At 41.1% G+C, this 144,179-nt stretch overlaps 2 protein-coding genes across 4 annotated transcripts; one reads left to right on the top strand and one right to left on the bottom strand.

Moving 5' to 3' along the window:
* Positions 1–24,583: 24,583 nt before the first annotated feature.
* Positions 24,584–91,599, top strand: WASF3 (WASP family member 3). Of its 3 annotated transcripts, none has more exons than XM_065637150.1 (10): positions 24,593–24,664; positions 45,570–45,662; positions 64,482–64,624; positions 71,707–71,841; positions 75,293–75,446; positions 76,888–77,005; positions 84,719–84,885; positions 85,744–86,007; positions 87,611–87,978; positions 89,070–91,599. In XM_065637150.1, exons 3-10 carry the CDS (start codon positions 64,492–64,494, stop codon positions 89,225–89,227), a joined length of 1,497 nt encoding a protein of 498 aa, XP_065493222.1. In that variant the 5' UTR covers positions 24,593–24,664; positions 45,570–45,662; positions 64,482–64,491; the 3' UTR covers positions 89,228–91,599. The 3 variants fall into 3 exon arrangements, with proteins under 3 accessions (XP_065493233.1, XP_065493222.1, XP_065493244.1); XM_065637172.1 differs by lacking the exon at positions 84,719–84,885 and adding an exon at positions 82,697–82,872; XM_065637161.1 differs by lacking the exon at positions 45,570–45,662 and having other exon boundaries at positions 24,584–24,664.
* A 33,188-nt stretch (positions 91,600–124,787) lies between these two features.
* On the bottom strand, positions 124,788–125,792 carry GPR12 (G protein-coupled receptor 12). Its single transcript, XM_065653361.1, has one exon. It carries the CDS (start codon positions 125,790–125,792, stop codon positions 124,788–124,790), a length of 1,005 nt encoding a protein of 334 aa, XP_065509433.1.
* Between the last annotated feature and the right edge of the window lie 18,387 nt (positions 125,793–144,179).

Here is a 144,179-nt window from a genome sequence, read left to right as displayed (position 1 = left end):
GTGTGTCTGCAGGAGTCCCATATCAGAGCCAAACACGCTCTTTAACCCTCTGAAGACACCACGCCGTGCCTGTGTAAGGCCATTGGAGTCCTTACAGATGAGCTGAGCTCTCCAGGATGGTTTTCCTTGCCTCCATTCTCCTCATTTCCCATGGGAGAGGACATTCTGCTAAATGAAGCTGTTTGAGCCGTTCACAGCTCCAAACTGTGGCTGTGATCTGGACAATAGCCAGGTCCATATTTCCTGTGGATAGTGTCCGCTTCTCTTGTTTTTGTCTCTTTGGAGAGAGTCAGAATACAAATTGTTGTATGTCCCCAGGCAAACATCAAGAGATGCTGTTCACCACCTCTGATGGCCATGTAGCCCAGTAAGTAGAGTAGCCCAATGCTGAGGAGCAGGTCACAGGCTTTGTAGGAACTGAACAATGGCCATGTCTAGAGGAGCCATAATCTGCCTGGAGCTCGTCTTCGCTTGTTTAGCTGTAACAGCAGTTGTTTAACAACCAAGTGACTATTGCCACCACTGGCCGGCCTTTAGCTTCGCTTTGTGCAAATGTGTGTAACATGTAGTGTTGTCTGATGTGTCCTGTATTTCCATCACTAACAGACAGGAACATCAAGCTGTTACTCTTGTGCAGGGTGAATTCCCTATGACCCTGTCTTGCCACACAGCTGTTTCACTCTCTGCGTGTGCAGACTGTTTGTCTCCATAGCAAACGCAACGTCAAATTGGTCCCTAAAAGAGAGTTCAGGTCAGTGACAGAAAAGTTTTCATTTAAATGTGTTTGTAGACAAACTAAGAAGACTCTCAAACTAAGAAGACTCTCTGGAGTTCATTAATTAACAGCATTGTGTCATCTGTAAGACTGCAGCAGATAGGTACTGTCCAAGTTTCTCAGCATTTCAGCCTCAGAGCACCGCATTTTCGCTTTGGTTAGGAAAAAGCCATTTTTCTAGGGTTGCTGTCTGTTAATCAGGCTCCTGCTACTGCACAAAACTGGGTGATCTAATTATGCAAGCCTTTTGTTTGAAAGTTTATGTAACTAGCAAGTCAGAGTTTCTTTTCAGAGTATTTGAATGATATCTCTTCAAGTGGTCAAGGGAGGAAACTTGAGATAATAGGGCAAAAAACAAATCAGTGTCAGCTGCCTTCAAGTGCATCCAGGGGTTACAGTAGCTTGAGCATGATTTGGGAACTGAGGAATTTCTCAGTAGCCTGAAACTGATGTAATAAAAGAGGCAAAGATACGAGAGGGAGCTTATGAATAGAAACAATAGGTGCTGCAGTGGCTGATGATAATATCTTTGCAGAATTAGAACTTTATTCTTCTTGGTGCTCAAAGCTGTTTTCTTTGCTGGAGAAGCTATTCTGTGTATTTATTCACTTAAGGTTACTGCTGGAGAACCTATTCTGTGGATTCATTCACTTCAGGTTATAGCCTTGCTGATGGACTGGGCTTTCTGCTACCCCTCCAGCTGCATCAAGGAGTATAACACACTATACAGCACATGTAGCCTCCTTCTTTATCTAACATAGGGGTAAATGAGTGAGTGCTTTTAAATCATGGGCGCAGTGTTCAAACTAGGAGCTGGGAGGGAATTTAACAGTCATTAGCCAGCCTATGGAAACCAAAGCTGTAAAACCTACCCAGGCACTAAGAGCCCGCAGTTCTCTGAGTGGCATGTTATCCAAGGGAATTTATACACATCTACCAGGGAGGTGTCTGTCAGGAAATTTACTGTCCTTTAAAACCAGCCTTTTCAAAACACAATTATTCCTCTTTATTGATTGTGCAGAAGCTGGGGCACAGTCGGATGGTGCTGCAGGAACTCACTGTAATGTTGTGCCCCCTTTCTGCCTCCTCTCCACGGCCCCATCCACCCCGAGTATGGTTTTCTCCATCCTTTTTTCCTGCAGGCTCCAGTGCTCCCCTGTGCCCTCCTAGAGCCCATTAACCCCACTGGGTCAGCAGGAAAACATTCCCTGCTTGCTTTGCCTGCAAAGACTGACTTTAGAGCCTGGAAAACAGGAGGAGCCAAGGCCTGAATGTCTGACCCATTTCATACCATCGTTGTCAGCCAAAGTGACCCAGAGATTTCACCCTGAGGTGTTAGCCAAAGCTGATCCATGTTTATTCAACTGGGTTAATTCTCCTCCCTAGTGAAGCTTTCTCGCCACAGCCCATTGATATTATTTGGGCTGCTACATGCTATCAGAGAAAAACAAGACCTTCAGAAGCTCTGCTGTGCTGATTGTGACATTTGCCAGAGGGAGAAGGACAGAAATAAGGCAATATTTAAATGGGCATCTGAGCTGCAAGTAAGCAGCAAACTGTACGAGCTTCACAAATTTTTTTTCTGTGATAAATTACAGGAAAAGTATGTAACAGCAATGCATTACGTTTCTTGTCCAGAGACCAGAGGAAAGATGGTCTGTAGATATTTAAGGTGGTTCTCATTTCCAGTCTGACTCCTAAATACTCTCCTCAGCATTTGCCTTTTTACCCCTGACCCCAGTCCTATAAACCAGCTCCACACTGGGGAAGAGGTCTCTGCTTCTGGACAGCAGCGGATGACACCCTGATGGTGGGATGATGCCTTCAGCCCTTTCTTCTGAGAGCGAAGATGTGTCCTAGGTAAGACAACCTAAGCAAACAGACACATTGTGCTGCCGGGCTGAGATTAAAACTGTATTTATGCTTTGCTGGCAATTTAGTTTGCAATCTTCTAACAGAAACCTGACCTTATCTCTTGGTGGGTAAATGGGGCTTTGTCTTACCAGCAGTGTCTGTGTTTATTCTCGAGGTGGGCTCAGCCCAGCCTGACAATGTGAAGGCGCGGTGCTAATCTGCAGGTATCACAAACACTCCACAAAGAGAGGAGAGATGTGAGGGAGCCTTCACCCTGTGTGTCCCTGACGACTCATAAAGTATCTGGAAAAAGCTCTTCTTAGGGCTGGTGTCTCTTAATGCCAAGTTCTGGTAGAAACCTGCCCTCAGCAAGCAGAAGCAACATCTTTCCCAGCCTCTCTTCTGTAGGGACTAGTAGCTGAAATGTCTCCCCTGTTAACAGCAAACCTGAAGTATCCCTCCATCTACTCACATCACACCAGGTTCTCAGTCATGCTCCCGCAAGTCAGCAGCCCTGTGAAGAGAGGTCTTCCAAAAACTGTCCCGCGGGCAGCCCGATCTCAGAAACGTGCCCGGTGCCATTCTGGGGCTCAGTCTGTTCCACCCAGAGCTCATGTCTCATCCTGGCTTTAATCTGCATTCACACAGAAGTCCCGTCTTGCTGGTCACTAGGAGGATACTGCATGTGGCCAGTCACGCCAGCATGAAAGACAGTAACTAATTTTTCTGCAACCAGTGTTTAGAGCGTTTTTCATCCAGGTTCCATGATGTCTGGGGTTCCCTGCTGCTGTGGAGCTCCTTGCTAACTGCGGAAAGCTGGGCAACAGCTAGAACCTGCCAAAACAGACCTTGCTGCCCAAAGATGCCTCATACCTACACAGCTGCCTGTGCCGCAAATCCCTGAAAATTACAGTCACCCCTGAAGAAACCTAAGTAAAACTTCTATTTCAGGATACGGCAGAAGTACAATATAGCATATTGTATTTATGAAATGACTTTAAGATGTAAATATTAATAATTACAAGGAAAAATATCACACAGAGGACACATTTTACTTATCGCAATGAGATGGAGCCTGGGTAACACTTCTTCTAGATTTACGCCTGACCAATCACACAAAAATTACTGTCAGAGGCTACAGATTTCTTTAAGAAATTTATGTCTCCTGTTAATAGATTTTTAAGCACTCTCACAAAGCACAGTCTTGTAGCAGTTTCTCTCTTTTTTGCAGTTGAACTTCTTGTCTTGGCAGAACAAGACAGCAATGCATTTTGAAAAAAAAATCAGCCAAAGAACTGGTCTAAAAGTATGACTTTTTCTCAACAAATCTTATTTGTATTTTCATTTAAAACTATGTATGGTGATCCATCCACCAAAACATTTGGAGAATTTTATAGTATTGGTTAACTATGAACTACTTTCTAATTATATCACCTCTATATTTAACATCATTAGGGTCACATTAGCTTTACAAAACCTTACCACAATTGTTCTTGAAAAATCAATCCAAATTCACGATTGCCATGTCAACTTGACTGCCCAGTCTAAGTTAATTCCACTTGAAGAAATTATCATATCACAAGCCTTTATTGCCCATTGTTCAAGTAAATATAGCTAATGATTGGTATGAAAAAAGTAAATTGTTCATATTCCTGTTTCTGTTTTACCAAATGAAACAGAGTTTACAATGGTGGCCTCCTAGGAGCCCTGTTCCTTTTGATATATATATTACCAGAGTTAAAAAACTTGTATCATCTGCTGAACAGAGGCCATGTTTAAGAGTACAACCCATTAGCTACCTGTTTGGGTCGGTTCTTCATGAAGCATGGCTCCTTCTTTCTCATCATGCTAAGGTGAGAAGAAAGACACGGGATATAAGGCTGTGGAGTTTGGGCCATAGTATAAAGTGGGTTTATAAACCCAGAGGGTAAAATAACATTTTAGGGTAAAACAGAGACTCTTCAAAAAGGAAGCAGTGTATTTCCACAGCACAAGACATTTTTGGGGTACCAAATATTATTTCTCAAGAGGAAAGGTGTATCCCGGCTGGGGAAAAGAAACAAGCATACTGGAGCAGAGAAGAGGAAAAGTTTAACCATTTAAATATAACACTCCAGAGGACACATTGGGTACTGACAGAATCCAGAACTACAGGAATAATCTGGGAGCCAAGTACGGTGTCCTGGATCCTGAGCAATTGCATGTGGTCTGTGAACAACAGCTCTGCAGCAGAGCTGAGTGCTCCCCCGTCCTCAGGAGCCCCCTGGGGACACCAAGTCATGTTTCTAGAAGGAGTCATTGTTGGGAAAACTCAACCAGACTAATATCAAACATCTAAATAAATAAAAGTCAAACAAAACCTCTGGATTTCACAAATCTGAATCCTATGTGGATTTGACCAGTATCACAATCAGAAGCAGACCTCAGCCTTTAGCCTAAAGAAACAGCAAATCCATCTGCTTTGAATCCTGCCTGTGTGATTCTGCGCAGTGGTTCTCTGTGCACACCCTCATCCCTCCTTAGACGTAAGAGAAGATGCATATCTTGCCTCGGAAAGCAGTAAAATGCAAATCTTTAGCAGAGAAATGGCCTGGTTTGTGGGGACAGTACACCTCCCCAGCTCATTCAGGGCTGACACAGACTGTACACTCTGAGCTGAGCCTCAGACTGCTTTGGGTAAAGCCCATCCATTTAATCCAAATCATCTTCAGACAGTTTTACCAGGAAAAAGATCAGCGATCTGGAATGGAAAAGTGCATTTTGAAACAATAAATTGCAGGTCTCTGATTTGCTGGCTAAAGCTATTTATATTGTTACTTGAAAGATAGCATACAACAGGTTTGAGTCACTGCTGAACAACTGAATTATAAAATTACTAATCCAAGAGCTAATTGCACTGAGGGCTTCTGATGTCAAATTGTATTAGACATGTGGGGTTTATTTGTTGCCTGGTACAAACAAGAATGATTTTTTCTGGCACTACCCACTCATACCTTGTACTAACCGCCACTAGGGACTTAAAAAAATAGCTGCAGTAATAAAATTTTAAATATTCTTACTGTAATCTCTTGCTTGAGGGGCTAATGCTGCTAAACACAGAAGGCTTTGTAAAGCCTCGTGTGTAATGAAGGATGAGCTACAAGAACAGAATTGAAGGAACAATACCATTATCACAAACCGCAAACTTCTTCAGAGTGATGTTTAGCAGTAAATTACAGGCTGTCTGTGGCTTCCTTTCTGCAGCTGTGAGATGTTTACTATTGGAACATGCAACCTTAAATTAGAGAGCGAAGAGAAAGTTGGGCAATGCACAGAAAATGCATGCATATCACAAGGGCATACACTGCCCAGGACTGTTCTCCTGTCTCCAACAACTGTCCTTTCCTCACTCCAATTCCTCTTTAATTAATTTTAATTAATTTATTCTGCAAATGGTATTTTTTTTTTTACATATTCATAGTTTCGCTTTTTTTCAAAAGCAACCTAAAAATCTATAGAGCAGCCAGACTGGGCCTCCTCTTCTCCAGGTGGTACCACGTCTCTCAGAGAGTTATTCTTCATTTCGTTTATCAATATCCTCTCCCGTGTGTCTGTAGCCTCTGGTTTTTTGTTTGTTTGTTTTTTTTCCTTCCTGGACTTTCAGAGGCACTGAATTCCTACTGGAGCTCCTGATACTGAGTGAGACTTGCAGGTGGCAGCTTTGGAAATTCAGTGGATTATCTCAATGATTATAGAAGGAAATGCTGGCATTTCATCTCCTAAACCGAACCAGTTAATCAGAGATATGGAAATTCTTGAGCAAATATTGGAACTGCTGAAATAACCAGGGGAAAGGCAACTCCAAGTAGTCAGTAGTAGAGAGAGGAGTATTCTGAGGAGTGTGGAGTAGTTTCAGCAAGGCTGTACTTCCATCAAGATGCTCAAATCCCTTTGAAACTCCAGGTCACTGGCCTCATTTCTTGGTGATGCTGCACCTGCTTTCAATTGCTCTCCTCAGGCAAAATGACCATAAAACCAGCATAGTTAAGAGCTGACTCTGCGTCTGTGGGCAGGAATCCAGTATAATGGATCCTACATGTCCAATATCAGCTCAGCCTTTCTTCTGCTCTGTGACGCTTGGCTGAAGACAGTCTCAAGAGAGTGCTACAGCCCCTTTGTCACCGTGCAGAAACAAAGATGCTGGGGATGATCTTGTGTTTTTCAAGACCTCATTCTATCGTACTCAGAAAAGCAGGGAGAGCACATTAAAACACACAGTGTAGAGCTGCTAGGAGTTGGTGGGAATTACCTGCATGCACTGCAGAGTCACGTGAAAGAGTAATGTTTCACAGAATCACAGAATCACAGAATCACAGAATCACAGAATGTTAGGGATTGGAAGGGACCTCGAAAGACCATCTAGTCCAATCCCCCTGCCGGAGCAGGAACACCTAGGTGAGGTTACACAGGAAGGCGTCCAGGCGGGTTTTGAATGTCTCCAGAGAAGGAGAATCCACAACCTCCCTGGGCAGCCTGTTCCAGTGTTCCGTCACCCTCACTGAGAAGAAGTTTCTTCTCAAATTTAAGTGGAACCTCTTGTGTTCCAGCTTGAACCCATTACCCCTTGTCTTACTGTTGGTTGTCACCGAGAAGAGCCTGGCTCCATCCTCGTGACACCCACCCTTTATATATTTACAAACATTAATGAGGTCACCCCTCAGTCTCCTCCAAGCTAAAGAGCCCCAGCTCCCTCAGCCTTTCCTCATAAGGGAGATGCTCCACTCCCTTCATCATCTTTGTGGCCCTGCGCTGGACTCTCTCCAGCAGTTCCCTGTCCTTCTGGAACTGAGGGGCCCAGAACTGGACACAATATTCCAGATGAGGTCTCACCAGGGCAGAGTAGAGGGGAAGGAGAACCTCTCTCGACCTACTAACCACCCCCCTTCTAATACACCCCAGGATGCCATTGGCCTTCTTGGCCACAAGGGCACAGTGCTGGCCACAAGGGCACAGTGCTGGCTCAATAATTTCTTACAGGAATTAGAAATCCTTTATACCAGGGAGGTTATGTAGGGCCTCAGTGAAACTTCTGCTCCGGCCAAGTGGCTGTTATGGATGCTCTGCAATTGCTGAGTGACTCATATCAGATCTTACTCACATTACTCTGGGATAATGGTGAGAATGTTAGTGCCTTCAGATGTCTGGTGTGCGTAGACCTTAAAAGAGAGAGAAATCGGCAATTGCCTCAGTCCCCAAAGCACTGAGGAGTTATTGAATGTGTTAAGCTCAAAATCTTGTTATGGACAAAAAGGAAACACTTCATATGTAGAGCTAAGAATCTGTTCTTGGCATAATCGAAGTCTAAATGATCTAATCAAAGAATTCTTACTAACCCAGATCTAATTATTATAGGAAAAGAAAGAAAAAAACCCAACCAACAAACCAAAGAATACGACTACAGAAAAAGTTTCAAGAATAACAACACAACTAAGATCGTTATATCCAGCCCTAGTGTCTGGTTCTTTTCCCAGTGTTCTGCAACCCCTTCCACTGCCCTTTTGGGTGCTCAGGTTGATGGCTTCAGACCGGGGGGTGTCAGGAGCATCAGCACCCCTGAATCCCTTGCCAGGTTGATGGTTTCTCCTCCTCCCTGAAGGAGCCAATTGGGATAATTTCTAGAAGTTTGCTGATTTTGTTCACACCTTGATTTGTTACCCTGCATTGCAACCAAATTCACATATGTGGTACCTTTTACTTATGTTAGATACTTGTTCTTGGCTCTGTTTGCTACCCTGGAACATGCTTTGTCCAGCTCTCAGATCTTAATTTATTTAATTGACCACTTGATGAGCTGTTTACAGCCCTGGGCTCTGCCATGCCAGCCTCTGCCCTTTCTCTTAGCACCCCACGCCTGCACGCCGTGTCCTGTGTCCCGACGTTCAAGGCCTCTGCTATCAGGCCCAGTCTGCCTCCTCCCCAGCACCCCGCTGTGTGAGGCATGAAGGTTTTGCTCTGCACGGAAGAGTTATTTGTTCCTACTGTCAATGTAAACATTCTGGTTATAGCATGCAAAAATAAGCAAAAGGAAAGCAAATCAAGCATAACCGCTGGTCATTAGAAAAAAATGCAAATACAGCTAACCAGGCTAAAAGCAAAGCTCTAGGAAGGTTCAGACAAAAAAAAGCCTGATGAACCTCAGTCCTGAGACCTTACAAACTCAGCACCGCATGTAATGGCCCATTACGAGCAGTGGCAGCACTGTAGTTACAGGGCTACAGGGCTATGGTTGCTGATACTTGAAATATTGAAGCCTCTCAGGAAAGCTTAGTGCTTGTGTCTCGTTCTTCATCCTCAGCTTCATCATGCTTTGTGACAAACAGGCAGGCTCTTAACTCCTCAGCACATGGACACTCACTTCCTACCATGATCTGCGGCCTCCAGCCTTACTGGCTCACTTCCTTGGCTCTTCCCCTTGCCACCCAGCTGGGCTCCATGCCGCTGGCTCACCCGTGTCTCCTTGCTGAGATCAGCCGCTGCTCCCTGTGGTGGCCCCGGATTCCCCAAATGTGTGCTGTGATGACTGCAGATATTACCATGAGTATGAGGAGCAGCTAAATTCACTGGGTTTGTTCAGCCTGGAGAAGAGGAGACTGAGGGGAGGCCTCATGGCGGCTGCAGCTTCCTCACAAGGGGAGGAGGAGGGGCAGGCGCTGAGCTCTTCTCTTTAGCAACCAGTGACAGAACCCAAGGGAATGGCAGGAAGATGTGCCAGGGGAGGTTGAGGTTGGACATTAGGAAAAGGTTCTTCCCCCAGCGGGTGGTGGACACTGGAACAGGCTCCCCAGGGAGGTGTCATGGCCCCAACCTGACAGTGTTCAAGAAGAGACTGGACAAGGCCCTCAGACACATGGTGTGACCCGTGGGGTTGTCCTGGGACAGGAGTTGGACTCAATGATCCTTGTGGGTCCCTTCCAACTCAGGACATTCTTTGAAATTCAGTTACATGAAATTCTGTGTGAACTGCATCCACAGCCATCTGAAATCCAGGTACCTTGTAGGGGCAAGCAAAGAAAAGAGCTCAGATCACATGTGGAGTTGAGACACCCCTTTAGTCCTTGCATATCTATGGGATGGCGACTGAGTTGGGGGCTACAACTTCAGAGTAGAAAGGCCCTTGTAGATTTTGGCTATGAAAAGCCAGAGAAGAAAATAAAAATGGGTCTTGAGCTACTTTGACAACATCACTCTCACACTGCGTTGACCTCTCCAGCAAAAGCTGGCCATCAGGACCAGTTAGGTGCACAAACAGCTGTATCCCACATAGATATAGATAATAACAGCCAGCTAAAGATAACATATTAATAAAGAAGAATCTCGTGGTTAGACAGTGAAGATAAAAATTTGTTAGTGATATATAAGAAATAAGAAGTAGACTAATCATTCAAGTGCTGAAGGTGTAGAAAAGACAAGGAAAAAAAGCAGATTTTTACTAACAGAAAAAGGACTTAAGGAGAAAAGGTTATTATCTTCTCATCCACTGATTTGCATTTCTGAAGCAGCTAGCTCAAAAATTTCTCAGTGCTTGGATGCAGGAGTGAGGACAGCACCACTGGAGATCTCAAAGTGGAATACAAGCTCCCAGGAGGTCTAGACACCAGCAGAACAGTTAATAAAGAAGTAAAGGTCTCTAGTACAGTCTCAGAGATCCCAGGTCAGACTAGCTCTTCTGCAACATGTACAGAAATGGCAACAAAAGAGCTTAGAAAAATTCTGATCCAAATACAGCATTTAAAAAATCCTGGGATCCTCAGCACAGGCTGAGAACAGACATGGAGGTGAAAAAAGGCTTCTGGAAAACTCTGGGAGGTTGTGTTAGAGCTCAGAGTGTCACCTTTTATTTAAGTTACTTGTGGAAGCCTGTCTCAGTAAAACCCAACACTCAGAGGGGTTGGCTGAAACACAAATATTTCCTCTTCTCAGCTGGTCATGCAATTCTTGGTGACAGAATAGGTTAAGCTTTGCAAGAGTTGTGTTGGCAGAACAGAAATTGCCGAACTCTGTGGGATCGCTCCATGTGTCAGAAGATGTCAGTCAGCTGTGCTGCGCCTGAGAACCAAACCTTCTCCCTAATGCTTCATGCTGGGAATGTTGGAAATCTTTTTGGGCACAGCTGGGTAAGTGCACCTTGTGCTTCTGGCCACGGTGACCTGTGGCGCAGCCAGGTCACATCTGCAGGGTGGGAAGGGAAGATCTATTCAGCCCTTTCTGAAGGATGCTGGCAGTGAGAGGGGACTTGGGCAGCGGGGAGGGACACACTCGGCTGGAGACAAAAATAAGTATTGAAAGGGAAGGCAATTATGAAGCTAAACTGGTAGAAGTCATCTGGGCCTGTGTTGTGCGGTCTTGGAAAACTTTCAAAGCCTTTTTAAGCAATTGGCATGAAGCTTTCTGCTGGCTATAAAAATGCCTTTTGAGAATCATCTCCCATTTGTGCTTTTACAATTCATGCTTTTAATAGGAACACTGTACGCATTGAAAGTGCAGGCTTGCTTGACAGCCTGAGAGAGTGGGGTTCAGACCAGGCAGTATCAGCAGGTACTTCGGCATTATTCCTGCCTTGCGTGTGTCAACCTTGCCTTGAAGAGAACTGTCTTTGGGTGAAAATGCAGGTCCATTCGTAAGGCTGTTTCCATCCTTTGCCTTGCTGCTGACTAGGTATGGAATGAATGTGGGTTGTCGCAGTGGCTCTGGTCCTGACATCTGTTCAGAGGGAGCTGCCCACGGCCAATAAGTGAATTTCATACTGATGCAGTAAGGTTAAATGACTATCGTTCCCGGCTGGGTTGAAGCCAGCAGCCCTGACCATGAGACAGGAAGCATTCTCACTGGGAAAGTGCTTGTGTGTATGGTACAGTACACTTCACACAAGTTTCTGCTCCATTGAAGCGGATGGGAGTTCAGCGTGTAAATGAGAGCTCCATCCAAGATGGATTTCAGTGCATAGTTCAGTACTCCTGAAAATGGAGTTCTAGCTGTCGAAGACTACAGGCTTCGTCTTCTGTTTCTTTCTTGATGATCTGCACCGCTTTGAATTGGGAAAGCTGTCTTCATGAGTCACCACTAGAACTATCTACATCTCAGAGCTGAGGAACGAAGTCATGCTCCAGCACCCTCCAGGCTGGCACTGCAGGATGACCACAAGGATCCTCCACATTGCAGCAGTCCCAGGCTGTCACTCTGACTCCTGAAACAGCTGAAAATACCTCAGAGTAGGCCTGAGGCTGCTCTGCTCAACTTCAGTGATCTTTTTAGCTCCTTCTCTACTCGCTAGAGAGAGCAGAACAGTAAGTTAGACCCCTGCTCTGGCTCAATTACAGGAGATGATGGTGTTTCTCCATTCACAACAGCAGGACAACGAAGCTGGTGAGGGGTCTGGAGCACAAGTCTGATGAGGAGCAGCTGAGGGAACTGGGGCTGTTCAGCCTGGAGTAAAGGAGGCTGAGGGGAGACCTTATCGTTGTCTACAACTACCTGAAAGGAGGGTGTAGGTGTTGGTCTCTTCTCCCAAGTAGCAAGTGATAGGACAAGAGGAAATGGCCTCAAGTTGCACCAGGGGAGGTTTAGATTGGATATTAGGTAAAATTCATTCACAGAAAGGGTTGTCAGGCATTGGAACAGGCTGCCCAGGGAAGTGGTGGAGTCACCATCCCTGGAGGTGTTTAAAAGACACATAGATGAGGTTCTTAGGGACATGGTTTAGAGGTGGACTTGACAATGTTAGGTTAATCACTGGACTCAATGATCTTAAAGGTCTTTTCCAAACAAAAAGATCTATAATTCTATTCTATGATTCTGTGACTCTAATCAGACATGCTAACTAACCAAGTTGCCTCAAATGGTGGTGTGAACATCCCTCCTGTGCTCCCAGATGTGCTCTTGTGCCAAGCCTAGCTTGAATAATCTGGACCTCTATATTCCATTAGTAGTCCTTTAAGCTCTTCAGTCTTCTCTTTTGGATGTAATGTATTTTTTATACTGCAAACATGAGTGTGTAATTCAATGCATACATTTTGGGAGTGGGGAGTCTATGAGAATGCCAAGCAAATCAATAAAGGTTTAGCACATCATTATTAATTGTTGGGATGCCATGAGGCATTTATGTATGCCCTTCAGTAGGGAGAAAAAAAAAAGAAAGAAAAAAAGAGAAAAACTGTTATATATGTCTAGTAAAATTTGATTCAAGAGGGAGAGTTTGCATCTGAATTGCATGAAGTCTATTAAAATGTTGGTCTTCCTTAGACTAATAGGATTATGCCATTCCCAAACTGATTGTTTCCAAGCAACGATGCAGATCGTAGTATGTGTTTGCTTATCTCTTTAGTTTCCTGCGAAACCAGAGAAGCTTCCAAAGATAACTGCAAAACGGATGATATCAGGTGTTATACATAATTTCAATACCTTGTTTTGAAAAGATGGTCCATTTATCCTCTCTTTGGAAGCTGATTTAAAGAGTGCATTGGGGCTTACATAAGGCAAGTGGCAAGTGTTTTTTTTTTTTTAATAAAGGAAATGACCTGCATTACCACCACCACAGAATGCTCCAACATGTCATCTTCATTTGGACACATACACTTTACTGTGGTCAGCGGGGATTGCTCTCTCTGAGCAAAAAATCCTGAGTGATAGCTATGAATAGCAGCGCATGTCTTCAGAAACTGCGGTTCAGCAAGGCTTTTCAAATGTCCTCAAGTGTGGCTGTGTAAAGGGTCAAATCTTCCTGGCTTTGCTAACTGAAAACTCCCTTCATGTATTATAGAGGAATGCACAGCTATATAGCCCTGTATACTAAATAATAAATAGCCAGCTGCAAATGACTTTGCTATTTTATATTCAGGACTGTCCAAATTGTGTGGAGATTTCGAAAGGTGTATTAAGAGGAGATTAGAGTATTTTCTGTCTTTCCTGGCTGCTTTTGGATGTGATGGCATCATGGGATAAATATGATTCAGGAGCCAATGTTTGCTATTTTGGCATTCAAAAAGGTTGCCTAAAGAGCTCTGTTAAGAGCTCTGCTAAACATCATTAATGCATTTTCCTCAGAGTAAGAAAACTGTGCATTTATACATAATTTAATATGAAGTGCTTTATAGAGTTCTCTGATGGCTACATAAAGAATATAGTGCAGCTCTGTGCACATCTGAATTTCCTTAGAAGGCAATTGATCACCTCAGAAGAGAAATACATCAGCTGTTTAGTGGTGTAAAGTAACAAAGCACAGAGTTTAGGACTGGAAGTGAAAAATACTATTATTGGTAGAAATTTTTAAAGGAGTTTATTTTGGCAGAATGTAATTACCCAACTGGATGGAGTGCTGTCATTTATGTTTGTGCTTGTGTAAAATGCTTTGAGATGATTAATAACCAGCTCAATCCTTTATACTCATAACAACACTTCTCGCACAATGGCACTGTAACGATCTGTCACTCTGGCTATTGTGCTATTGGAAATATAAGATCCCCTGCATTAGGCAAGCATGGAGTCTTGGGGTCAGTGAGTGGGTAGATGCAGCTCCTTTATATTTGCATTGCAGCACTACCAGGGATCTAATAAGGGCTCAGAGCCCTGGTGGGCTAGACGCTGATCAGTACTTGAAATGAAAGATGGCTTTCCCTTTCAGACTTTACAATTTAATTATGTGATGGGAATCAATAGGTGGATAGAGCAGAGAGGGAGGGATGCATCATAAGAGTTGTTGCACTTCATATAATAAACACCAACCAGAGCCCATCATCTCTCTGCATCTCTTTCAAGACCACTATTTGATGGAAAATGAAATTATCCTGTGTACAAGTTGAAGACAGAGAATTCATCCTTATTTGTTCTTCAGCAGCACCCAGAGATCCACTGAGAGTGTCCTGTTCGGAGTTCGATTGCCCAATGAGTTGCAGTCAAGGTAAATAAAATGTAAGAGACATACTCCTGAGGCCATCATGTAGAACATGTTGGTATCCACCTTAGTTAGGCTCCCTGGCTTTTTGAGGGAAGTGGGGCAGTGGGAAAAAAGCAGTGAAGCTTGGACATTTTCTGTTCCTTGGCTGGTTTAGTGACTAAAGAGAAAAAGTGAGCGATGGTGCACACAAGTGAGGACAGGGTGAAGAAGAAGGAAGCAGAGGTTGATGTAAGGAGAGTGAGGCTGAGATGAAGAATTTGGAGGGGTTTGTGAGAAGCCTATGAGCAGAGATGGAGAGTGTCCCAAGGGAAATTAGCTGTGTAATGACACCCAGTGTCTGGTAATCTTTGGAGACTCTTTCCTGCACTTGTTCAAGCCAGCCCTGCTGCCTTGGCCCTGAGGCTGGCACTTCCCATGCTGAACAATGAGACTTGCCATTTACAAGTAAAATTACATGGTTTCTGGAAGAAGCGATATTGTGTTCAAGATTTCCACCATGACAGTGAAAGAAACGAATATTTGTCAGATAAGGGAACAATACTGTAGAAGAATGAAAAATTTTACTGCAAAAATTAGATTTTTTTTTTTAATAAAATCACCACAGTCAAATTTGACCTCTCTGGCACTGGAAAGAGAAACCAGTGATATTGAAAGAAGCACCTGGATTTACACCGGTGTCACTGATAAAAATTTGATTGATGTTCGCCCCTGCAGAAAGACTGTAGTATTGAGTAACTGAGTGGTTAGAGCAGTCCAGAACCCGTTTTATTTTGCCCATGACTTTGGCCGATGCTTGCTTGCCTGGCTGGGCACACACTGCTCTGTTACTCTTCCTTATTTTTATGCTTTGCTTGTGTTGAGATCTCCTTTGCAAGACAGCCAGACTCCAAAATATGCTGCATTAAAAAAAAAAAAAAAAGGAAAGCAAAGGAACAGAAAGAAAACTCACAACCAATTTCACATCACCCTTTTCAAAGGCCATGACAAGTTGTGGAGAATAAAGCGGAGCCCTGGCTATAAAACGCAGGCAGTAAATACCGACACGTGTCGCCGAGCCTGTTGTCTCTCTCGGCCGGCTGCCAGGCGGGCCTGCGCCAGCGGGGCTGGGAGCGGGCGGCCGGGCCCGGGGGGCCCCGCGGGGCCGGGGGAGGCGCCTCCGAGGGGCCGCAGCCTCCGCGGGGCCGCGGCTCTGGCTGCCCGTCCCTCCCGTCCCTCCCGCGGCTGCCGCGGCCGCCGGGCTCGGCGGAGGGCGCGCCCTGTCCATGGTGCTGAGCGGAGCCGCCCCTCGCACCGCGCCCGGGCCGGGCCCAGCCAGCAGCCGGGGAAGCCTTTTCCTTCAGGTTCCGCAGGCCTTTACCTTGGATTACTGCTGCGTTCGCTGAGCAACAGATGTTTGCCAGCCTGGATTTTCCTCTTTTAGCCACCCTAAGAAGGCAGGGAGATTAATTAAAGCCAGAGTTCCTATAGGTGAAGGGCTCTTCATGCGTTCAGGGGTCTCTCCCGCTTTTCCTGTCTGCATCTTCATCAGTTGCTTGCACAGGAGAGAGGATTAGACCAACACTGCAAATGGCTTCTGCTTCGATTTGTTGATGCGTTTACTTTTAATTTTTAGGATAACTGCAGAAATAATGAGAAACAGCAGGGAACGGGAAACTGATTGAGATGGATCATTTCGTGTATTCAGCCTGCGATGACCTTTGGGGAAAGTGGGTATTTAATTTTTACTGATGTTGTAAAAGCACAGACAAAGTCCTGACCTTTCTGATCCGAGGTGACCACTATGAGCATCCCACTGAGAATTAATTACAATTGCCTGGAGCGGCTCCAAGAAGCATTTATTAGAGTGCTATAAATGTGGTAAAAGCGATCAGTGTGCCTCGGAGAAGCCATTCCATGTGCCTGCTGTGATATCTAAGAGAAGCTCAGACTTGTCGGCTTGTTGTCTTGTTTTGCTGTTCATTAAGAAGACTGAAATAGGAGAGACAGCGTTAGAACTCCAGGGCAAGCATTTCCCATAATTCTGCTCTCTACACACATGCTTTTGTATTAGATGAAGGCACAATAGATAGAACTCAGCAGCACAAAAATCAAACATCTCCCTAAGAGACAGGACACGGTGCAATGCTCTGACTGTACAAAGCACAATACAACAGCTTCTTCTAGTAGCCTCCTAGAAATGTGAAGTGGAAGTGAACAGAAAGCTCCACACGAACTCCGTACAAGGAAGTATTTAAAATTTGAGGTATGCTATGACACCATTGTACTTCAGCATCCAGCACAAAGCTGGGGTATTAGTCACATGGGAGCTTGCAGTCCTTTTCCCCAAAGATCAATATAAAAATGGAAAATCAACTGTGTGTACAAAGTTTAGGCAGAAATATTTCATATAAGATAAGATGATTTTGTCAGGTACCTTGCCAAAAGGACTGGAATTGAATCATGAAGTTTAAATAAGAATTGTAAAACAATCTAAATTTGTTTTGGAGAAGGATTTAATTAGGAACCATGATGAAAAAGCCAGAAATGTGGATTAACCTAAAATAGAAAGGGCAGCCAAGTTACAGCAGATGGCTTTTTGTTGTTCTTTAAGTGCCTTATAATGAGGAAAATATGCTATGTAATGACAGTTTTTTCTAAACTGACTTTTTTTTTTTTTTTTTTTTCTTTTTTTCAGGGAGGTGGAGGAGGTTTCCCATGAGGCATTGGCTGGAAAAGGATAATCAAAAAGACATAGCTGCAGACGATCTGTATTGAACTGTTTTTGTTCCCAAGTTCCGGAGCTCAGTTTGATGTATGGTAGGAAAGACAGCCACCTCCGACTCCAGCTAAAACCAAATGAGCAGATAGCCTCTATTTCTCCCTTCTGCCTCGCTTCCCTGAGCACCTACATTGCATATGGGCTCTGTCACTCTCTTTCTCTCATAGAATCTCGCAATCACCCTTTCTGTGGGTTAACTGAGATGTTTTTATTCTGACAGGCTTTTGTTCTGTCTTGCTGAGGTTGCTTTTCTTTCTCTCCTGTACCAGTTAAGAATTCCTCATCTAACACTGTTATCCAAACAACAGATTTTCCTGCAACTGAAAAGCTGCTGTTAAGATTTATTTAAAACATCCCCCTCATTTTGGTTCCTTTCTACCCAAAATGAGGCTGAGGTGGGGACAGAATGAAGGAAAACAGAAGAGACAGCCTATTCTATATGACATATGCTTGATTTCCCAGCGAGGCTTAATTACTGTTGGGACTCCGCACTCCTGTCCCTTTTGACACACGGAGCTTTCAGAGTGCAGTGCAACAATGCTTCTTGCCTCTTCCAGTTTGCGTGCACACTGATAAGATTTGCTTGTGCATTGGGGAACTTGTGTATGAATTGTATATGAGGACGGAGACTGTAGGCATCCATACAGCTTTCAGACAGAGTTAAGACCCCCACAAAATGACATTTTTCATGCTCTTTTAAGACAAGGTTTCATCCTGCAAATAAAGGAGTGAACTGACCCAAAAAGTAGAGGTGGAATTATTCAAACCCCACGTAGCTCAGCCAAAAGGTCCCACAATAACGCAAGGGCAAGGGAGCTTTGCAGTCAGCTGGACTGAACTCATGACTGATATCTGAAGAGACTCATTTTTCATGCTTTGTGGGTACACAAGTGTAATTGGAGACAACAGGAGGCTTAGGATATAATGTGCAAGATGGAAACCTAACACAGTGATTGCTCTTCAACTTTGCACAACGAAATGTGTATTGTGTTTTGAGGAAGAGCATGATTTGCCTTGCTTTCCAATGCAAAATATCTAAATTGTATTAGCTTCAGCCAAAAAGAAGAATAAAAGCTACAGAATTCACAAGCTGAAGCTCTGTTGTTAAGCACAATTAAAGAATATGCTTCACAAAAGAAATCCAATCAAGATAGCAATTCCAAACTTCATTACAAAGAAAGATTTTAGTTTTCAAGATTAAAAGTGTGTCTATGAAAATTAGCCTTTCTCTCCCCCCTTTTTCAAGCTTTAAATTTTAAACTATCAGCTGGATCTCAGTTTTAGCTAATTTCAGTAACATTCTAGACTACTGCGGAAGTCTGTCCTACCAGAAGATGCAGTAATAAGTTGCTGAAATTATCTTGGTAATTAAACAGTTTAGCTTTATATTTATTTGCTGAAAAATCCCCCAATGACATATTAATTATGCATAAAGCATTGCCTTGTAAAAAAGTTGGTTGGTTCTCAAATACCCATCTCATTTCTATTTATTTTTAGAAAGCTAGTCTTTCACACTGACAGCATTTCAACTATTTTAACACTCTGATGAGGATCTAACCTTTGCACTGATTATTTTTCAAAATTAATATCTAGTGGCTTTTTTGATCAAGCCACAATCACTATTACTTCTGAAGCAGGAAATAAATTTGCTTTTAATTTTGATCTTCATTCAGCTCTGCCTTATTCAGGGCATCTTCTTTCACCAGAGGGCTGCGCAAAAGAGGAGCTCAGTCTATAGTGGCTGGAGCTGCCGAAGAAGGAAATTTTTGGAGGGATTATGGTGGAAAAATATATTTAGAGCAATACAGTTGTTTGGGGGGGTAGGATGGGTATTGAAGCCCCCTGAAGACAACCAAAGTCTCTCTCTCCTACACCAGGTATCACCAGACAGTTTTTACAGTGATAATATCATACTCTTGACAAAGTCTAGGCAAAATTTTGTAATATCATCCAACTCACTGCTCAATTTGAGGCTATTATTTTCTATGAATGCCATACTGTCAGATATGTTACTGAGGAATACTGAGGAAGCATAGGGAAGTAGTAATTTGGAGCATCAGAGAGGAAAGGAGGCCTTCCAATCTGTGTAAAAGCAATGTTGACCCTCAGTCATGTGAGCAAACGCTCAAATACAAATCAGTTACCGATGCTCAAAACCTAAGGACCTTATATGAGTGAAAATCCAGCTTTTGCCTGCCTGGTGTCCAAAATGCATGGCTTTCACTGACAATTCTGAAACATCATTTTGTGTCTCTTGTGCAAATATAAATGTTCTATACTAGATACAGGATATAAGTAATCAACTTTAATATAAACATGAATTTCAAGGAAATGTTTAACTTCAGTTCCCTTGACAATGTTGGTATAGACAGATTTCTTTTTTTATGTTGCTATGTGATGTGTCAGAATTACACTCTTTTATGAAGTTGGAGAAGACTGTTTGAAAAGCAGTAATCAGAGAATAATTCTCGAAGGTTCATTGTTACAAAGGAAAATTATTGGCTGAGATTCTCCAGGAATGTGTCCTGAGTTTGGTAATGTTTCATATTTACTTCAGTGACCTGGATGATTAAGTAAAAAGCATGGTTAGCACATTTGCAGATGTCACAAACCTGGTGGAGCAGCAATCAAAATGATCCTGACACATGGGACAGCTGGTCAAAAAAACCCAGGATGAACTTCAAAAAGGAGAATGCAAGGTCTGCACTTAATCTGGAAAAATCAAGTGCATTAACACAGAATGGGAAACAGCTGACTAGGCAGAAGTTTTGCTGAAAAAGATGTTGAGGTTACAGTGACTCAGAAGTGGAATATGTATCAACAATGTGATACTATTACAGTAAAAGCAAACATGTGGCTTTGCTATTGAGTGCTGTGTGTCTAGTTCTGTGCAGTGAACTTCAGCAAATGTGGAGGCAATCCAAAAGGAAGAAAAGAAAATGACCAGAGAATTAGAAAACATGTCCTCTGAGGCAAGAATGGAAGAGCTAGGGGTTAATTTATTGAATGAATGACTGGAGAGACATGAGAAGCTTTTGAATAATCACAGGTTGTCATCAGGCCTTCACGTCCATTGTGGATAGCATGAGAAAATAATGTGGTAAAATTACATCAAGGAAGAGTTATATTAGACACTAGTAAAAACTTTCCGACAATAAACACCAGGCAAGAATGCAAGAGAAAATTGTGGAATTCTCTGCTTTAGATTAAATACCTTAAAATAATCAAACATACATCAATCCATATTTGTGTATCTCCCATTTATCCAGCTTTGGCACAGGAGAGTGGATTAAGGGATCTCTTACTCTCCCTATTTAATTTTACTGTGAACTTTTCTATTTGCAGTTAATTTACACATATTTTTTAAGAATTATCTCAATAAAAATCTGTCTCACCTCATCCAAACGATATGATATTCATGCATTTAATTATCTTCTGGTGCTCTCCTACCTTTATCTCCTAAATATGGTCATAATACAAGGCACAGAAGTTTAGGAAAGGACCGCTGGGTCTGTAAAAAGTATATGTCTATAGTGAATCCAAACAGGAGAAATAAAATTTAGCTTATCCTTAGTTGATGGAACAGTGGTACAGCACATTTGGAAACATTTCACACAGTCCAGTTTGTAGAACCACAACTATTCTCGTGAGCTGAACCTCTTTTCTTTCAGGATAGAATTTCACCCCATGGTTCTTGTTTCTGAGCTTCATCCCATTAGTCCTAGCTGTGCCGTGCATTGTACAGCTGCTAAATCAACAGTCTATTACTAATTACAGCTTTCTGTAATATGATTTTTTAATCTCCCCAGGAGATATCTTTCATGTGTTTATTTTTAAAACAGCAGCTTGTTCAACTGATGATGCCATAAAACCATTAAGAGACTGTGTCCACACCCACTACAGATCATCAGTCCCTGCTTTGTAGGACATCCTGCTACATCGCCCAGCCAAAGTGTCAGAGCCTGCAAAGAAAAATGGGTGCTTTGCACAGCAAATAGTTCTTATGAGTTACAGTTAATGGACCTTACTATTAATTGGCAGAATTACAGCTCTTGTTGAGTTGATGAAAGTAGCTGTCTTTAAAAGTTATTAGGCTTCCTTTTGTTCTTGTTTGCCTGCATTTTTTTCTCAAGATTGATTACACAGTGCCTCTTTGAACTCATATTGCATGTTTCCTTTGAGGATCTACTTGCATCTTGGTTTCATATAATTTGCCAGTCTGTCAGTATTCCAGTGATCCAGGGATATTAAAAATAAAACAACAACAAAAAGCAAAATAGTTAATAGTCTCAGGAAGATATTCCTGAAAAGTACGAATAGTATGGAAATACCAATAATATTGAAAATAATAAGACTACGAGAAATACACACTCAGACTTATCAAGGCTAATACTTTTGTGTTAATGGAAAATAAACTCCATTAACAGAGACATAGTCATTCATAAAGCATCTTATGTTGTGCATTGCATATATCCGCTAGCTGTCCTAAATCAATTACCTCCACCAAGACATGGTTCCCCTTTCTCTGGGGTGCGGCTGTGGCTGGAGGCAAAGCAATTTATTTCAAAAGCTGATTCAGCAAGACACTCTTCAGGGGCCCATCAATGTCCCATTAATAATGAGAGATGCTGTAATGATTACTGGTGAAGATGTAAATCATTTGCGTTACACTATTTATTTTAACATTATTCAGCAATTTTGTATTTCCTGAAAGACAAAAAGATTTCTGTATCAAGAAACATGCTCTTCAGCAGGAAGCAACAAGCAGTATAACAGACTTTTAAAATACTGTTTCAACTTATGCTGTACCTTTTTTGTGAAATTAGCTACTCAAGAAAAGGAGGTCCTTATAAATTTGACCTAAGTAGGTGATTTTATAAGCAGATATTAAAAAAAGTCTTGCTCATTTCCAGTAACTCATCTTGGCTTCAGTCTCCAATAATCCTCCCTTTTCATTACCATCTGAAGCCTGATTCTGTCTTCAAGTGAAATTAATAGAAGAAAGATCAATCCTGAACATGGTGTGTCAGTCCAAACCTGAATCTACTGCTTTAAGGGAACTTTTCTGAAGTATGATTTCACTTAAAAATAATACTAGTTAGGACAAAAGCTCATTGAATTATTCCCTGCAGATAATTTAACCTTTTTTTTTTTTTTGGTCTCTTACTGAAAACTCAGTACAGCTTAAATGAAAATTCTTTGGCAGATTCGTCTTATTTGCAAATTCTAAGGCAAGGTCAAAACAGCAGTAATAAAGCTCTGCCTGAGCTCCTTTTCTATAAGATGTAGATATTATTAAAAATAGCATTAAAAATGTCATGAATACAGAGCAGAAAAACGAAAGTTGAGAAGGAATCTAAGTGCCTGCAACGCAGTTGAAACAAACTAAATGTTCATTAATATCTTGCATCACACAGGCTACTTATTTGTGTTGATGGACCAGAAAAAAATTACTGGTAGAGCTAGGTCTGTTTGAAATGGATATTTTTCAAACCTCAAGATGTCATTTTCAGTATGAAAAAAGCATCACTGAATGAGCACAAATTAAGACATGTTTTAACAATACCAGGTTATTTTCCTGTTTTATTTTAGAGAGTTTAATCTTTCTTGCTGCATACGTGTTTTAGGGATAATACTCTTCTTTTGAATACAATGACTTTTTCTCAAAAACTGGAGTCTATTTTCCTCTTAGGATTTTTGTCCTAGTGAGCCCTCATGCTGAGGAAAAAGACTGCTGCTTCCTTCTTTTAGGGTTATACTACTTAAAGAATTCTTTTCTGTTTGCTTTGTTAGTGATCATAAAACTGTCACCATCTGCACTTCAAAGCGTAGGAAAGCCGCACGGCTGGCTTCATGCTGTTTGCCATGTAACCTCGAGTGATTACAGCAATCGTTCTCAGCTGCTGCTTCTTACCACGACTGATATTGGTATCTTAAACACAAATATTTTTTCTCAAACTACAAGCAATATAGTATTTTTTTAAAGGAGGTGCTCGTGAGCCCACATCTTTGCTTTATCCCCCCATAATGTAAAGTGTGGGTAACTGAGACCAGCGGTACAACTGGGTTTGAGTTCAGTAAACTTTCATTTGCCAAAGATGATTGACTTGAGATAGCATTCAATAACCTCTGCTCTCAGCTGTGATTATTTATTGAAGTGCCCTGGGCCATTAAAGTTCGTTTGGTGATTGTTCTATCCCCTCTCCCCCCGCCCCTAAAAATCTCATTCACATGATGAAGCCCGACTTATTTTTTTCTAAAGGCTTTGCAGCGAGCAACAAAAGCCTCGGTTCCAGGGATAACCACCGAGGACGAATGTGAAGCAGGAAAGGGCACATTGCTGGGGCTGGGTCAGCAGCCGCAGCCCTCACAAGGCGCCCAGCCCGGCAGGGCACAGGCCCTGCGGCCACCCCAGCGCCACCGAACCCCGTCAGGCTGCGGGGGCGTGTCTGCCTGAACCTGAATCTCTCGGGGGCTCGACGACCTGACGTTGGGCTCAGTGGGAACCGGGTCGCGGGGGCTGGCTGTCGGGAATGAGGGCGCAGCGGTCTGGCAGGCGGAGAAGGGGCCACGCCAGCGGGCGGATGAGAGCGCAGGCCCCATGAGCAACGAGGGAAAGGGGGGAGGCCCAGGACGGACGCGGTGGCGCTGAGGGGCCGGGCACGGGCGCGCGGAGCCGGGGGCTGAGCGGGGAAGGGGCGGCCGGAGAGGTGTGACCGGGCCGCAGCGGCCCGCACCCCGGCCTGCGTGCGGGGGAGGCGCAGCCCCGAGGGAAGGGGGACCCCGGCTCGGCGCCGGCCCCACGGCCAGGCTGCCGAGCCGCCCGTTGGGGAGCGGGGGTGAGAGCGGCCCCGCGGCGGGGCGGGGAGCGGGGCCGGGAGAACAGGCGGCTGCTCCGGAGGGGCACGTGGATCTTGGGGGCAGACAGCCCAGCGACGGCAGCCCCAAGGCAGCCCCCACATCCCGGACCCTTCTCTGGCCAGAGCGCGGCGGGGAGGGAGAAAAAGGAGCCGCCGCACTGGTCAGCGAGAAACAACCCTGCGCCCGGCCTCTTGCGAACCCCAGGTAGTGGCCACTGATTGACAACCCGCCCCGTCCTCTTGGCATTTTTATTGGGTGCTTTTCACGCCGATCAGCAATGTGTGCGGTGAAGCGCTGGCTCCCATTGGCGGGCCTTTCCCCGCCCCTCCTGGCACGGGCTAAAAGGGCGGTGAGGGGGCGGGGCTAGAGGCTGAAGGGGCGGGGCGGCAGGGCGGCGGGGCGCGGAGGCTTAGCCCGCGAAGGCGGTCGGCGGTGGCTGCGGCGGCCGGGCGGCGGCGACGCGGGATGGGACGGAGCGCGGTGCCAGGTGGGTGCGGGGCCGCGCTCCCGCCTCTCTCAGCCGCGGCAGCGGGGGGTCGGCGGCGACGCTCAGGGGGTCCGTTCCCTCCCCCGAGAGCCCGGCGGCTGCCGGGAGGGGCTCTGAGGGGGACCAGCCGCTTTTTAGCGGTCTCCCGCTGTCCGCCCGCGGGGGTGATCCCCCTGTGGGAGCCCCCTCAGCACGGCCGCGGCGCGTTTCTCCCCACAGCCGCGATGAGGGCAGCGGAGGGTCACTCGGGGCTTCTCCGGTCGGGCTGCGCTGCCCGTCCCGGGGCCCTCCCGCCTCAGCCGGGAAAGGGACGCTTTGTTTCGAGCCCTTCTGCCGGCCTCGGCCCCTCGCCGGCCCCAGCGCGGCGGGGCGCGTTCCCCTGCCCCCTTATGGGCTCGAGTGCGGGTTGCGAAGCTCCCGCGGCGTGGGGTCGGGGAACAGGCCCTGGAACTTGCGGTGCTCGGGGCTGGGCGCCGCGTTCCCGCAGCGACCGCGCCGACCGGGTGCGGGGAACACGGTGCCCAGCCCCGAGAAGCGCCCGCTCCGAGGCCTCTGCCCCGCTCGAGTTTCCCGCACCTGCACCGCGGCGTGACACCGGCACGTCTCTTCTGATGCCCAGCGGTCTTTAAGTATTAAACATAATCGTCTTTGGCTTTGAAGGGTGCTGGGAGTCCTTGACAGCTCAGGAACTTTTAACCTCCCCCCACCCCGCCTTTTTTTTTTTTTTTAATACTACTCGTGGTTTTTGCAGATTGTTTTTTTCCTCCACATATTTCTGAAGTGAATGTGTCGCTGAGAAGAAGCCGGGAATCTGAGTGAGTGCAGGCGTGTGGAGACAGGGATTTATTGCAACTGCTGCATGTCTAACACTGTCGGAAAAGCGGTTAAGAAATACTTATTCTTTTTTGTCTTGCTTCTGATACAGTTCAGTAATGCCTGCAGGTAACTTAACAAGAGAAGGACTGATGATTTTAGACTGAGCAACAGTCTGTGAAGTGGGGCCAGTACTTGAGTGACAGGTTATTCGATGCAGTTGTGAGATTCCTTGATAGAAAATACTTCAAAACACAAATGGTTTAGTTTGTGCCCTGTTTGTGCAGGAATAGGAAAAAGCTGTCTAGCTGTGGTTCTTTGTGCTGCTTTTGTGAACTACAGGGAATGAGGGGAAAGTATTCCTTTTGGAAAAAGATGAGGGCAAATTATGAAAGCAGCCAGGAACTTCAAGAGACTTGAAATCTGAGGGTGAAAAAGGAGGTTGTTTTGCCTTGTGTATCATGCAAGGCTGGCCTTTTTTTTTTTTTTTCTTCTTCTTTTCAAAGCTTTAATTAGGGAATCAAAAAGTATTCATTTACATGAGAGAGACTGTTGTTTTGAAATTGCCTGGTACAGTATTTTTCGTAGTAGCTAATAGCGTGTGCTTGAAGAAGGGAAGTTCTCCAGCACACTCTCCCAAGCTACAGCCATCTGTGGCTCAGATGCCAAGTTGTGTGGTCTTTAATATAGTGAGGGTGATATGATATGGAATAATCATGTAGACTAATACCCAGGTTAGAAACCTGTTAAAGTTACAATGCTTGCAAACTTAAAAGATTCAAGATAAAATCCCATATTTGAGCTGTGGAACTGCGCTTTGTTGAGTGTTCAGTTACAGCTTACTTTTGCCTTTAAGTTCTCATCAGAAGAAGGTACACTAAGGTGCAAGGAGAGTTAGCTGCCTGCACTGAAATAAAGGCCCTGGGTCATTCTTACTCGGAAAGAAAGCGGCTTTCAGTAAGTCCTGTAAGAAGGATGTCTTATTTGCAGCTCTTCATTTGAGACCAGGACCAGACCATGTTCCTCTTGAGCACTGTGGAAGCTCCATTTATTTCCAGCTGAATTTTGGGGATGAGTTGTGCAAAGCAAACTTTTCTTATTGTTTGCTGGAGGATTAGTTTTGTGTTTGTATTGCTAGTGGCAGTGTGAATGTAGTTATTAGGTGGTGAACACCAAGGTTTTGTTGTACCTGAAATAATATATAACTGAACCAGTCATTTGTCTTTTCCAGGGCTATTTTCTTCAAATAAAGAAAAAAATAAAAACCAGATACTGAAATAGTCTTGATTATACACAATGTTACTGAAATTGTACCGTCTTTGCTAATCTTCCCGTTTGTCCATAGAAGTAATAAAAGATGACTATATATGTCAGAAATAGGATTGTTTGTGCTTGAAATAAAGGGTCTTTCATAGCGGGGTAAGTTATTGAGGCTTCATCTTTTGATTTATATGGTACAACACACATGACGTTTCATAGTTAATAGCAGCATAGACCAGCTTTATTTTTCAGTATATGCCTTGTCTGCACAACATGTCTCAAAGGATTATGATTTTAGGAGTAGTAATATAAACTTCTTGGAGACTAGCTGCTCCTTGGTGTGACTACTTTAGCTCAGGTTTATTTACTTTATTCTTCAGTGAGAAGCTATGTGCCATATATCTCTCTGAAACAAGAATAATGGTGTCTGCAGGCAATAGTCCTTTATGGGGGAAAGAGGAAGAAAAGCCACATTGTGACAGATGAGAGAAATATTATTTTGAAGTTTCTTATATACAGTGATTAGCAGGACAGGATTTCTAAAAACCAAACCAAACTAGAGCAGATACTTTGAAGAATTCCAGAAGAGCTGATGGTAGCTGAGTGTTTAAGTCACTGCATCAGTGTCACCTGGACAGTGAATTAGCTTTCATGCTTTTGCATGTCTTCCCTTTTTGATTAAACTTCCTGCATGAACGGTTACATCTTGGTGTAATTTGTAGTAACTGGAGTGGGAAAGAGCCTTGAGAGAACTTCATGGTGGACTCGTGATGTAAAAAGATAAATATATGCAGTTAAGTCTTTGTTCTTTCGAGCCCTCCCATAGCATGGTCTTCCAGAGCGCTCTTGCCTGCTTTTAGTGACAAATGAGCAAGAAATGTTGTTGCAGTTATAATAATTGCAGCCCGCTCTTACGAGTCTGTCTTTAGTTGGTGTGTACTTGATATGGTCTTGTAACTGTGCTTGGATCTGATATAGGTTGTATGATACAGCACTTTTTTGCCTTTTAAATTCAAATACGAGGTAGTGTTATCTTCCTCATTCATGTGGGGCTTTGATTAAAATTTTTTGACTTCTTGTGGTCGTTACTGTGACTTCTTTTTACTTCGTGTTTGCTTGCATGGGATATTGAGCTACAGGCTGTGCCTTGGGTGAATTGTACTACTAGCATAAGTTACTAGCCAGGCTACGTGTGTCCCGTGGGTTATGATACTAAGTTTTGTGAATTACCTCAATAGCAGAAAGATATTAATTTACAGTACTGATGGGGACAAGTTGTTCTCATCAGGCTCATTTCTTAGTTCTCCAATCTTAAAGCTGTTCGGTATACAAAAATCATTAATAGGCTCAGATTACAAATGCAGGTCTTCCAGTGTTACATAGAACTGTACATTGCCTTCAGAAGCTTCCTTGTACGAGGAATTCTGTGGGTCACAGATTGTAACTGCTTATTCTCTTAAAAGAACAGAGAAAAAGGTAGAGAGTATTAACTTCTCTGTATGGAAGACTCATATACTGAATACCCGTAATGTAAGAAAAACAGTGACTCTACTAAGAATTAAATGGAGGAATCTTGAGCCTTAGCTCTGTAGCAGAACTGCTACTTGTGTTCCTGAGAACTTAGCCTGCCTTTAGAAGTAATAATGAAAATAACCTGAAGTTCCACCAGATTTACTTGTTCAACTTTAACCTGTGAGCGTTCTCCTTCACACTTACCATTCTTTAGATCTAACTGTTCAGAAGCCAACCTGTTGTAAAAGCTGTTAAAGTGTTGCACTGGGGTGTGTTTTTAACTGGAAAAGCACTGTTGTTTTTCACCCCTCTTTTGAAAACTTGGATAGCTGAAATACCTTCAGCTGCTGATAGATGTAATTTGTTTTTCATCTGCCAAAAGGGGAAACAAGACATTGGGGAAAAAAATTAAGACATTTGTGTGTAGAAACATCTGGAGATCAAAATGAAAGTCTTTTTGCTCATGTAGGCTGTGAACTAGGAGCTTAGCTTGTTTGATTCCTTTATTTTTGGCAAGTGAGATAGCTGGAGAATTTTTGTTGAATGCTTGTTAATATCATAAGCATTTGTTGGATTTGCTTGTTTGTGTGGTATTTAATTAAACAAATCCAAATTTATTTGTGTTAGGGATTTATAGGTGTTCTGAATTTCAACAGAACTGCAAATTAGTTTTTTCTTTCACATACTAAAATGTTCTGCCGTTAAACTAACGATGTTTTCTGGATCTAGAATTGATCACTGGATGTGTTTGGGATTTTTTTTATGGTGGATCTCTGTTCAGCTTTTCAAGATTCTTGGAGCTCCTTCCCTGTTAGTTACAAATATCATCTCTATATTCTTAGAGTGATTTGGTAGCCAAATACAGTGATAAGGGACAACGTGTGTTTCTATTAAGCGTAGAACATCTTTATGCCCAATTTATTTAATATTATATATTTAATACTCATTATACTCATGCCACTTGAGAAGTCATGCTTGAACTCAGTTAATCACATTTTGTATTTTAAAAATACATCTTGGAAGGAGAAAAATCGAGCATTATTCGGGTTGAACTTGATTGATGTTTGTGTGTTTTTTAAATCCAGTTGTCAGTCTAAACCAAAACCAATACAGCAAAATATTTCCCTGTTATTTGTATACTTTCAAAGGGATTATACCTAATGTGTAGGTTTTATTCTAAACATTAGTAACTGCAAACCTCCTTGCAAGAGTGTTTTGGTAAGAAGGACTGGAAAGAGCTGACACAGACTATTGAGTGCTGAGTTTGGGAATTGGTTAAGCATTAGTGAACATAATAGCATAACTAAAATACGTGGCTTGGACATGGCTGGCATGCAGATATTTTTGCTTTAGTTTTTGAATTAATCTTGCATTCTGTATATACTTAGGTTTTATAATAGTCTTCAGAATATAATGCAACTTTTAACCGCTGGTGACATAGATAAAGTATGTATAGATACCAGTGGTAATTTGAATCTGTTTCGAGTTAATATTTTACAGTCATCATAATTGATATAAATAGAAGTAGCCTATGCTGAGACAGTTGTAACTTCCATTAATCTGTCAAAACCAGAATTTTAGGTTGACTTAAATGTATTTTTCTTCAGGACAAGAAAAAAATGGGACTTTGAAATGTTGTGCATGGAGTTACAGCCTGGCTTGTTTTCTCTCTAGTTCCATAAATCAAAACTCTATTTCACTGTTTCTTTGGCATGAGCTTTTATTGTGCATCCCTGTTGTGGAAATCTGCCCAATACAGAAACTATAGAATAGTTTATTGTGGTAAAACACTATCAAGCATTGTTTGCTTACACAGCAGTAAGCACAGATAAGTTTACACTGATGAAAAATACACATCACCATTAAGTTTAAATGAAACCAACTTTCTGGAGGCTTATGCAGAGGTTATATTTCCTCCCGTGCTGGTCTAAAAGCATAGTTAAGGTTTGTTTGGCTGTTCCAACTACGCATTAACGTGTTTCGGGGCAGGTTTTTGGTATCTGAACATGCACTTGCACTAGCATCTATACATGTGGTGATTCTCAAGTCCTCTGTCAGCCTTCTGTTTGCTGGTAGATTATGAAGGCAGAGGTCATTGGAATAAAATATACCAACAGTTTTGGGCTCCACAGTATAAGAAGGATACCAGAATATTAGAGTGTGTCCAAAGGAAGGCAACAAAGATAGTGAAGGGAGCAGAGAGCATGACTTAGGAGGAGCAGCTGAAGGTACTGGGGTTGTTCAGCTTGGAGGAGACCGAGGGTGACCTCGTCGCTGTCTGCAGCTCTCATGAGAGTGAAACGGAGGTGCTGGTCTTGCCTCCCTGGTGTCTGTTGATGTGGCATGAGGGAACAACTTAAAGCTGCATTGGGGTAGTTCAGATTGGGTACGAGAAAAAAGCTCCTCACTGAGAGGGTGGTCAAGCCCTGCAACAAGCTTCCCAGGGGAGTGGTTGTGGCCCCAAGCCAGTCGAAGTTCAAGAAGTGTTTAGACAATGCTCTTGCGTATCGGATTTAACTTTTAGATTGCCCTGTGTGGAGTCAGGAGTTGGACTGCATGATCCTCAGGGGTATAATTTAGTAGTATTTTAGTCCTTAGAGGACCTGAGTTTTACCGGCTGTTGAGAAGATAGCGCGTGCAAAAATATTTCCTTTTATTGTCGATATATTCATAGAAACTAAAAGTGAACAAAGCACCTCATCAGTGAGGGCTGAGGAGCATGAATAATCACATAAAAGTGCTTAATTCAAGTCTAGCCGCTGGCATGAAGAGAACATAATGTTAAAGCTGTATACAAAGGACAATAAGTTGGGAGTTACTGGAGATCTGCTGTATTTATAGGTGGAGAACATTATATAAAGTGTATATAAAAAGACTTCCCTGGACTTTTAAACCAGTTATCTGCTTATCACTTGCTGCAGAGCGTGGTACCCATTGACAGGGCTGTTAGTAGGGCCTGGGGTTCAGATTGAATTTGAGGGTGAATTTATTCCAGTGCTGATGACTGTAATGGCCACCTGAGTGTGAGCATTCCCTTATTCGAGGGTTTACAGTGAATGTATGCAGTGATAGCTGATATACGCAGCTGTTGCCCACTCCTCCCTCTCCAGTGGCTTGTTCTTGCAGCCCACCACTGCTGTTCTTGTAGCAATGCCTTCCTTTGAAGGTTGGAAAGGGCTAACCTGTCTCTTCTGGTTTTTTACTTCTGTAAGGTAAAGACAGTGAGGTTTGGGTTGATGTTGTGTATGTGAGTGGAGAGGCCTGTTAGAGCAAGTCAGCAGCTTATAACCCTTGGATTCATAACTGACTTAATAAAATAAGGTTGGTAAAGGTGTGAAGTTTCTCTTCTGTGTTCCTGTGACTTGGAAGATTAAATGGCGTTAAGGCACGTACTTGCCTCATAGCTGGAGACTTTAATTCTTCAGCTGATGGATCCCAGGTTTCTTGTGCATCTTCGTAGTAGCAACTGTTTTGCTTGTAATGAGTAATACTTGGACAGCTCGTGTATGTAATGGGTGACAGGCATAATATATCAAAACATGTTAACAGTATTCCAGCAAATGTTGGAATTGATTTATTGAAGTTTGTTTTGAAATCCTGTAGTAGAAAAGGTCAGTATTCCATGATGCTGAGGAAAACCATTCATGTGCTGTGGGCTTGGTTTTGTGCTAACAGAGCAACGGGGAGCTGTGAGGAGCAGTGTGCTACAAGAGAAGGCCTGGGAAGCTTTTTGAAACTTCAAACAGCCTTTTGAAACACTTCTTTGAGAAGTTCTTCTGCCTCATTACATGTGATTGAAGAAATGAAGAGTTTGAACTCCTGAATTAGAATGGAGACTTTAGTGAAAATGTGGCTTTTTAGTTCTTTCTTCTACAGCAGTTAGAGTTTGCTGCTGAGTTTTATATGGAACGTTGAAATTCTCTGGAACTTGTATCAGCATGGGTTTATTGTAGAGTTATTTCCTGGGAAAGTACTGTTTTTAAAGCTTGGCTGCTGCTGCTTTGAGTGCTTAAACAGCTGCAAACATGGAGGAGATAACACATTGCTTCAGATGAAGCCTATGCTTGATTTTTATGCTGAATTTGAAGACTTATACGTGTCTTGCTGCAGTTTGGTGGTGTGTTTGGTGTGTGGTGTTTCTTTTTGTTTGGTTTTTTTTGCACATGGCTGAATGTTGAAGTTCCTTCTAACCTCTGCATGCCAACTCAGGAGCTGGAGTGGGGCTGGAGTGGGGCTGCAGTTAACTCTAAGTGGTATTTAAATATGATGTCTTGGTACAGTTGTACAAGTAGTTTAGTTACAGTTTTAGGTTCTCTAACTGTGTAGTAGGAGAAGGGTATTTACCAGCCTACACTAGATAAGCAGATGTGTAAGCCAAGTGCTTTCTATCCACCCTTTTTTTTGCAGAAAGAACCAGGAACTATCATTTCAGCAGCTTCATTTTTTTTTTTCTACGTGGAGGGGATCCTGTCTTATTCAGCTCAGTCAGCTTGTTTCTCTTGAAGCTCTCCATTCTTCAAATCTTACAGGTCTTGTACGTCTTTGCTGTAGCAATCACTTCATTTACAGCTAGTAAAGAGTTCTAGAGCTTATGCATGGCAAGCATGGAATACCTGAAAGTTGGAGTGGTGAGGTACAAATGCCTTCAAGAGGAGTGTTGGAAAATGCACTGAGGTGTATAGTCTTTCAGCTGTCAAATGAAATGTAGCTATTATAACATTTGCTTCTGTCATCAAACACTGCTCATACTCTTGTAGACTATCTTGAAATTTCAAGCATCCTTTGATTCAGGGTGGGTAATTCTACACAAGCGCATAGATAAGATTAGGAGCAACACTTAGTTATACCTCAGGCTAATAATGCTGCAAAGACTTAATGTCTAGTTGCTGCATTTCTTTGCTGGATTTGCACTGCTAATGTCAGGAAAAGCGTCCATGTTGATGGACTAATGAGCGATTGGGTTTTTAACCATAAGGCTGTTTATTAGCCTGAAACAGCTGCATCTGAAATAATCTAAGATCATTTGGTTTCTGACCTTATTTTTCTAAAATATTTGTTATTCTACTGGAGAAGGTACATGCTTTGCAATAATGTTATTCTGGTTGCCATACTAACAATTCTGAGGGCCTCCAAGCTTGCATGGAGCTGCAGCTTGATGTCGTGTGGGAGATTATATTCTTGGTCACTCAACTGGCTGAAGTGGTGTCTGACTAGTTGGCTTGATGTTGGAGTAGGTTTAGCAGCCATCAGGAATTTCTGTATCTTGGAGAGTGATGACAAGGTTCTGTTCAATGGGATTTATAACTCTGTTTGTGAAAACTGCTGGGAAGCAGTAAGTACAATTCCACGATTGGGGGAAATTCCAGAACTTCTGTTGTTTCAGTTGCTTCAAGTTGACTGAATATTTTACATCACTTAGTAAATTGGTCCAGTTACTAATTCTGTGCATTATTAATTGATGTCTAGTAAAATGAAGAATGAAGTCAAATATTGTAACAGATTGAACCCTTGTCTTAAAATTGTGACTTTTTGACATGCACAGAAATAGTAAGTAGTCTTATGCAGTATGTAGTCCAGTTTGCATGTTTCTGTTGCTATCTCTTAACCTGATACTATTGAGAAAGCAGTGGAATAACCACTTTACTGGGCACGTTCTATTTTTTGCCTGTGACAACAGCAGCTGAAACCCCAAGTCCATCTCCTCCTCTCCCTGTCCTGTGTTTTAAGATGAAGCTGTTGATGTTCTTTGTTCTGTGCTACTTCCTCATTTGGATTTTCTGTTCCACTTCCTCCTGCTACAAACTCCCTCCTGTGCATTTCTTCTGAAGTCTTCTACTTCCCTTTCAAACTATCTTTTATATCCTAGTATTCCCCGTAAGAAAGAAATGCATAGTGATGAAATTCTTCTTTGTCATTTCTGGTAAAAACCACAGTGTTGTTTTTTTTTTTTTTTAAAAAAAAAGTGAACTGCTTGGAGATGTGGAAAAAAAAACCAACCTCAAACAAACACCCACCCCAAACTCCAGCAAACCACAACAAGAACCCTCCCCACTGCCACATTCATCTCCGAAGAAACTTCAGATGGAAGGAAGTAGATGCAAGACATTAAATGTAAACCCTTGCCAAATGTAAATCCTTCTTCCCTCAACCAAGTGAACTGCCTGCTATCAGATTTCTTTAAACCACAGAATGTTATTTTTGGCAGGAACATCAGAAGGAGTATTCTTTCTTTTAAACAGTTGTTGTTTGGAAAACAAGCATATGTCTGGCATCATCATAGATTTCTAAAAGAGGAAAAAGTGATTTTATTTTCAAAACATTTAGTAAAACTGTATTTTCAGCAGAATCAAATGTCAAATGGTTTTGGAAGCTTAATGGTGTGTCCTTACAGTTGGTTGTCGAGGTTGAAACAACAAGCACAGTTAGCCCTTAAGCTGCTAAATGCTAATCATAGCTTGGCAAGAGTTTTCCTCAGCCAACTTGCTGGGCTCCAGAGAAGCACAGACAACCTGTAATATTTTTTTTTTTAAGTTTTTCAAAGCTAAACTTAGATGTTGATGTTCAGATATAAATAAATAAGGCTTCATTTTATGCTTATGGTAACTGTGATGTTAACTGTAAGACCCGTGGCTGTAAATCCGTAATTTGAGTATTCCCACTCTTCTTCATGTTGGTAGAATTATGATTGTTAGTGCCTTTGAATATGAAGCATTAGAAAATATACTGAAGTAAGTTTTGTGAACCTAACGGATGACAGTCTAAACAGTGAACAGCTTTGATTTGTTCGTCAAAGATAACTAACTTTCTGCCTCATTACAGAACAATAAATACAGCATAGAACAGTCCCAGATACCCAAAGAAGTTTGTCCAGGTTCATTCAGCTACAGGGATAGCATAAGAATGGAGAAAAATCACGTGCTTTAGCACTGACTGGGAAACATTAGGGAGATTTAACTGTGAGGGTAGGAAGTGTGTGGGTTGAATCTAGACAAATAAAACCAGTGAATCTGATTGAGGGTTATTGAAAGTTGTTATATTCTCTTCAAGATGATCAACATGATATTTTAGAACTAAAATATATGGAGGAAACTCTGAAACAAAAGCTTCTCTGAAATACAAAGCTTGAAGGACAAGTGTTCTTTTGTCAGAAGTGTATTTTTGATTATTTTCAATACACTTTGAACAAAATACTGAAATAAAGTAACTGTAGGAAAGATAAGACTGTAGAAATAATTTCACTGTGGACTAGTTAATTTGCATGATATTGCCAGTGTTCTATAAAATATGCCTTTTGTGCTTTTTTTTCCCCCACTCATTTTCTGCAAGTGTATAATGAAGTGTTGATCCTCTTTGCTGGTTCAGAGCATGCAGGACTTGCTGATTTAAATAAGATTCTGATTGGGTGTTAAAAGAATAAACTGGACCAAAGTGGGAAGCTTGAGTAACTTTTTTTTTTTTCTGTAGGCTTGAAACAACTTTTGGTTATTCTGAATAGAAAAGAACGTGATCTATGGAACAGCTGGCCTTTTAATATGTAATACTCGCAGGTACCCTGTCCTCCCCTTCCCACTCAAACAAAGAATGTTAGTTAACTATTTTGTGTAAGACTGGGATTTACAGCAGTTTTATCCAGGAACAGATACTGCTATTCTAATGGCTTTGGAGAAAGCAAAGTTCTCTTCCTCATTAACGAGTAGTCTATGCCAGATAGCTTCTTGATAGTCGAGAGGAGGCTTTATAAATCACTCAACGAATCTAGTAATGGTTTTCACCTACTCTTTATTTTTAATACCTTTTGTTCCTAATGCACAGATAAATTGCTTTAGAGTTGCTTGTGCTTTGGGATGAAAATTATTTACTGTTGATAGCATAATATCACTTCCAGCCATTAAATCAGTGTTGCCCTGTTCTGCAGAAAGCGATGTCAAAGAATGTTAAGTTGCAAAGGGGCTTGAAATCTGAAAACATGCCTCTCGTGTGTTCTCATCTACTTTTGTGTGAATTCTGGATAATCCCTTTTATTTTGCTTCTCCTTTCTTCAGAACTGCGTCTGGTACCAGATTTAATGTTAAACTTTTTTCTCATAAGTCTGTTTACTATTTAATAAAAAGGTAGAATGTAGTAGAGAAATATTTATCAGCTGGATTGTAACTGTACAAGAACTTGGAAAGTTTAGTCATACTTAAGGCCTAGTTAGCTCTATCTTAGTTTACTGGGCTTGGTTAAAGAAAAAAAAAATAAAAGTGCCATAATCCCTCTAGAGGGAATGGAGCATTGCGCTGAGGAGGAGAGATCTTGTATTTGTGGGAATAGGGGTTTTGTGCCATTGCCATTGCAGTGTCACTCCGTGTAATGGTCTGATTTGGGTTCCAGTTTCCCAAGAATAAGTCCTAACTCTCCTTTGGGCAAGTTTATCTTTCAAAGAGCAAGAAGTGGGTAGGGGAAAAGAGAGTTCTGCTGATACCCAAAAATCCCATTGACCTGTTGTCCAAAATTTTATGTGATATTGTACTTTTTTTTAAATTAAAAGCAGAAAAAGAGAGATGACCTGAAGTGATCAGATACAGGGAGTCTGATGGGGAAGAAGGTGTTTTGAGATTTATTCCACGTAACTGTACAATCCCAGCTATATGTTTTTGCATCTGACATGATGTAAAGCTCTGTTTAATTCTTGAAAATAATCTACATTATTTGTAGTTTTTAAAATGTTCAATAGAGAAAGGCAAAAGGAGCAGGACTTGCAAATGTAGTTGAAATTGATGTTTTTCAAAATCTCTTCATGGTAAGATACGGCATTTGTGGCAGCTGACTGCTTTCCACCTCCTCCCCATTGGAAAAGAAGAAACATGGCTGTGAAAATGATATTGAAGTCATCTGAAGAATAGAATTTACGAAAATATTTAGTGTGAACAGGTGAATCTGGTAACAGCAGGCATGATGGCTTTAAGCCACTGCAGCTTTCTTTTTGAAAGAAAAAGTGGACTTTATTTCAAATACTTCTGGATTTCTGTGATTTGTTTCATCTTCCTAAACTGCTAAGCTGCTCTGCATTGAACAAGATTTGAGGTCACAGATCCGTGCAAAACTGTTTAACTGGCTTATAAGTAAAAATGTTAATAACAAAAAAGACCCAAAAGAAATAAGCAAAACTGCCGGTCTCGTCTGACCCTTTAAAAATGGGATGGGGGGGGGAACCCCTTGAGAAATCAGGATAAACTTGAACCATGTAGTTAATACAACAGTATGCTAATCTCTCTCAAGAATAGCTCTTGAGCTAGGGTGTAAAATGGAATAATTAAATACATAAGTTTCACCTGTTAAAAATGCTTTAATTTCTCTCCATCGCTTCTCACGCTGCTTATTTCTTTACATAGTAATGTCCTTAACTGAACCCCATAGATGAACTGTAAGGAATCACTAACTGTTTAATTCCATCGAGTTCTAATTTTATAAATGATAGCTCTTTAATGATTAGTCTGTGTGATACCTATGTCTGTCTACAAGCAATTTAAATGCTTTTTGAGACTTTCAAGTTGGGGAAAAAACCCCACACTTTTCACAAATATCTTCCAGTCTGTGTCCTACTGAACCTTTGTAAAGGTTTTGATATATGGAGACATATGCATCTATAGCTATATCTAGAGATAGATTTATAGATATGAAAGGCTTTATAAATAATGAAAACTAAACAGCAATACGTGTATACCTAAGCATGTACATGTGAGAAAGAACTGTTTATAAGACAAAAATATTTCAGCTGGAAGGGACCTGTAATGATCATCTAATCCAACTGCCTCACCGCTTCAGGGCTGACCAAAATTTAAAGCATATTATTAAGGTCATTGTCCAAATGCCTCTTAAACAGTGACAAGCTTTGGGGATTGACCACCTCTCTAGGAAGCCTCTTGCAGTGTTTGACCACCCTCTTGGTTAATAAATGCTTCCTAATGTCCCGTCTAAACCTCCCCTGGTGCAGCTTTGAACCATTCCCATGTGTCCTGTCACTGGGTACTAGGGAGAAGAGCTCAGCACCTCCCTCTCCCCCTCCTCTCAGGACACTGCAGAGAGCAATGAGGTGGCCCCTCAGCCTCCTGTTCTCCAGACTAGACAAGCCCAAAGTCCTCAGCTGCTCCTCACAGGACTTTCCTTCCAGCCCTGTCACCAGCTTTGTTACCTTCCTCTGGATGCATTCAAGGACCTTCACATCCTTCTTGAATTGTGGGGCCCAGAACTGCACCCAGTGCTCAAGGTGAGGCTGCACCAACACTGAATACAGTGGGACAATCGCCTCTTTTGATGGCTGCTCATGCTGGGTTTGATGCGCCCCAGGATGGGGTTTGCCCTTTTGGCTGCCAGGGCACACACTGCTGACTCCTATTGACCAGCACCCCAGGTCTCTTCCTGCAGGGCTGCTCTCCAGCCACTCCTCTCCCAGTTTATACCTCTGCCTGGTGTTACTCTGTCCTAGGTACAGAATCTAGCATTTTGACTTGTTAAATTTCATCCCATTAATCATAGCCCAATGCTCCAATCTGTCTAGATCCTGCTGCAAGGCCTCCTGTCCCTCAAAAAAGTCAACAGCACCTCCCACTTCGGTATCATTAGCAAACTTACTAATGGTGCATTCAACTCCTGCATCCAGATCCTTGATAAATATATTGAGCAGAACTGGCTCTAAAATTGAACCCTGAGGAACACCCAGATGTAGATCCATTCACTGCAGACCTTTGAGCTGTGCCCTTCAGCCAGTTCTTCACCCATCACACTGTGAACCTGCTCATCCCACAGCTGGACAACTTGTCCAGGAGGATGCTGTGAGGGACAGTACCAAAAGCTTTAATGAAATCCAGAGAAATGACATCGACCACCATCGCCTTGTCCACTGAGCAGGTGACCTTATCATAGAAGGATATCAAGTTAGTTAAACAGGACTTTCCCTTTGTGAACCCATGTTGACTGTGCCTGATGATGGCATTATTCTCTGAGTCCCTTTCAGTAGTACCCAGTATAATCTTCTCCGTATTTTTTAGGAATTGAGGTTAGACTAACAGGTATTTAGTTCTCTGGGTCTTCTCTCTCACCTTTTTTGTAGATTGGAATAAGCCTGCCCAGCTTCCAGTCAGCAGGGACCTCCCAGACTCCCAAGACCTTTGGTAGATAGCAGAGAGGGGTCTCGCCGTAACATCCACTAGCTCCTTCAGAACTCTCGGGTGAATCCTATCAGGCCCCATGGACTTTTGAACATTCAGCTGATACAGCTGGTCCCCTACAATTTCAGTGTCCACAAATGGAAAGTCACCATTTGCATACTTGTGGTCCTCTGACTTGAGGGACTGAGCAGCCCAAGGTATATCAGTATTACTAAAGACCGAAGGGGAAAAAAAAAAAGGCACTGAAGCATTGAATGCCTCAGCTTTTTCTTTATCCATATTGGTCAGGTGGCCATCTTCAACAAATATTGGTCCAATGTTTTCTTCATTGCTATTATTGTACTTTAAAAAGGCTGTTAAGGAATCACAGCAGTTTACAAAGGAAGCAAGCTTCATATCTGTGATGGGTTTTCAAATAAAGGATCTGGCCTCTGAGGAGAACATAATTACAGGGAAGGTGAGATTTCCATGAGCCCAGGTCTATACCACAAAGCATCCTTCTGTCTGCTGGGGTGAAGGATGTGCCTTCTGGTCTCCAAGTGTTGAATCTGAGTGCTCTTCTGTTTTTCCATTTCGCTCTCACATACATTATATATGGGAATTAGCCATGGAGTGATGCAAGTGGTTACTTTCAGCTAGATCCAGATGAAAAAATGTCTTGCCCTGGGATGGGGTGTGGTAGGGAGAGCAGCTGCTTTCCTGATCCAGCCCATGACCATCTGCATAATTCTGATTCCATGGGGTTGAAGCTGGCTGTCAGCTATGGCAGTGCTGGGAAAGAGACCATTAAGTATGACCTTGTTGCCTCCTTCCCTGTTGCACTTCTTTATAGATTTGGTATTTTTCCCTTTTAAAAAATAGCATCAGTTCTTTCTTTTTTTTTTTTTTGGCATTCTGAAGTCTGCTAAATTTCATTTATCAATCTTAGTAATTAGGTTTTCATTTTGGTGGTATTAGGTGTACATGTGATATTTCTAACAGTTTTTCAGTGGGCTTTTGTCTTGTGCTGGTTCATGTTTCCTTTATGCATTTCTCTCCAATGTTATGAAACAGTAGGATACAAACTGCATGACCCTCTGCTACTTATGGAGAAGTTTGAGTGAAATAAAATCTTAGATTTTGTTCAGGCCAGGGTGAAGTCCACTATTTGCTTTGGATGTTGACTTTTAGCTGTCTGGCAATGTTTTTGTGTTGCTTGTGTCACCATATCCACATTTTTTAGTGAAGCGTTTAACTTGAAAGCCTGTACCTCTTGTCTTTTCCATCTAGCCTTAGACTAATCCCTTTAACAAGCCCACAGGCTTGCTTTCTGTCTGGGGTACTTATTTATACAAAGCATCTGTCTAGATGTTTGTGCTTTGTAGCACTAACTACAAGAAATGAGGTTGAATGCTCCAGAAAGTAGAATTTAAGATACCTCTTTATTTCAAGAAGCATGTTCTGAAATCTTATCAACTGTCAAACTATGCTATATAATGTTCCCACTGTCCGGGTGAGCAACAACTGAAATTGCAGCGGCTGCAGTCTGCTCAGGAAGGTACATTTTAAGTGTTGTTGCTCAAGTGGGTCTCCACTTTGATGCAAAGCTAGCAGCATTCATTTAAGCAAAGCACTTAGGAGACATCTCAGGGCACTGGGAGTGGAGCAGGGAGGAAGCTCTTTGCCTTCCTGTAAAGATGCATTCACCCAACTTCTGGAGAAGAGTGCTGGGCTATATTGAGAGGAGTAGACTGATAGTACCCAAGACTTGTACTGTGAGATTAGGATTGTTATCTGTGAAGATTTGGGGATGGTAAATGCTGCCAGCAAACATTTTCAGGTGTTTGAAAACACTTCAATATTGACATCCCATTGAAATTTGTTCCTTCTCAGACATATTAGATTTTTTTGTCAGTGGTTAGAGAATCTTTCCTCTTTAGATCAAAGATGAGAAAGTGAAAGAGCTAATTTCCTGTCTGTTGTGGTTGGTACAAGCCATTTGTGGTATAGCCTTATCTTTACACTGGGCTTCATTTGCAGTAAAGAAGTAGTGCTGACCATTAAGAAAGAAAATGTTGTCCTGGGCAAGCCTCTTACTGTTGATGTACTGAAGAGGTGAGATATGTGGGCAGTGATCGATGCTAGCATGCTTCTTATCAGCCAGGAATGTCTGACAAACCAGCGCTGTTACTGGCTGGCTCACAGGCTTGACAGACTGTGTTTTGTAGATTGCAAAATCTCGGAAGATCAAGTGTTTAACTTCAGATAAATTCCACAAGATGTTTAGGATTTTGGCAGCCTCCAGTTTAGATAGATCTCTTCTGGCAAGGACTGCTACACTCAGTCATGCAGTGAATGTTTGTACCATAATCCGATGAGTGAAAGAGGGATAAGAGAGATATCAGGTACTCCACAACAGGTTGGATATTTTTACTTTATCTGCCTGGGCTTTAAAGAAAAACTGCAAGTGCTTGAACTTGTTTGGAAGGAATTGGTGGCAGAGGACACGCTGGGGGCTGTGACCAAGTCTGACCATCAAAGTGTTTTTTTGGAAAGATACAGAGTAGGAAACTGTCCTTTGAGGGCTTGGTGAAGGGCAGATTGCTCTCTACGCTCCAAGGACAGTGTGTGTCCTAACTAAGTCTGTGTTTCTGGATGTTTGTGGAGGCTCAGAGTTTGGGTTAGACAACAATTTAATCTTAAGTTAAAGACTACTTAGAAAACATGAGCTGCTGTGTTGTCCTTTTATGCTGCTCCTCTTATGTGCCCAAGTTGGTGGTTGGGATCTGGATCAAGCCTAGTTTAAAGATAAGAAACTTTCTGGTTGTCTTGATCAATCTCATGAAAGCTGCTTAGGATGGGCCACCCAGAGGCCCCTTGTCTCTGTGTAATTGATTGTGTGGCTCTTGCAGAAAAGCCACCCATCCTACTGTGGAAGTACTTGAGACCAAGTGGGACCTACCCACTAATTCATGTGTGGTTCTGCTCTTTGAAGGCTCCAGAAACTGTCTGGGTTTTCCAAATGTCTGCTGTAGCATTACAGTAGTTTCCAAGATCTTAGTTTCATGTTTTTGAGATGGAATACATGCAGGAAGTTAACAAGGCAAATCAGTATTGAAGATTTTGATCGGGTAGTGAGGTGGACTGCAAACTGGCTGAAGGAGAGAAGCCTGGGAGTCGTGGTCAATGGGGCGGAGTCTGGTTGGAGGCCTGTATCTAGTGGAGTGCCTCAAGGGTCAGTTCTGGGACCAATACTATTGAATATATTCATCAACGACTTGGATGAGGGAATTGAGTGCACTATCAGCAAGTTTGCTGATGACACCAAGCTGGGAGGAGTGGCTGACACGCCAGAGGGCTGTGCTGCCATCCAGCGAGATCTGGACAGGCTAGAGAGTTGGGCGGGGAAAAATTTAATGAAATGTAACAAGGGAAAATGTAGAGTCTTACATCTGGGCAGGAACAACCCCAGGTTCCAGTATAGGTTGGGGAATGACCTACTAGAGAGCAGTGTAGGGGAAAGGGACCTGGGGGTCCTGGTGGACAGCAGGATGACCATGAGCCAGCACTGTGCCCTTGTGGCCAAGAAGGCCAATGGCATCCTGGGGTGTTTTAGAAGGGGGGTGGTTAGTAGGTCAAGAGAGGTTCTCCTTCCCCTCTACTCTGCCCTGGTGAGACCTCATCTGGAATATTGTGTCCAGTTCTGGGCCCCTCAGTTCCAGAAGGACAGGGGACTGCTGGAGAGAGTCCAGCGCAGGGCCACAAAGATGATGAAGGGAGTGGAGCATCTCCCTTATGAGGAAAGGCTGAGGGAGCTGGGTCTCTTTAGCTTGGAGAAGAGGAGACTGAGGGGTGACCCCATCAATGTTTATAAATATATAAAGGGTGGGTGTCACGAGGATGGAGCCAGGCTCTTCTCGGTGACAACCAACAGTAAGACAAGGGGTAATGGGTTCAAGCTGGAACACAAGAGGTTCCACTTAAATTTGAGAAGAAACTTCTTCTCAGTGAGGGTGACGGAACACTGGAACAGGCTGCCCAGGGAGGTTGTGGATTCTCCTTCTCTGGAGACATTCAAAACCCGCCTGGACGCCTTCCTGTGTAACCTCACCTAGGTGTTCCTGCCCTGGCAGGGGGATTGGACTAGATCATCTTTCGAGGTCCCTTACAATCCCTAACATTCTGTGATTCTGTGATTTTAATCGCTTCCTTTTTTGTGTGTGCATGTTGATAAAACAATTACTTTGTAATTCAAACTACAGTAGTAAGCTTTGGATCTCCATATATGAAACCATGTTTTAAAATCCCTCCCTAGAAAGCAGACTTTAGAATAAAATCCTTTTTTCACCATTTTGATGATGACCTACCATTTGGATACTTTTAATCCTCAATCTGTATAAAAGTTATGTCTTGCATTAAATCCTTTATGGTGTGTGTTGTGGTTTGGTTTTTTTTTCCTGTGGATTTCTCAAGTAATCCTCTGTGTGCCATGTAGCTCGTTCTTCAAATTGCTTGTGTGCAATCTCCTCATTTCTAGGAGTCCCATTCAGAAAGTTATAAAGCATTGATTTTAAACAAAATTCAGCTGGAGATACACTTCTAACCAAAAGTCATCATTATACATTCTGTATCTCTAAAATCTTGTCCTTTTGAAACTGTTCATACTTTCTGTAATTTAGTCAGTGAACATGAGTCAAATGGGGCACTTGGTAGAGTCGTCAAGGATGCACTTGAAAATTAGTAAGAATTGGGATTTCTTTCCTCTTTCCCTCTCTTTCCCTAACATTCTGTGATTCTGTGATTCTGTGATTTTACGGGAAAGAATCCATTCAAAAGGGAGTGCGTATATTCAGTTATGCCAGTAGACAGATATTGCTGGATTGTTAATGGTGAACTGAAATATATTTTCCTTTCTGTATCTCATTTTGCATGCATCTGCAATTTTTTTTGGTCATAACTATGCATCTTAAATGTAGAACATGTAGTGTGAGTGTCCAGTGTTTATTCTCTGGTTTATCCTGGGTCTTCTAAAAGATATTTTACTTTTTAAAAAAATCAGAAAATGCCCATTTTAAAAAAACATAAAAAACCTGCTTGACATTGGCCATGTCTTGATGTCTTTATTTACCCATGTAAGGGTTTGTACTAACCCCTGGAATGTATGTCAGGATAGTTGATCTTATTGCACTGTGCAAACTGTGCAGGAGTCTCATCCTCACGGTTCACACGGTGATTCTCTGCTTGTTCAATGCCTGTACAGGCCACACACGTTGCTGACCTGAGTGGGGAGTTCTTCCGCCGCAGGATGGGACGCAGTGATCCTGTGTACGTAGTGCAGCACCATGAACACTGTGTTCATCACAGAATCACAGAATGGTTGGGGTTGGAAGGGACCTCTGGAGATCATCTAGTCCAACCCCTCTGCTAAAGCAGGTTCACCCAGAGCAGATCACACAGGAATGTGTCCAGGCGGGTTTTCAATGCCTCCAGAGAAGGAGACTCTGCCAACTCTCTGGGCAGCCTGTTCCAGTGCTCTGGCACCCTCAAAGTGAAGAAGTTTCTCATCATATGTAGACCGTAATATTATTCTTTTATGATCAAATGATCTAGTTTAGAGATCATCTTTGTACAGTTCTTGCAGAAAGGCCAGCTATGTCTTAACCACAAAAGATGTATTTTATAAAAATTTAGTGTATGGCTAAATGTTCATCTGTAAGTCAGAATATTCTCTTGATGCTAGGATCTGTAATATTTCCATGAAACATCTTGATACTTTTTTCAATAGATGTTCATTGCTATTTTAATGTATTCGTTTTGTTTTAGTGGGTTTGTGTTTAGTAATATTTAATTTACTGTGCAGTATCCCAGAAGGACTCAAACCTGGTGTTTTATTATGCTTTACTGTAGGCCATTATCTTAGATTTTTTTTCATCCCCACAGTTTTTATGTGGATAAGTGTTACCTTCTCTGCAGATATTTGCAGTTAAAAAGCTATTTTTTTACCTTGAAAAAAATATAAGCTGTAACATGAAATAATGTTTAGCTCAAAACAGTTGAAAGTATGTCTAGATTCTGCTTATGCATGTTTTAGTAAGCTTTTTTAACTGATCACTGAACCTGATTTTTTTAAATGCATATCTTTAATTATTGTGTTACTGAAAAGCTAAGTTGAAATTTGTCTTTGGTTGCAGGTAGAGCCACCTGAGTGTGCCAGCAAGTTACAGAACAGCTGTCTTCTCAAACGTGTAAACAGACAGGATATTTGCTACTCCCTTTTTTAAATGGTAAGCTGTTCAAGGGAGCTCTTACTGAACATACCTTGCCACTTACTTTGCATTTGTGTGAATCTGTTACAAATAGTTTTGAAAACTGCGTTAAGTCCTTAAACTGAAGACCAATGATGGTGTTTGAAGCTGGAAGGTTTTGAGTTAGCATTGGGAAGGAGGTTTATGTTGTTGTGGTGTTGAAGATATGCTGTATTAGGCCCTGAAACAAATGTGAAAAGCACTGCTAGCCCAGGATACTAGTATAATTTAAACACTAATCTTGTATAATTGTATAGAAAACAGAAATAAATGTACTTTATTCATGGATGTTCATGAGATATTGGATTTATAAATTTGCATCTGTTAATTACTTTTACCCTGTATAATCTGTACTTTGCTGATGTGTTGTTTTAGAGATTTAAACTAAATCTGCTGAGGTTAAATGACTGATTCAAAGTGCAATGGATAATAAAATACTTATATTTATTGATATTAAATTAGCTTTGTGGGGGAGAATCCCCCTGTTCCCCAATCTGTCTCAGCTGTGACATGGACACCCCACTTTTAGATGAGGGATATCTGTTTTGTTGGTGGAAAAGTATGAAAACTGTGGTGTACTTCACTATGTGACTTAAGATGTGGGACACACTGGGCAGTGTTAATGAAGGACACTGCAAAAGTGCAAACAATTTTGTTAGAATCTAAGTGAAGTTTGTTATGTTGTGGGTGTTGGTTTTTTTTAGGGGACTACAGCTTGTCTGCTTCTGCAGTGGGAAAGAGAAACCTTTTGAGCAGGGGAAGAAGCTGGAGAGCAGGTTTGTTCTTCCTTCTAAGAGGATGAGTATCTTAAAGTAGTATTAGGTACTCATAGGAGAAATGTCTCTCTTCCTGCATTGCACACCACAGTGCTGCCTTTGGCAGAAACTACAGCCAGGCTTGCTTCAGGGTCTCTGAAATAGGTAGAGTGTGCAGCAGGGCTTCAGGATGCTGTTAACTTTGCCTGCGTCCTAAAGCTGACCCTGACTATAACCCTGGCTGTCATCCTTTGGCACACTTTGTCCCTTCTGCTGAAATTCACATATGCTTATTTTAATTTTGAGTTCTGATTATATGTGTGATGATATTCAGTGTGCTTATCAGCATATATTTTGTGGAAGAATTTGCACTCTAAATTAGGAAAAAACTCAAAGGCGTTCTGGAAAACTCCACTGTGTATGCGTGCGTTCTCAATGTCAAGAAAGAAACTACTGTGAGGGATGAAGGGATGAGGAAGCAATATAGTGCACACAGAAATGTGGAAGGTATGGCAACAACCTTGGAAGCAGAAGGATGGAAGAAACCTCATTGTTTCCCCCTTCTGCCCCTCCTGCCATTCCTGTTAAAAGGCAAAGGGACTTGATGGTAATATACTGAAATTGTTTGGAAAAAAGATAACTGGCTGTAAATTTCAAAGGTGGAAGAAGCCAGTCAAGGAAAGTAAACAGTCTGCAAGAAATTTGGTAAACCAAATGGACATATCAAAGACTGAAAATATGCTTCACTACTAGATTATTGGATTAGCATATTGCTTAATGAATGAGATTTATTCCTCTTAATATATATATATTTAGTGTTCTCAGGTGTTCAGTCGTCACACTGGTGTGCACACACATGAACGTGTGTGCAAAGGTGTTTCCAGTAGCTAATCCATACCTATGGTCACTGCAGCAGCTGACTTTAAAACCCCTGATCTCTCTAGTGTGTGGCCCTCAGAAAAAGATGGAAACGATGCAGGCATACAGTAGTTATGTGGCTAACAAGGTAAACAGAATTGGTAATGCGTATGTGAGATGTCATGTAATACAGTCCTTGTGATGACAGATGCCTCTGTGAGCCTGAGGAATAAATAGATAAGAAATGTTTACTTTCTTCTCTTCAATAAGCTTTTTGTTGGCCTTCTCAGTTGGCTGGGACTTCTATGTGATTTTGAGAAGTGTGGCAGAAGAGGGTGACAGAAAATTGCAACAGCCCTGAGCTCCTTAGTGTCACAGGCCTGTATTTCTACCACTAAGATGGACTAGGACTAGAGGGCATGACGTAGGAGGAGCAGCTGAAGATACTGGGGTCGTTCAGCGTGGAGGAGACCAAGGGTGACCTCATCGCTGTCTGTGACTTCGTTATCATGGGGAGCGGAAAGGGAGGTGCTGATCTTGTCTCTCTGGTGTCTGGTGACAGGACATGAGGGAATGACTTGAAGCTGCATCAGAACTTCAGATTGGATACGAGGAAAAAGTTCCTCACTGAGAGGCTAAAGCACTGGAACAAGCTTCCCAGGGAAGTGTTTGTGGCCCAAAGCCAGTTGGAGTTCAAGAAGCATTTGAACAACGCTCTTGAGTATGTGTTTTGACTTTTAGGTTGCCCTGTGTAGAGTCAGGAGTTGGACTCGGTGATCCTCATGAGGTCTCTTCCAACTCAGGATATTCCATGATTCTATGATGAGGTTTAAATCCTCTTCCTAGGGTAATATTGACACTATTTCTTGTAGAAAGCAGTTATTGATCTGTCAGGTCTAGTTACCACATTTTAGGTAATCATTTTTGCTTAGCTTGCTACTCACCTATACAACTAAATGCTCTAACTGGTCTTTTTGAATGTTTCAGTATAAAATGGGAGGTTAGAATGAATCACTTTTTTTCCATTTTTTTGTACTGAAGCAGTTTTGCGTGCTATCACTATCACTTACGTAGTCTCAGCTACAAGGGTAGTAATTCCGTAAACTGCTTTGTCTTCTTTCCTCCGGATTATGTTTCTGCACACATCCTGTCTGATTCCAGCCCTGGAAGCAGCTCAGCCAGGAGCAGCAGCTATACAACAGAAATGTTAAAACAGGGAATGGGGAAAAGAATGCATTTAATTAAATCAAGGAATGGCTGGCTTACAACTGTCTTAAACAGCCATAAGTGGAGTGGATCCCAAGGCAATAACTGGGTTTTGCTTCTGAGAAGGAAACATAACTCATCTTGTGGTTGAAGCATTTGTTGTTAAATTTTGGTGTGATCTAGGTCCAATTTCCTATCCTTCTATGGGCCTCGTGTGCTGGCCAACATCATCAAGTAGCTTTGTGCCTCTCAACTGTATAATTGCAATGCTGCTTCTTGCCTTTCTTAAATTTGGAGGCTAAATTTAATGTCTAGGTGTACAGATATTCTAATAATGCAGGTATTGTGCAACCTTCCTGTAATAGGCTTTCTGATACTATTTTGCAGTTGCAACCTTGCTAGATTTAGGCAGTCCATTCCTTCTTCAGTGGGCTTTAGTTGGCTGTATTGCCAGCAATTTGGTATGAGGTTGCCTGCCAGCTAGTGGGGAAAATGAGATCTTTCCCCAAGTGTTGGGGACCTGAGCGCATTGTAGGGAAAGAGAAGATAGATAAACCTCTGACTCTTGTGCATAGAGTGTCTTTACACCCTCCTTTCTCATGGAGCCCTCATTCATAAATATTAGGTAGAACTATAATCAGAAAATACTGTCCCAGGTTTTCAGCCTTAAGATGATTGATTTTCTTCAAGCAGTGTTTGCCTCTTTTTCTCCACCCTGTTGCCATAAAACAAAATAAAGCTGTTGGTTTTCAACCTCTATAAGCTGCTGATGGTGTTCAGCATCTAATGGGGCGTGAAACTGTGTGAGAGCTGGTTCGGAACAAATACTCCTGGTTCCTTACCAAAAAACCCATAAATAAGATGGACACAGGATCATCAGCACCAACTATTCTGGTCTGCAGGTCTCTCTGCTCCTCTTGTACCACACAACTTGCTAATGTAGTCTTTAACCTTAGTTACTGTTTTCCTAATTCCTTTTGAAGTCTTCGAACATCCCCAGAGGTCCACAAGTGGAAAACCACTGATGGATGGTGCTGCTTTCTTGTGGGTTCCATGTATTTTGTTCAGTACTACTTTTATGATACTATGTAATACTATTATACTATATGTTTCCTCCCAACTCACCCACACTTGGCATTCACCCACACTTGGCATTGACTGAAAGAGGAGAATTACAGAGATAGTTGTAAGTCAGTATGATACTTCCAAATGTTCAGTGCTAGATCCTGAAATTTCAGACTCTTAAAAAGCTGCATTTACATTTTGAAGACATATATATATGTCTTGAAGAAAGACAGAAAGAGTTGTGTTTGCAAAAGGTTCCGCAAATGATATTTAAATGAGCTGATTTGAAGTGCTGGAAGAAAGCAGACTTAAAAAAGTATTTAGTATTATCATTGGTAACCTCTGTATCCCCAGTAATTGAAGCTAAGATTTGATGATTTTAGATGGGGGAAAAAGGTTGCTTAAGCCTCTTATTAGTGATTGATTATACATGGTAAGAATGCTTTTTCCCTTCCCCCCCACCTTGATGCTGGTTTCTGGAGCACTTCTACCCAGCCAGCTCCATGGAGATCTGTTGATGCAATGCCAGATTTCATGGAACACAGCTTTTCAACCTTCAAGTATTGAAAGGGGATTTTTAGAGAAGAGTAACTGCTGTATTTAGTCTGAAACTCACTATGGTTTTATAGTAGCTTATTTGTCTCATAATGGGAGTTACTGTATGGTATAACAAGGAGATCTCTTTAGTGTTGCAAATGAGGTTGTGTAAGCCAACATCACTATATCAAAACATGTTACTTTTACTAATGCCTGACAGTCATTTTAGGCTTTATTTAAAAAAAACAAACAAAAAACCAGCAATCCCCCCCAAAACATACAAAAAACCCCACCCCAAAAGAGCAACAAAAAAATGAAAACCCCAAAACAACAACAACACCACAACCAAAAAACCCCCAAACCAAAAAAGACAACACACAAAACACCCCAACCCAAACCAAAACCAAGCAAAACCCCCACCAAACCAATTGAAAAATCTGAGACAAGGATTATACATTGAGTTGTTAGGAAGTTAATGGTAGGCAGAACTTTGCTATTTGAATTTGAGATTCTAGTAAAAGGGGAACTTTTCTCACAAAAGAGACAGAAACACAAAGGGAAAGTAATGTTTTGTATTTCAGGAGATGTAGCTGCTTTCAGTCTTGATGTGCTTCATATATTAATGTTAGATATAGTAAGTGTATTATTTTTTTAACTGCAGTTTTATTTCTCTTAGTATTCTGTTCCTGCTGAGAGGTATAAATGGATATCTGTCCATGTACCTTAATTTTTTAAAATGTCATCAGTATCAGTAAGGGCAGGAAAAGGAGTGTGATCCATCCTGATTTCTGCTGGGCCCTGTGTTACTTGCTTATGATTCAATTGCAGGGGTATAATATGGAGCTCCTGTACTGGTGATAACTGGATGTTCTGCGGTGCCATCTGTAACTATTACTACTTTATTTTATGAACTGAGAAATTATGAATTGCTTATTTCTTGTGCATCACACGTGAGTGGATTCTGTGATTAACTTGAAGATGGTAACCATGTGGAAGAGAGGGAGGAAGGTTACCTGCTAGAGAGAAATTGTACCATTAGTCTTCAGGTTACCAGATTCTGGCAGTGGGAAAGACATGAAAGGCATCCTCACTCTGGGAAAACCTCTAATCAGAGCTCAGCCCTCCTGGGGCTCCAGAGTGAAATAACCACAACAGACAAAGCTGCAGAATTCCTGACTGCATTAATGCTGGCCATTAATAAGGCTATTTGTGCCTTGTGATGTGGTTTTTGGGTGGTAGGGTTTGGTGTGGTTGTGGAATTTTTTTTTTTTTTTTTTTTTGGCTACCGACTTGAATGTTGCACTGTATCACTCATAGTCTCTTTCTTGATTTATGCACTAGTCCACAATCACCTGTCACTTTGTGACATGGTGTAGTGCCGTCGCCACCAGAAGATGGACTTCATAGGAACAGATGGCGTGCTTGGCTCAGGATGAAAGTGGTTGAGAATTCTTATGTTGATTCACTTAGACTCAGCTGTTGGATTCAAACACAACATATTTTCTTCAGTTTTTCCTTAAGATGCTCCTAAAATAAATCTGTTTTTTCCTTACATAGACTGGCTGCCACTTCCAGGTTTCTGATATATAGGGCAAGTGAAGTGTTGGTTGTAGACTCATAATCAGAACAATTAGGGAAATCCTGAGTTACCTGCTGAAACTCCATGGCAGGGGTGAGAATCTCCACCTTGAGGAATTTCAGGGATGTTGTTTTATTTTGTATTAATTTAAATCTTCACGGGCTGTGTGTTTCCTGACACGTGCCAGGAAATTGTTGCTGCTTCTCCAAGAACCTTGTTGTTCAGGTGGATGCTGAAGTTGCTTGGCTGCAAGGTATTAAGGGTCATGGTATCCTGATAAAGCATCGTTTCAGTTGTGTCTCAGCAGGAAAGTCTCTCCTGCCTGGTGAGAACTGGGAGTGGAGGAGACACATTAGGAGTTGAGGCAGACAAAGATTAATGCTGAATTGTCATGGTACAAAGTGTTTTTTCTTTTGCAGTTTGACCTATGTTATTGCTCTCTTCAATCATTGCAGAGTGTCATATGTGTATATTTGTGTGTATGTATATATAACAAATATATGTACACAAACTGTGTACTCGTGTATATATGCATATATAATTTTTGTAGGTTTTTTGGTGTGGAAAAGAACTATAAGAAAACTTAACACTTCCCTGTGATATTTTAGATTTTTGGATTAACTGAACTATGAGAACTTAACACTTCCCTGTGACATTTCAGATTTTAGATCAACTGCTGTGGGGAAAAAGAGTTTAAGAACAATTTTTTTCTTCTGAAAAACGCTGTTCTGAAAGGATTTTAATGGTAAATAGTAGTTAAAAGAAACAGGGAACACTGTGTATTGCTATGAAATGGATATTATTGCACATGAACTGGATCCTCCGTCCCTTCTCGTACTCCTCCCTCCAACTGGAGTTCTGAGAAGCCAATCACCGAGTTTGCTCCTGGTTTAGCTGGAGGTCACTTGAGGATCCGAGCAGCAGGTTCTCCTGGTGGGTGGCTCCTGAGGCCTCCCCGGGCAGCCGCTGTCACACGGGCTGAGACTGTGACCCAGACGGTTATTTCAAGCACTTCAAATCCAGTAACGCTCTGTTAAATGGGATCAGTGTGAGCCAGCGAGGCCTCGCTGCGACTTACGTTTTCTTTAAATAATCAAGGCATTTGCTGCTGCTAACACTCAGTGTTTGTAAAGGAGGAAGGCTGGAACAAATGTGCTGGAAATGGTCTCCAAGAGCATTATTGTAGCCTAAATGTTAAGAAAAAGCTTGATTATGGTTGCAGACTTGTAATGTTCTGTTGCAAATTGTTCCAGCATTAAATTGTCTAAAGTAATGTAATGTGTCACATGGTAATGGTTCTTGTATTACAGTATTATTCCATTTTTGTATATGTAGAGAAAATGTGTCTTTTCATAACTCTGAACTATTAGAAGAATGTGTATTAGATATCCCAAACAGATTTAAAGTAAGCGCTCTAAGGCCATCATTTAAGAGACCACATTGAAAGAATCGCACTTGAAATAGTCTCTCAGTAGTTTATAGTAAATTGGGAAATGAAAAGCCACTCTGGCCTCTTATTTTAATTGTCAGATGGATGAAGAAGGAATATATGTTTGTAATGATGCTTTTTGGACTGTAGTCCAAAAAGGTCCTGGAATAGGCAGGTAGTGAACAAGAAAGAAACTTCCTTTAGGTGGGAAATGTCCTGGTGCAGTTAGTTGTTAAGGAATACTATCTATTAAATAGCTGTTCTCTTGCTTTTGCCATTTTTAAATTTCATTGCCCTGTGGTATTATGCTGGAGAAATTAAGAGGTACTAAATAGGTGGGAATCACTAGTCTTGAAGTGCACAGCAAGGTGTTCGATCCATGATTTATTGTAAGGCTAGATTAATCTGTTTCATGGTAATACTTCTGCTTGTTCAAAGAGTGGCCTGTAGACATTTTCTCAGAAACCTGGGCTGCAGAGTTTGACTATGGAGGGTGAGAACTGTGTGGCTCCATTTACACAACCAACTCTGTGCTCAAATCTGGTAAGATCCAAGCTCGATGACATCTGGAAACATTTTGACTTGCTAGTGGAGTTCCTGGGCTAATTACCTTGGTGTTATAACCGTCTCTCTGCCACTTTGTGATTTTGTTCCTCTCGACCTCATCCAGTTTATAATCCTCGCTCAATGTTACCATTTAGGTCCTAAAGGCTAAAACAAAATTAGATTCTATAGGATGCCACTTTTTCATTTAGTGTTGCAGTACTTCTAAATTTTTATACGTGTAAACATTGGTTATTCAAAGTAGAAAGAGCTGAATAATTCAGCAGCCATATGGTTCGCTCATGTCAAGACGATACAAAAGGGGAGGACGATTGATCTGAGTCTTTTTCCTGTGCTGTGGGACAAAGCGCTGCTTCTTCCTCTGAACTCCCCACTGAGTTCCTTCTCCTTGTTCTGGATGAGTGCTTCTTTTCAAGAGATGGTATTTTTAAAAGGTAAATGTTGTTTGAGACGTAGACTGTATACTGTAGTAAGATGTTCATCTTTCTTTCTACTCTGCTTAAAAACCAAAGAGCTACCACTATTTCTGTATATGCACAAGGAAAATATTTTTGAGTTGCTGTGCAAAACTGTTCCCATAGAATTAAAACAAGCTTTGACAAATTGTGTAGTGTCTATCTTTTCAGTAAACAAACAAAACTAAAGGGAAACAAATGGTGGCTCAGTTCAGTTCTGTTTGCTTGAATAGGAGAAGGGATGATAATAAATTCTTGGAGTACAATGCCGATTTCAAGAAAGGTCATATGAAAGAAAAATGTGTTTCGAATGCAGCATAAGTACTTCCTTATTGAAACAAGTCCATTCTTAAGATAGCAAAAACTGAACAAATACTCTATGTGGCTTGAAAAGACATTTTTCCTTTCTCCTGTACACACATAACATTTACGATACATTTAGTGTTAGCCTAGTAGTATTAGGTTGAAATAGTAAAATTGATAGTGGCAGTAAGGTTTTTGTTTTATTATGATGTATAAACGCAGTGGAGCAGATGTTCAGAACAGTGTGGAATATTCCTTCTTCCCCGTCCCACCATCCCTTTCACACTGTGCCATCTGGAAGGGTCGGGGAGCTGGATGAGCAGCCATCACACTAAGAACAGGATTAACGTGTCGGCATCTTTTGTTGATACTTTAAACTGGTCACTGTTCATTCAGCGGAAAGCAACAATGCGAGTTGTCATCGCGTGCGTGGTTACATTATCCCCATGGATATGGAAAGAAGACAGAAAAGACAACGATTTATGTAGAACAGTTAATTTAATGGTGGTCAGTGTGGACTTGGACCCATACAGGCATAAATCAACTTTTTTTTTTTTTTTCTGTTCAGCATGCTATTTTGATGTGACTAGCTACCTTTTACCCTTAAACACAGTGTTGGGTAATATTGTTCTGTTAAATCAGATTTAAATTTACACACTTGGAAAAAATCTTCTGTACACATTTTTCCAGAGTTTTTCAATCCATGCTCCTCATGTACCTTTTTATTTTTTAGCCCTGATTTTATTTTTTTTTTTTTTTGTTACAGCAACAAGTACACCACATGTGGATCTCTTCCAGTTTAAAGAGTTGGATTTCTTTAGTACCCTTTAGCCTTATTTCTTTTGAAATGTGATGAGTGTTTTGGTTTAATGAACAGAGCTCTGGCTAGAGAAAGGACAGCTTATCTAGAAACGAGGGACTCCAGTCAAGTGTGAAGGTGTCCTGGATCATCTGCATTCTGGTACAGGATGCGCAGAAACGGGTGGGTGGATCCGATGCTGGCAGAGTGGTTTGATTCAGTACAGCGAGCTATTGTATTGTGCAATCTGTGAACCTGTATTAGATTTCGGGTAGGTAAATCTGTTCTCAAATAGATACCTTAGTAACAGTAAGTGTGTTAGTGCAGGAGAAATCTTATTTAAAGGCTTAACAAATAGCTTCAGTGGGGCCACAGTGCTTTTCTTCTATTGTTTTGTGTTTCTTTCAATGAAAAGAATTTTAAGGAATGGGAATCTGACATTAGATTCAAGAAGGCTGAGAATGAGATCCCTGAAACTACTATTACTGTAGTGCAGACAGCTATTCTAAGTTAGAAGCTGATTTAGAAGAAAGTGGCACAACCAAAGAAAGATCTTGGCTTTCACAGGGAAGATAAGCATAAAAAAAAGAGAGAGATTAAAACTATCTGAGGGATATTCACAGATGTTCAGGGGAAGGTATATGCTGTGAAGAAATAGTGTGATGAAAGTAAGTAAATATTAGTGGGTTTTTTCAAGTACTTGAATATGAAAAATATAGTATGTCTATGTTTTCCTGTGTTTTTATAAAAATCACAAGGCATTTTTGGAAAATATAAATATTTGAGTGACAGACGGATAAAAAAAATCCAAGCTAATTTACTGGCAAAGTTTTGTCACACTGCCCAATATGCAAAAAATACTGTGAATATAAATTGCAAAATCCATTAATTTGGATGATGAGAACTTAATACAGGGAAATAAAATATTCCTATAGATATGCTCTGTATTCCATGGATATGTTTTAGCTGAGCCTGAAAATAACCGTAGTTATATACCCAGAAATGGAGACAAAACAATGCAGTAGCCTCAGGCTACAGACTGTACACTTGCTTCATTAGCAGAGAGCAAGAAATGTCTGTGTTGCTTCCTTTAACAATGGTGAAGCCATTTCGTTGGATGACATGTAAGTGATCCTGTATTTTAGAGCAGAAGATGAAACATTATCATGATCTGGCTGTACTTCATAATGATAAGATGTTTATTTTCTTAAAAACTGCAGGGGAAAATATTGCGATGGAGAAAAGTTAGTGCTGGGGTTGTAGTTTTGGAATAATTTTTTTCTTCCCAATAGAAATTAAATAAAGGAAAAACTTCGAGGTCCCTCAGTCTTGTTCATTGTAGCACATTTACCCAGTGGTGAACTTAGACACAATGCTTAAGTGGAAAGTGATGAGACCTTTGACACTGTTACAGCATTGGGGATGCGCAAATACCTTCTTGAACCACAGTAATGCAAACAGGTAACGCAAAGATGGAGTTACAGAACAAAGGCAAAAAAAAAAAAAATTATCCAGCAAGCTTTAGAGAAAATAAGACAGACTTCTGACTTGTCTTCACAGTTGTTGATAGTATTTTAAAATATTTTTTTATATTACAGTCTAGACTTCCATGGAAAGAATGGCTACTTAAGTTCAGGTTAAATTGTTCTCAGAACTTTTTTTTTCCCCCCCCATTAGTGAATGTCATCTTGTGTCTTCTTGTTTAGAGTTAATGTTAGTGTGAAATTCTGATAAATAAATTCAATGTAAATGTAAATGTTCAGTGCTGTGGAGATCAATTTACTTTTTTCTCTCCCAACTTTTTTAATTAGAGGAAATTTTGGAATGAATATGTTCACCTTTCAATGGTCCTGTAAACTTTTTGTGTTGCAGGCCCACAGTGTTAGCAGAGGTAACTACCAACTCAAAATTTTTGTTCTACTTCTTGTGGAGTTTTTGGAGATGTGGAGGGTTGTCTAGGGAAACTCAAATACATAAGGTGTATTTAGGTTGTAAATAAACAAAACCAAACACCATCCCCTCCCCAGTTGTCCTTTCTCTTGTCATTGCTTCATGTCTTGATTTCACTCATAATATCACTGGACCATAAAATCTGCCCTGAAGAACTCAGCATAGACAAAACCCCAGCCAAATAATAATAAAAATAAAACCCAACCAAACAAAAAAAGCAGTCCTCCAAGTTGGTGAACCTTCAAAAATAGCTCATTGCAACAGACATTAGAATAAGAGCTGTATTAAAGAAACAAAATTGCTTTAGGGATTTCTGTGCCCATTTCATCATCACTAATACTTATTGGTGTGACATGAGAGGAAGATCAGAAGTGGTGGTTTGGTGCTAAAAAGGAAAAACTTGTTTTCATTCCTGCCCTGTCTGTCATGGCTTTCATGTAGGTCTGGCAATCAGGAGGAAAATCTGTGGAAATTACTTTGGTAGAGTTGACTATATCCTGAATTTTAGTTATTCTTTTGAGCTGAGCTTTTTCTAGGCATTTCACTTTACGTGTATTGTCTTGTTGAAAGGTGTGGTTTGCAGATAAAGAAAATTATTCTTGATTTGTAGTTATCCTTAAGGAACAGAATTCTATTAGACTTTGTGCATACTTGTAACAAATGGCTGTCCTTACTTCAGCAAACTCAGTATCAACATCAAGAGAGTTGAATTAAAAATTTGGGGAAATATGCAAAAACTGTATATTAACTAATAAATACCTTGTTCATCCCTTAGATTGGGATAGCTCTGATAAAAGTAAAGTACTTAGAAAGCGTAGTTGTGATGTTTAGTAGAAGTTTATTTTGTTTTGGTATTTATACTGTAGTTATGTGGCTCAAAGGAATTGTATACTTGATAGAACTAGAATAACTAGAAGACAGTATTAAAAATGTCTGGTTAGATGCTTTTTGATAAATATAAAATAATTCTGGGGCATTGGAGCAGTGTAATACAGTAACTGCTGGCTGAATATTGTATATTCTTTTGCAGTATACAAAATGTTGATTCAAACTGGTTAAAATGAAGTCAGTTTAAAAACAAACAAACTTTTAAAAGTATAGCTGAATGACAGACAAATCATGAACTTAAAATAATGATTTCCAGATGATATGCTCGTTCCAGTTTGCTTGTTTTTAACTCGTCATTACTGATGGAGAGGTAAACGACATTCACAGATGATAGATAGGAAAGGTTCACAAACATTGGGTTCCCAGTCATTTAGGACAAAGAAGACACAGAAAGGGATGTCCACAAAAGGCACATGTATTCCTTTCCTTCTCTGCAGGTAAGAGAATAGTGGCGTCTGCCATCCACGGAGCCCTTTCTTTGTGTCTGGTAGTGAAGGATGAGTGGCCTTTGGAGGACCAGGGAGGTCTGTGATGATAGTGGCTCCATGGAAAAAAATGGGATGGAGAGCATCTCCAAAAACTAGCGTTGGGGGTCTCCATCTTCTATCCTCCCTTCTCTTCTCATTTAGTGCATACATACATTTTGAAGTTGGGGCAGTTGCAGACTACCTAGAGATACAAACTCGAATAGGAAAATGGACAATGTTGCCACATTGGGTGCTGTTCAGAGGTGGAAATTTAGCTATTGAATTGAGTGTTAGGGCATTAGGTATTGGAAACCTAACTGTCCGCAAACATTTTAAATATTGAAATGTGCTAGGCAGAGAGACAGCGTGATCAGGAGGTAAGGTAACTTTGTTGCAGAAAATTGGCAATATTTCTCTGTTTTTGGTGAGGTGAAATTCAGGTCTAGAATCAGACACTGAAATTTAGGTGGTTGTATAGCAGAGTTTACATATGACGTATTTGAGCTCACTGTATCATTCTTAGGTCTATCTGTCAATAGATGCAGTGATTTACTTGCTTGCTGGGCTCTCATGAGGGACACAGACACTGAGTTCATGTACATGTAGTCATACAAATTTAGGTGCTTAATTTTGAATGGAATCCCATCTGGTACATCGCTTATGACAAGCTGCATATTCAATCCATCTCTTGTTTTTCTTCTCCATAGAAGGAGAATTATGGTAGTTGCTCTCTTTTTATAGAAGTCTGTGAGATTCATCAATGAAAAGCTCTAAAGCTCCCTGAAAATAATAGAATATATTCAGGGAGAATTTAGGATGGATGTGTGGAAAGCTCTTTTTCATGGTAAAAATCTTCAACTTTGTTGTATTTTACTAGAGGATATAACAAGAAACCTCTTAAGAGTTAAAAAAAAAAAAAGCATTGAACAATGTCTTTGGGAAAACATAATAAGCATTGACAAGTATGAGAGGCTGTATTGGCATTCATTTTGTGGTATCAGTGAATATATAAAGAACTTCAATATTGTAAGAACCATGAAATTCAGCTACATATTTTTAGTGCTAGTGTAATTACAGTGCCTTTTTGGGGATGTGAAAGGGCAAAAAGGCAGGTTTGGGGAACAGCTGTTGCTTTGAGGTTTTGCCAGTTGCTCAAATACTTGAAAACTCAGCTTGTCGCTTATAATAGCCGTGTTCTGCTGTTGTTTGGAAAGATTGTACATTGTGTTTGTCATCTTTCATGTTTGTTACTGTACATCTGCTTTCTACTTGAGTGTTTTGTGTTGTTTTTTTTTAATCTGATTTGCCAAGGCAATGTCCAACTTCTTACATGCAGTTGAACAGCTGTTATCCATAGGAAGGTGGTCTGAGCTGACCTGGAGCAAAACTGCCACAACCACAGGGAAAGTGTAGAAAGAAAAGCAGAAATGCTCCTGTTGTCTCTTTCTGTACCCCGCTTACCTGTACCATGATAACTGCTGGATAGGTGCCTTCTAATTTTAAAACATAAGGTGGTCATGCAAGTTCTTATGAGAGCAAAAAAAGAAGAAAAAGGGCAGTGAGAGCACAGAGAGAGCACACCTAATGTGAATTTTTAATGGGCTGATCTAAGCTAATTTACACTTCTGATGTCCCATCCCTTCAGAACGTGTGTGGAAATTGAGTTAAGGGTGCTGTTGCTGATGCCTGTCAGGTTTGGAGAGCAGGGTCTGTGCTCCGGTCAGAGCTCGGTCCAGCCAGGGATTGCGTCTGGTCTGTGTCCAGCGCACATGTAGATTTAATGAGATGGTGAGCCACATCTCACCCTCTCCATTTTCTTTGTCTCCCTTTGACTCCTGCTTCTGTTTTTCTGGTCTGATGCTAATGTTTCGTGCATTTCTGGTGCAGCCAGTTATACATAGGCAGTGTAGCATTGTTCTGGATCCTTCATCTCCTGTTGGACGCAGCTGGTGTTTTCAAGCCGGCTGTGCCAGGCGTAGGTGGTTCCACGCAGGGAGTGGGGTTGGACCTACTTGTCCTACTTGTGAGTCTATGGCCGTATTGCTTACTGAACTGGGGTGAGAGAGAGAATCACAGAATCATTTCTGTTGGAAGAGACCCTCAGGATCATTGAGTCCAACCATAACCTAACCTAACTATAGCACTAAACCATGTCCCTAAGAACCTCATCTAAACGCCTTTTAAACACCTCTAGGGATGGTGAGTCCACCACTTCCCTGGGCAGCCTGTTCCAATGCCTGACAACACTTTCCGTGAAGAATTTTTTCCTAGTATCCAATCTAAATCCTCTCTGGCGCAACTTGAGGCCATTTCCTCTTGCCCTATCACTTGTTACTTGGGAGAAGAGACCAACACCCTCCATGCTACACCCTCCTTTCAGGTAGTTGCAGACAGCAATCGGGTCTCCCCTCAGCCTCCTTTTCTCCAGGCTGAACAGCCCCAGTTCCCTCAGCCGCTCCTCATCAGACTTGTGCTCCAGGCCCCTCACCAGCTTCATCGCTCTCCTCTGCACTCTCTCTAGTATTTCAATGTCCTTCTTATGATGAGGGACCCAAAACTGAACACAGGATTCAAGGTGGTGCCCCACCAGTGCAGAATACAGTGGAATATATGTGAGAAGATGATCAACTATGACTGGTCCCAATATTCTGAACTGATACAACTTTTGAAAATAGTAACAACTTATTTGCCTTATGTTTTCTATTTCTTTGGGAATAGGAGCAATAAGTAGTTGTTACTTAACCTCTGTGTTGTAAAATTGAGTATGATTTACCAAACACTGATGCATTTAACACAGTGGCAGAGTATCACAATTAGTATCTCATCTGGTAATAAGCTGGGACTGAAGCGTGGACGACAAAAGTGGAAGGCAGTGGAATGGCCATTGCCAACTATTTTCCTGCAGCTGGTAACACACTACTCCCCAGCCTGGCTGAGCCTGATGAAGCCCTTGTAATTCAGAGGCTTGTTTTGTCTTGCTTTCTTGTTTAACCTCCTGTTACATTTATTTTGAAAATAGTTTAGCCTCACTTCTCATGAATTTTCTTTAGGAAAGGTTCAGTTCATCTAACTGTTGAGTTGTGTGTGGTGAAGAAAAGGGTGGTAGTGCTTCAGTGGCAAGGACTCATAGTAAGAGCTTTTTTAGTTACTAATGGGCTAGTAGCTGAATACGTCTGTAGGTGTTTGATTCAGATAGTTGAAGGTTTTAAATTATAATAAACCTATAATTGCAGTTGCAGGCCTTTTATTTCTCTGATCAGGAGCAGTTAATGCATTGCTTAATCTGTTGCATATTTACTCATCAGTGTTCAGTTTACCTTTTGAAATTAAACTCCACAGTGGAGTGAGGTGGATACATAATTTAAATAATGCATTTAAAAATCAAACTTGTTTTTTCCCCCTCACCCGCAGTGCTGCTGTGTGTTTTAGCCTGCTCGCTAAAGAAATGGGATGTCTTGGGTCGGTCTGTCTCTCCCCTGCTAGCTCTTGAGTACATTGGACCATTTCATAAAGAATTGATGAGAAGATGAAAAACTGCAGTTGTATGTTTTTTTCAAATTAGCTTTTATAGGCAAGGAAGAACATGATGTGGAGAAGGGACTCTAAATTATTGCTCCTGGTGAAAGGCATTTTGCTAATGCTCAATGTGGTAGGTGTTTGAAGGGGTAGCAGGCAGTGAGCTGGGCAGTGTGCAGGTACCTTCTGACCAGCCCCAGCACGTTGTATGGGGAGAAGTTGGGTGAAATGCAAAAAGCGAGAGAGGAGCCACCTCTGAGAATGTTAGACAGAAAGCCTTGGGAAACCAGGCTTCATTCTGCTGGTCTTCTGTAAGAATGTAAGAAAGATGGGTTAAAAAAAAGTGAAATTGAGAGTATAAACATGTGTTGTAGCAAAATATATTCTCAGTAATGCTATTAAAAAAGCAAACTAGCCCAAACCCAGTAGAATGGTTGCTTTGTTCACCAGAGTGTATTACTGATGAATTGCTCGTTTAAAAAAAAAAAAATCAGTTCCAATGAAAGAAGATTTTTCTGAGATGTCTAGTCACCCACCAATGTTTCAGGAATTCTGTTGTCACGTTTGTAGTCCTTATGCTTTTAGTTTGCACGACAGTGTTGTTAATGTTACAGAGAAAAACAAAAATTGTAGGGTGTGTATTGGAATTCTACTAAGATTTGGAACTGGCTGCTTTAGCACTGATTTAGGCTCCTATTAATTTACTTATTATTAATTATGTTTAGAACATTTTACTACACAGTGAAATAATTCCTCATAATGACTTTTATTCCATAGTTTCAGTGTGTTAGCCTGTTTAGAGTGTGATGTTGCTAGAATGCTCTTTAATAATGACTAATTTCCAGTTTTTACCTATTTTTGATCAAGTTCAGAAAACTGACTGCACTGAATATTAAGGAATATTTTAAAATGCATCTGTTGAGGAATACAAAAGCCTAGAACAGAAACAAGAAGCTTTTTGGTCTAATATAAAATAAAAATTGTTCCTTTCTTACCTCTGAATTGTTTAAAATTTAGCAAAATCATCTGGCCTTAAATTCTGATATATTCAAATAAACTGTCTTGTATGAAGATAGACATAAAATGTGGTTCAAGACTGCTAGTTAGAATTCTGTCATGAGCCTATTTCTTCCTGGCCTGTTCTGAAATCCCTTTACAGTTAAATAACTTGCTTTTTGCTAATTACTGAAGTTGTTAATTTCTTAGAAATGTTCTTGAGATGGAAATATTTTAAACCTTGGGGGGAAGTCATTACAAAAATTTCTGTGCAACATTTGAAAAGCAGAAAGATCTTTTTAATTTACTAATGTGATTTTAATTAGAGAAATGGAAAGGTTACTTAAATTGCTTTAGTGCAATGAAAAAAGAAATTTTCCTTTAAAGTCTTTTCCAAATGAACCTATGCCCTTGATAACATTGTAACTTCACATTCCAGAAAATTTTGGTGCCACATTTTCTTTAAATGGAATATTCATGAGCCATGCATGGACATTGAATTGTCAGTGTTCAAAAAAGCTGATCAAATTGACTCATAATTGTATTAATGACATTTTAAAGAAAACTGTGTAAGAACTTTTTATGTTATATGCTCTCATTTCCCTTTTGGGGGAATTCTATCCCACTTGGGCATCCTTGTTCTCAAAGCTGCTCCCTGCAGGACAGTGTTTTCTGTGCCATTGGGCCTTTTTGTGATGCTTTGAGACATCTTTTTGTATTTGTTTTCCCCATCCTACTTTATTCTATTTTTCCAAGATAAGCAGTTCTGACAGCCTTTGTTTTCTCGGATAAATGTCTTCCCACATCTGGCATGCTCCCAAAAGCTGTTCAATATGTGCTCTTAACCTCTTTCAGATTGTCATTCAGCACCACCTGTGGAAAACCGCCGCCTTCCTCACATTGCAGCTTCTTCCTCATTCTCACCCAGCCCATTTCTGTGAGGCGCTTGCCCTTATTTGTCAGATGAGTTTATCATTTCAGCTGTAAACCCATGAAAGCCAGAGTAGGTCAGTGTGCAATGTAATTCCCGGGCAGTGCGTCGGTGGGCAGCTCACCCCAGACAGTGATCGCTCCTGCCTCTCCCGTGGGGACTGCCAGGTTTTTTCACACGTGCACCAAAGTCCAGTGATTCTGGTGCTGGAGCACAGGTCTGGGTAAATACTACACTTTTTGCCTGGATTTGATGTACATTATCTACAGGGTCTGTATCCTCTGCACTTATCTGCAGCGCTCTTGTCATGTTCTGGCTTGAGAGCATGACTCTCATGCGTTGGTAGTTGTATGGTATCTTATGGCAGGAAGGCTGAAGCAAGTGCTTTAAAAGAAGAGAGGTGACGTGTATTTTTGTAGGAGAAACCGAATGTGTGCTACACAGAGTCATAGCTCTTATTTTCATTGTAAATATAACACATGTTTTTCTGTAAATTCCAGGTTGTGAGCCATGCCTTTGGTGAAAAGGAACATTGAACCACGGCATCTCTGCCGAGGAGCCCTGCCGGAGGGAATTACGAGTGAACTGGAATGTGTAACGAATAGTACCCTTGCTGCCATCATACGCCAGCTAAGCAGCTTAAGTAAGTATCTGTAACTTCCTGCAAGTATTTGATTCCTGATGAAAAACTGAATAAATTAAAAGCTTTAAGATGGTTTGTTCTAAATAGCAAAATTATGATACAGGATATTGCCACTTACCTACTATAATAATGTAATCATAGAATGTCTTGAGTTGGAAGGGACCCACAAGATTCATTGAGTCCACCTTGTGTCCCTGCATAGGACAACCTCCAAATTCACACTGTGCAGAGTGGAGCAGGACAGTGATCTCCCTTGACGGGCTGGCAATACAGTGTTTGCACCCCACAGTTAGCCCTCTTGGCTGCCAGGGTATGCTGGTTTATTGCTTTTATGCTCTTCTGTATTTTGAAGTTTATACAAGCAGAGCCTCTCTAAGATTTACAAGTGTAAAACAAACACCCCAAACCCCGCCCCCCCCCGCCCCCCCCAACAAAGCAACAACAACCACCACCCAAACCCCAATCAAAACAACAACCAAGCAAACCCCAAACAACAACAACCAACAAAAAAATTATGGCATAGAAAACCAGGAGTTTTTGTAAGGTTAGAGAAACTGGTGTAAGAAACAAGACTAGTGCTTGAGCTATTGTTGGCCTTCAGTTGTACAAGATTGAAGCCAGCAAACTCTTCTGCTTCATGGAATCAAATGATACATTTGACTGAAATTGCAGTTTATCTTAAAGTGCTAATGTTTCTTAAGCCTTTTCCTTGTATATGTGTGTCATCAATTCATATGAATGAAATTAAGCACATACATCCAAAAAATGGCACTTACTAACAAACCTATGGGCTACTGTTGAGGCGAGCTGGCGTCAGCTCCATCCAGAGTAGCCTATGCAGGACACCTGTCAGTTGACACCACAACTAGCAATTCTACAAGCGTGCCTGGAGTACTTCCAAGGAGAATAATATTTCTTAATGAGTAAGAAAAGAAATTTCTTCAGAGAGTGTTTAACAATCAGCAGCTGTTGTTTGTGCTGATAACTCTGGTCCTAGAAAAGAAATCATCGCTTCATCAGTTTCTTCACTTTGTAAATGGAAATGGTTTAAGAATCTAAGAAAGTCTGTATGGAGTTCAGATGACGGGTCCCACTAAGTCCAATGTTCAATTTGTGATGACAGGAAATAGCGTATGATTAGGGAAAGAATGCAAGAAACACAGCACGTTCCCCTTTCAAGTAGTCAGTGATTTAGGGATTTTCCGAGCTGGAGGTCCACTGAATCATCCTATGTAACGAGCATTTATAAACCTGTCACCTGTGGAATTGCTTAGATGTGTTCAAATAGGGATTGCACTTTTTTCTTGCCTAATGACCCGTGGCAGAATGTCCTGCGATAGAAGTTGATCTGTTTCTTCCTTTTGATACCTTCTGGTTCTTAAGTTACAGAAAAAAAATGAAAGGTGATTCCATCTCATGTGTTTCCGTAATCGTCTGTGATTTTATTAAATCTTGGTGTTCTTCTAGTGATAGCTTTTCCAGGTTGGAGTTTCCTGATCTGCTAGCACTCTTTTTTTGATAGAAACCATTTTGTATTTTTGATCATTGTTATTTCTGCTTTGGATATGTAAGTTTAAGTATCATGACATCTTCTTGGAGTGTTGAGGACTTCAGACCATAATCAAAACAGACTTTTTCTGTTTCATTATTAGATTTTGTAAAATTTTGATGGCTACTAATATTTTCAGAGAAGTTTCCAAGTGATTCTCTGATCTTTCTTGAGCAACGGCTGCCAATTTAGTGTCTAATGTTATTTATAGTGGATTTATATTTGTGTTGTCATTGACTTTCATTTACTGTTTTATCAGACAGTTGCTCAGTATTGACATCCTTAAGTTTCAGAAAATTGAGAAGAATGGCTAATGTCTCCTAATTACATTCAAGGATATCTGATAAGACCTCATTTTGCTGTTGTACAATGATTGCCAAATTGTGGATAATACACTCTTCGTTTGTCTGACTCGCTAGGAATGTCCAGCTTTCATTTCTCCGGATTTGGTCTTGGGGCTAATCCGCCTGTTACATTGTGTATTCAGATCCTCTTACGATTGTTGCTGAGGAACTGGCTACTTACACAATCCATATCCTTCAATTTTCCCTTGGAGGATTTCTCGGGTCATCAGAAGTCTCTGTAGACATCCCTAAAGTACTTTATAAGTGTCAAGTTAAAGATTATGCAAATAAATGATGTGTCCTTTGTTTTAACAGATGAACACATAGTATTTAATGAGTGAATTCTGCCACCACACTTGTCCATAGTCTAAAATCCGTCATGTTTGCAGAGGGCTTTTTCCTCAGACAACGTTTGTTTTGCCTGTGTTTCAAGCCAACTGGGAGCAAGGAATTGATCACAGAGAAATGCTGTGCTGGAGCTAATGCAGCATGTCCTGCTGACAGCATCAGAGCTGCTTGGCGTTCCCACAGCTTGAGGCACGGAGAGAGCAGGTACAGGTCTGGCTTTTAATGTTGCACTGCGAGTTCAGTGTGGGTTTTAAAAACCAGCAGATTTGTGCTGTTGTGTACAAATTTGGCTTCCTTCTGCCTCTGCTCTTTTTGGGAGGCATGAACAAGTTCCTATCCAAAAGGAATGTGCTCTGAGAGGAGCTTTTTTCTATTATGTCTTCAGATGTGGGTTTGCAGCCAGCTGGCTTACAGCACAGGCAGAGTGAGCAGCGTTCTGTATGAAACTGTGCACTTTTATATGAGGCTTGACTAGGGGATTTGCCTCCTTCTGGGAGGAGAGAATCTACCAGGGGAGGACTGGGAGCATTTGCAGCCTGTACTTGTAAGTACGGTGCTGCTTTACCTAGTAAACACAGTCGTGGAGCAAAGGCTTTGAAGAAAGCTTCCACAGAGGATTCCCTTACAGTGCAGTGGAGTTTGGTGTGATGGCAGCAGAATTCCAGACAGAGAAAAAAGCCGCTCCCTGCAGCAGGATCCGTTGTACCATGGTTTTGTACCTGAGTTTTGCATGCGTTTATCTATGGGGAAGAAATAACAAATTACAGAGAATTGTTGTTGAAGACTATTTTATTAAACTGTATATATACTCCTTTATTTAGCTTTTCTTAATTAAATTTCAGTCTGTACCCTAAGATACTTAGTGTTTCAAGTTGCATTACTGCTTATCAACTTCTTTCCTTTCTGTGAGTCTTTAAATATTTTTTATTTTTTTTAAATCTTTGGCTTTTCTGTTCATTCAGATACTGCCTGTCAGGCTGAAATCTTGTTTCTACATGTGTATAAACCATCTGTACATGAGTATGGAGCTAGTTTCTTTGACCCATGTGCAAGTGATACTGAATGTTTTTTGTTGTGCAACATAAAATAGAGGAAGTGTCCCCACTTGGGAGGGGACCTGGAGAGAGGAGGACTTGGAAGACCTTTTCTTTCCCTCAGAGAGCAATGCCCACCCACTTGTCTCCTAGTATTTTCTTGGGTAAATTGGCTCGGAGGTTCCCTAGTTTGCACACAGGCCTGAGCACATGGCATCCAGCTTTGTGTGGCTCTGCTGTTACCACTGCTAAATCAGGTTGAGTTGGGAAGTTTAACTTTTTTGGCATTGAGTATTGTGTAGAAGTGCTATGAGGAGGAAGATAAGAATCAAAAGCTGGTCAGTAACAGCCTACTGCTTTTGCTTATTGAAAAAAAAAAAAAAGAAAAGGGGCGGTGGAGGAGGGAAGCATGATTCTAATGCTAATTAATCCAATTACAAATGAGTGGATGGAATCACTGTTTTCTGTTCCATGTTGTGATAAAATTATTATGTCCTGGGTGAATTCCGACTTACAAAACACCAGCTCGTTCTATGGGATATTTAACTCCTTACCCAGGACCCTGAGGTGCGGTGCTGGCTCCCTTTGGGGCAGCCCTAGTGTAATCCTTTTTCCTTGTCTTTTTAGAACTGACACCCGAATGCTGGGTGGTGTCATTATTTACCTTTTCTCTTTGGTAATGCATGTTCATGGTGTGAAAAATCCTTACCCTTTTAACGCACTGTACATCTTTCTATTAACTTGAACATGTGTTCCATGTACTTGTGCTGTGGAACAAGGAATGCAAAGGAAAGTTGTACTTTTTAGGCTCAAATATGTGAAAGGAAACTAGCCAAAGCAATGAACACTGCTGGGTTTCTGGTCTTCAGACAAGCTAGTGTCATCATTGGATTCCTCTTCTGTTACAGCACTGAGCGTTTTGACTGCTGACAAAGGATGCCTTTGGGACAACATATTTAATGTGTTAATGCACACTTTTTTGTGTGGCATGTGAAAATCAAGTGTAATTAATTGAGGTGATGTCTGCTCTCTGCTAGAGATGTTATAAGCTGATGTGGCAAGATGGTGTTTCATGTAATTACTTGTAGAACTTGGGCAGGGATATTATGGTTTCAATGATTTGTGAACTACCAGTGTCCAGAAATGTCTCACAATGCTTGGAAATCTATTTTTTGAGCAAATACTCTGCTCTGGGAAGATGACTTGGGGAAATGCTAGAAAGAGGCACTTTGGTTAATTGACATCAAAACCTGTGGAGAGTGGGGATTTGGTGAAGCAGCATCATGAGTGAATTTCGCATCAACTACCTCTGTGGTTGGAGGGAGCCGTAGACAGACAGACTTGCAGAATTCCTTTGTGTTTGTTGTTGTTTATTTGTTTTTAAAATGACTATTTAAGTTTGCCTGTATGTTGGGAAGCACTTCATGTTTTTAAATGGCTGTCTTAAAGTACCAAAAGCAGCTCTTAAGTTGAAAGTTACGTACTTGTAACTTCAGAGTTTTTTCTGCTTCTTTCTGTATTGTTAAAAGCCTAATTTAAAAATGGTAATATAGAAAACACTACAGAAGTATTACTTTATTTTTACAACTTAGTGCATCACGTTAATCAGAGTAGCATGTTCCGATATTGCTTTACCATGTCACTGTATTTGCTGACAGGAGATTGACAACCTGTCTTTCACTTGTTTTAAAGTAGCAAGTGTTTAAAAAAGTTTGCATTCAATATGAAAATAAATATGTTCCCATAAATCAGCTTTGACTTATTTTGCCTCCTGAAAGATAACTGGCAAGCACTCGTCTGGTTGACTTCTCTAGGAGTCATGTATTTGATCCTAGAATGTAGCAGTTCTCCTTCAGCAGGCTGAGCTCCTTACATTGACTAATGTCCATTAAACTTTATTGATGTTTTGAGCTTTGAGTACTGGTGGCTGAAGAATGTAATACCCGCTTTATTTAGCTGCAGAATTGAAAAGCTTATTTGTTCTATAGCTTGGAATAACCTCTTCATTTGCAGCAACTAAATCAAATGGGGATTATAGTTGAATCTCACCTGGCTTCTGGGAAGCGCTTCGGAACACTTTTAGTGTGCAGGTGGTTGGACACTGGCACGGGTTGCCTGGAGAAGTTGTGGAGCCTCCATCCTTGCAAGTATTCAACACCCAACTGGACAGAGTCCTGGGGAACCTGCTCCACCTGACGGTGCCTTGAGCAGGGAGATGGAATAGGCAATTTTCACCCTCACCTGTTGTGTAGTTGTGCGACGTCTGCTTTGGAGGGGTTGGGGATTAGGAGCAGGTAGGCAGCTCACCTTGCATTTCCACCTTCCACATATGAATGAGGCAGAGCTTGGATACACCAAAATACCCAACATTTTGGGTTGGTTATTGGCTGATCTAATGTTTAGTGAAGAAATCTGTTACTGGTAAAGTCTTCCACTTAAAGCAAGGCAATCAAATTTTTTTTTTTTTAATTTGTAATTCACAAACAGTACTTTCAGATATTGTTTTAGTGGTGGTGTTCTCCCCAAGTAAATGATTCAAGAAAGGGGCAGATGCTGTTGACTTCCTAAGGGTGGCTATTTTTTGCTTTGAATTATGGTCTCCAGATATTCAAAGGATGTGATCTTGTCTAAATTTTTGTCAGGTCTGTTTTGTTTTGGTTTTTTTTGTAAAATATTAAGGTTGGTTATAGGACACAACTTAAAATGTCAACAATTGCTGTTCTTCTGGAAGTGACTCTCATTTAGGTGGTTAATGCATATTCCATATTGTTCCAGCTGTTAGGCAAAGTTTTACTTTACCCACTCCCCTCCATTTCTGCTCTTCAGACTTGTCTTTATACGGGCCATAATAAGATGAGTTTAACTCAGAAGTAGGGTTTTAAAATTCATTTTTGTTTAAAAAGCCTGGAGAACTGATGGTTTGTGGATGTCTCGAGGGGGGTGCTGGCTGCAGAAATTGTGGAGAGGAAGATCTTCAATGAAGCAGCAGTAGCTGGGTAGGAGGCACTGAGACACAAGAAGTGCGGTACTGTCAGCTGAGTGAGCAGGAGCAGTGAATGTGAGTGGCATCTGACATTTGTAGGGGAAGTTCTTGGGCAGGAGAAGTGTTAAATTTGGGATTCTGATCTGGAGTGGTTGAGAGGTTCAGACCGGGGCAGAAAGAGTCAAACTGTGGGTGAGGGTGCCTAGTACTTAGGGAGGAGGGCATCTAGGAAGGGAATGGGCACGCACAGGGATCTGTGGGCCAAGAGGGTGTTGGGTTTATCATGTGGCACTCCTGTCCATGGCAGCGCTTCTAGGGTAGGGCCTGAGCTGCTGATCTGACCTGGACTTACCCGCTCCTAGTGACTGAGAAAAATAGAGCAGCTGAAAGGGAGGCTGGGGAGGTTGTAGGCTGCTCTTCTGTGCTGAATCGAGTTCAGACTGGCCGTGGGTAAATGTGGTCAGTGCTTGGCCTCTCAGATGACTCCAGTGGCAGAATGTTTATCCAGAGAGCATTTGCAGACCTAAGTGGGCAGCCTTGCATGAGGATCCTGGGTTTTGTCTCTTTCATTTTGCTTTCATTTTGATGTTGGCTTGTGCTTGTACTTACAATTAAATCTTAATGACTAAGGACTGCAAGGTTTTAGATTTTAAAATTTACTTCAGAAGCTTTTATGGACAGCAGTAATTTTGCTCAATGACAAACTGTGCTGCTATAATCCTGTAGCTACTATGTTTTTTTATAACTTCATGATATTTAAGCCATTTGTCTTGTGTTTTGTAAGCCTTTAGCAAAGGTATTTCCCTGTCTATCTTCTTACACAGGCAAACATGCTGAAGACATATTTGGTGAATTGTTTAATGAGGCCAACAGCTTCTACATCAGAGCAAATTCCCTTCAAGACAGAATTGATCGCCTTGCTGTCAAAGTTACCCAGCTGGATTCAACGGTAGAGGAGGGTAGGTAATTGCATGAAAGCATTGAGCCAGAAGTGATGTTGACACGACCACAGTATTTAATTACACAACAATCTCTGTCTTTTCAAAGTAATCCTGAACCAATATTTCATCTTGTTTTCTCAGTAAAGCGAGCTGGGAAAAATCATGTTAGCAGAGTGAGGAAAAAATATTCTGGAGTTGTATAACTGTCTTCATTTTTGACTTAGTGTTACCTCAAGAAGCCCCTGTAGTAATAGAGCCATTAAGCTACATTTTTCATGGGGAAAAATTCTAGTTTGTGGGTGTAATAAATCAGAAGTGAATAAATCTAGACCTTATATAAATAAATCAGAATATTGGAAGAAGTTTGAGACAGTAGATCTACTTATTTCAGAGTAGGATAGTCACAAACTATATTAGTAGCATCTGTTGTGCAGTCTTCTAAGATCTTACAGTACTCTTCACCTAAATGAGGCACTGCATGTTTGCATCAACTAGGTGAAATTCTGTAGAAGGTTCTAGTCACTAGAAACAGTATTTCCTTTAAAATGTCGTTACACCCTCACTTGCTTATGTGTTTGGTCATTCACTTCATAAATACACAGTGAAAACAAAGGATTTAAGTAACATCTTTATGTTCTTTGAAAGCACTTATTTGGGTAAGTCAAACATGTTCGTCTGTCTTGCTCTAAAAGCTTTAACATACGTGTTTGCTTACATGTGCAGTTACGTGTCTGAGCCAGCCACTGCATGTACTCCCTATTTAGATAATTCCTAACATGTAGTAAAATAGAAAAGCTTGTTTCATCAGGACAATAGTGTAATACTTAGTGGTAATGCTACTTGTGATATGTTTAATAGTACTGTTTATATGGTTTGTATATTATATTGAATACTTATATTTTTATAGTTTGTGGTATATTTAATACTGCTATTAATGCCAATATTAAATGTTACTGTTGATATTTAATAGTGTAATATTTGGCCATCCATTTTCAGCTTGCTACTGTCTGAAAATTATTACATGTCTTTTTTTTTTTTTCTGTTGTTAGAACATGTCAACTGGTAGAGTATCACAGTTGATATTAGCACCTTTCTTTTGATGTCTTTGGAGGTCAAGAGCTATATGGGAACATAAATGAAGCTTTTAGGGGGTCACTATTCAGCCTAGTTTTTGAGGGGTGTTGTGGTGGTAATATGAGCAAACTAGGTGACATTCGTACACTGGACTTGCTCCGTGCTGAGGTGGACAATGTCAGTCTTCATGACTTTCAAGTCCAACATTTTTGGAACTGCTGCAGTCCAGTTTCTTTTTTTTAAAGTCTCGTTGGTATTATGCAATACCTCCTGGCTGGTTTCCAGAGTTTGGAGAGTATTAAAAGCATCCTATTGGAAGGGGAAACTAGTGTACAGACTGAGAATTTAATCAGTTTTTATTTAAAATTGACAGCAGGTATTACTCTTGCATTGCTAATAGTCTTTCACATTAATTTTTTTATATATATATATATATATATAAAAACTGCTGTCGCTTTAGTGCTACTAGGAAATTTTATTAGCTATTTCACTGTAGGACCATGTAAATGTAGGAGTAGTTATGTTCATACAGTCCTAAAATTACATTCGACCCTTTGAAGGCAACCACGAGGCTGATGTGGCCCCCGGTGAAAATGAGTTTGACGCCCCTGCTTTATAGTAATTCATTGTACTGTCACTAATAGTAGATATATTTCTGGGTACCTTAGGCATTTAAGTAAAATGTCATTTGCTAGGTTGATTTTAAAAAAACCCTATAGATTTATTTGCATTGGTGATTTCTTACATTCTGAAGTATAACTGATATATTGTGTACATATAAAAATATTATATATAACTAATATTACGGTTGGAAAAAAATACAAACCCAAACAAAACACTTTAAAATAATTGTGGTTGTTTTCAAAAGCATATAAATAACTTACACTAAAAAGCCCCAGAAAAATGGGATTTGTGCTCTTTTGAACATCTTCCGTCAAACAAGAGTGTAACAATTCAGATTTATACATATGAAAAAAACCAGCCTGAAAGACCTTACTGCTTTACTGTTAGGCAGGCTTGAATAGAAAGTAGTTTCTCAAAAATGATGTTTTGATACTTCAGATTATGTGAATGGGAGAACAACAATTTGGAATGAAATATTCCATTTCTAATTTTTTGCCATTTTGAAAGCTGTGGAAGAATCTAAGTCGTCTTGGAGTAAGAGGCGAAACCTCAGCACGGTTATCAAAAATAGTTGGGTAGAGAAGTCTGGGTGGGATTTGGTTTCTATCATGCCAAAGGGTAACAGTGTATGTCACAGGGTCTGCATCAAACTTCGTGCCTTTCTGGTTTTGCAGGTCATCAATATATTAAATTTTTGCCCAGTCCTGTTCAGTTACCATGTGAAATTCTCTCAGTTTGTTCTCAAGACTTGATAAATTAGATGAATGGGCAAGAAATATTAGATGAAATGGCAATGGCAATAAAAAGAAAACAAGCCGGTGCATTTGTTTGCTCTGCTCCTACAGCTCAAGCTGTTGGTTAGTGTCACTGTAGACAAGCCAGTGAAGACTTCAGTGCTCTGTTCACCTGCAGTCAAAAACCTGTATTTCAGGTTGCCTGAAAGAGGAAGAAAACGTGGAGACCTGACTGCCACTTTTAAATTGTGGTTAGAATTATCTGGATCTTTTTAGCAATGTTCACTCCATTTCAAGAAAATTTATATTAAGAATGAAAGTCTTGTGAAAACTGACAGGAACAATCAAAAACAACTTAAATCTTTCATTTGAAAAGAAAGAATGAAAAGGCTAGTATTTTTTCCCCAGAATTGCGTATGTGAAAAGATAAAATGCAAGTATGCTACTGGACCGTATAAAGCAGCTATTTCTCTCTAGAGAGAGATGGCGAAAACTTAAGATCAAGGGATGTTCAGTTACATGGAAAGCTTTTTGAGTTGAAAGATGGTAAAAGATGTGGAACTCTCTCTCACAGGAAGTTGTTCAGGCCATACTTTAGTTAAACTTAGGATGGGGTTGAATGTATATGGATACTACATATAGTTATAAAACATACTGTGTCAGAGGAATACCAGACCTTGCGTTTCAGGCTTGAAGCCAGTCTTTCTGCTATTAGAAGTCCAGGTTAAACCTCATAAAAAGAAGAGATCATGGGACATCTGCATGGGACAAGACTCTTGCATCATCTTCCAAGACACAGTCCATGGTTTCATTATTTTAAGTGGGGCTCTGGACAAAGTGGGACTTAAATCTGATTTATTATGGTGATTCTTATATGCCTTTGTGCTTAAACGTCTTGATTATCCACTGAAGAAAAATCTTTGTTTTCATTCTATTACATATTTTGTTGAAAATATTTTAAATAGCTAGCATAAAATGGACTTTGTTTATCCATTTATGTTTTTCACCTCTGATAAATGTATTTCTGTTTCTAACAGTATCATTACAGGATATCAACATGAAAAAAGCATTCAAGAGCTCAACAATTCAAGATCAGCAGGTGGTTTCAAAGAACAGCATTCCTAACCCAGTGGCTGATATTTATAATCAGAGTGATAAACCACCACCTCTGAATATTCTTTCACCTTATAGGTATGGAATTATTCATTGTTTACGTTCTTGTACTTTGCCCTTTGTTGCCTAGTTGTATGCAGAGAATAATTACAGCAGAAGGGAAAAGCTGTGTTGATTACTGAGATTTGTGGTTTTGGGGACTTCTCTGTTCATGGAAACAAAAATTGCTAGTACCACGCTTAAAATCGTAAGTTGTACCTAACAAAAATCAGCGTATTTCAGCATGTTACGTGGCAGCACAGGATCAGGCCGTTGATTATTAATTCCCTTTTTATTTTTTACATAATATACTAAACTGCTTTCTTTGGTTCATTTATCCAGAAAGCTGGATTTATTGCTTTTGCCGTCCCTCTATTGCCCCTCTTCCTCTCAACATACACACGTGTGCGCACATGCAGTCTTTACCTTTTCCTGGTTGCTTACTGGTGAATAAAAGAGCAGCAAGCAGGACTTCGTTTCCTGTTTTCTTCTCCTGTTTTCCTTTAGGCTTGTTATTCATGAAATGAGTGTAATTTGTCTGTTTGAAGGCTTGTGGACAACATGTTTTTACTGCATCCTTCAACTTTTGAGAGGAACTAGATTGTGAGGTATCTGTGCAAAGCAGGCAATCTGCGGTAAATTTTTTTTTTTTTTTTTAGGAATGACATAGCAGAGCATTTGCAGCTTATTTTATTTTTAAGAGCCTTTACTTGAAAAGTAAAAGTGTTAGGTTTATAGCTGGAGGACACGTTTTTGTGCCAGTGCTCCAGGTAAAGGTGGTGTGTGATTGTCCATAGGTGTCCAGTTAGCAAGAGTTGTTATCAGTTGTCTGTTCTGCACAGTTGTGTCCTACATTGTATGTGGATGACCGTGTCAGTGACCTTTATTGTTAGACCTGTTTTATTAAGGATACTTTAATGAAATTTACTTAGATTTTTTTCCTCGGTAAGTCTTTTGCATCTGCTGAATTGAAATTATTTGTATTTGCCTTGGACGAAGCTTAAACGAACTTCAGCTTGAAGTCTGACCAAAGCTGTAGGGATGGAAGAATTGCCCCAGTAGCCCCTTCAGTGGGTTAGGTGTTTGTAGCAGGGAGATGAGGCACACCTAAAATAAGGGTTTGACAGCTGTATGACTAGGCAGTGTGCAAGATCTGCTCTCTGTACCCTGCTCCAGCAGTTGTAAGGATTCCGTGTGCTGGATCTTCATCACTTTTGATCTTCCTGGTAGAGATCCAGTATTCAGCTGCCATCAAAATTTACCCAGGAAGAAATTAGGACTACCCCTTCCCCTTGAAATTCTTGGAAAGAATCAAGTCAGTTGTGAGCTGTAGCTACCAAGAGTGGCATTTAATGCACTTGGCATGCTGTCATCCTGTAATGCAAAAGATATAAAGCTTGGATGATGTCAAAGGTGAGTTTTGTTGCTTTAAAAAATACAAGTTTACATTTTCTTAGCTTTTCTTCTACTGTATTTCCAGGGATGATAAGCAAGATGGATTGAAGTTCTATACTGATCCTTCCTATTTTTTTGATCTTTGGAAAGAAAAAATGTTACAAGATACTGAAGATAAGCGAAAAGAAAAGAGGAGACAAAAGGTAAAAGCAGAAATATAACAGCAAATGTATGTATTAGAATTTTGTGTTGTTCAGGCATAAAAATTGCCAGGTTATAGTTTGTGTGCATGGAAAAGAATATTCCTCTTTATACGTGGCTGTAGGTTCGGTTGGTTCAGTTTCTGTAGCTCATACTCTCTATTTTAAGTTGGTAAATTGAATTTTAGGAGTACTGTAGTTATCTTCCAAGATTCTTGCTTTAATCCTTTGCCAGTATCTGCTTATTAGTACACAGCAAACTGGCCCTGTTGTGCTTCAGAAAAACACACTGATTTAGTAGACAAAAAAGGAGTTCAAATTATGTTTTCCTTATTTTCACAATGTTGTGGGTTTTTTTTTGTTTTTGTGTTTTTTTTAATACAGCAACATCAACTCCTGTAGCAAAACATGAGCTTATCCAGAAAAAAATATTTTGTTGGGTTTTCTAGTTCCTTGATAGTAAGTCTTCACTTTTCTACACCTGTTGCAAGTTAGTAAGATGATAATACACAGAAAAGTTGTTCTGTGGTTTGGTAACAGGAGAAGATTAATTGTAGGAGTAATATTCTTTGTTTCATTTACGTTTAAAACAAACAAAAGAAGGCTTTTTCATAGAAATTCACTCTGGAATATCCTCAGCAGTTTGATCCAAGATGTGTATTCTGATGCAATCAAGATTTTTTTTTAATGGACTTTAGTTTTGAATGAAGAAATTAGTTGCTGCTTCTGCAGCTTTTTTGTTGTCAATTTTTTCATCAAATCTGAGGGCTTTCAGATTTGTGAAGATAATTCTGAAAAAAACCCAAAGCATTGAAGCAATGACCGCCTGTCTTGTCTAACAGAAGGTGCCCTTTTTGATAGGATCAATGAGAGATAAGGGATTTAAAATAAAAGGAATCCAAACAAGATGCACAGACTGCTCAGAGGAAATAGAAGGAAACTGCTTAGTTTTCAGTACACATACACAGATATATACACATACATGTGTTTGTACACCTACACGTGTTAGCATACCTATACATGTGTAATATAAGCATGTCTCATCAGCATCTGTTTACGTGTATTATACGTGTATATATGTAATGTCTAATAAGTGAATATACATGCTAATGTATATTTGTGTATATACATCATGTGTATAATACATGTGTATATATATGCTAATATATATGATACCCGCTTAGAAATCAAATTGTAGGGCATGACTGGGATGCTTTACTACTCTGTTTTTATAAAATTCTGTTGATTCTTTGCTCCTGTTGCTAGACAAAACTTTGAGTACAGCATTTTTAAACAAAACATGAAGACTTGGTTTAACTAAAATGTTCGTGAGTTCATGGTTTTTAAAGTTTTGGAAGAAGCAAATCAGATCTTCTGTTAGGAGTAGGAGTCAATGTTTTCTGTTTTGACAGGTATCTCAGTATTGAAATATTAAATAGAGTAAAAGAAGCTGAGTAAATAATTCCGGTAGAAGTTACAGTCTGAAGCAAAGTATTGAAAAAGATTCACTTGGTTATTTGTATAGTTGTATACAGATGGATATGCAAGGCTATTAATCTCACTATATTCTCAGTATGGTAAGTCACAGAGCTGGTTAAAAGACTGGAAATAATGAAAGCAGCTTTCATTCTCTATTTAAAAAAAAATTCATTCAATATTTCTTTATGAAAAAATATTAGGGTTAGTTACACCCTTTGAGTTTTTTTCCTCCCACCTTTTTTTATTCAAATTTAGATCTTTTCACTAGAGAGAAGGATAAAAAGAAACTATCAACTGTTAAGTTTTTCTTTCTGATTTAATATTAAAAACAAAAAAAGGAAAAAAATACAAAAGCTTTTTAAAAACATTATAACAGAATATTGCTTGAAAAATCTTTGATAGCTTTGAGATTTTTACAAAACCACTTTACATATAAACTTGCTTTTAGACTATATTTTAGGCATCACCTCTCATTTACATCCACAGCATATTTTTTGTAGATTTTAATTTTCTTACTACAGTCTACAAAGCAGATGTAAAATATGCTCAATTCCAATCGTGTAGGATAATAGTCATACATCACAGTAATACATCTTAATAAATTGTACCTGAAGTGCTATTTGATTTGACATTACATTACAAGACCAACTGAGAAGAAAGCAACATAGATTTGAGTTTGCATGGATAGGTGTCATTTGGTGACCAGAAGAAATCTGGCTTTTAGCTTTCCAGAAGCTGGTGTGCAAATGAGTTTTCTATCATCTGGAACCTTTAGAGAGCTGGAGGGTTTGGGTGGGATGACTCACAGGCACCATTTGTTCCACAAGGTGCTTAACACACTGTTGTTTTCTTTTATTCTTGTCCTTAAGTTAGCAGTGACCAGGAATGAATCCAGAACATCTATTAACAATTTCACGGCGAAGTTGTATTTTGAATTTACTAAGTGAGAATCCCTTAAGCAGTTTGTACTCTACAGAAGCACAAAATTGAGAAACTGTGCAGGTGAAATAAATGTGTATTTGTTCAGCAAATTATAAACTAGGCATCCAAATGCAGCCCTACTCAGCTGATCAAATACAGCTGGTTTTTAACCTCAATTTTTCAAGTGGTCAGTGAAGCCTGAGGGTACTCCTTGCACCAGAGAATGGTTTTTTTCCGGTGTTATTTTGATAATTTCCCTTAAATGCTTGAGCTATTCCAGCAGAAGGCTTGTGAGGCGTTTCATTTTCCTTCCTTCGGATATCATACTTATTGTTTCTGTATTCAGTTTAACTGAAGAAATCTAATGCAGGCTTTCTCTGATTTGACTCTTACAGGTGAACTTTTTCTCTGAAGAAAACTGTAATTTTAATTATTTAATTTTAAAATCTGTGGTTTAGTCTCTGGTGTTTTCTAGGGTTTTCTTAATTTTTTTTTTTTTTTTTACTGTCAGGCTTTCAGTAGATTGTTGCCTAGGAGTTCAATGATGTTAGTTTTGACTTTTGCATATATCAGTAATTTTCTCAATTGAACGACCATAGTAAGCCAGTTGTTAACCATTGGTTAACCAAAGGAAAGTTGTTCTGCTTTGATTTTTATTGCTCCCCATTTCTTCTGAGCAATGATTAGTTATTTAAATAAGTAGAAATCTTTGCATTTGGAGGGCTTGTATTTTCAAAAATCATTCTTGGTGACTTGTGATTGATAGGATCTTGTAAATTCGTGAAGTCAGGAAAATACTTTATGCTCATACTTCCAGTTTTTTGAAACTATTGCAAATACTTGCTGTAGCTACTTTCTGTTACTAGCTCTAATTCTTCATTAAGACACATGAAATATCATCCACTAACTCTTGATGCAAATATCCAACTTAAAATTAACTTAACCCTGTTTGAGGGCTGTAATATGTTTGTGTTTGCTGAAGTCCCTTTCTGCCTGCAGCTGTCCGATGTATAATAATGTATATAATAACCTGTTTCCTGGCTTAACCTGCAGCACCCACTTCTCTGCCACAGCTTCTGTTAAAGGAGGTGACTCTTCTTAATGGTGCTTAACTTTCCGAAGGAATATTTCTAACTGTAGTTACTTCGAAAGGCTTCAGCTCCCCTAGAACTCTGTCATTGCTCTGGGTACTGAAACTAGAGCTGTCTCCGCTGTTTGTTGAAGTAGTGAAAGCATTACTGGAACAACTTAAATCCACTCTGTTAGAGGTCTATGTAGTTTTGGCAGCCACTAGTAACTGGCCTGCCCCACCATTTTGGAAGAAATGGATGTATTGATATAATATTTAATGCAAAAATCAATACCAGTAGGGCTTACTACTGTTTGAGTAAAAAAGGGTTCCAGCATCTTTATTCATTAGGACACTTACAGATGCTGGTCTGGAACAACCTATCCAACTGAAATCTGATCCAACAGAACCAAACTAATTTAGTGTTTATTTTATGTTGTTTATTTATACGTGCCTATGTATTTACCTTTTCAGAAAAAACATGGTGATCTCTTTAAAACCAAATTTTTAAATAGGTGATTATGTATAAGCAGTTACGTAAGCACTCCTGATTGTACAAGATTTGTACCGAAATTATTGTCTTCTGAGCAGCATCATACATTGGTAAAAAGTTGGATATTTACCTTGTCTAGAAACTTGCAAGAAACATGTAGTTGTGACCTATAGAGGATGGAGTTACTATTCTGTGAGAAGAGAAAATAAAGTGTATTTTCAGTTAACCAAAAGGCTAACTTGTACTTTCCTCTCAAATCTAGCCTGATTCTGCTCCAATTCCTGTATTGGGTAATTTTGATGTGAAGGAGAAAGCAAAGCCTTGCATACCTGGATAAAAAAGGATGTGATTCTAAAAAGTTCTGGGAGGAAAAAGATTTTCATAGGAAGTAATTAAGAACCAAGGTGATAATCTTTGCCTAACATGAGTCAGATAAAAAATGTACTCACTACAGGGGCCAGGATTGCGTGAATGTTGTCAGAACATTTGGATGTTGAACTTCAAAAAGACTTCTTTGTCATTCTCAGTGTTAGCAGATGTGGATCATCAGGTTGCTCATATCAACAAGCATGAACAAGCAAGTGATCCAAAACAAGGACAAGCAAGGCATTTGATAGATTTTTTTTTAGTTGTATGCTGCCAAATACATTATTTCAGAATTATTTACTTGGTGCTGTTTGACAGTTGGAGTAAAATACCTGTGTTCCTCTGTGATGTACCTTTTTTCTTTTTGGTGAGACTGGCTTTCCAGCTATTATCCCTTACTTTGAAGGTAGAGATTGCACAATAAAATGCTTGCGTATCAGCATTTTACCAAACTCTTCTCTAAATACAGTTGAATCTGGCTCCATTTGCAAAATATCAATAGAATTTTTTTCTGAGAAACTTTTTCTTGCAGCCAAAAGCCTAATACCAACATGTTTAACCTGTGTATGAATTAGTAACGTAAGATGTGGGGTCTCTGTTAGGAGATCTTACTGATAGATCAACACTGACATTGATTTGGCCTGAAATTGTATAGAAAGATTTTTTAAACAAATTAAACAGACTGATTTGTCATGAAGCTACCAAGCTGTAATACAGTACTGGCCTGAATATTACTGACGCATTGCAGAGAGAATCATTGTCATTCATTTTTATATGAGATAATGGGAAACAATTATGAGGAAAAACTAGGAGGAAGTTCAGTAATTAATCAGATCTAAGAAGGGAGAGGAAGTTAAAACAAAAAATCATTTTACATAGACTGTGAAATGGCAAAGTGTTTCTTCTAATTTTTCATACTTCCCTACGGCCTCAGGCAATTTTGACCCTAACAAATAGCCAAAATAACCCTGAGCATTTTTAACACATTCTCATAAGATTGATTTATGGGAGGAGGAAATGACAAGTTCTTCAAGGTGGTCTAAATATGTGACAAATGATGTCAGAAAAAGTTAAACTTTCTGGCTTTTAAAATCAGCCACATTTCTGTCTGTATCGGGAAGGCCAGTAGGGCGGTATCACACTGGCCTGTGCGTCCTGCAGAAGGGCAAAGCAGAGTCTTACTCCTAATGAGGTTTGTAGCTTAAGGAAATATTCTCATTTTCAGTGCAGAGAAATTTTATGAAGACTTGGCTTCATCTGTAAATCTGGTCTTATTTTCATGCGCTCTAACTGCATTTTAACCGGCTTTTTTCCTTTGCTTTTTTTTCTCTCTTTGCATGCTTTATTTCTTTTGTTTGAACATTAGGAGCAAAAGCGTATAGATGGCACCACCCGTGAGGTGAAAAAGGTTAGAAAAGCCAGGAACAGACGCCAGGAGTGGAATATGATGGCATATGACAAAGAGCTTAGACCTGACAACAGGTTGTCTCAAAGTGTGTACCATGGAGCATCTTCCGAGGGATCACTGTCCCCAGATACTAGGTCTGTTTACAGCAAAGCTGTTTGTTATACCACAGTTGTATGTTCAGAAATGCTGAGTAGAATTAGGTGTTTTCACAGGCTGGGAATAGTTAGAATGGACCAAACCTATGATGCATGTTTTCAAGTTCTTCTCAAAATTACTTTAAAGCACAAATAACATAACAAATTCTGCAACTAATGATTTTTTTTCTTCCTCAGCTTCAGATGAGCATTTTGTCATCGTAATGTTATGCACTGTAGTGAAACAAGTGTTTGCTGTCTACTTTATGGTTGATCTTGAGTAGTTGTAGCTGCAAAAGCATTTAAAGCTGTCTCCACTAGATAAAGTCAGTACTTCTTCCTTCGTGTCTAGTTCGTATATTATGGTGCTGATAGCTTAATAAATATTTTTCTGTGATCAGCTCAGGCATACTTTTGCCTCTAACAGAATGCTTTAATGGGGGAACTGGTCAGCTTTATTAATGTTACATTTGTCTAAAAAGCAAGCTACAAAACCAGATGCAACATTATTACTTAAAATAGCAGAAATCTCTGCTTAGAGTCACGCAGCAGAATTAACTTTTGTTGTCTGAGATTCCCTTTGAGCTCAGTGGGAGTTACTTTCTTCTGGCATGCATGGAAGTCTGAGTTGGTTCACTAGGCTGGTCTCACCAGAGGGTTTTTTCCTCTTATTTTGTCTGTCATGATTAATTGCTAGCAGTAATGTTAGGAATAAGTAGAATCTACTGGAAAAAAGTGTGCGACAATTTAGTGTTTAAATTGTTGAATGGCTAGGTTGAGGAAGCAGCCACCACTGCAAAAGGGTGGACTGACACCTGTAGTCTACTGTCCAGTGGAGATTAATTTAAAAAATCCCATCTACTAAGAACTTTCTAATATTTTGGTCTTTGTGAACAGTAATCTTCTTGCAATTGAAACAAAAAATTTGAAGAAAATTGCTACCGCTGTTTCAGTAACTTATTCAGACCCCTTCTCTCTAAAATCCTTTAAACACCAGCATTTTTTTACAGTTTCTAATGCAAAACCTTGTCTCCAGTTTGTCAGTCTATACTGTTTGACCGTGCTTTTTCCATAGGTTGATCTGGTAAAATGACATTGTTGTTGAGCTGTCAAGTGCAAGATGTGGATTTTTTCATCATCTCAGACAAGAGTTCTGCCTTTCACATATTTTGAGTCTTTTTCTGGCCTGAACATGTTGCTTCCAGGATTCCTGAGTTTAAATTGTCATATTGGAGTGGTTTGTTTTTTATCTCCCAACAATGTCAACATGTATTTGCCTGTTTGCAGATATCCATAATATGTGCATTTAGTAGGATTTTTTTAAAGCAGAAATTGTAGGATGCATCATTATGTTGATATAGATGTGGTATGACAGATGCCTTGTAGTTATGTAAGCCTTTCAAATTTTACAATGTATGGCAAACTTTAAATTTCAGCGAATCAAATACCAGTGATTGAATCCTCAAATCTGTGTTCTACATGCATGAAGTGTTAACTTGGTGAGTGGTAGTGAGGTGGAGAAAAGGTTTTCTGTTTTTTATCTTGAGGTAGTCTCAGCTGTAGGAACTAAGCTATTAAAAACCTCATACATACAGAAATAAGTACTGGTTTCAGAGATATTTTTATGCTGACAGCCACACGCAGGGTTTTATCAGTAAGGTCCCAAAGCAGTGTATTTGGCTATATTGTGATTCTTTTTTAATGCTAAAGTGAAAAACCAAACCAAACCAAACAGCTCATGTTTCTTCTTGTTTGCCAATTTTAAGTCTTATGCATTAAACATTGACATCCGAGTGTCCAGACTGTGGCGATTTACAATGTGTTTGTTATACTTATTGTACTTTAGAGGGAGAAACACAAGCTGAATCCAAACAGAAACCAGCAAATTAATGTGAGAAAAGTAAGAACAAGAAAAGAAGAGTGGGAGAGAAGGAAAATGGGCATTGAGTTCATGAGTGACGCAAAGAAAATGGAACAGGCAGGAAGCATGAAAGAGGACAAAATGCCCAAAGGGTTTGTCGTTTTGTTTTCCTCAAAGCCCTGGCTTTTTGTTGCTTACCTTGCTTCCCGTCTTGCAGATAAGTGCATCAGTTTACTGTGTTCACTAAAAGCCAGGCTGCACGATTGTTCGTTACTAAAACAACTACTTGTGGTAATGGGATGAGAAGATCCTTTTGCTCCCTCTCTTGGGCTTATTTGACAGAGCATCCTAGACTTTGTATCTCTATGAACTCTCTGCTCAACTAATATTTGCATTTCCCAGTTTCTCTAAGCCTTTCCAGCGAAATTAATTGTGCAAACAAAATCAAAAGTGTTTTCTAACTTTTTTAATTGGTTTTCTCTGCTTTGGTAAAATATATTCTTCTGCATAATTGTAAGTGCTTGCAGTATTGCTTTCCTTTTTCTGCTGCCGTTGTTAACTTGAAGCAGACCTGATAAGTGTTATCATTTCAAACAATGGGCTGTCAAAAACATTGATGAAAACAATATGCCTCCTTCCAGCTACTAAAGAACTGCAAAACCTGGAGAAAGCTCTTTTTTTTGCCTTTTTAAAAATCTGCCTATAGGAGGACATTCTGCATGCAGCGAGTATGCTGAAATATTGAAAACGTTCAATTTCACTCCTTTTATTCTGCCTTGTCAGACTAATTTATTTTCAAGTCATGTTAAGCTGAACTATGATTTTGTGTTGCATTTGTTCTTGTGCTTTCTGTGAACTTAAAAGGGAACAGTCCTTGATAATCAGGGGGTCCTGTTGTAAGAAAAATAATTCTGATTGCATTCTTTTTAGCTTTTCTTGTGAGCTATTTAGATAATGCCCTGTTACACTCACATAATCTGTTCTTCTGCATCCATTTACTTTAATTTTAGGTCCCATGCATCTGATGTTACAGATTATTCTTATCCTGCCACTCCGAATCATTCCCTCCACCAGCAGATAGCAATGCCTTCCTGTGGAGCGGGAGATGGTGCACAGTACATGGCAGCATCCCAAAGCCATGAGCATGAATACAGACCACCTTCCACCACTGTACGTCACGCTACCTTAAACAGGCCTCAGCAACCACCTCCACCACCACCCCAGCCTTCAGACAGCCAGCATAGCTCAGTACCTGTGGTACCAGCAGAATACGGGTAAAACTCCTCATTTATTCCCGTGGATTCTTGACAACGCTAGAGGGATGCATGTTTTCCATAACCATCATAACACATAATGTATACACAGAAAAAGACCCCAAATACATTACTTATCTCCCTGGGAAAGACAGGAAAAAAAATGGTGTAATTTCTCTGTATGAACTGAATTTAAGTCAAGAAATGGTGAAAGCGGAAATAATCAACTGTGTATCGACTGTGGTGCAATCAATATGCTTGTAAAATATTAAAGGTTCCTAATTTAATATTAAAAAGGAGATAATTTTCCTTTAAAGTGGAAAATAGTTACAGTTTGAGGAAAGGTGCAGAAAAAGTATCACTGAATGTGATTAACATGGGGCTGCGTTGCAGCCTTGAAATGACATTTTTAAAGGAACTAAGGACAGCGTTGGAAGGGATCTCCTCAGACACAGAATCAAGTTCCCTGCTGCCACAGACAACTCTATAATTCAGTATATGACCGTATCAAACTCCTGTGTAGATATGGCCCCTGAGTGCCTTCTGAAGGCAAGCTTGCTCCAGGGTACTGGCTCTCCAACAGCAAGAAAACATCTGTTTTCTAACCAGTCTGTACCTGTTTGTTCTTTACTTTAAATAGTTTAAACTTTGAAGCTGTAACCCTAGGAAAGTTGTAATCATTCTTGCTTGTGTTGTTTTAAACGAAGCAAGCCAAGGTTTTTCAGCCTCACTTGTTGCACCCTGGGATGGCGTTTGCCTGATTCAGGACTGTGTCACACTGTAGATGACTCAGTTACGTGATGATTGACTGCTCCAACCTACATTTTCTCTCTTATTTCCAGTTTATAACAAATACTTGCACTTAGTCCCCGAGTGCATGACGGGTGTCAGTGTATCAGAGTTGTCATACACTGTGTATCACTGAACGCCATCAGTACCTTTCCTTCAACTCCGGTCCCCTATATCTAGTTCTTTACCTACTTCATAACTCCTCTATTAATTCCCATTTTCTCTGCTTAAGAATTCTTTGGGACATCTTAACAAAGAAATTAGCTCTTCCCTCTTCCTTGCCTTTAAAGTATCAAATGTATCAATTTAACTAAATAATGTTTAAATTGATAAACTTGACTAAAGAAGCACATGAGATGCATGATATACCTTTGGGTAAATCTTTCCCTTCGTACTTTCCATCGTCCTCCATGCCCATCTCCTGTTATCTCTTAGTATTTGTTCTAACACGTGGTCTTCTTTGGAAGTGATACGTGTGGTCTACAGTTTTCTTGGTCCCTTCTTCATCATAGGCATTGTACTTTGTATTCTCACAGAGCAGATGTTTAGTAACAAATACAGCTTTATATTTAACTAAGTAGGAGTATTGAGCTAAAATCTCACTTTGTGGAGGTGAGAAGAACGCTGCCTTTAACTTCATTATCTGCCTTAAATCTCAATGCATTATCAATATTTGAAGATTAATATTTATAATCACTTCTCTATTTAACTCATCAGTTTAAATGCTCTTTGATTTTTGTTTTAGCGGAGGTTGGGATGAGAGCAGTTTAAGGGGTGATGATTCTTTAAGTCCTAACTTTCATTGCATTAAACGCTTTTGTTCTCTTTTACTTAGGATGCTTCCGGCTCAGATGGTGGATTATTACAATCCTGCAGGTCCTCCCCCTCCTCCTCCTCCCCCTATGATCCCTTCAGCACAAACTGCTTTTGTCAGCCCCCTTCAGCTTCCTGTGCCGCCTTCCCATTCTGGGCTGGTGACCGGTTCTCCATACGCTGCCGCTCATCCTCCTCCTTCTAGTGGGCTTGTTGTCACTGCTCCCCCTCCCCCTGGCCCCCCTCCTCCCCCGCCAGGCCCCCCAGCCGCGGGTCCATCCCTCTCCCCCTCCCCAATGCACGCTCCTCCAGCTGAGGCCAAGCGCCATGAGCCTGCGCAGCCGCCTGTGAGCGATGCTCGGAGCGACCTGCTTGCTGCCATTCGGATGGGTAAGATGATAAATATAAATATTAATATATAAAGGGTGGGTGTCACGAGGATGGAGCCAGGCTCTTCTCGGTGACAACCAACAGTAAGACAAGGGGTAATGGGTTCAAGCTGGAACACAAGAGGTTCCACTTAAATTTGAGAAGAAACTTCTTCTCAGTGAGGGTGACGGAACACCGGAACAGGCTGCCCAGGGAGGTTGTGGAATCTCTTTCTCTGGAGACATTCAGAACCCACCTGGACGCCTTCCTGTGTAACCTCACCTAGGTGTTCCTGCTCTGGCGGGGGGATTGGACTAGATGATCTTTTGAGGTCCCTTCCAATCCCTAACATTCTGTGATTCTGTGAGGCTGAGTCTTAGTTTCATTCATTTATTTGTGGTTGGTTGGTTTTTTTTTTTTTTTTTTAAAATGAAAGCTCTGTGTTTCCAAGTGATCCAAGTCCATGGCTTCTGTTCCCAGCTGGGCAGAATGTCATTCAGAGCCTAGTTAACCACAGGTGCCATTCTAACATTCGTCAACCCTGACTTTGGATTTTTTTTTTTTTTCTAGTGCCTAGATATGTACAGCTTTGTCTAATGTGTTTTAGTGTTTGATTGGACATAATCAAATGAAAAAACAGTACTTGTGTGTTATCATGTAAAATAGCCAGTAGATGTACATGGATTTTTGCTTCTATTCAGAACTGAGATATCCAACACCAGGCTTCAGCCCACTGGGTTTTAACCAGTGACTAATGGCTGTTCCTGGCTTCGCTTACAATATGGAGCTGTAGGTCTAATAGTGTTTCCAAATACACTTACGAAAACTTTCATCTTCAGATCAAAAGGACCTCTACGGTCATGAACGTTTAGTTTTGCCATACTGTTGGCAGTTGTAGAAGTATTTCATCTCTGGCAGTGGATTCCAATCTGCCTTTTTTGTCTTTCTCCCTTACTGAGGGAGGCTCTCTAACACAATGGTTTCTTTTTTTTTTTTTTTCTGCTTTCTGTTTCCTGGATATATTGTTAGAATACAAAAAACTTGCCAATAACAATATGAAATTTAAAATCTCTTGTGCAGAAAACTTTGTCTGAGAGTAATTGTCTCCACAGGAATTCAGCTGAAAAAGGTTCAGGAGCAGCGTGAGCAAGAAGCAAAGCGAGAGCCTGTTGGAAATGATGTGGCAACCATCCTTTCAAGACGCATTGCCGTGGAATACAGTGATTCTGATGATGATTCAGAGTTTGATGAGAACGATTGGTCAGATTGAACCTGGTCCAAGCCCAGTAGCAAGTTAATGAAATACTTGGCTTCAGTGATTGCTTTCGTAGCGAGACTTAAAGCAGGGCATTAACACGTGTTAAGGCTAGCAATCGAAGTGCTGAAATTGAATTGGTATTAATTCAGAATGCTGTAGCTTAGCAACTCTGGTAATAATGATGTGATTATGCTTATGCAGATCAGAAACTTGTCTTACTTTCAGTATTTACAGCATAATACTTAAGTGCCACTAAATGTAGCAAATCATGTGCTGCGTGCAAAATATGCTGCAGTTGTTGCACTGTTACAGAACCAGCATTTTATTTTACTTTCCTGATCTTGAAGGGATAAAATATATTTTTTTGACTCTACATCTTTTAATTATGTAAGCAACTTAGATACTTGTGAATTGGTCTGGTTGTTAGTCTTTGAGGGCAGTTTAACTATGTGACCGAGTAAAGAGTTGAATTCCATAAATAAGACTTTTAGCCTTTTTTTTTAGTTACTAATTATGCCCACTGTAGTCTATTTTTCATCACTCCTGGGCTTAGGGTTTTTTGCATACAGAATTGATTTTATATAATAATTCTTTTTATCTTGACGATGTAGCAGATGATGAAATGTATGCTTTGAAGCATGAATCCACATGATCCAAAATGACCATTTTTTGAGCAGACCTGATAAGTTTGTAAGAGTCCAGCAGTAGGTTGCTGGCTGCTTGTTGGGTAGCGTGCTGGGGGTCTCTGGTGGGTAGTGGACACGTGTCCATGTTACAAATGAAAGTTAAAATACCTCTAGAGCTTTTTAGTTTTATGATGCAGATCAATGAGATGCAAAGACTTCAGGGTAGACCTGATAGAAGCCGTATGGTTATTGCAGTGTGGAAGTGTTCCTCTGTTATTACTGAAGATTGGAACTTTTATCAGTCCAGATGTAGCAATCGGATACATTTCACAAGTATTAAACTTGGTCTTTATGCCTGTAGGTTTGTAAATAAGTTTTGTTGTTGTTGATTTGTATACCTATAGTCATGACAGATTTTCTGTTCCCTGTAGCACGTTTACTCGAAACTACTATTACTTCGAATGTATTTCTTATCCAGTCCATCTGTTGATAAAACATGGGCAGTTAAAACAGTTTTAATGGCTGTTTAGGTACTATGCCATATATATACATTTGTTTTCTCCTTCCCTAGGAACAGTTTCTGCCATGCTCTCCGTTTTCTTTTCACAGTACGGTATTAAAATGTTTGAGTTTGGTTTATTTTTTTTCCTTCTTTCTTCTGGACTAAGAGTCAGGCTGCTGCTTTGCCTAATGAGGTTTTAAAAAAGTATACTCATAGTGGGGGAAGAGTTCTTTCCTTACCAGATTAAAGTTTTAATCTTTGTAATTGAAGTCTCTGTAATTCCAGGTGTAACACTGGGTAAAGCTCCTTTGTTCTGTGAGGCCCTGTCTGTTCTTAAAAAAAATAGCGTGTAAAATAAAAAGAGAAATGGAAGACGATTATCTAACTTGTGTTTACACAATTAACAGTTTTAGTCTTGGGAATGTAACAGTCTAACATGATGTTTGCATGCAGACTATTGGCTACTTCACTGCTGTTTGATCTGCGTATGATTTTTCCAATCCGTGGCGGGTGTCTTTGGTAGGCTGGTAATGTGCTGCCTCAATGTTGGTGTTAAAATTTACCACGTAAAGTAAGACCGATCTCTGCGTTAATAGTGAACAGCTACAGCTCCCGTTAGTTGGTGGCAGCGGAAGGTGTTCCCCTCCCTTTCAGCCGGAGCTGGTTTTGTCTTTGCCTTAAAATACAGAGCTGGAGGCTGCTTTGTTTGGTGTCCTGCAGTCCGAGGTCTGCATGTCCACCGCAGAGAACAGCGCTTAGCCCACGGCCCGATTGTGGTTTTCATCCATCTGTGAGAGACGGTTTGTTCAGATCATCACGGTGCGCTTGCAAAATGATTCTTTGGGTGGGGAGGCTAAAAGCGCAAGCGGGACGGCAGCGTTACATCCCCGCATCGCTGGGGAGGGTGCTGGTGGTGTTCTTTTAATGCGTGCTGACGTGAAATATCTCAGCAGACAATTCTTTCCAATCTACTGAAATTTCATATGAGAGAAGATATATTTTGTGAGCACAGAAGTTGGGTGTGTCTGAAATTTTGTAATTTATGTTAATTTTAAATAATAAACGTTAAACAAGCAGTTGTGACCAATTAAGATAGTGTAGATTTTTCAGTCATAGTAGCCAACCTGTTTTTCTGAACCTGCAATGTTGTCATTTTCCTTTCAGTATTTTATTAATAAAATGTGAGTTGAATTTAGTGATGTAAACTAACATAATTCCAGGATGTCTTTATCAGTTTTATCATACTTTGGGTTGTGAATAAGTAACAAATATGAATAAAATCTCACTTTTGAGCCTGTCTGTCTTTCCTGAGATTAGTGAGATTTTGCTGTTAATCTTTATCCCTTACCAGTGAATAATGGAAGTGAAAATGTAAGTCTTCCAAATGCTGGCTGTGATCCCAGGAGCAATGGTTTTACTGGGATGGAGACTGAGCTCCACAAAACCAAACCCCTCTAAGGTTTGCTTCTCCTGACCTACATACTTATTTGTTCTTTTGCACCTTGATTCAAGCTCCACATTGAAGTTCTTGGCTGGTGTAAATAGACGTTAATTTCCCTACAGGTAGCTTTAATGTTCTTCTCAGCAAAATGCATTAACAGCTTTGCTCCCAGAAAGAACAGTGCAGAACGTGTGAGTTTATTAGCAAGCCCCCTCTCCCACTTTTTTAATACAAAAGACTCTTTGTAGGTTAATGACACCAAGCACTATGTTGTAAAATGCAAACCCGTGTCTGCCTAATGCAAACAGATCTGTTTAATTTACTACTATATTACACAATTGGTTTATGTGGTTCTTCCTAGTATGACATGATAAATAAACAGACTTGTTTATGTATCTTAGACTTGGTTGTTCCCTGGGAAAAGGAATTAATCTTTAATCTGCTCAACTGAAAATTCCAATCCCTCTGGCACTTGGTTCATATTTCACTGAAATTTTCCATCTATGACTTGAACTTAATTCAGCTAATTTAGAGCAAAGACACCAATTCTACATAGAAACTGAATATATGAGCTTGCAATTTTGGTTCAAACGCTGTCTCAGTAAAGCATTTATAGCTGCTCATTTATCAGTTAGGGCTGGAGTTAGGACTGATGATCACGTCGTGTATTTTATTGACGTCTCTTCCAGTTGTCTTTTGAATGTTAAAAAATATTTCCATGTGACTAAACTGGCATCAGTTGGATTTGTAGGTATTTCAGATTTCTCTGTACTAAGATGAACTGCATGAAGAAAAATAATTTTTTTTTATTGTAAGGGGTGCATGCTGTGCAGAACAAGCTCAAAATGGAGTTTGTTTGCGGAATGCAGATTGGGTTGGGAGAGAGAAATGACTCTCTGGGAAACCAATTCTTGTGATTGTATTTTGCAGGTATGTTATCTCTCATGTGCCAGGCATTGTTTTAATAGTAAAAAGGTGTTCCCTTCCGCTTGAAACAACACACCTAAGGATACAGCAAATGTGTAACTTCTGAAAATCTTTAAAATCTCACTATAAACTGAACTGAACCTGGTGATGAAAATTTCATTAGAATCTTGTGGCTGGAAGCTGAAGTTGCGTGAAGTCAATACGTACTGTTTCCTAGCAGCAGGGTAAAAGAAATATTAGAACAGAACAGCTTATGCAAAGATGGCTTTGACAGTGATTTTTTAAATTTAATTTTTTTTTTTTTTTTTTCCCCCCAAGTGACAATACCCCTTTTCCTTTACCAAAAGCAACCTGCTGTAGTTCACTTTGGGAAAAGTTTCCTGCTCTTTTGAGAGTCAGCCAGCCTGACCTGTTAATTCTGAGTTCGAGGTGTTCCTGATACCAGGGTGTACGTACGTGCACACACACAGAAATCCAAGGATTTTCAGCATCTTGAGGCAGCTTTTTATTTGTGCATTTCAACATTTTCAGTGTGCTCAGTGCTGTGTGGGGAATGGAAGTAAATGATGAACCCTGCTAGAATCCCCCAGGGCCTGGCATCTGTCACGAAGCGTTTGGGAGTGACTCGAGCTTGTCACTGAACAACCTTCCCAGTTCCCTTGGATGTGGGAACTCCTGGAAGGGCTGTGGGTTTCCAATCAACTATCGTCTTTCATTAGAGGTAAATAGAATAGAAACACTGGAAAAATGTCCTTTCAGTACAAAACGGAGAGAAGGTATTTCGTATTTTGCTTTCTGTAGTAATAGATGGAGGAAGTGTCTCTTGTGTGCCGTCAGATATCTGTAGGTTTCTCTGGAGAAATGTTTTTTGATCTGTGGCTGACGAAGGTGGGCATTCTTACACCTGCAAAGCAGTCTCGTAAGTTTGTGCTGGACTGGGCTTTTTTTCAGCTGGATAAGAAGATAAGTAGCCCTTAAGAGATTCTTAGCTAAATATAGTAGTCTCTTTAGAGATTAACTCTTACTGCTGCAGATAAATAGAGAAGTTCTGATCTGATTAGCTGGAGCAGGGAGGACCTCAGCACTTTTCTCTTGGGGTCACATGCAGAGCGCTTTGGAGATGAGAGCTGAGGGCAGCTCTTTCTGAGGTGTCTCAGCAGCTTGTCTTAGATGTGTTGCCTTTCCGAGTCACTCGGCATTTTCAATCACTAACGTGCTATCATATGTGAAAACTATCTGCCCTGCTGAGCAATCACTCATTGCCAAAGCAGTGTGGGTTAGAGGAAGGAAAAAAGGGCTGGGAATCTGACAAAGTTACCCTAGTGCCAGTTAATATGGGACAGTGTGTCCCATCTGCCTGTCAGAGGAACCCAAAACAGGAGTTCTACCAACTGTACCGAAGGAGATGGCAGAACTCATCTGTTTTCTCTGTTTTTCTTTAAAATCAGGCTGATGCATTCCTTGTTCAGTTTTCTGAGTAATCCTGCTGTTGATGTTGTATTTCTCCAGCAAATTTAATTTTCTAGTCCCTTATCAGTTACCTGTCTCTGACTTGCTGAGTGGCCCGTGCCCATCGCGTGTCAGCCTTTACAAACTGGACGCATAAAAATGCCTTTATTAATCTGAAGTCAACAGCCTAGTGCTGATTTTCACCTGCAGTCTGTCCCTCTGCATCCTTCTCTCTTGAGTCTCTCTTCTGGTTTTTAGTAGGTAGTTTGCATGTTACCAGCCAAGGATTTAGTTTCCCATTCACTGTGTCAGCAGGACTTTGAGGTTGGTTGGTTGGCTATGGTTATTTTTCCTTGAATAGATGCTTGTTCTGTGCCTGTGCTGCTAACAGTGGATGCTGCCAGAGGTGCTGCTTCCAGGCGCAGCGCCTTCCTCCACAGAGGATGATGGGAGCAGCAGGATTGTTTATCGATGGCTTATCGTAGTGACGAAACTTGAATATTTGCAAAGTTACTGCTCATCCCAGCCATGTGATACCTCGCCTTAACTTCACTTGGGACGTTCTTTCAGATTTGTGTATGTTCATTTTCTCTGGTCTGGTTTTGTGGTGTTTGCAGCTACACCTGGATTAGTTCGTTTGCGTGTTCTGTTTGGGTTTCCTTCGAAATTCAGCGCACTTCCTCAAACTCTGTTTTTAAATGTTATTTCTGTATTTGAGGAAGAAGGATTTCATTTTCTTTCATGTCGTCAGAGTCACTACCACAGTAACACTTTCTAGACTAAAGACTAAAAGCTTCCTCATAAATTTCTTTTTATGTGATTTCTGCTTATGGCATGCTTCCCTTTAAGAGAAGTTTAGAAGTTTTGCTTACAGCAGTTAGTGAACTTTTTGGATTGCTGTGGAGAACTCTTATATAGAGTCATAAAAATGTTTCATCTGACTGTGACAACAGTAAGGTATGTAATGTGTGCAGCGTTGTTGCAATATGTACTTTGAAATACTGACATACGCTTGGAGCTTGATTGTTTATAAATGTCAATGACTCCCAGGAGCACATGGTGTTTATTTAAACTGGTGGATCCTGCTGGCTCATTGCTCTTCCTAGTGACCAGTCACTGATTTGCCATAACTGCTGAAAACCACTGTTGTGACATTTCACAAATCTTTACAAAAAATATGCAAGATAGTTACCTTGTACCCAACTGATTTCTATCACACAGATTCTTATCTGAAAAAAGTTCTCATTTTTGTTCATGCTCTGTATTCTCTTCAAAACCCCCAGTGACTGTCGAGTCATCCTTTGCTTTTTAAATTATGTAAGAGCCAACTTTTGTTCTTCAAGTAATTCTGTCGAGGAAACTGAACTGGGTCTACCACATGCTTTAAGTAAAGGATGCTCCATCCCTCTCCTCTGGTGCCCCTCCTGACCTATATTCCTTGCTATGTTTCTAGAATTTATATGAATTATTTATATGGCATGATAAACTTTCTACTTGGCCAAAAGAGATAATAAATCCTCACTTCAGGGATTTTCAAACCTAGTTAAAATATATCAAAATTGTGAAGCAGATGGTAAAAACTAGAATGACTTGACATAAGAGATACAGGGGTTGTCTAGCTGTAATGTTGCTTCTTGCTTATTATGTTACCAGACAAAAAGCGTTTAAGTATGGCATGCCTCGCTTACAGAGAATATCACCACAGACCTGTGCCTTTCTTCTATCTCTTAAATGTGAGGTTGGAAAATAAGATTTTTTTTATTATTTTTTTTAAAATTTTTTATTTTTTAGGACAGATGGGGAAGAGGAGAAAGGCCAGGATTTCTCCTGTGCTAAACAATAGGAGAAGATACTTTGGCGAGTAACTGATGATACCTGTCTTTGTTTTTGTTTTATCTCTATACAGAAACACCCTCTGAATGGTGAGGCTAAATTTTAACCTTCTCTCTGAAGATGACCTTATCTGTTTTATCCTCTTCACCTTATCTGTTGCAGTGTGTGATGACCTTTCTCTTCGATTCAGCCATCTGCCTGCTTCAGCTTTTATTTCCTTCACTGATCAGATGAGACACGAGAGTACAAACAGCACTGGCAGTGCTGCTGGCCTGGATACCTGGTTAGGATAAATAGACTTGACATTTAAATAGTAAAATAAGTCATCTTTAAAATTCATGAGTACAAGAGTTATTAAAGGAGTCTAGTGAACTGAGAATGTTTTCTGCGAAGAAAGCAAAGCACAGATGTTCAGGGTGGTAGGGTATTTAAGGAATATGTGGGTAGAGCATAATTCTAAGCCACGGCTCTATTTTAAGGCTTCTAGGTGTGGGCTTTGCACAATTGCTGTAATTACCAGCCTGCTGCATGTATTGCTTCTCTCTGGGTTTCAGGCAGCAACGATTTATTCTCAGCCATCTGTTTGAGCGCTAGCAGGGATCCCAATGATGTAGAAAAGATGTAGAAAAACTCGTTGGCTCAAGAAGCATATGCGGAATGGAAATGGAGGTAGTGGGATAGTAAGAGCAAAGTTTGCTCCTGAAAACATCATCATCATGGCAGGACACACCTGAAGTTATCGAAGGCACCATTAATTTGTTGGCACAGAAGCTAAAGAAAGTACTGTAGAACTTGAAAGTTCCAGGTCTTTGGAGACCTGGCGTGGGGACTGTCTCACCTCATCAGACTTCAGTTTATCCATTTGGTGCCCGAACTGGAGACATGAAGACAAGGGGAGTCCCCGATAACGTCATTTCCCTTCCACTGAAATCGCCTTGAGATTTACAGATGACAAGTTGTCTACTGGATACCGGTGAAGCTGCAGCTTAAACAGCCACGATGTCCACTCGCTGGTCAGACCATGTCCGTGTTAGCCAGAAGCAGGCCTCGCAGGTTTCGAGTCTAAGGCAGGGAGCAGGGGTGCTGCTCAGCACTGGCCATGTTTCAGGAGTTCTGCTTCACGCGAGCGAAGCGCCCGCCGCGGCAGCGAGAGCTGCTCTGACGCTTGGCCGCGTCCGGGGGGAATCGAGTCCACGCGCTGCTCCGTGGTGGGGATCAAAGCACGGCAAGGGGGAACACGCAGATCTGCCTCCAAAGAGCTTCTGAGCCAAACACGCAGATCTGCCTCCAAAGAGCTTCTGAGCCAAACACGCAGATCTGCCTCCAAAGAGCTTCTGAGCCAAACTAAAATACCCGAATGGACAGTGCCTAAAGGGGTGGCCGTGATCTAGATGTGACCGCTAAGCAGCTCTGTTTTCACGGCTGTCTGCCCTTCCCCGCCGCGCTCGCTCCCTCGTGTCATCCTTCGGCATCATGTATTGCTCGGCCTGGGAGAGGCAAACACCCGTATCTTTGTGCTGAGCGTCTGGCGGAGCGTTGGCAGCCGCTGGGGCAGCGTTGCTGCTGCAGCGGTTCTGGGGGCAGCAGCAGCAGCACGTCTCCTGCGCCGCGCGGGCCGCAGCGCGTCCTGGCAAGCGAGCCAGCTGGGGTCAGCTACACAGGAAAAACCTATCGGCTGGCAATTACACTTCAGTATCGGATCAAAACGCAAGGCCAGATAATGCAGGAAGCATGAACGTGTTTGAAAATGTTTATTCGGCCAGGAATTCCCTGCTGTTTTACCCAGAGGGGAGCTCGGCCTGCAGCGCTGGCAGGAGAGCCGCAGGGGAGCCCTGGCAGCTTTTGCCCTGCTCAGACCTGCTTAGTAGCTGGAAAAACAATAAATTTGAGGTTCCTTGAATTCCTTGTGTGATGTTATTAGAACCTTAGCTTGATTGAGAAGGGATGTGTGAGCAGAGGTCTTCCTTTTTCAGTGATGGACCTGTACTAGGTCCCTGTCTTCAGGTACCTGAAGCCTTAAAATCCTGTGGCAGGAGAACAAGGTGCTGCTGCAGGATTTGTGTCCCCGCAAACAGCGGGTTAGAGGGACTGCCTTTCTGTAGAAAGATACTGACCTCCAGCGGACAAACGGGGCAATCATAAGAGTTTATTCTAATTAAAATTTACCAGCATGAGAACCTAGAAAGGAGATGCAGAAGTTGAAGATATGGAAATTCCCTCACTTCACTCTTCCCCAAACTCTTAAAGCCTTTATTTTTCTATACAACCACAGAGAAAATATTGCTATGTACCTTTGTGAAATTACAGTGTCTTTAACAGCACTGATTGTCTCTTTAGCTTCTTTCCCCCAAGGAACGCGTTTTCTGTGGAGGCGCTGCCCTGCGCAGGCAAGCCTTCTGAAACAAGAGAAACTCGCCTGCTGTGACATGATCTAATGTGAGCTCTGCTCTACCAGTGCGATAGCTGCAGGAGAACAGAGACTCTGGGAACCGTCCTCTGCGGATCTTTCAACTGGTTGCTCCTTTCTGGGTAACGGAGTGGTGCTGTGGTTGTACAGAAAAACCTCAGTGCACTGGAGGTCGAGTCCACCAGTCCTTGACAAAGTTGGAACAAGGCAGAGCTGCCGTGAAGCGGAGAGCGCTGACGTGACAAGATGTGACAGCTGAGGAAGCTGCTGCACCTCCGCTGAGCTCCTGCCCGTGAGTGTCCTCACAGGTCCTCTGAGGCTGCCCTAGCTGGGAGGTGACTTTGCACAAATGAAGCAGAGGCCTCCAGGGGAGCTGGGAGAGGTGGGTGAATTGCCGCAGCTCAGTGTTGGGTGTTTTAAGGTTTTCGTTCACAGAGGGGTTGAGGAGGGAAGGCACCTCTGGAGGTCGTCTGCTCCAACCCCTCTGGCTCAAGCAGGGCCACCTAGAGCTGGTTATCCAGGACCATGTCCAGACAGCTTTTGAATATCTCCATGAACGGAGACTCCGCCAACTCTCTGTGCAACCTGTGCCAGCGCTCAGTCACCCTCACTGTGAAAAGCGTTCTCTGATGTTCAGAGGGAACCTCCCGTGTGCCAGTTTGTGCCCACTGCCCTTTGAAAGCCCCTTGCCTTCCGTTGCGTGCTTGAAGCTGAGCATCTCTGCTCACCAGCTCTGGTGTTGTGAACACAATGCTTGAGTTAAACATGGTAAAAGTCCTCCTTTCTACAGCAGGGAGTATGTATGGTTGGCAATGGGTATGCTGTTCTGCTTCTTAGTTACACAGTAGTAAAAATCACTAAATTAAAAAAAAATGGTTGCAAAGGCTGAGTTTGCACAGCAGGTTTCATCATTAGATTTCTGATGGTTGTAGCTAAGAAGAAATTAGAAAAACTTGGTTGTTCCTGTCCAGGCTTGCCTGGGAGATGTGCTTTGAGTTTCACCGTGCTGAGAGATTTTCTAATGCCCATCAGCAGCCTAATGAGAAATAATCTGAGGGCTTTGTTGGGCTTGACAAGGATGTTTTTTGAGGAGGAGAGAGTGTGATGGTTGCTGTTTAGAAAAGGACGGGAGGGGCAGAGTGAGGTGTTGGCAAGCCTCAGGTTTTCCCCTTCTGTGATCAAGCATAGATTTGGATGGAGAGGTAATGGGGAACATAGAGCTCATGCTGTTTCCTTGGACTCCCGTTACTCCTCTGTGTGGTGGGAATGAGTCTTAGCAGAAAGCCTTTCCTCTGCTCTTTCACATAGGACAACAGAACAATTCTGTCCTGCTCGCAGCAGGGTCAGCTTGGAGGTGAGACCAAACCGCAGGGCTTCATCCAGTCCCTGGTGCCTCTGGTAAGAGTTCTTTTTTTTTTTCCCAGTGCGTGACAAGATTCTTCAAGATGGGGTTACGCTTTCAACCCTAAAGGGCAGTGACTGCTGATGCCGGTCCCACTGCTGCCTCCACCATCGCTCTGAAGAGAAAAAAGCAGATGTTTCCTGGTCCCCAGGGAAGAGGTAGCAGTGCTGATGTTCCCCGCTCCCCCAGGCATGCTGCTGGAGGAGAAGCCAGATGAGGTCTTCAGATCTCAGCTGCTTTGCTTTATCACTTTCTCTTTTCTGGAACCTCTCCAAATATTTGAACAGTTGGTAGATGGGAGAGAGACGGAAGAGATGGGTGTCTTCTGCTGTCCCCCTCTGGTGAAAAGAAAGGGGATAATTCTTCCCCTGGGACAATGAAGGTGAGTGATGCTTTTTGCAGTGTCACTGTGTGCGCCACTCCTTCTCTCAGAAGAGATCCATCCCAGATTTTCCTTAGGATGTTTAACGGTGTGTCTGTTGATGCAGGTGTTAATACGCAAAGGCCTAACCAGTTTTCATTAGGTGCGTTACTGTCTGGAACTTGCCAATAAGTCAGCCTACTGGTATGAGAATAGATCAACGCTTGAATGACAACTAATCTATATTGTGAAATATATTATAGAATCTTTAATTTACATAGAGATGAAGCCTGCTTACAGGGAGTGGAAATCAATAGTGGCTTTTATATCATCCTCTGGGCAGAATATTAAATCTGAAACTCCATAATATCTAAACTGCATCAAGAGATTACAAGCCAATAGTACTAATAGCATAGAAAGGATCAGTTTTTCCTTTCTTAATAAATTTGATATATCTGCAGTTTCCAGATGGGGTTTTTGTTATTTCAGAACAAGAAACGTGTTGCAGGCATTGCCATTTTATTAGCAATTGAGGTTAGGGTGGGAAGCTTGCAATGCCAGATGGTGTGTAAACATAGAAAGAAAAGGTAAAAGGTGATCCCTGCAGTCTAACCTGAATGTGAGGGGTAGCTGGTGGCCACCTACGTTACCTGAACAGGAGCCTTGACTGTTTCGTAGTTCAAAGCCCACCCGTGAGCAGGGAGATTTGCCACAGACCATGATGTAGTAATGATCTCAAGCAGGGAGTGGATGCAGAGTAAAACCAGCCGTCTCAGCAAAGACCACGTTGCCAGTGCATTCCTGTAGCACACACCGTGATTCCAGCTCGCTTCTGCCTGGAGAGTAACCGCAGCGTCCAGCTGCACCGTGTTGTGGAAAGGCATCGCTGCCGCTTGCTTTTGTTGTTCTTCCCTTTGAGCTGACAGGAGCCGTATAACGATCTGCTTCAACCGCTCTGTTCTACAGGCTCTATTTTTCTACAATTTGCTTTGATCTTGAATAGATGGGAAAGGTGACAATGAAAGAAAACATTTCCATCAGAACAATGTCTCTTTCCGAAGGCTTGTCACAACATGAAGTACAATTAAAATTGACTGCACGCCCACGGTTGGTACATAAAACCTTATGCTGTGCAGTTTATGGTGATTCACAGTAGCAGAGCACAGTGAACATGATGTGCCAGAGTATTGACGCTCCCTGGCTGGATCTCTGCAGCTTCTGCAAGTCCAAGTGCAGTGCTCTTTCTCCTGCCCCCAGTGCTCTCTCTTCTTCTGCATGATGAATCCAGTCATTAGTCCAAGATTAAATTTATTCAGACTCTCTACATCACTTTTTCCTCCTCTGGTTTTAATCAGCTTTGCACAACTGAGTTAAGTCTGTCTTAAATCTCCTATACTTTAACTTTCAGGGGTGCAAGAAGAACCAGCAGGTACAAGAAGATGGAAGGATGGGGAAGAGAATAGGTACACGATATGATAGGGAAAGTAGGGTTGGGTGCAGGAGAAGGGATGGGGAAGAGCTACTGCAGCTGGGGATGGAGGGCTCTGGGGAGTCTGAAAGGGTGGAACTGGGATTTCTGCTACCAAAAACTGAGAAACCTGGTACAAAAAGTCAACCAAAGAACAAGTGGGGCAAGCGTGGTTTGGAGAAGGTAGGCAAAGTGTGTGAGGGAAATGGGCAGGGGTGACTGAGCCTCCTAGACAAACCATCGCTGTGCCTTGAAGTGGGACCCTGGAGCACTTCTGCTGCTGGGAAAGGCCTTGGGAACCAGAGGCAGAGCCCATTTCTCGGTGTCTCGCTTTAATTGAAGATGGCCACAGGTTGCTGCGCGTTGGCCATCAGCTCATGTAAAGAATGTCGAGACTGCAGCTGGGCTCACCCTTGGGATGGTAGTGCTGGCTGCGCGGTGAGATTTTTGGAAGGCTTTTCAGTCAGGCTGTTTTAATCACTTGAAAAATTACCTTTTTTTCTGAGTACATATGGTGGTTTCCAAGTGAATTACTCAAAATCATGGCTTTTCTAGACTAAGGTTTTTTAAGAATTTTTTTGAGAATAGAAATTGTTGAGCCAGCTTGGTTAATAATCTTCTGTAATGCAGCGTCTGTGTGCACAGCAGATACACGTATAGACGTGCTTTTCCTTCTGTAAAACTGTCTCTACTGCAGCATTTAAACCCTATATCTACTTTACATTCCTTAATTTTCATGCTGTCATGGGAAAGTCATCTGATTTCTTTGGTTGTGCCCCATCTAGGCAAATAAAATGCAGAAGAAAGCTTTATGTATCGCAAATGCCACTAAACACACTGAAGTTTTATAGAAAACAGGGCAGATTCTGATACTACTTTTTTTTTTAAAAAAAAAAGATGCAGCCCATTTAATTAGTTATATCAATAAATTATTTCTTTCAAGGCAATTTACTAAATTTTATCCACAGATAAATCTACTGAAGTGCCTAGAGTCTGCGAATGGAACAGTTATCATACCAATCTCTGGCCAAAACAAATTCCAGGGCTGACATTTTAATTTGCATTTCAGCCCAGCCAGATGACTGCAGTTGCTTGAAGTGAACTAGACCAAAAAACCCTCATGTGAATAAGCGGTGAAAAATACAGCAGGCAGGCTTCTTTTCATCATTCTGTTCCTCAATTACATTCCCAACAATGAATCATTTTTAGGATTTGATGAGTACGTGCTTTGCTGCATTTTCATTCGCTTCTAGTGAGGATCCACTTTCCCCAATGAGAGGCTGCCCTGCACCAGGCACTGGGTGAACAGCGTGCCCCACCACAATTTGACACATATATAGTGATGTACTAATTGTTCCTGGCCCACTAATTTCAGTAATTCAGGATTAGTTTAAGGCTGGACGTGAAAAAAAGCTTGTGCACATGAAAACTTGTTTCCCGTTGCTCTACACTGGAGAGGGGTTCAGGGCGTTGCTTTGCTGTGTGCCACCTTGTCATGATGCTCTGTGTCTGCAGTGACCTTTGACAGACCAGGCCTACCACATGTTCAGTATTTTTCCTTTTTTTATTAATTTTTAGCTACCCTGTAGACTTCCCAGGTGTTCCTTCAGCTGTCGGCTCTGGCTGTGCCACAGCTGCTGCTGCCAAGCGGTTCAGCGTGATTCTCTGTGCTGCTCACTTCAGGTAGAAGATGTTCAACAAGGCCAGAGAACTGCCTATGAAATGCAAATTACTGTGCCAGGCAGGAGAGTGAAAGCAAAGTAAACGAGAGTGTCTTCTAATTAAATGTAATGACAAAGAGGCCAAAAAGCATCCCCTGCTAATTCTTGAACTATGCTGGCAGGAGGCAGAGGGGAAGGGAGAAGACCTGCCAGAATGGGGAAAGAAGAGCAAACCGGGACAAAAAGGGAGGTGGCAGCGCTGCTTGTCCTGCACAGCCCCCTGGCTCGGCAGGGGCACCTCTGGCGGGTGCTCCCCCCAGTCTGGGCTGGCAGCATCCTGGGGGTCCTGCAGCCCCTGCAGCTCGGCTTCTCCAGAGGGGCACATGGACAGTACCTGTCTCTCATCAGCAGGCAAATCTTTGCGATGAAATAGCACTGATAGTAGCTGCTCTGGTTTTAATATTTTCCTAATTCTTGCAGGAATATGCATACGCCTAAGATAATGGAGTTTCTGTAATTCCTTTTTTATTGCTGCTGTGGAGCTGAGGAGAAGCCCTACTGCCCTGGGAGCTGTACTCGTAAAGACAAATCTTCAGTTTATTTCAGTTTCCTTGTCTTCCAAGTGAGAATATGCTCTGGTGCATCCTAAGGTCAGCCTCCTGGCAGGGCGAATTAGCTCCAGCGGGACTTCATGCTGTACCAGAGGTAGGGGACAGGTGCATCCCACCCAGCTGGTGCGCACACAGCTCTGCTGGGCCGATGTAAGCTACGCGGCGTTTTGTTGCATAGACAGCACTTGTGGACACAGCGATGCTAACCAGGGTCCCCCAGGAGCTCCTCAGCCGGTGCACCTTGCCTGTTTGTCCACTCCACGTCCTGTCAGGGAGTGGAGCGGTGACAGATGGGCTTCACCGTGTGGGTGGGTGTAAATGTGTGTGTGCCGCTAGTCCTGGTGCACCTGGACCTTCACATTGTCTGCTGTTAGTCTCCACACACCTGTGTTTCCACAAGTATTCAGGGGGTGATGCGAGGACCTCCCCTCCAAGTCTCACTTTCTGCATCCTCCCAGGGATTTCCCTCCTACCCAAAGCAAAAGGGACTTGGTGGCCAGCAAAGCACACCAGGTGAGAGGCCCAGGTTTCAGTGGCTGGGAGGGATATTTTTTACATTTTTGTGTGCATGCTTTTTCTTTTTCTACATGAAAAGTTAGGAAAGGAAGTTTTTCTTTTAAGGTGAAACTTGGCAGTTTATAACTCCTTAGGACAAGCCTTCCCACATTCACTCTCATCCCCAGGCTCAGTGATGAACCTCACCAGCAGCCTCACACCTCTCCACGGGTAAGTTGCTGATTTTGCTGTAGGGACACTTGTGTTTCAGGGTGGGCTGACATGTCACTCAGGAATTAGTACTCAGAGTTTCCAGTGGCCAACTGCAAATGAACTGGGAAAACGTTTTTCTCCTAGTCTGATGGAGACAGAAGCTGCCAGGCAAGCAGGTTTTGGCTGGGCAGGATGGTGGTGGGCCTGTTGTCATCAGTCCAGGCAGCTTGTATGGGGATTTCCATCAGATATTTCTGAGCATGAAAGTTATTAAAAATCAGTGTTACGAATCTGCCACAAGAAATTGTTCCTGACTTACAAGGCTTTCAAAGAAACTTTTCAACAGGACAAAAGCAGTTTGAACAGAACTCCTAGAGTGGTTTATACAACCACCTGGGACAGTGATGACGAGCTGTTAAACAGTATTAAGGAAATGTATATTAGTTTAGGAAAACACCAGCTGCCACAGAAAATCTTCATAAATGTTAGTACTTGATTAGTAATGCTGGCAGTGACAAGATTTTTTTCCTCCTTTATTTTTCCTGGGACTTAAGTATTTTTTTAACATAGTCCTGGAGACTGGAAGGCTCACTCCATCCAGGAATCATGCAAACTTCTCTATGTGCCTCAGTCCTAGGGAGGACAGGACGTCTTTACATGCTCTCTTTTTTTTTTTCTGGTCTAGCACTGTGAATAAAAAGCCAAATGTCAGAACAATTATGGGTCAGTTGCTACCAACTAGACTGATATGCTTAAATTATTTCAAGTACAGAAATGAATCATGGTGAAGTGATAATCGTGATTGTTCTTTATATATTTGTATTAAGCATAGGTTATCTACAATTCATAGCAGAGGACCAGGGTATGTTGTGCCAGGTGCCCCTGCAGACGCAAAGTCCTGATTTTACTCTTCTGGGTGAACTAGCCCTGAGGACTTGAAATGTGCCCACAGCTTGGGCTGGAGCTGAGCGACTGTGAGCTGGTGGGTTTCACGAAGGATCCACTTTTAATGGTGTTGGGTGATCTTTCCCACTCAGAATCCAAGTGCTAATGGTGCCTCATGCCATAATTCTGCACTTTCTGCTGTTCTGACCTATCTATTGAGGAGATCAACACACAAGCGTGAACTTTTTCTTTTAAATACCATTTCTGCCTCTGATAGGACACAAACACATTTTGGGCCAAAGAAGACCTTGGTCTAATTTTAATTTTTATTTCCAAAGCTCACAGATGGCACAAAACTGGGAGGAGGGCAAACTGGAGGTCAGGGCTGTCATTCACAGGGATGCAGGTAAGCTGGAGGAATGGGATGACAGGAACCTCACAAAGTTCACCGAAGATAAGTGCAAATTCTTATACCTGGGGTGAAATAAGCCCATGCATCAGTCCAGGCTGGAAAGGTCCTGGTGGGCAGCATGTTGAAGGTGAGGCAGCAGAGCCCCGTTGGAGTGATACAACACAGAAGGTGGTGTCAGCAAGAGCACAGCCAGCAGCGGTTGTTCTCCATCACTTGGCAGGTCTGAAAATGCACTTGGAGCTCTGTGTGAAGTGCTGCACACAATCCCAGTTAGATTGTGCTGCTGTAAGCAGTGTTTTTTGAAGTTGGCACTCGGATACAGTTTGATCTCTGCCTCCTTTTTATGAACTACTGCTCTGCCAAGGTCTAAGCCTTCTGGACTAAGGTATGGGGCTCTGACTCGTAATAAGGGCACTGTAGGACAGCTTGGATCAAACCTGGGAAAAAACAAAAAAAACCAAACCAAAACTCCCTCTTGTTTTATACCCCAGTCTGCCTTTCATGGACTGACAGGTAAGATGGTTGGACACCCACCGGGATGTTTCATTCTTCATGAGGACCACAAGATAATTCAGGTTGAAAGGGACCTCAGGAGGTCTCTAAGTCCAATTTCTGGCTTAAAGCAGGGCCAGACCATGGTGCTCAGGCTTTATCCAGTGAGGTCTGGAAAATGTCCAAGGAGAGACTGCACAACTCTTCTGGCCAACCTGTGTCTCTGCCTGACTCTCCTGATGGGAAGTAGTTTCTCCTCATACCCAGTCTCAACCTCACCCGTTCCGCCTGTGCCTGTTGTCTCTCTTCCTCTCACTGTGCACCACTGTGAAGACCTTGGATCTGTTGTCCTGGTAACGTCCCTGTGGGCGCTGTTAGGTCCCCATGAAGCCACCTCTCCTCCAGGCTGAATGAGCCAAGCTCCTTCAGTTTTTCCTCATAAGCTGTTGCGGAACCACCTATGACTTACCTGTACTGTTACTTTCCCACATGGGTGTGTGTTTACAAAACAAATCCCTTAACATCAAAATACAGTACAAAGTGATGTTGAGTTGTTGATCAGTCTGATCTCAGTTATCTCGATGACAATTTGGGTATTACAAGGCCTTTGTAGAATAAAGCATGTATGTCAATACATGTTATGTAAGTGTCAAAGTTTCGCACCAGCTCCTCTCTATTAATCTCATCTGCTAAATTTGATTTTATACACTGATGGGATGTTGTCTTGGGCTACCAGCACCTCCAGGACTATGCCCCCTCTCACCACCTGTCTGCCCTCCCTCCAGCGCAAAGCTCAGGCATCAAGGTTAAAACCCTTTCCTCCAGGCTGGGCTAAGCAGGGTCCCTCTCAGCTGCCTGCCTGGCTTCCCAGCTTGTCACTTCAAAGTCATCTCCACACCTCTCCAGCAGCCCAGACCTCTGTTTCTGCTGCTGGTGAACCAGAGAGGAAGCAGGGCTATCAAGAGGTTTCTGTGTTGCTTCCTGAATTCTTACACAATGTTCACTGTAGAGGGGATGGGCTCTCACATAATGCGCACACCAGCTCATTACCCCATTTATTTCTGGAACACCATACCCTAGCCGTGATGCTGTGCACACAAAATACAGTCCTGCTCTTCTACTTACATATTTGCTCTGATTTTACTATCAGCAACAAAACCCTGTATTCTCTCCTGGGCAGCATTTTGTTTCTAGTTCTGGTTCTTGCAGTCAGTTGCTGCAACCTGGGGGCAATTACAGTGTTTTACACAGCTGCTATGTGGTTTTCAGCTGGAGTTTTAAGCATTGTTTTTGACTTAGAAAGTTGCAAACAGCCTGTGACCTTTCTGCAGGAAATGGTAGCTCTGCTGCTGGTGAGCTAATTGATGCTGGTTGTAAAGAACCTTTTGGGCTCTATCTTCACTGGGAAAAAAATTAAGCCATTCTTCATCTGCATTAGCAAGCATCTGGCAAACCTTATTAGAGATGAGGCTTTTTGTAACTTTTACTAGGCCAGGTAAACCTTAGGCTTCTTATAGCCTTTAACCTGACCCGCTGACCATAAACTCTCAGTTGCTGCATCTCCACTTGGATTTTCACAGGAGACATTTTCACTGGAGACATGTCTACAGTGTGCAAGGGGAGGTGGCACACAGTGCCAAAATCTTCACAGAATCTGTACCTTTCCTCTACCCTGTTACTGCAAGCCTTTCAAGTTACCGGCTCATTTTTAACACTGCTATTTGCTTCTGCATCACCAGAAGGCTGATGCCAGCCTGTTTTACACTGTAAGCTTGAAAATGTGGAAGTTTTATGTTAAACTTTAATAGGGCTATGTGGTGGTGTGCTCTTCCAGACAATGCGAGCTACTGACAGAGAGCCACGCAGGTAATGTGATGGACCCTGGCTTTTTTCAGGAGTGGAAATTGTTCAAAACTTTTAAGCAGATAATTTCTATAGTCTCATCTGCCACGTTCTCACAGTGAGCACTTAGGGAAGCAAGAAGGAAGAACAGCAGACACTTGTGTTTGCTGCATGCTTGATGTGACCTCTTTCTGCTCACATTGCCATCTGCTGTGAAGCACTTTACATGTGTTTGCCAAGGCTTCTGTATCTTTGAAAACAATACTGCTACTTTATCATAAACGGCCTGAGTTATTCTAGATATGGCACTACTTTTCCATGTATACCAACATCTTTACGGGCACTTAGCTGCTGTTCAGGATTTTTCTGCTGATTACAACTGCGAGGGTCAGAGCCCTGCTGACTTTTGTCTCAGAATGGTTTTCGAAAGGGAAATGCTCTCTACAGTGATATATCACGCAGGCTGTTCATAGGGGAAACTTTATCTACGGCTGCAGCACAGTTGCGTCTGATGTTAAATAGGGAATCCACTGATATTTTGACACATGGGAAAGACCTGTGCTTGGGAAAGTCTTTTATCATATGATTAAGCTGCATTTAAATGGTGTAAAAAAATAACTTCTAAGCAGAGGAAAAAGCAACAGTCTTTTTGCAAATGACTGGTGAAGGTGAGACACTTGAGAGGAACACAGAGCAGCATTTTGTTCTGTTTTTAACTGAACTAAAACAAAGTGCTGCATCATTTTGTAGGAGATTCCACTGCTTAGATCTCTGGAGAGAGAGAGAGAGACACATGTATGTAATGAGTGCTCATTAAATCAGCCTCTAATAGAATCAAGTATAATAGCAGGAAAAAAGCTAAAGAGAATAGGAGTACCTACTGAGCTCTGATGAATGCTTTATCTCATCTCTGAAGAAAAATACAACAGTCCCTGGTAAAACAAATTAAATGTAAATGCAAAGAAAACACTGAATTGATACAAGCTGGAAACCAAAAAGCAGCTATGGGTCTGCTGCATACATACTCCTACCACTACAGCCCAGCTGCACGGCCATGGGACAAGACTGGCTTATACCACATACCCATCTAGCCTGGTGGCTCTTCCCTTGGGGAGATGCACCATGGATATCTGAGCAGCAAACACATTCTGGGCAGGTAAATGTCTATTCCTGCATCTGCTCATAACTTGGTATCACAAGGGAAGGAGAATCAGCCTCTCTGACCGCTGCCTGTTGCTGTCTGCCCCTCGCGCTCTGCTCTGCCCAGGCCCCAGGGATGTGGTGACCTCAGCAGCAGCAACCAGCACCCTGGGGACGCTCTCTTGGCCACCCCTTCTGCTAGCAGAACTGGCCAATTTTAGCAAATGCTCTGTGGGGTGCAGAGGCAGGTCACTGTCACCATCTGAGAATGGCTGCTGCCTTTCCTGAGGATGCAGGCAGCTTGAGGGAGCAGTCCCAAAGCTGACATGCAGCTGCTGAAATGGGGCCAGCCTGAAGTATCCTGTGAAAGCAGACACAGGGTTTGCAGATCTAAGACCAGACCCACCTATTGGCAAGGCTGACTGTGTTTCTGTAAAGGCTGTGCACAAGCTGTGCCCGGACTGAAGGCAAACAAACACTGCTCAGAAGTAGTATGATGAATGAAATGGACCAAGCATTAAAGAGTCATAATACTTTTCCGTGACTTCCTCCTGGAAGGTAAAAAAACCCCAAACAACAACAACACCAAAACAAAACGAAAAATCCCCACCCCAAACCAACCACAGCACAGAGAATCCCAGCAACTGAAAATATGCTGTTCATTATAATTAAAAAAACAGCAACAAGAAAAACCCAGATCAGCTTTATTAGTTCTCATAGAAAGCAGTCTGAAGGGATTGGGAATCGAGCACTGACAATAAATCCTGGAGCTCATTTCAACAAGAAGCTAGGCTGCAGGAGCCAAAGCATCAAGAAAGCATCAAGGGAGAGATGAGCTGTTGCTGCGTGGCCCTGGCTCAGCGCAGCGTACGCTACAGGCAGTGAACTCAACCATATCTGTAGCCTGTGCAGCAACCAGCCCCTCCTCTCTGTCTTCCCTGCCTCTTGTTTGGTGGGAGTGAAGCCAACGCTTGCCCTTGCTTCCCTCTCCAGAGCAGTGGGTCTGTCCCATTGCTTGCTTGGATGTCAGGAAGGAAATATTTTTGTTGGGTTGAACTGGGAAATAGCAAATGCTTCCCTCTGCCTGATGCCCTTGGAGATGCACGGTTTGGCTAGTGGTCATGTCCACAGATGGCTTTACATGGTGCTGCCAGCAGTACCACCGAGAAAGCCCCGCTCCTGGAGAAAACTGAAGAGGCACTGGAGGCTGCAGTGGTGGATGGATGGCATTTCAGAGAGAAGGGGGGAACCTGAAGCCTTCCTGAATTCACAACAGCCCCCTCTCTGTCACCCCTCTCTTGCAAAAGTGAAAGAGTAAGAATATCCAGGAGGTGAAGGGAATCCTTAGGTTAGCTTGAAATTCTGAAATCCTCTCACAATTAGACCTGCCTAATGCCCAAGATAGGGGTTGCAAGGGCTCTCCCACTCTAGCTTGCCACATCCTCTGCATTCCCCTTGTGAGCTGAATGATTTGGAGTGGGATGATCCTTGTCCTGGATATTGTGAGAGGATGCTTTTGAGCCTGACAGCTCAAAATGATGATGATGGCAAACTCAATGCATCTTAAAACCAAATTTATATAGGCTCACTGTCAAGCATCATTTAAACTCCATACATCATGATAAAAAATGGTGAAACTAGCTCTTCTAGGCCACTGATGTCCTGGTACATTAAAATACCTTTTGTTGTCAGAAAAAGAATGCCCTGCATTGAAAGGACACCATCTTTAAAGTTAGCACAAAACAAGGGGATGAAACACTTTGGCAGATATGAAAGAACAAAGAAATGAATAAAATCCACAAGCAGATGCTCAAGTAAAAGCTGATTTGCATGTAGTAACCAAGTGTTGGTTGTTACATGCTGTACAGCACTGGGTTTACTCAGCTTGCACCTAAGTCAGAGGAATGCAAGGAGTAACAACCCCAGGGAGCACTTCTGTTATAAGGATACCATTTCAATAAAATAAAATATTTTTTTAAAAATAAAAAAAAGAACAATAAGGTTTGAGTTGCTAGCTTTAAAAGCAATTCTAGAAAAAAAAATATTTAGATACATATGATCCTAGATCATTTAAAAATAACTTTAAAAGATACATATGATCTGGAATTTTTTAAAAGCCTCAGTACCTGCAAATGGAATTGTCTTTGTCATATATACCAGATTGATGTACTTCCTACACCATTTTCAGTGATGGGTGTAAAATATCCATTAACTGCATAGGCCTCGCACTTTGTGTAGACATCAAAGATTCATGCTGCAGGACAGTGGTGAAGTTGTAGACAATCTTTGATATCCTGCTATAAATAAGATGATTCATAAGAATTTGGTAAGAAGGAAAGATAAGCTGCGCTTTGTCCAAATGGCCACCTAATCCAGCAGCTCAACTCTGACATGACCCACAGACACTTCAGAGCATGTAAAAACAGGCATGTGCACCTGGAATGCTGCAGCTGAGCCTCCTTGAGCCAAAGGATAACAGTGGACAACAGTCTTTAGATTTCCACTTGTAGGCCTCATATAAAAAAAAACTTTATTTTGCTTACTGCAGCACAGAAATTATTTGATGTCCCAACAGCTTTCAATTATTTTATCCTTGTAAATACACTGACCATTTATTATTGCCCACAGAAGTTTTCTGTTGCATATCCATTATTAAAAATTCTGCTCTTTCCCTCTGCTTAGTTCCAGACATAGTTGACAGAAGTACCTGAAACCCAACCAGAGTGCATAAAGCACTGTACGTTTGGCAGGAGGCACAAAGTAGTTGTTACTGGGTGGTCTAAGCATTGCCAATGCCTGAAGTTCCCAGTTAATCCAAAACACTGCTTTAGTAACAGTGCTGTTTTGCTTTGTGAGCCCAAGGATGTTATCTGCTCTGAACAAAAACACAACCAAGATACCTACCAGTCCTGTAGTGCCATTAATCCTCCACCATTTTAATAGGAATTCCTTTACAGTTCTGGCTGAGTACCATTAAGTTTTGGCAGTTTTAGTACTCTATTTATTGATTTTGTCAGCCATTTTGCCCTCCTAATCATATTTCCATCAGCGACTGCCAGGATGCTGTTTACACTGACGCTGACGCTGTTAGGTGTGGAAGGGGCACCAACACAGCAAAAAGCTTGAATCATCTGCCTCTCCTGCTCCCTGCTCGTTCCTGGTTCTCATGACTACAGATGCGGGTTAAACATCCACTGTATTGTCAGAACAGGTTCAGTTTATTGGCCTACTTTAGGTTCCAGTGATTGCTCAAAAAGATCCCTGAACAGCCCTGGCCACATGATTTCAATACTGGCTTCTCTGTTAGGTGAAACATTTATTTCCCTTCCCTCACTGTTTTTTTTTCCCCCCCCTTCATTTTTTGTTAATTATCCAGTTTAGTAGACTGGATGGCTGATAGATCCAAAGGATCTATATTGTGTAACTGCAGTTCATGTTTAGTTAAGCAAAAACCATTTATCAAATACACCCTGATCACCATTCTGCTGTAGTCTTTTTGGCTGTAGTTTAACTGGAGAGAGACAAACTGGGAGTCTACGCCTGTACAATGACACCAATTTCTCCTTCTCTAGATACAGTAGCTGGTGCCTGAATGTCTGGTGTGAGGTGAGAGGACAGCTGTGTCCGGTTGAAGTAAACATCACTGAGATCTCCTCCAGGATATACATGAGCTGCAGGACTGCAGTCCTGCATAGTAGGAAGGAAGCAGCCTCACTCTCCATTACTTACCTGGATATCTGTCAGTCACTGGCCGATTTATTTCAGAAGTTACATGTTCACCGGCTACAGTACACAATAGTCAGTTTTACAGTTAGAGATGTAGCTTGTCCCATCAATTTATATGCCTGGAAAATAAGCTGGATATTCAAGAAAACCATACAGAAGAATTAAAATATACATTTAAAAAAAAATGGAAAATGAGACAGTCCACTATTTTCTTTTAGCCTGTTTATAACAGTCAAACTGGAGAAACAGAACTCTGATCACGCATCTGATTTTACAGTTACTTAATTGGAGGATCAGGACAAAACTCTGGGAAAAAAAAACCAAACCAAACCCCAAATAACTAAGTTAACATAGTTTCTTTCAAGTTGTAGCTCTCCTCGTTAATGACAACTAACTCAAATATTAAGTATTTACATCCATTTAGCAAGATCCAGCACAGACCCTCTTGTACATCCATACTGAATTTTGTTCCCCCAAACTAAGCATATACAATGATAATAAACAGCAGTATGTCAGAAGCGCAGAAGAGGTAAATTAACTTGGATAAGAAAGGTAGACTTGGAAGGGCACTCTGGCTTTCATTTACAACTCTACATTCAAGAATTCCTGTTAGCTCTTCTTTCAGACTGTCTGTACAAAACTGTAGTGCCTGATATTTCCTTCTGCAGCATTAGTGGATGCAGAGGATCTACAGAAGTTCAACTGAAGTTTGCACATCTGAATTTAATGCCCAAGTTTAGTTAGTGTCATCTGCCACCTCTTTGCACTGGATCATATTTTATTTTATATTTTTAGAAAGAATAGTGTTTTGTTATTTGAAATGGAATGTGAAATTCAATGAAATGAAATGGACAATCTTTTTTTTTAGAAAGGAAAATTTATTTGTAGTTACATATACCACATATAAAATTAACATTTAACTGAAACATGTAATTGTTTCAATCATTTATGACTAAACACAATGTTGACTACAAAACTGTACAGTTTATATTTAGTAACTGATTCTTACAGCATAGTGCAATTGTAACATTTTATAAACAAAATAATTTGTGCCTTTTTCAAATAAAGTGCATTAAATTACTGTCTTGTGTACAACAAGAAGCTCTGTAGTTGCAATCCAAAGCTTTAATCTTAAGGGAAACCGAGGCAAAGATGTTTCACTTTCTTTTAAAATGACTTCATATACTGGCAAGCTATGGTTCAAACTTCAACCACAGTTAAATGAAAAAAACAACTCTAAGTTAGTATAAGAAATTACCACGGGCCTTTATGTACTAAACCAGTAATTGGTTCTCATATGAAAAGCGCAACATGCAGAATTTAAATTACTGGTTTAAAGTCATTTGTCTCCTAATGAGATGTGTAGTGTGAGAACTACCCCCATGCAGCTGCTTTTGCTAAAGCTTTTAGAATTCAGCATGGAACCACACTGCAGCCAGTAGTATCAGGAGTTTACATGAATTGTACTATGTTTCCTAGGAAAAGTTTTCTCTGAAAATTTCATGAGATGAGCATGGTAAACCACAGGTTATTTTTAGTTGCATTTGGCAATAAAAAGAAAGTAGGAGTTTGGTTAGTAAGTCTAGAAAATTATGAGTGGTTCTACTAGCCCAGGGTATTCCAAATTTCATGGCCTGGGCCTGAAGTTAAATACAGAGTTTTACAGCTTTATTTCAGAGGCACAGTTATAACATTTTACCCTATGAAATTTCTTTCTATTTGTAAACACATTTACAATCAACTTTTGTAGGTTTGGCTGTGACAGTAAAGCTAAGACCAAAAAACCCACAACATGACTGTAGATTTTGGCCCCAAAGAGTAAAAAGGTGTAGACATACAAAATGGATAGAGGTCTAATGTGGCTCTTTCTAGAAATAATGATAAAAATAAGAATGTCCATTTCCTTGGGCTCTGGCTGAGGCCCAACAGAAAAGTCCATGTTCTTCTCCTCCTCCATACATACACAGGACTGCTATCAGCTTCAACAGAAAATTTGGGCATAGGCAAGTAACCTTAGAGATTGCCTGAATATTTTGCTGTATATGTAATCTAGGCAATTTATCTGCCTCTCCAGCTGCAATAGCCATCGCATACTTTTGGCACAAATCACAGATGCTGTTTCCACATTCTGGAAAACCACATTTTGCCCTTATACATTTTAAGCTGTGGGACCAGCCTGAGTTCAGAAGCAGAGTACTGTGCATTCAGTTGCTCTGCTCTGGAAGAGCTGCCGTGTAAAAAGCTGCATGCCGGAGCATGCTAATTCTCAGTTATGCCATATTCCCCTCCTCCCAGACTAATGGATGCCTCTGCTTACAGTGAAAGGGAAATACAAAAGAAAGGAGCTGAAATTTGGTTGGAATGCAAAGGTTCCCTATTTTCTACCACATCTTCAGAAAGCTCTCTGCTGGGAGCAGAGCTCCCTTCCGAACCCAGCATGCTTTGACCCTGCGATCAACACTGCAGAAAAGCCTCACCTCCCTGCTCTTTCCTCATGAGCCCCCTGGGGCAGAGGCACTACAAAGTGGCTGGTGTGTTGCTCCTGTATTGAGGAAGCGCATTGTCGGGGGCAAGCAAAGAGCAGCAGAACAAAAACCCATGGATGGGGCACAACTCCCTGAGCTCCACGGGGACACAACAGTAGGTTCCTTTCAGGACAGAATCACAGAATCATTTAGGTTGGAAAAGACCTTTAAGATCATCCAGTCCAACCGTGAACACAACACTGCCAAACCCACCACCCATGTTTATGTGTATGTGGGTATCTCAGTTTTCAAAGGGCCAAGTCATGCTACTTTCATTTGCATACTGTAAAATACCTCTTCCCTGAAACAAGTGGAAGCTGAATTCCTGATTATTTTGGTGGGTTACATCTTAGCAAACACTGAAGTAAGAGGAAAATTCTGAGTCCCATAAGTAATCAATGCATTGAGAGCTCCATGCCTTGGCCCTAAATCTTATAGGTCCTAGTCCCTTTTCCTAAAACGTCCCAGAAGCATATGCATATTTCATGTGCCCTTTAAAAATAAACATATATGATGTTTTAGATACTGTAATATTCCCCAGGTTAGCATCAGCCAGTGCAAAAGGTGCAGTGTCAGATGACTGTGTGGACTGCTCTTTGATCTGTGCAGTCCTGTTACCAAAGCACCTACGAGAGATAGAGAACAGGAACAGTATGCACAGGAACATAAAACTGCTACGTAGGCTCATGTTCGTGATAAATATCCTCTTTGTATTCTGTCCTGCATGTGTCCCATTCCTGTAATCCCAAAGCCAGCAGTGGGATTTGTCCAAATTAAAGACATGAGAATTCACCTCCTTTCTAAAACCTCTGGATTGTCTCTGTTGAAATATTGATCACTTACCACTGAATCTTTCAGTTTGCAACATTCATACAAGTTTGGCAATGTTTTTCTTTAACCATATGAAACTGCCTCAGTGAACAGGTTACACTTGGACCATTACAACACTGAATGTATAGAGCACAATATCTAGCATATCATACATATAAGAAGTAAAATAAATATTATAATAATTATGTATATATATTTAACTATGTAACTGGGCTATTTAAGTGTTTAAGTATGATAGCTCATAATATTTAATTAAATTAACAGCATAACGAAATCCTCTAAGAAACTGTTTCTCTCTCCAATCTGCATGTAATATAGCTAGTACTTAAGTTCCTTAAGTTAAACCTGGAGATGGGTGTTTCCTTTTAAGAATTAGTTTATACGTTTTTAAAAAACAAATCTATTTTAAAACCAAATTTCCAGTTTGGGCAAACACCCACCAAAGTTGTTCAATGAAAAAGTGCTGCTGATGTATTTGAAACGGTTATAACAAACTATTAAAACCTCTGTAAATAAGCTTTTTACCTAAGAATGCAGCACTGTACTTATGAGAGGCAGGCTCTTAGAATCATAGAACCATTTAGGTCGGAAAAGACCTTTGTGTCCAGCCATAAACCAGAATTTGTCTTGAAACAGAAAGGACTGTATCAGACATCTCACTACCAGGGTCAAAAAAAAAAAAAAAAAAAAAGGAAAAACCAAAAAAGGACACGACCACCCACCCCTCCTCCCCCAGGTAATTCTATGGTTATCAGCTGAAATAGTAATTTACTAATTTAATGAAGCCCCTAAATGTGCAGTGAATGTCTGTAAGTACTCTACGCTTTTTGGAAATGTCTGTTTTACTTAGAAATGCCAGCTAAATAAATCAGTTCACTAGTTCTGGGACATAAAAGTCTTCCCTCCACCTGGTAGGGGGAAACTCATAATACTGTCTTGTTCGGTTAAATATTTAGCATGTCAGCAAGAATTTGTAAAAATTACCTTGGCATATGTAGAGTGCAAAACAAATTTTTTGGGGAGGTGAGAACAATGTCCTCAAAAGGCAATTCAAGGGGTTTGGGATTCAAGTTTGACTGACCTTGTTTTAAAATGAGTTTTATTCTCTCAACCCATTTGCAAAAAACCTCCACTGGAAAATCTCCCTTTATCCTTTCAATGACACTGAATTAATCATAGAATGGTGTGGGCTGGAAGGGACCTTAACCCCTGTTCCAAGCCCCCTGTCATGGGCAGGGACACCTTCCCTTCCACTAGACCGCGTTGTTCAAAGCCCCATCCAGCCTGGCCTTGAACACTTCCAGGGATGGAGCATCCACAACTCCTCCAAGCAGCCTGTTCCAGTGCCTCACCACCCTCATGGAGGAGAGTTTCTTCCTTGTATCTAACCCAAATCTACCCTCTTTTAGTCTGAAGCCATTACCCGTTGTCCTGTCACTACATGCCCTTGTAGAAGTCCCTCTCCAGCTTTCCCGTAGGTACCCTGGAGCCTTCTCTTCTCCAGGCTGAACCACCCCAACTCTCTTTAGCCCATCCTCATAGGAGAGGTGCTCCAGCCCTCTGATCATCCTCACGGCCCTCCTCTGCACTCACTCCAACAGGTCCATAAATTAGTTTGCATCACAGCAGTGATGCACTAGTTAATAGAGATATGGTTTAATCTAACCCATATTCACTTTCTTTTTTTTCCTTCTCTTCTGGAGGAAGTTTGTACAACACAGTGAAACATGCAACTGTTGGTTCTTCTTGTCTGGGTTACAAGATCACAATAATTTTGTGAATAAACCATTGCATGGATTTTTAAGTTTTTTAGTGCAAGGGCATATTGTTTTCAAGGAAACGGTTACTACAAAGTTACAGACTCTGCTGCTGCTCAGAAGAAAGAGAAATACATAATAACTTACTGTAATCTGCTGTTGGTTCTACTTTCATATTTTCAATATTTTTCCACAAAAAAAACCCTCTTCTGATTTCAAGCAGAGCCATGTTAAGACTCTGCTAACAAGACAAGTAATAACCTGAATAAAACATATGAGGTCATATTTTCAAGGGAGGATGTTCACATTTCCTCCTTCCTGTTCTCTGGGCACCATTCAAGAAGAACAGTGATACTGCCAGCCACAAGGACAGGGGCTGCTGCACTACACCCCGGAACAACGGCAGCCCCAGAGCCGTTCTCAGGTGCTCTGTGTACATTGGGTAAGGTTCAAAATAACCTGCTCACCGGGGATGCATTTATTCAAGCATTCTTCCTATCCAAGCTCAAGCACTAACTACCTGGTTGATTCACCAAGCCATAAAGACTTCCATCCTCTCATCTTTCATCATTCACCTAATATGAAAGCAAATATCCTTGCAGTTCATCCAGATTTCTGATCCATGAAAAGGAATTCATTGCAGGGGGGTGGGACGAGATGACCTTTAAAGGTCTCTTCCAACCCAAGCCTTCTATGATTCTATGAATTGCAAATTGAAGAAGCAGCAGCCATTAGCACCTAGTTTTATGGGGTCATCTCCTTTTGTACCAAAAAAGTATTTCCAGATATGCTACCTTTCAAATTTACTGCAGGTGCCATCATTCTTTTACTGACAGACAGGGGAGATAAGCATGCCTAATTTATCTTTCCTATTCTATTGCTTATTCATGACATATAAAGTACACCCTTTCCTTTTAGTTCCCTCTCCATAAACAGAGATTGAGAGATCTTACATTTTCTCCATTGCACATCTCTAGACTGCCACTAAGCTAAATTAAATGTGGCACTTAAAGGGAGGGTAAATCACCACTCTATATAATGGCATTCAAAAATCGGGAAAAAAAAATCAGGAAATTGAAATATTATTTAAAATTGTGTTTTCCAAGTACAGTGATGCACTGTTATCTACACTGGCCTTTTTTTGATTAAGCACCAAATTTCACATGGTTTTGAGTAGCACTGCTGCCTAATACCAATCTCTTGCTATCATGCAATATGCCAAGTGCGCAATACACTAAGCATGTGAAAATTTTGTTTTTCTAAGTTTAAAACTGAAGTTATCAAACTGTCTTTGTAAAGTGGCTTCCTGTGGTATTATTAAAAAATGATGTCTAGTTGGCAAACAATTCTGACTGCAAAGAGTTATTTGTTCCTTTTGATAAATACATAAAGGATGATGTATTCTTCACTGCATTTAATGTATGTACTAGAGCAGCCTCCTGTTCTTTGGATGCTCCAAAAGGCAGCCAAGTAAAACCTTAAAGTGATTCTCAGACCTTCTCTCAAAGAGATGAGTCTACATGTAGATAGTTAACATCATCCTTAATTACTTCCTTCATAGATCTAGCTGTGTTCTTGACCCCTCTCAAAAGGATACAACTCCATGATATCTTTCCCTGAATAGTTGGTCAGTAGCACTTTAAAATATCCTTTATTTCTTACAACATAGGATCCATATCCAGTGAGAGTTGAACTGATATTGTCTTCTTGAAGCAGCATGATTTAAAGTAATGCTGTTCACCTTTTTCTGGTGCTATTCTTATACACTCAGGACTTGATCTGTCTACAGCTGGTATGCAGGTGTATTGGTTTTATTCTTACAACAGAGCAAATTGTTTTGCGCTGGCAACCATGCTAGTCCTCCTACTTCTTCTACAAAGCTCTTACACTGACTTATTAGTATTGAGGATTTTCTAGAAAGTTGCCAGAGTTAGTTTCTGTTTCAAGGACTAAGAACCATTCAGTATCTCGGATAAAGTGACAGAACAGCTGATGTTTTTTTTACATAGTGACCACTCTGTCCAATTCTTATCTACCTTTCGTTCTTTGCTGTACATACAAAACCAGACCATACATAATTTTTCTCCATAAAAGTCGGGGCCAACATTTTGAAAATACGGTTCGGAATGTTAGAGAAGCCATTTTCTGTATGTAGTTGTGTTTCAGAGGCCTGGTTTGTAGAAATGCTATTTTATCCCAACTTTCAGTCACACTGGTAAGTTGCTCATTACTTTTGAGAAATGAATCCACAAGTATCTTATTTTTAAAAGCTAAACACCGCCTAAGAAAATGAGGCAACAGAAAAATATCTCTTTGGGGATGGAACAGCTCCTGGCCTAAGCCAAACTCTCTCATGGAAGGGTTTTAGTGACTGCAAGATGCCTCAAGGCTGGCCCCCAAACACGAAGGATGGGCGCAGCTACTTATGTCACTGCGTGTCCTGTTAGGAACACACAGCGGCGATACCAGGCCTTTCAGTTTGCTTCCAAATACTCTGGGTATTGGTAGGGGTTTTCTTCAATGATACCATAATCATGCTATTTTAAAAGCCAAACTGTCTTCTGGATGGGCTAGCACCATTTATGATATCCATCTTGATGGGCATGACAAATTTGGTTACTCTCAGTTTGTGTTTGGTGAAGAGTATTCTTAGTATCAAGTTAAAATTGGAAATCCTGAAAGCAATTAATTTATGCATGGAATGCTGTACAACTAAATGCCAAACAATGAAAAGAATAAAAATGCCCACTGCAGTACATAATTCTCTCTTGCAAATAGTATGAATTCAGGATCCAAGAACTAAGGTAAAAGGTTATTGCCGAGCAATTCTATCCAGGAACTCAATAACTGTGACACAAATCAAGCAGAAATAATGTCCCACACCAGTCCGGTAGAAACTGCTTAACAAAGGAAGACTTCTGCTTATTTAAAAGTCCTTATGCAAGTTATTATTTTTTTGTCTAAAGAATATATTGCTTCCTCTCTATTGCTCTGAGCTTACTCAGTAGTTTATAGGACCCACAACATGGAGGATTTTATTGCTCTTGTGCTAAAAACGCATTTCCCCTTATTGCTGAAATCTTACTGTTAGGAGAAACGGTTGGGGAAAAAAAAAAAAAAAGCGATTAAAAAAAATCCTCTCCCAAGCGTTAGGGATGAATATATGAAAAAAATGAGTACGTTAAATTTTGCATATTAAGATGCAACTTGCTATTAACTTTGGGTCAAGCATGTTAATAAATAAAATGAATTTTAATTCTTTAAATTAAATTATGCATTAAGAAAAAATACTTTAGACATTATAATGGAGATATGAAAGATACTTCACTGTACATAGAATGGTGACTCTAACACCACTGGTCTTACATATAGGTGGTGTTTAATGGGATGCCAAAATGACAGAATCCTACAAGCTGGCTGGGTTTTTGCCAGTGTCAGAGGGATTGTGGATCGGTACTGGCACATCACCATACAGAACCGGAGCCTACAATTTAACTTTGAGGTCATAGCAGAGAATTGCTTAATTCTGCAGAGCCTGAAAAGTAGCTGTCTGTCAAGCATTTCTTTTGGGCAAGTGAGGCAGGCAGCTTTATATCCACAGCTCTGCTGATCCTCCAAGAGTTCATTCACGGGTGTGTTATACAGCATCTATCTAGTACTGGAAACCATGTTAAAGTTTGGCCTGACAGCTGCAAGCAAACCATTGATTTCATAAATGTCAATGACTTCCAGAAGGATTTTCTGGCCTGTGTTCCACAGTCTCTACTTAAGAATATATTTCTGGAAGAGCCAACGTCCTCACTGGAGGTCACAACAGTAGGTTGGAGGCATAATGACATTTCTCATCTGTTTCTGGTGAAAGGTAATCATGCACTACTCAAACAAGGGCAAATCACATCCCTGTGAGCTAGCTTTGTGGGACTTCTATAATTAATCCTTCTTTCCTCTGTTAGACTCGCACCGCTCCTCGGGAGGGGAGCTTCCAATTACAAATCTCTCTGCTCTGGCACAAGGAAAAGGTCGGCTCCCTCGGCATACTGCAGAGCCTCTGTGGATTTGAGCAGCCTGTGGAGCAAGGAAGATGACAAGGACGTTAGGTGAACCAGCACGAGAAGAGCAGACGACATTATCTCCCTCTGTGCTTTTTTGTGGCTTCCCTACCGCCCAGGCGTTGTAGAGAGAAAAGCACTAGTGCCTGTGACGTTATCCAAGAGGATGAGAACAGGTGTGCATAAGCAAAACAACAGTTGCCCTCAGGACTGAATTCTGGTCACAGTTGTAGCTGCTCATCCTTATCATACTTTTTTAGCTATTTGATACAGAAGAACAACTGGGGAATAAAAAAAAAAAAAAGTGAGGAGGTAAACTTTGCCTGACATTAACTTCTCATTTGTTGTTTTAAAAAAGTGTCATTCTACATTAGTCAGCCTTTCTTCATTATACAGCTCATGATTTTTACTGCATTTTATTCCCAATACTTTGCATACTTGCAAAACTGCACGCATACACAGCATGGATATTTATGAAGTGATTATTTCTTATACAAAAATTCGTAACAAAATGCAATGACTAGAGTTTCATTAGCATTCAGAAGTAGATAAAGAACACCAATATCCTACACTGAGCAGGGGCCATAGTGTAACTGTGCTCAGCACCTGTAAACCACAGTGAAGCCAAGGGAGCTGCAAGTTCACAGCTCTGCTGGACCATGCCATGCAATTATTTAACTAATCAGATCACAACAAGCCTAATATCGTGAAGGCCGAACCAAGTAAATAATAGAATTTGAACCCAGCATTGTAGCTAAAATTAATCACTGCTTATAAAAAAATCTCTACAGAGCCTTGTTTACAGACAACTCAGTCACATTTGAGATTTAGCTTTGTGTATAGCGTATGATTCTTAACGTCACAGAAACTTTGCCACAAAAAGCTACAGTCATCCAAACATCCATGTGAAAAGGACAGATTCCATTTGGACCAGCAACACGGTTGTCTCTACTATCTATACTATATAGGTATATTTTTTTTAATTGAACTGTAAATATTGCTATTTTTTACACTTGAGTGTGTTGGGGTTTTTTGAACTGTAATGGGAGATACTGAAGCAACAATACAGTATGTTTTGATGTTCAAAGGAATATAACCTCCTACTGGTGCCAGGGCACTAACACATTGAGCTCCCATCAACACTAATGGAAGCGGTACTATAAACTCCCATGCACGGACATCGGGGTGCACCTTAAGTTTCACCAAAGACATCTGCCAGGAAGATTTTCTCTCTGACAGTCAAGTCTTCAAATTAAAAGATATGTTTTATTTCTAGTGCATTCTAATGTGGCTTCAATAAAAGGTTAGAAGCAGTTTGGAATGTAACCATTCACGATAGGAATCTCTGCTTTTAGACCAGAACTATCATCCTATAATGAAGTGAACTGACTGGTGTACAGTGTGGAGAATCACAATCTCTAAGGGATGAAACTGCTAAAAAAGGAGAAAATATTGTTTCATGTTGCAGTTCTGGTTGCATACAATTATGAACGAGATATGCTCTGAGAATTTATGAACTTCAGTATTTTAAATTATACGGCAGAACAATAAAAACAAGTGGTAATACTTTTGACCTGATAACAAACTTAAGGGAACCACTTCATGTAAATGCTAAATATGTGTTGCAAGTAATTTGTAGGTTAATTTATTAGGTATTTTCTTATACACTTCTGAAAAGATAAACTTGTCTTGAGAAACGTAGTGTTGCATCTATTACAAATGCATAGCCAAAAGAGGCCATATTGTTTCACCAATTTCAAAACTCCCCACTGATTTTTAAAAAATTAATAGTATAATGAGCTCTGGTGTTCCATATCTAAGTGAAAACATATGGCTGACTTTTGAAAAGCAAGGCAAAGTATATCTTTTGTTTTAACATTATGCCAGAACTCAGGAGAGAACAGGTAACCCTTTAAAACAATTATCAAGCTAATTCATGATGAGACGTAAAATAAAGAGCTAGACAAGTACTTCCTCTCTTAGAGCAAATTTGTTGCACTGGGATTATGACAATAAATACCATATAAATCAGTACAATGGCCATTATTTTGAAGAGTAATCTGATGATATACAAATGGGCTAACATGACATGAGGGTTTTTTTTCCTGTTTCAAAAAATAATTAGAGGGGAAAAAAATATCCACCCTGACAACAGACTATGACATGCAGTATGGCTGAATTCAATCACATAAACAATTTTAAAGGGGCTATGGTGTTTCAATCTAATTTTAATTAGCAAACTTGATGTAAAATCATGGCAAAGTCTGGGTAATATAACAAAAAGACCCTGAGCAACATTATCAATCTGCAACAGCGATTACTTTGATTCTGGAAATTTCCCTTAAACCACTCGATTCATTTTGGTCACTGGGGTTTTCCGTTTACAACAGGTCAGTGCATCCTGTGGTTTTTATACGAAGCCATCACACACCATTTAATGAATGCATCTAAACCAAAGACAGTGTCGCAAGAATGTCTGGAAAGTAACATGTTAAGGAATGTCCTCCTAGCTGCCAATCAAACATCACTGGGTGATCTTGCTCTCTGAGACAGGTTAGAAGGAATACAGCCACAACATATCAGCCAAAGTGCTTTCTGTATCTCCTGGTTTCTAAAAGCGTATATTACAGGATTGATGATGGAATTGTAGGTAGCTGGCAGGAGGGTGGCATAGGTGTATATAGAAGGATAGGTGTAATCTGCTATTAATGAATAGAGCGTAAAAGGCATCCAGCAAGCAGCAAAAGTCCCCAAAATAATGGCCAAAGTAGACACTCCTTTTCGGGTAGTCACATAGTGGGAAGTGGCCAGGAAATGGTGTTGCAAGGCAATCTGATGGGCATGGCGCATCACGATTTTACAGATTTGAATGTACAGCTGCAGCATGAGGGCGAACATAAGCAAGAAAGAGACTGAAAGGACGGCTGCATTATTTTTAGTGAGTGGTCTGATAACACTGCAGGTGGATTCATCTCTGAGGCAGTTCCAGCCCATTACAGGTAGCAGTCCAATACAGATAGATGCTCCCCAGAGCAATATAAGCATGACATAGGTAAAAGTGACAGTCCTCTCTGAATTGTAAGTCAAAGCGTAATACAGGGAGAGGTAACGATCAACAGTAATAGCCAGCAAGCTGCCAACAGATGCTGAGAAAGAGGCAACAATTAGTCCAATCGTAACCAGTTTCGTAGCTTCTGATTGCAGAAGGTATGCAAAAACAAAATTGATGATCAATCCAATGCCTGCTAATAGATCTGCCAGCGCCAGGCTGCCTATCAGGAGGAACATGGGGGCACGTAGACTGGGATTATGGAAAATTATAAGAACCACAATGGCATTTTCGCAGGAGATAAGGGTCCCTGAAGTACACAAGACAATGTCCCAGGGGTTTACCAAAAGCTGTGGCTCTGGGTCTACGACAGGAACCAGGGAGGAGCCTGTGGCTGAGGCATTCTCGGTAGAGCTGGCTTCTACATGATCCTGAGGCAGCCAGCTCAAATTAACCTTCAGATCTTCATTCATTTTAACCCCTGTCTTCTTCAACAGAAACACATTTTTTTTAATGTTCAGACACAGCACTGGATACAGCACCCCCAGAGCATGCAACGCCCTAGACAGCAACACCAATTTAATGTGCAGGCAAGCGCTTGTTACATAAATGTGACAATAAAAAAAAACCAACAAAAAACCCCCCAAAACCCTAAAAACAAACAAAAAAACAGAGGGGGGAAAAAAATTAAAACTGCCTGAGGTTATCTGCCAAGGGACAGGCACACGGAGGCTGAGTGATCCTAAGGCAATTCCCTCCACCTGCACAGGGGAGAGGGCACAGGCGGGGGGGAGCCCTTAGAACAGCAAACACCTCCCCCCACCCCCGCCCCAAGCGCTGCAATTCGGGGTGGGGGCCGGCGGTGGGGTGGTGCGAACCCCGCCATCCAGCAGCCACGATTTCAAAGGGGGATTGTTTTGGTCACAGAGGGAGCAGCCAGGATGGGGGTGGCGGGGGTGGGGGGGAACCCTCACCGACCCCCTGTGAGGAAACCCCGCCCGGGGTGTGTGTGGGGCGGGGGGAGTTGGGGCGAGATCCTCTGAGAACTTACAAACTCAACGCGGACACCACACACGCACCACCACGCACCCCCACGCCCCCCCGGCGGCGGTCACCTGGGCTTTTCCCCCGGCGGGTCGGAGGAAGGAAGGAAGGAAGGAAGGAGGAGGAACAGAGGGTTCGCCGCGCTCCTTTCAAGGCGGCAGCGGGACCGGCCGCCCTCACGGCGCGGCGCGCGGCCGAGGGCGCGAGGCAGGTGCGCGCGCGCGGACGCGGGGGAACGGCTCGCCTCGTGCGCGCGCGCCTGCGCAGGTGCCTCCCGCCGCGAGCGAGCTCGCGCGCGCGGGGGAGGGGAGGGGGGCGGGGAGGAGCCGGGGGGGCGTGCGACCCCCGGCCCGCGGGGGCGTGCGGGGTGGACGTGGCCTGGGTTTGGGGCTCTGAGGGGGGGCCGTGGGGGGCTGGGGACAGCGCCGGGCAAAGTGGGTGCTGGTGAGAACACGGTAAATTAGAGGGCTCGGCTCAGAGTAGCGTTCTGACCCCCTGCTAGGATAGGACAAGGGATAATGGTTTGAACCAAAGGAGGGGAGATTCAGTCTAGACATGAGGAAGGAATTTTTTGCAATGAGGGTGGTGAAACACTGTCCCAGGTTGCCCAGACAGGTGGCAGATGCCCCATCCCTGGAGACATCCCAGGCCAGGCTGGACGGGGCTCTGAGCAACCTGGTCTAGTTGAAGATGTCCCTGCTCACTGCAGGGGGTTGGACTAAATGACATTTGAAGGTCCCTTCCAACCCAAACTATTCTGTGATTCTCTGATTCTAGTTTGCGGCAGCTGTTGCTGGGTGTTAGCAGCAGCTGTGCACCTTGGTGAGGAGCAAGTCTTGGAGGGTCACAAGGGTAAAAGCCTTTGAATAAGGTGATGCTGCACCCAGCAAGCCCCTCACTAGTTTTACAGTGGTCAACTGGCCTGTCAATCGCAGCAGAACCTCCTAAAGATGAATGAAGTCAAAATTATCTGTACTGTGAGGGTGGTCGAGTGGTGGCGTGGGATGCCCAAAGTGGTTGTGGGGTCTCCATCCCTGGAGACGCTCAAAACATGGTGACATGGTCCTGAGGCACCTACTCTAACTGACTCTACTTTGGGCAGTGGGGCTAGACCAGACTGTCTACAGAGGCACCATAAAGCCTCAGCCATGTTGTCATTCTGTGGTGTATGACTGTGTGGAAATAAAAATCTGGTATAAAAGATACAAAGGAGCGATGCACAATATCAGGTCTGGCGCAGGTAGCACCTGGCAGCGTGCAGAGAGCCTGCTGGGGAAGCCTGGGCATAGGGCCGCCTGCGGTCTTCAGAGGGTGACATTAGGGACACGTGGCCAGACGTGCAAAGCTGTGACGTGTTGGACAGTGCAGGCAGGCCAGCGGGACTTCAGTGAGTTAGAAACTGAACTTGCATGGAAGCCACTGCGTGGGAGGAACCACACCAAACCGCTTTCAACACCAGATGTAGATGTTTGTTTCCCAAGGTCCCCTATGTTGTCACTGGAGAGAAGTGTGTCCTTCAGGGTACGTCAAAATAGTGGGATGAATTGGGCTTTAGAAAATCTGGGCTATTTTAAGAAAACATGTTTTGTTATCATTTGCACCACTATATACCTAAAGTACTTTGGAAAATCTGGCCCTAAGGGGACAGCTGGAATCCGGAGGGAAGAATTCCTGCTCCCTTGTCGAGTAATGCACTCAGGAGGCACACGTGGTGCCATCCCTCGTTCAGTTCTACCACAGTCATTGTGCTAAGCCCTGTGAAACTTTGCTGGTTGATTCAAGATGATTTATATTTCTAGTGACGACCATCCTGCTTTATAACAAGGATTAAAAATTGATATCACCTTGCTACTGATCCATTGCTATCCAGTGATTTCTTGTTTGACAACGTAACAAATACTTTCCTGTGATCTGGACTGAGTATGTTTGGCATGTTCCAGCATCTGTCACTCCTACATTTAAAACAATTGCGTTAAAAAATGCAAAGGTTTTTCTTCATCCTGTTTTAACATTTGTTTCACAAATGGGGAAGACCAGCCTTCCAATTAAATATTTTAATTTAGGACTTTGGAGAGCTGTGTTTATTCACTTAGTTAATTTCTGAGATTTCCATTCCAATTACAACACGTTATGAACAAGCTAATGTTTGTATCCTGTATTGCCGGTTTGTCACATTTTAGTGAGATGGTGGACTGTCGTGGTCATTAGGCCAGATGGCACTGGCATGGATTTCCTGCTGTAGCACTGCGTAACAGTTGTAATTTAGAGGAAAATCTCTTTTTAGGCATTGTGAAAATTGACATGCAAAAATTAGTGATGGATCCTAGTTAAAGAGCTCTTCTACCACTGTGCTACTTCTGATTTCTGTCTCTTTCTCCTGAGCGTGCTGATACAGGTGACGTTTGCTGGCCCTCAGGCTGGCACAGAACGGCCTAGTGCTGGAGCAGCAGGCAGAGGTCGGGCTGTGCTGGCTTTGGACCTGAACTAGGATCCCCATCTGGTGCTGTGACTGCCATGGTGATGTACCAAGATACTCCGGCACATATCAGGTAACACAAAATGACTTTGCATAATATCAGCATATCCTGGGGCATCAGGATGAAGTTTGGAGTCTAGTGCTGTTACCTACCTCAGGGCATGGTTTGGAGGTTACTCTCCAGGCAGTCTCTGCCCTCCCGTGTCCAGGAGGTCTGGATGAGTTCAGGCACAGGTACTTCTTTCCTTCAGGTAGCTGTGACTGGCAATACATGGGAACTGCTCCTCCAGGTCCATGCCTCAGCCATGTCCTGACTGTCACGTCTGCTTCCGCAAAGATCAGTGAAACAGCAAAATAACACGTAGATAGAATTCTGTATGCAGATGTATAAAGAGTTATTGTAATATTCTGTCACAGTGAGACAGTTATAGTGTTAAAGTACTTACAGCTCAGTTGCCTTGTTCCTGAACTCTCTATGATTTCTCTATCTCTGAGGATTAAATATTTTAGATAGCAATAAAAATATGGGTAAGTTTTACTTTCACATGTGCATCTATCTTCTCTATGAATTCTATCTGCCTAGCTTGGGCCTGTCTTTAATTACTTCAAGGATTTCTTCCTTCAAAGTGAGAAGTAACTTGAGGTTCTGTAAATGTGTTTGTCACTTCTTTTTAATTCCTTCTTCTTTGCCAGTATTTTTTCATTTTAACAGGGAGCTAGCTTCATGCTGATTTAATCTTCAGTGATACATGAGTGTCATTTAGACACTCAGACCATGTAATGAGCCAAACTCTGCCCATGCACAGAACTGTGCATTTATTACTGACCTTTCAGAATCTTGGAGCTCAATACCCTGGGCACTGCACAGCCCATTTTACCTTTTTTTTTTTTTTTTCTCTCCCATTGGCAAACCAAGTGTTGAAGTCTTCATTCATTTTTTCTCAATTTCTAGGCGAGCTGAAAACAATTAGGAGCATAGCTAATGCAAAAGTTGTATAGAGAATGCTTTGGGGTTATTCCCCTATCTCAAATCAGTCCTTTGTCTATTTCCAAAGTAAAGGAAGAAAACAGAGGATAAAAGAATACTTGCCAATCTATATCAATTTAATAGAAAGTAAGTCTTGTCACACAGACATGATGTTATTACAATGGAAAGATACGTTTTGTTCCTCTGGAGATGCAACAGATTTTTGAAAGGCACTTGTCTTATCATGTGTCATTCTAACTCAGGTACCAGTTTTCATTAAAATACATGGGAAGGGGATTCATACCTGGTTTGCTACAACCTCTTAAAACACTTGCTTCCCACAGCGCCTGTGCCAGACTTGCAGCCATTCAACAGCCCACAGAACCACTGGAAAAAATGGGTGTGTTACAGAGATGGATGTGATGGTAAATGAAGAGGAAGGCAGGGCACTGTGAAGGGAGGCTTTTGGTCATACAGCTTGTTCAGACAGCTTGGGGTTTAATACATGCAGCTAAATGCGTAACTATTTCTAAGAAAAGATCATGTAGTTGTACCTATGTCATGGGGCACTGAGTACTGGCAAGCACTGACTGTGCAGCAGAAGTAGTTGGTTGTATGGGTTCCCTGTGCAGAGCTGTAACAAACAGCGCTGCTGTGATACAAGGAGAATCATGAACAGAAAAAGGAAATAATATTGCGTCCGGACAGGGGACTGATGAAATCAATATTTGAAAGCTGGATAGACTTCAGGCCAGCTTGTTTTAAAAAGGTACTGAGAAACGAGAGAGAATGCAGGAAAGAGTCACAGAAATTATATTGAAGACCTGAGAAAATGTCTCATAGTGAGGAATAGCATACTTTCACCAGGGTTTTGTACAGCTCTTGAATCTAACAGAAAAGAGTGTAATGTCTGGAAGCTGAAGTTACAGAAGTTCAGATTAAAATTAAGCTCTAACATTTAATAGCAAGATAATTAAGCACTGGAACAACACATCCAGGGCAAGTAATGGTTCCATTTCCTTTTAATACCTTTTTTTGAAAGATGCCCTTATCAAATACAAGTTCTACATAGGCATAAGCTAGAATAAAAACCTTACCCAAAAGTAGTAGCAATTGAATTTTTTCCTTTTCAGAGGTTGTTATAGCAAGGAAAATATTCTTAGAACTCACAGTTCATTCTCTTCAGGTAAAAGAACATGATGCTCTGATGGTCTTAGATATTTGAAACAAACACTTTTTCCCTTGGGTGCCAAACATTTTCAGTAGCCAAGGCTGTTCTGAGGAGTTGTCCTCTGCCAGTGGGCTCCTTTCTTTCCTGTCTGATAAATGGTATTCAGGGTCCTGGGGAGGTGTCTCCTGCATACACATCTCATGCTTTTTATTGGTAGCTACTGTATCTCTTTCCTGCTTCCTTTAACAAAACATACTCATCTTTTACTTCTGTATATGTAGTTTAGATAACTCTTTTTCTCTTCTTTTTTTTGGATGATTTATCGTGGATGGATTATTCTGGAACTGAGGACAGTACACTTTGTTTCTACTTTTGTGCAGCTTTTGGCTATTTTTTATAACATCTACAAAAAGTGCTTTCATGCCAGTCTTCATTTACTGATTGGGAATAAAGCATGAGATGAATGTGAGAGGCACTGAGCTTCTTGTGGCCACCGCAAAGTACCTGAAGTTCTTCAAAAGACCACAGAGGACATCAGCAGTGCACTCACTTCTCAGGGTTCTTAGAACAGAAAACAAGACAACCGTAATAAAAATACTAAAAGGTGTATGATATCCTGGGAAAAGTTTGTACTATAAAATATTGTATTGACCATCCTTAAGTGGAAAGGCTGGCTTGCAGCTATATTTGGTTTCTCTGCTGGCAAAGTAATATCCCACAGTTGAAAATGATTTGAGGCACATTGATAATTCTAGTTATTTTGAATGAGATAATGGGCATTATGGTTCTTAAAAGCATGGGGAGTATTTCTGAGAACATTTCTGAAAAGTGTGTTCTATTATAATAGATGAGACAACCAGCTTCTCTGACAGAAGGGCAAGTGACTGTTTTGCTGTGACATATAAGTGATGATTTGAATGTTCACACTTGCACCTTGGTGGAAATTGTGGTAGCAATGCCTAAAGATGTGTTACCACATTTGAATGTAGGAACTGGCAACTGTTGTAGGCAATGCTGTCATGGTGTCTTAGCAAACCGTGTAGCCCCTATCATGATCAGACTGCAAAAGAAAGAAATGGGAGCTACACATATTTATGATCTGAGCATGATACCCCTGAGACTTCGTAAATTTGCAAATGTAATTAAAAAAATTATCCAAGCGAATTGTATTGCAGTGCATATCAAGGGAAACATTAGCTGTGTGAGGAGGTTGGATGGAGGGTTTGTCCAACAAGATGCACTCCTCACACAGAAATATTAGCTTTCTCGTCTGATGACTGCTTTGTATTGCATTTCATGTTCAGCGTAAAGGCATTATCTGTGAGCTTGGCTGGTAGCAGAATCTGTTGAATGGAAGAGTTTGACTTCCTCTTTTGTATCAAAGAGGAAACTATCTTAGAAATTCTTCATGGATCCAACAAGTCTTTAACAGAATTATCACTTATATGAAAGTGATGATCTACTTATATCCATGTAATCAAATGAAAACTAGAATTTATTCCAGGACAAATCCACTGGAAAGGAAAAGTTTGCAGTTACACTCTCAGATACACTCTGAATGTCAGCACCTTTCTGAATTGCTTATTTACTAACACCAGTGTTGGAGATCTGGGGACACCACATGCATAATAACCCAAGCACAATTTAGGACAGGTCAGAGAGAAGCTTTATTAACTATGATTATAGTTAATGATGTAGGGAGGTGGGGAGCTGGAAACAATCACTGTTAGCTTTTACTTGAAAGAATGTTCTTTTAATTAGGATAAACTTCTTAGCGAGACCTCTCAGATCTTAAATATTAATAATTTCACCACCATACCAGCAATGGGTGCCATATATAACCATGTTTATACAGCAGCAGTAGCAGAACTGCTTTTAAGTTTTCTGTCAAGACATCACAACAAAGACAAGTTAAAATTTGTGCTTTATTTTGCCAAGTCATCTTGAAAAGAAGGAAATACATGTATGTGTATGTATTCATTAGGGACTGCATGAGTGAAGGAAATAATTCTGGACAGGAGCAGAAGCTTTTCATTGCACTTCAAAGGGAGCACATTTAGAAATGATATAAAACTACCCTAGATCGACACTGCTAGTCTCCCGTCCTTACCTGACTTGCCCCATTACTTCCTGTCTTGGTCACTGGTCACCATCCTATGTTTCAGAGATCACTCTCCAACTAAGACCTGTTGGTCTCCTTGCATTCAGACTCAATCTATTATGATATTGCCTTTCTTGGCCACCTGCATGGTGATAGCCCTTGCCTAGTCTCTCATCAGTAAAGCATGATTCTGTCCAAGCTCAACAAAAGCAGCCTTCTCCAGCTGGTATCCATCCACAATGCTGCTTGCAGAGATCACTCTCCTAGAGTGGTGCTTTGACCATTTTAATCCTCTCTTAAAAACCCTCCACTGACTCTTGCTTCTCGAACTTCAGATATGAGAGGCTCATTTTCTCTTCCAAAATCCTTCAGGAAACATCACATTTAGTATTGAGAAGTGCTCATCAGCTCTGATGAGCTTCTGGAGCCATATAGTCTCCTGTGATCCCTTTGGCACTTGGCAAACGCCTCCTGTAAAACGTCTATGCCAACACCTCATTATCCCCGTTCAAATGAGTTGTTAATGCTGTTGACTGATTTATTCAAATGTAAGAATTATTGGATGAAGTCTTACAGATGTCAGACTTGTTGATCCAAAGATACCTTTTGGCCCTAAATGCTGTGAATCTCCAAGATTTCTGAGTTGTATTTGATGTTTATACTATGAGTGCTATTTTTTTCCATACCTGCTATGTAAGTAGCTGGATATACTTGTTATGTTTTACTTCACTGTATTATGCTTCAGAAAGTGTTCTTATTTTCTATAAAACAAAGGTATTTAATGAGCCTTTTCTGTATTTTTCACATAAGTAATGTGAAATCTCATGAAATAACCTCTTCAGAATCCTCCTTCTCCTCCGACTGCCTTTACTACCTGTCTAGGCAGCATCTTCCCATTTGGTTAGTACAGAGCAAATTAATACACAGACAAAATTGTTATTGATGGTGCTGTACATTAGACAGTGGAGCATGACCCCAGTGATAAATAATCAAACATCATCACATGGTATTTTAACTTTTCAACTACTTCCAGGATTCCCTTTCAGAGGCAGAGGTGCTGTAATAAGGAAAAGCTGTGTTTCCTATTGACTGATCTTACATTCATTTCCACTCTCCTGTTAAAAAAAGTGAAAGAATAAAGTTACTAATGTACTTTTCATTGATTCTCTGACCATAACTCCCTCCTGTTTGAATCACTAACTTAATGCGCCTTTTAAAATACTACATATGAAATTTTCTTTTTCTGTTGTTTGTTTGCTTATTCACAACTGGTGTTTCTTTTGTGCTGTTGTCCTTGTTCTCAACAGCCCGTGAGAGGAGAGGACCATGATCCAGTGACAGTAGTTCATCAAGTTACTGTTTGCTAGCTGAGATGCACTAACTTCCCATATCCCTGTTTTCAGACCCAGTTGAGAAGTTATGTGACTTAAATTAGCTTATGATCAAAAATGATTAAATGGCTTCATCTGGTATTTCTCATGGTCCAAGATATGGGCAACTCCACAGACATTTCGTGACTTGTTAATAGTAATAATTTCTCAGATAACCTAAGAGGTTGCAAACCCTGGGATCAATCACAGAATCAAATTGGCAAGAAGGGCTCTGCGGAGGTCTCTACACCAAACCCCAGCTCAAAGCAGGTCCGGTTGTACTGCCTAGTCACCCCAGGCCATGTCCGGTTTGAATATCTGCAGAGATGGAGATTCCACTGGCTCTCTGGGCAACAAATGCATGAATTGGAATTTTACTGAAGTTAAATATTGGAAAAATGTTATAAAAATCAATGAGAATTTATAATGGGCAATATTATATTGCTTTTTAATGTGGTAGAGAAACTTGATGCCAAGTTTTTTTAGTGCTTGAAAATATTCTTTGTTATTGTTACAACTGGTAAAAAAGTTTAAGACTTTGCTAATAACTTTTTGCAGTTGAGGAGGAAGTAATTTACTTTTTATTTAGAATAATGGAAAAGTCTTCACAGTAATACCTTTAACACGTGCTTAAGAATGCAATGATAAGGAATGTATTCATAATGAAGTTTGCTTAGTGTGTGTCATGTACGTTAGAAGTTTATCTGACTAGTTACATATTTTTTGTGTTAAACATGATTGAAATTTTAATTTATATGAGGAAATGGTTGGATATAGTACTCGACATTAGTTTTTCTTTTCATGTCTCTGGGAGCAAAACAGTTGCAGGCACATTTGTTAACAGTCATATGATTTGATTGTGGTTTACATGCTGATTTCTGCCCCTTTCTTTTAGACATTAACTTTGGCCTTCCCGCACTATCAAAACATCCACTGATGTTTGCTGAAGAACCCATGGAATACACTGCTGGGCTCAAGTGTTTTAGAATAATTGTACTGTTAGTTATACTGATAATGATAATGCTGGATTTAATTGTGATTGCAGAAATACTGAAATTTTAAGAGCTAGATTTGTTGATGTGTTTTCTTTTGAGATTCCCATCTCAAATACTAATAAACAATTTATTTAAAAATTTTCAAATTTACAGACAAATATTAATCAAATTATTTGACTTGGCATTTAAACTCTATGAGCTGCAGAGGTCTCTAGAGCAATTTCTGTTTCAGGAGGAGCAAAAAAAAAGATTTTTAATATTTGTAGGGCTAACTATAGCCTATGATGAACCATAAACCAGGTCGTGGGCTTCTGATATTTTACTATCTGGCCACTGACCCAGAAGGACCTCTTTCTTTGGCCGTAAAAGTGATTAATTTTCATGGCTTATTCATCCATAGAAATATTTTCAGCTAAGATGACCAGTCTCTGTAATGAGAATGATTTTGAGTTACAGGCTTCTGAAGTTCACAGAGAACACATCTAGTCACAAATCAATTATTTGTAACCAGTGTCAGTTTTTACTGTGTAATTTATATGCACACATGCTAATTATATGCTCACTTATATTTTTGGTTCAGTGATCATGCTTATAATTATTTTTTTTAATACTAGCAACAGTTCTCATTTAAATTTTAAAACGCTTTAAATTGGTGATTTAAAATGATGTATATTAGGGTTGAAATTAAAGTTTGAAAATCACATGCTTATTAGCACGTGTTGTCTAAAAATTAGTGTATGGTGATAACTTGGGGGAGTTGTTATAATCCTGGTGTTTCCCTAAATGTCAAATGCTTTATACATCTGACATTTAGAAACTGTGAAGGAAAGAGGAATGGTAAAATATGTGACCATAGAGCTGATAATTGAAAGCTGGCTTTAAAAAGTCAGGCCTGTAGGGCTGCTACCCTGGTCATAGATGCATGAGGTGTGTGATTAAGTATCTGAACCCGTGAAGATTTACAAGAGCAGTCATTATTCACAGCAGTCATATGAATAAAAACTAGCACTAGAAAGAAGGATTCAGGATCACGAGGAAAAGTGTGATGGGCAGAGCTGGTGGTTCATCATGATTTCATTTACACAACTATAAATCTATAATTGCTTGATGCCACTTCTACGTATTTGTGTTCAGTGCCTGACTGGTATTTAATTATCACACAGTTCTGGTAGGGAACTTGGGGCTGATACAGCAACAGTGTAAGAAGCACAACTGTACAGCTGCTGTATACATGTACAGCTGTGTATCATGGATACCTGTGCATCACGTAGCTGAGAACGCTGGGCTGCCTTGGCTTACCCTTATGGAACGGTACATACGTGCCCAGTAAATACAGACAATGTTTCTATTTGTCGTTGTTTAACCCCAGCCAGCAACTAAGCCTCACACAGCCGCTCGCTCATTCCCTCTCTGGTGGGATGGGGGAGAGAACTGGCGAGTAAAAGACAGAAGACTCACGGGTTGAGATAGAAACAGTTTAATAGTTAAAGCAGAAGCCGTGCACACAAGCAAAGCAAAACAAGGGATTCATTCACTGCTTCCCATGGGCAGGCAGCTTTCCAGCCATCTCCAGGACAGCAAGGCTCCATCGTGGATAACAGTTACTTGGGAAGACAAACACCATCACTTCGAACGTCCCCCTTCCTTCTTTTTCCCCTGGCTTTATATGCTGAGCGTGACATCATATGGTGTGGAATATCCCTTTGGTCAGCTGGGGTCAGCTGTACCAGCCGTGTCCCCTCTCAACTGCTTGTGCACCCCCAGCCCACTCACTGGTGGGTGGTGTGAGGAGCAGAAAAGGCCTTGACTCTGTGTGAGGCTGCTCAGCAGTAATTAAAACATCCCTGTATTATCAAGGGTATTTTCAGCACAAATCCAAAACAAAGCCCCATAGGAGCTACTGTGGAAAAAATTAACTCTATCCCAGCCAAAATCGGCACCCTATTACACTAAAGCATAGACAGAGTTCTTGCCTGCGATGTATATTTACAGCCCTTCAGAGATCTGTTGCTTGCCTTTAAGAGAAATGAATATTCAAGGAATTCCTGAGATGAAACAGTTGCGAGAATGATGCTTGATTGTGATGAAGGCTCTATCCTTCAGTCTGATAGTTTGCGGTGTAATTTTATCTGCTCATTCTGTTAAAAATTGCTCACTGGGGAAATCACAACCACTAAAAGCATTTGGGGATTTCAAGCCTGGTAGAATGATTTTTCTCTCATTTTTCTCTCTCTGGCAGGAGTTGAAATATAGCACTGCTTCCCAGGGTTGAGAGTGAGGGGTGTGGGACAAAAGCAATCAGAAGCGGTTCTCCTGGGAGCCTTCCCTGGGGAAAGCACCACTTCTGAATCTAGAGTAATGCTGTTCCAGTGCCTTTGTGTAAAATTAGTCCATACCGATAGCTTAACACTCTGTAACAAACTCATTCACAGCACTGCAGAATCTAGCCTTCCTTTTGATATCTTTGTCACTTTGTTAGCTCTGTTTTTAACAATCCTGCTAAAAAGGCTGCTATAACCCACTGGGTTTCAGCTGATCTCATGACAAGTGCTATACGTGCCAATAACCAGCAAAGAAATGGCCTGAACAGAAGCTATAATAATCCGCTGTCCTCATTTATGGATGCATTATGGACTGATAGATTTCTTCTTTCTTTCCACCTTTTCCTTTCTAAACCTCTGTGGCAGAGTCATGGTTTATAGCAGGTGAAACAGGACAGAAGATAGCCAAGTGGCCAGATGAAGGAGTACGATGCTGACCAACTGCAACATGAGAAGTTTCTGAATTCCTGTATGGTGGCTATTGTATGAAAAAGGTAAACGTGCCTTTACTTATGTCCTTGCAACTGTAACGTTCCTGTAGCAGAAATGCTCCAAGCTATGAACTGTAGGCTTTCCAGCTTAAGTATTTTTCCCTCTTAGATGTTTTTGAGTAATTCTATGGATATTCATTGTCTGCTTGAGACCAGCCAGTTCTTCCATTATTACTTTGTGTGCTAAGCAGGACACGTTGTAAATACAGAAGCTGGGAAGGCTCTGAGCTGCAGACATGGGTTAGATCTGCATCCATCCTGAGTGGTGAATCTTGTGGCAAGACCTTGAAATTGTTATTGCCACTGCTTGGACTCATAGCACTCAGATAGGCATGTTGCAGAACAATACATTTCTTGGGGGTGATAATCTTTGTAATGTTTTATCTGAAGTCTTTTGGTATCAGAGAAGCTTTTGGGGAAATTTGGGATAAAATAAGTTGAGCAGAATTAGCTTCTCTTGATGTAGGCTAAGCCAGTTCTCAGTGACAAACTGATGCAATGTTGATCTACAATGGGTTTCAAAAATGGTTAGACTGTGGTTTTATCTGTTTTCTGAGTACACACAAGACAGGGAGTTCTGGGTCCACCATCTGGCAAACATGAGGCATGTATGCTGGACTGAAAGGCAACCCAGTTATGACTGCAAATAGCTGCTTGAAATGAGTGCTTGGAAATGTGACGTGTGGTGAGACGAGAAGGTAAGTGCAGTACTAAGCAATGCAGTGAGCTAGAGAGGACATGGACATCCCTGATAGAAGGTGGCTGATAATGAATAGGAAAATGTAAGGTATGATGTAAACAAGCAATAAATATATGTACAATAGGAGCTGGAATGTGCAGTTGTTGGACTCAGGCTGCTGTACAGTTCCACCTCTCTGTCTGCATTTTGATTCTTAACTTACCATGCTTTCTGAGTATTCTTCTGTAGGTGATGAATCTGTTCTTAAGTTCAGTCTTTGTTTCCTGATGAACCTGGATCTGTGGCTAGTGAAAGAAGAAAATTTTGGACCACTCAGTAGCTAGACAAGTGTTGGTAAGAGCACTGCTTACAAAAGAAAGAGATCTAACAAGCAGCAACTGACTCAGTATATTTTCATTTATGCCTGGAATGTGTTTTGTTGATATTTATTTTTCCAGTGTTTTTGTTTGAATGGTTGTTTTGTTTTGCTAAGTGCATCCTTCTGGGTATGTATTTGAAAGAACAGGAACATGATATAAGCCATTGGTACTCTTGATATAAATGGTTAAAAAAGACTTGCATCCATTTTCAGGAAACAAATGTCCACCAAAGAGAAACCTCCAAGGACATACCCACTGACTTGTACTATTTATGAGATATATATTATTTATTTGACCTAAATACTCTTGTATGGTTTCCCAACTTGTAAAAACAAGTGTAAGAGATTGTATGGCCAGGGTATTGGACAAGCTGCCTGGAACTACTTGTCTGAACCATAGGAGCACTCCATTATTACTTTTTTTTTTTTTTTCCCTCTCTGTAGCTGCTGTGGTGTAATTGTGTATTGATTCCACAGACTGGCTTCTTCGGTCTTTTTTTTCAGTTCTTTGACATTTCATTGCCTGTGCAGTATGTAAACTGTGGTTGCCAGAGTTAAACAATGTTTGGAATATAATTATTTTAAAGCATTTCAGTTCCTCTTTAAATTAGTAGATATATGAGTGGGCTAATTAGAAGTGAATCGAACTGAATTGTTTTCAGAATGAATACAAATGTTGAAAAATAGGAGGGGAGAGGAGAGGAGAGGAGAGGAGAGGAGAGGAGAGGAGGAGAGGAGAGAAGAGAAGAGAAGAGAAGAGAAGAGAAGAGAGAAGAGAAGAAGAGAAGAGAAGAGAAGAGAAGAGAAGAGAAGAGAAGAGAAGAGAAGAGAAGAGAAGAGAAGAGAAGAGAAGAGAAGAGAAGAATATTCGTCATACATTTCTCAGCTGCACCACAGCACACAAAAACAAGCCCAGCAGAAAGAAACCAGAACTTTATCTGGAATTCATGACTGATTGCCTTGGATGTTGTCAAACCATTGCAAAAGTGAAATAAATAAAATAACTCACTATATCAAACCCAAAACACTTCGGCTGCAACTTGCTTTCCAAAATGTGGAATACATTTAATACTAGTTTGAACAGACCTATGGTTTGGCCACCCCATTTCTGTCTTTTCTAAGCACCTGTTTTCATTTAGCTGTACAAGACGGACCAAAATTCTGTACTAGCTTTACACTCCCAAATGACTGCACTGAAATCAGTGATAGCCATTGATTTTGAACACAATCCACAGTATCACACTTCATTTCTTCTGGAAAAAGAAATGTTATGGAAAAACTACAGTGTAACTCACCAAATTGATGGGAATTTTATAGGATGACTGTAACACACTTAAAACCCAACTGTAACCCAACTGTACTCTTGTGGCTTCATTCTCTCCTTTCTCTTTGGATACTAGCTCACTTTCTCCTGCCGTTGTGTTACTTGAAAGCTGCCACACTTCAGGAAAGATTTTTGATACGGGAATGTCTTAAGAAAATAGAAACAAAGCAAAGGAAAACAAGTAAAACCATGTTTAACAAATGAACCAGATTGTTTCTTAAATATCTAATGTTAGTTGGTTGGTACATTCTTGTCCAAAAATCCGGGCTATTTTTTGACCTTTTTCATTTTCTGTTCTAGTGGATTCAAAAGAAAAACCAGTTGCATTATCTGTCTAAATATTTGTTGATTGCTGCATGCATTTTTAAAAAGTTGTTTGTAGTATTCAGCCTTGTCACTAGTTTTACCATCTTTATATATAATAATTTTCTCATACATCACTGTACCTAACAAGCACTCTCAAACAAGCCACTTTGGTCTGCATCTGTAATAGCTGTGTCATAGAATTTGAGATAGATTAATCTCATTTCATAATTTCCTTGTTGTATCAAATCCATAAAAGGAGATTTTTATCAAAGTGTCTTGTCTACTATTTTGTGTTACTCAGTAGTTAAGGTGTGGGTTCGGCTTTTGGGAAATATAAGGACAAACTTATATTTTGCTGCATACTTTCTTTGTAATCTAAGTAAGTTCCCATGTGTGGGAATTATCTAAACATACTATAGTTAGTGTCTTGTGCTCTCCAGCCTCTCACTTTCTCTCTGTATCTAGTTTAGAGTTAGATAATCCCTGAGAGTAATTTCAATTTACTTCTCCTAGGAAGGACCAGCCACCCTTTGAAAGTGCTTGCTTCTCTTTCTCTTCATGATGGAGCGAGCCCAAGTTACTGTTTTAGAGAGAGTGACAAAGTCCATTGAGGTGAACGACAGTCTTTCAATGTTTCAGCTCCTCCTCTCTAAAATGGACACAGCAGCACCACTGTGCTGGAAGCTGCCACGAGGATGTTAATAAAGATGAGATATTCAGGAATTATAATAGAAGTTATACGAATATAAAGATTTCTCTTATGGAAAAAGGAGAGCTTCTGTCTCTGTCCATTTGAGACTTCCCTGTACTTTTGTATTTTACCAAAGATATGTTTGGTACAATCTGGTACTAGAAAGATTTTTACATATAGAATAAGTGAGATATCCATTTTTACGTATTGGTATAGGAAAGATTTTTTACAGGATTATTTACAAAATGAAATGTAATGGTATATATTTTACCAAACCTTTTAAAGAAAGGAAGGCCCTTAAAATGTGTTACTGCACCTTAAAAAAGTATTCAGCAATCCATTTTACAGCCATCTTGTGAAAAGTCCCTGTATGAGAGGCCACAGCAAAGAGGATTTTGAGACTTGCTACATACAGTATGTCTGCTGTGTTCTTCACTGAGGACTTCCAAGGGCATCTGTGTTCTGGAGTGCCATTTCCAGCAGTAGATAAATGTAGTAAAACATGGGCAGCTTGAATGAATCATGATGACCTCATGTCACCTTGCAACAAAGATAGGAAGCTACATAATTAAAAAGTGTGTTAAGCAGAGGGGAGGTGCTTCAGAAAAATTTCATAAGTTTTTGTGATCTGATCTGATTTTTTTTTTTCGATAGGGGACTGCATGGAAGATGACTCAATCAAATGTCTCTGTATGAATCATCATAGCCAAGGAAAATAAAGCATGAAGTGGCAAAACTGATGGTAACCTCATGAGTCTCTGTAATGGGCTGTGTTGCTGTTCCATATAACTTGTGTACATGGGAGTGGATCTGTGGTACAGCTGGGATGTCTGAGGCTGGTTCTTCCTCAAAGTGAATAGAACAGGCTGTGTGTGGGGCCTGAATATTGGTGTAGGGTGCTTCACAGGTGACTGCACTCCTGTGTATGCTGTGGCATTCCTGGTGCTATGTCATTTAGCATTATGTCACTCCTTGCTTTTTTTTTTTTTTGCCTTATTGCAGCTCAACAACTGGTAAGTTTAGCATTAATGTGCAGCAGTACTTCACAGAGCAGGTATTAAGGCCAGTACTTCAGTACCAGAATCCCACAGGCACAAATTAAAACCAATCTCTCCTTGCAAAGTTTACAGCTTTTTTGTGATTAGCAGGAGTCAGACATTGTTTCCTGGAATGTCACTATTGCTGCAGCTCAGTAGTGGATGTGACACTAATTGAAGAAAGCAGAGGAGACAAAAGCATTCCTGTTGTACTCTTAGCAAAGCCGCAGGCAAATATGGATTTGACCATAGTGTTGCATTTTGGATACCTGCACAGAGTAATACTTTGGTCTGTGCCAGTAGTTTGTAGAGTGGGTTACTTCTCATTTGTGTACTCCATTAGGCACCTATTGGAATGCCAGAAGTTAGCCACTTTTCCATGGAACAAGCAGTGTGACTCCGCAAAAACACATTTTGTTTTGTGTGTTTTGTTAAGGAACAATCTGCTCTTTTCTCTTTACGGTGAGAATGAAAGAAGTTCTGAAAAACTCGAATTAGAATCATGGTTCATAAGAAAAGTAATGGAAATCCGTGATATGAACAGGATGGAATGAATGAGAAAGAAAGTATTAAAAGGCTGTAGGCCCTCAGTAATCAAAAGGAAATGGCCTGTACTGCAACATTTCATGAAGGGAGCATCCCATTTCTTTATAACTAGCTACAAAAAATTTTTTTGAAACAACCAGAACTTTGAGAGAGGCCCCTGAGGCATGCAGTTTCTCTTGTTCTGTGGCACTGACCTAGAGCTGTCAAGATGTAAACCGAACTTCAAAAAGTGCCAATAGCTCTGTATGAAAAATGTAAACAAGTATCACAACATAGCTGTAAGGGAAAGTTCACCCTGTCCTTGGAGTCTGGAGGCACTTTGTTTCATCTCCTCTTTTTATTCTGTTTTGAGCTGGTCCCCTGTGAAGTGCTGCCCTAGAAATCAAACCCAGCAACCGATGAGGATTTTTTATTTTTAAGGTTGTTGGGATTCAGTGCCTTGGATGGGCACATACAAGATGGGGAGATTAAGCATAGCAGTCATGGTTGTTTGCCTGATTATGCAGCTTTTGTAGGATACATTCTTGAGCTGGTAATGGGATTTGGGATTGGTAATTGGGATTTACTTGGCTGTGCCAGCAGCCAATGCTGAGTGAAACACTTGGATGGACACAGGTTCTAGAAAGCTACCTTGTTTTCCTCAATGGCCTTTTTCTGCCCCTGTCCAAACAGTTTGCTTTAGAATTGAGGTCAAATTTAAGAGAAATGGTTACTTCCGCCATAGATCCAAGACTTCCAGACACAGGGAGGGCAAAATTCCTTTCTGAAAATGTAGCATGAATTATAAAAAAATTAAATACTAATGGCTTGAGTCCCTTTAGATAAAAAGAGAGGGTTCTGCTTACTTACTTGGCAACTTGGCCGTATGATGCACCCTTGTCTACAAGAGGTGCAGCATAGGCAGGTGGTTCCCTAGTTAGTTTATGCTGAGGTGATTACCTGCATGGACATATTTAAATGTG

The sequence above is a fragment of the Caloenas nicobarica genome, chromosome 1 (genome assembly GCF_036013445.1).
Source record: "Caloenas nicobarica isolate bCalNic1 chromosome 1, bCalNic1.hap1, whole genome shotgun sequence".
Lineage (NCBI taxonomy): Eukaryota > Metazoa > Chordata > Aves > Columbiformes > Columbidae > Caloenas > Caloenas nicobarica.
The sequence above is the reverse complement of the archived record's forward strand: the minus strand, read 5'-3'. Positions and strand labels throughout refer to the sequence as shown.

Excerpts from the sequence above, each read along its gene's own strand:
- WASF3 (XM_065637172.1), top strand. The coding sequence starts at position 64,492 with ATGCCTTTGGTGAAAAGGAACATTGAACCACGGCATCTCTGCCGAGGA. Across the intron at positions 71,842-75,292 it reads GGATTCAACGGTAGAGGAGG|TATCATTACAGGATATCAAC; the intron begins GTAGGTAATTGC and ends TGTTTCTAACAG. Across the intron at positions 77,006-82,696 it reads AAGAAAAGAGGAGACAAAAG|GAGCAAAAGCGTATAGATGG; the intron begins GTAAAAGCAGAA and ends TTTGAACATTAG.
- GPR12 (XM_065653361.1), bottom strand. The coding sequence starts at position 125,792 with ATGAATGAAGATCTGAAGGTTAATTTGAGCTGGCTGCCTCAGGATCAT.